The 122,649-nt window shown below is 33.4% G+C and overlaps 2 protein-coding genes across 2 annotated transcripts; one reads left to right on the forward strand and one right to left on the reverse strand.

Moving 5' to 3' along the window:
• Positions 1-2,350: 2,350 nt before the first annotated feature.
• On the forward strand, positions 2,351-27,223 carry LOC132732877 (SWI/SNF-related matrix-associated actin-dependent regulator of chromatin subfamily A containing DEAD/H box 1A-like; the record flags this gene model as incomplete). The annotated part of the gene is given in 18 exon segments (XM_060719404.1): positions 2,351-2,544; positions 2,819-3,117; positions 3,970-4,111; positions 4,659-4,741; positions 9,303-9,446; positions 9,930-10,144; positions 10,678-10,768; positions 11,333-11,432; positions 13,969-14,107; positions 14,633-14,768; positions 15,452-15,589; positions 18,291-18,392; positions 19,173-19,412; positions 19,844-19,945; positions 20,442-20,656; positions 21,770-21,952; positions 22,068-22,180; positions 26,060-27,223. Coding segments are annotated over 18 exon segments (2,710 nt in total), but the record flags the coding sequence as incomplete, so codon positions are not given.
• A 13,340-nt stretch (positions 27,224-40,563) lies between these two features.
• LOC132732878 (uncharacterized) lies at positions 40,564-115,734 on the reverse strand. The gene is made up of 36 exons (XM_060719405.1): positions 115,613-115,734; positions 102,884-103,040; positions 96,094-96,280; positions 91,038-91,112; positions 88,355-88,436; positions 86,898-86,976; positions 86,281-86,428; positions 81,988-82,085; positions 79,497-79,601; positions 77,983-78,067; positions 77,072-77,157; positions 75,817-75,963; positions 74,747-74,966; positions 73,980-74,173; positions 67,454-73,489; positions 64,768-67,363; positions 62,063-62,102; positions 59,508-60,317; positions 59,054-59,179; positions 58,187-58,632; positions 57,332-57,566; positions 56,743-56,861; positions 56,020-56,161; positions 55,106-55,356; positions 54,282-54,339; positions 53,748-53,827; positions 52,644-52,713; positions 52,309-52,416; positions 50,800-50,909; positions 50,253-50,367; positions 48,510-48,647; positions 46,223-46,413; positions 45,676-45,903; positions 45,165-45,234; positions 44,149-44,310; positions 40,564-43,777 (listed from the first exon to the last, which is right to left on the reverse strand). Exons 2-36 carry the CDS (start codon positions 103,020-103,022, stop codon positions 43,625-43,627), a joined length of 13,929 nt encoding a protein of 4,642 aa, XP_060575388.1. The 5' UTR covers positions 103,023-103,040; positions 115,613-115,734; the 3' UTR covers positions 40,564-43,624.
• Between the last annotated feature and the right edge of the window lie 6,915 nt (positions 115,735-122,649).

Below are 122,649 nucleotides of genomic sequence, written 5' to 3' on the forward strand. Positions count from 1 at the left end.
GAGAAACCAATCGTAATTCACGTTTTAATCGAGGCGACATTATTAAACCAATCATTAAATCGCTAACATACAACTACCCGTAATAATTATTTATGATGGACGGATCAAACGTCAATTAAATTTTCACTATCGAATGATTGTCAGAATTAAAAGAGAACCGCTCGACATAAAACTGTAACGGTAATTTTAAATGAATGTTATGATATTAAAGAGATCAATATACAGTGCATTTTAAGAATGACACGCTGAATGTGAACGGACTCACATATGATCCTGATACCGAGGCATGGTTTGATACACGACCCCCTAAACCAAAAGAAGCAAACAGCACTCAATCTTCCTGCTCGAATTCCCGTTTGGAGGCTATGAATATGAATTTAAATACGATATCCTCCAGAAATGGTTCCCTAAAATCGAATGAAATAAACTATAAAAAGGTTTATCGTGATCAAAATTCTAGGTCGTTTACATCTGCCAAGCAGAATTTAAACTTTGTGACTCCTACCAGCAATCGTTTTGATCCTCTGCGCCAGCACGAGTAACAGAATAACGCAAAAAAACTCGCCAGCAGAAGACACTGAATTAAAACGTTTTTGCGATAAAAAGCTGTTTTATCGCCGATGATTCCATTTCAAATAATACCAGTGAAAGTGTAGCTATAAACATGATTAGTTTGCCAGGGCCTCAATTAACCGGCGCGACAGTCAGGCACGTGACCACCAGTGGCAAAATCTAGGACAGGTCGGGAGATTTAACCGTGCAAATTGACACTTCGGTTACCGATACTTATTGTGAATGTGTATTACAAAATGATTTTTGTAGTTGTGATAAGAATGTTTTGGATGAACAGTCATTACACAATAACAATATATGCTATTTGAAAATACTTAATTTGAATGTATGTGGTTTATTATGTAAACAAAATTGTCCTGATTTTTGTGAATTTATTTAGGAAATAGATATCAATTCTGAGTGCATTGTTGTAGAATAATGCACGGTTTGAGTTCAAATGCGTAGTAATATAATCACGAAGGCCGATAGGCCTGAGTGATTAATTACAAAGCATTTGAACGAAAAACGTGCATTATTCTACAATAATGCACGAAGAATTAATATCTATTTCCATTCTAACACGTCAAGAAAAAATATAATTATTATTATAAAGTTGGACTCTATGTTTGGTGGTTTAATTTGTTTTCGCCTCAGAGTTTCCCATAGAAACGTTCTTTAAAGGCTGTCCCAGTTGGTTGAAAAAAGCTGTCGATAAATCTACCGTGTGTAGAAACATTTTGAGAAAAACAAATTTTGAAAACGTTGGTAAAACTTTGTTTGTTTATTTTATTTCACTCTATAATTTTTCAAGCGAAATACAAATTTTTAAAAGTGAAATAAATGTGAAACTTAACTTGTTTGCGACATTAAAATAGCGTACTTGATTTGATTGTTTTGCACGTGCTGTTTGGCGCTATATTGTGACGTCACGTAAACAACACTTTAAACGTCTGTACAGCGTTAACGACTGAATTAAAGATATTGGTGTTCGGATTCATTTTCTTAGTTAGACCATTTTCTTTCATTCTAGATAGCTTTCACAACAAAATTCGACAAAAATGTTTTTATTTATCAGATTTTTTAAACAAAATGGCGCCCTCAATGTGAAAATACACAGGGAGGTAATAAGAACGGCGAGTGCATTGTTGTAGAATAATGCACGCTTCGGGCCTTCTTTGTCTATATAGAAAAAAATCCGATAGTGTTAGAATGATAAATATGACATTGTATGTTATGAGGAAACCAAACTTGATTCTTTATGTAGTGTGAATTTTGAAAACTTTAAATTGCATTTTAAAAATCGCAAGGATGTAATGAAAAGAAGGTCAGGCGGCCTTTGTCTAGGGATTAAAAATTACCTTACACCGTTTGTGCGCATTATTGAATCAGAAAGTAAACTTATTCTATGGTTTGTACTGTCCAAACAAGTAACAAAAAGTAATGATATTTTATATGGTGTCGTGAATGTGCCACCTGAATCATCTGATTTTTCTACTGGCGACCCTTTTGCAGAAATTCAAGGTGAACTTGATTCATTCAGTAATAAATATTCTTCTGTCTGTCTAATAATAATGTTGGTTTTGTCATGATGCGGTTCAAATGTACATTAAACTGCATAAGTGTTGATATGTCATCATATCCGTGTGATTATAATTACATATTCTGTACAAAAATATATATTCCAATGATTTGATTTCTCATTTTATGATTAATTTCCCATTATATTTGATTATCTATGCCAAAAATGGATATGTGAATGTTAAAGTACATAAGCTTTGTATTATTTTCTCTCAAATAGTGGAAGGGTGTATCCAACATTCCAAGAAAGTGATGATGATGATGATGATGTAGCTATTATTGATGATTTCGATGGAAAGATGGATAGCCTGAGGCAAATGTTCTCTGTTAAGTCTGACCAGGAAATCAAATCCGCCCTTCTAGATGCCACTGGAGATGTTGAAAAAGCAATAGATATACTCGTTGCCCCACCCGGTACTTCTCAACATTTTCTGATAATTTCATTTTCAGTTATCAAATTTTGAAAGAAAAAACAAAAACAACTATTATCAGTGAAAGTTTAAAGTTCAAACAAGGATATTTAATACATAAATTTAAAAATATTAGCCAAATAGAGTTAATTATTTAGGACAGTCACTTAATGTGCTTGCCTTTGAATAGTAAAAAAAATTATGTCTTTATATCAGATGTCATGGGTCAAAATTTACCTTTATACATAGTCAATAAAGCACTGAAATAATTTCTACAGGTAAAAAGTTCAAAAGAATACGACAGGAGGGTCATGAAAGTACTGGCGAGTCGGACATTCCGGTTCAGCCTCGGAAAAGAATTCGGATGATATCGAGTGACAGTGGCGAGGATAGTAATTCTCAGTCTACGATTGACCTTGACTCGCAGGGAACTGTTGGCTACAGTTTGGAATCACAGAGGTCAGACGCAACTGTCGTGTACGATGTTGATGAAGTGGAGGATAATACACCGTTGACAGCCAATCAAAAGAAAAAGATTGAATTCCTTAGAGATTGTTTTCATGATAAGACTGACAAGGTATCGTATTCACTATAATTGTTGATAAGAAATTGAAAAATCAAATATGATATAAAGCTCTTTGGTAACGGGGTACTTAATATTTTTAGAGTAAAAAGGACTTACTTTAACATTTTAATGATATAAACTGCTATATGTTTACTCAAAAGTACCGGTATTCATCAAAAATTAAGTCATGATCATAGACAAAACAACATGAAGGTCAATCTGCCATGTTTATGACTGGTGCTACATATGCAAATTAACGTGTGGATTACTTGTTGGCAGGGCTAGGTACCTGTAAGGAGTAAGTAGAACTCCATGAGTCGAACTTTAGTTGATTTTCTCGATGTGTTGGAGTAAAATGAAAGTTCCGATTTTCCCCCATATATTCCTTATAAAAACCTATATATGAGTCGAAATTTAATTCTTATGTGTTATATTTTTCAATGTGTCAAATTTTTTTCGTGGTCCGTATAGAATTAATCGAGAACAATTTACCACAAATAAGTCTAAGTCCTTTGTAGACATTTTTCACACCTTTTCTGGCCGCAAAGATGATTTCTGATCAACTTGTGTGACAGGTGTTTATTACTTGGCCGTGTGTAAGCTGGTTTAGTTATCGCTGTTTCCTTTTGTTACCCCTGTATGTCAAAGAAGCATTTGTGTTAGAATTACATTTCTAACATTCTTATATAATTCTGTTTTTATATTGTTATTTTTTTTGTCTTTTTTTCAAGCCAAAAACGAAAAATTGTAGTTTTGACAATTCTTTTAAAATGTAATGACAAACATTCGTCTGTCTCATATATGGGTTACTGAAAATAGTTTATTTTTACCAACTGAATAGAAGTTATAATATCTTGATTATAGGAGTTACGTCGGGCATTGTCCTCACATGACTGGAATATAGCAGATGCTACAGTTGCTATGAGCGCATCTACAACACTGAAAGCTTTGTCATCAAAGAATAAAGTAAGGTCAAAGGCTGCCGCTGATATGGATAAACAAAAAGGTATACCATACTCTTAAAATAAAAAAAATTACAGTTTTAGGGATATATGTCGAGGAGAAAAGGCTTGTAATAGAACAGATGCATTCAGTTATATAAATCTATCTTTTATTGTTTATACTTTCTGAAAATATGATCTTGAAAAGAGCTTGTTTTTAAAGTGCATTGTTTGACTGTTTAAGTGGAATTGTTTATTACTGTTGACTAAAAGGTTTACCATACTTTCCATGGGGATATTATGTCAATGCATTTATTGTGTAGTAAATGAGATATTCGCTGTAACACTGTATGAGCTATAATAATTCAGTGCCAACTAAAATGGAAAATAATTATAAAAGAAAACAAAAAGGTTGGGTTGTTTAGTAAATAAGGTATCTGCCTCTCAACTGAACCCAGGGATCATGAGTTTAATCTGTAAAATGATCATTGACCATGTTTCTTCATGCGAAACCAATATTAGTTAGCTTCAGGTAGCAGATTAGTTATTGTGTAAAATATGTTACCAGCTGTCTTCAGGAAGATAAAAATTAATTTTTCTCAAATTCTTCAGAGGTACAATTAGAGGATGATGATGATGATAATGAGGAGGAAGAATTCAGTGGGGCGGAGTCAGACAGTGATGACAGTATAGAGGTATGGCATTAGTGTATTTGTTATATAAATATCTGGAATAAATCACATACTTTTTATTAGCTCGACTTTTCTATGAAAAGGGGAGCTATCCTACTCGCCCCGGCGTCGGCGTTGGCGTCACACCTTGGTTAAGTTTTTCGTACCACCCCACTTTATTTCAGAAGTATTACAAGTATGGCTTTGAAACTTACCATACTTGTTCACCATCATAACCTCCATCTACAGACAAGAGTACATAACTCTGTCAAGGTTTTTGACAGAATTATGGCCCTTTTTTGACTTAGAAAGTGTATTGAGCTTGGTTAAGTTTTTTGTACCACCTCACTTTATTTCAAAACCATTGGAGGTATTGCTTTGAAACTGACCATACTTGTTTACCATCACGACCTTCATCAACAGACAAGAGGACATAACTCTGTCAAGGTTTTTGACAGAATTATGCCCCTTTTTGACTTAGAAAATACATTGAATATGGGTAAAATCCACTTATTGCCTTAACCCTTTGAGATATTGCTTTGAAACTTTTAATGCTATTTCACATCATTACCCCCATCTGTACGCAAGAGAAGGTAACTCTGTCAAGGATTTGTTTTAAAAATTAAGGCCTTTTATCGACTTAGAATCTTGGTTAAGTTTTTAGTACCAGTCCACTTTTTGACTGAACTGTTTGAGATATTAATTTTTTAGTTTTTAGTACCAGCCCTCTTTTGACTTAAACATTTCAAACTTTGCTGCAGTGTTCAAGGGTATCACACAATTCAGTAAAATAATTCTTCACTAAATATCTTAATGCTCATGGCCATTGTTCACTTTAAAAATACAGAGATTCTTGTATTTCCTTTTACTGCAAAAACTTTTTTTATTGGCAAGCAATAAAAAAGTCGAGCGCGCTGTCTTACGGACAGCTCTTGTTAAAGTTAAATTAGGATCAAAATTTACAGTCAGTAGTTGTGTACAGGTTCAGGGATCATTCTGGTCAGGATTTTTAGTGAGAGATTTTCTCTCATTTGAGAAATTTTAATGAGAGAAATTAGATTTTCTTGAGAAATTTAATTTTCATGATGGGCGAGGTTGAAAATATGGAAATTTCTAACTTTTTAAAATCACTGTACATATAAACATTAGTTATCTAATGAGGATATAGATGTAGCTCTGTTTATTACAGTGATTTTTGTTTTCACTTTTTTGATTCATCCTATGCCTTTTCTTTTGTGAATTTTTAAACATAATAAAATTCTAATTGTGAAAAATAAATATAACACTTTCATTCTGAAATATAAAATTCTCTTCACACACCTCCCTTCATTAAAAAATATTCATTGAATATGTGACCTGAACACATAATGACAAATATCTCCATATCCACAAATAAAACAATACCTAAAGTAATTTTTATTCATAAACATCATTTTTAGTGTTATAAAACACCTTTAAATAACACTCAGCTTCCTTTTAGTATTTTTTTTAATCACGACATCGCGAAAATATGTGACAAATGAATATTTGTCTGTTTTCCGCTGAAACATTCACAATTCTAGCTGTTGCTGATTGCAATTATATAAAATTAAATATTTTTGTTCAATAAAAGAATATTTATTATCGGCTATTTCATCAGGAATCGTAAAACAAAATTTTAAAATTTGTTCTTTACGGCAAAATTTACCGTGGTTGATGTGACATTTAGAGGACAAATTTTACCGGTATTTGTTTTTGACATGTCCATTTTTATGTTAGTCTGTGTCTAACAATTTTTATTAAAATCAATTAAAAATGTTTTGTGTAAATTCTCGACTTACAGATAGATAAAGGTTAGCCATTATACCGTATTCTGTACGGTGAATTTGCGGTCTCCGATCGGCAATTATTTTAGGCTAAATAATTCAAAGTGTCGGCCTACTTTTTGGAGTTTTTTTTTACACCGATTTCATTAATAAACAATTTGAAATTAAATTCTTGATGGGAATCGTAAATTTTTCATCATATTTTTGTGTGATTTTAGCATTCTTTAGATTGTGATTACACATTTTCCGGCTCAAATTGCCGTGCGAGATTTTCTCTCATGTCACAAATTTCTCTGAGATTTTGGTGATTTTTTTGCGAGAAATCGCGGAAATCGCCCCCTAGAATGATCCCTGCAGGTTATGATTGTTATTGATAACCATAATAAAGCCTTATTTAAAATATTGTTTGTTCCTATCCTGTTACAAAGAAATATTTTATCTGTCTATCTACCTTACACATAGGGACATGGCTGATGGAAAGGGGGGACAAAATGTATTTAAGAATGGCCTTCAAAAATCAAATCAAACTGTTTAAGAATTCCATGTTGAGAGACTGTCGAGGTCTGATTTTCTTTATATGAAAGGACAAATGATAGTATCTGACTTGACTATCGCATGCAATTATCATTTTCAAATATAAGATTCAAGCATAAATTGACTTTATCTTTTAAGCATTGTTTATTTTTAAAATTTGTATGAAACAAAATATTTTTAAAGATATATTTTTTATGCCCCCGAGCATATAGTGATTGAACCGTCCGTCCGTCTGTCCGTACGAGGTTAACCTAGAACGGCAAGTTGGATTTTTCTTAAGTTCTACCTGTACCAATGGCTTCTAAGTTTACACACTTACTAATCAATAAAAAGTACATGATCTGGGCACGTTACATAACTCTGGCTTTCATATTTACCAAGTTATGGACCTTTTCAGCACTTAGAAAATGAATAATGGTTAACCTAAAACGGCAAGTTGGAAATATCTTAAGTTCTATCTATACTAATGGCTTTATAATTTCCACACTTACTTATTAATACAAAGTACATGATATTGCCAAGTTATATAACTATGCCATCCATTTTCCCAGTTATTTCCCTTTGTATCACTTTGAAAATAAGGCCTTGTATTGTGAACATATTTCGGCAAGTTGGATTTATCTTAAATTTCTCCTAATCATATCATTTATTTAATGATATCTTTCATATTTCGTAGGTGGATACCTTTGATGGTCCTCTAATTTTTTGTGGTGTGAGCGGTCTCTAGGGTCAAGGTCAAGGTCACTGGTTTAAAAAATAAATATAAACATTTTTGCTCATACAGCCTTTATATTTTAGTTGATGTTTTAGTTTAATACAAACATGGGAGGTCTTCCTTCTTTGGGTGTAGTAAGGGGTCATTTGGGTCAAGGTCAATGTTACCAATGTCAAGGTCACCAATGTTAAAATTGATTTTTATAATTTTACAGGTGTATTGACCTTATTCTATAGACAGATGTTATTTATAATTGATAGAAACATAAACTTTGATGGAGTTAGTGGTCAGTTGGGTCAAGGTCACCAGTTCTAAAAATAGATTTTTACACATTTGCTCATACAGCCTTTATTAAGTGACAAATATATTTTATATTTGGTAGGAAGATAACTTGCATGGTCATCATTTTGATTGGGGTATGGATCAGTGGGTCAAGGTCACTGGTGCTAAAAATAGATTTTTACACTTTTGCCCATACAGCTTTATTTATTGACAGATGTTTTTCATATTTGGTAGGAAGATAACTTGCATGGTATTCTTCCTTTGGATGGAGTTAGTGGTCAGTTGGGTCAAGGTCACCAGTGCTAAAAATAGATTTTTACACTTTTGCCCATACAGCCTTTTTTTATTGACAAATATATTTTATATTTGGTAGGAAGATAACTTGTATGGTCATCATTTTGATTGGGGTAGGGATCAGTTGGGTCAAGGTCACTTGTGCTAAAAATAGATTTTTACACTTTTGCCCATACAGCTTTTAATTATTGACAGATGTATTTCATATTTGGTAGGAAGATAACTTGCATGGTATTCTTCTTTTGGATAGAGTTATGGGTCAGTTTGGTTAAAGTCACCAGTGCTAAAAATAGATTTTTACACTTTTGCCCATACAGCCTTTATTTAATGACAGATGTATTTTATATTCGGTAGGAAGATAACTTGCATGAAGTTGAATATTTTTCATCTTCACAAGTCAGAGCAATGACTTGGCAACTTATCTCACAATTACAAAATGCTATGACTTTTTCAAGCTATATTACTTGTGTTTACAATTTTTTGGCAATTTTTCTGTCCTTAACTGAGTGAATGGGTAAACATTTTTTTAAATATTGCTTCTGACAAGAATCTGAGCCGGGGCATTTGTGTTTAACAACCACGTTCTTGTTTTTACTTTGGTCTTTCAAAAGCTTTTTTTTTACTTTGTACCAATGCAATAATATGAAATGAGGTCAACTGTAGATTTTATTAAAAAAGGAGAGAAAAAAATGAATTCGAGATATGCAAACATTTCAGCACATGAATGTAGCACCATTTTTCAAACATTATAAAAATGATCAACATGGAACTTGGAATATTTGCTTATCTTGACAATGTGCAGTTCGTAGACAAGGGACATAATTCTTAAAGCTATATTTTTTTAGTCATGCCCCTTTTTCACAGAGAATTTTTGTCGAGAGTGGTTATTTTAACAGACAAGTTTTAACAATGTAAGTGGTGATCTTTTTGTAGTATGATATTAATACATTTGTAGGATGAGGGTGACTCCGGGAAGAAGATGATCTTAAGTTTCTTTGAAGACGCTACCCTAGAAGAGCTGATGGCCACTCCAGGCTGCTCGAAGAAAAAATCAGAACTTATTGTTAGTTGTAGACCATTTGGTTCATGGGAAAACATGGTAAGTTATCATAATAGGCTACTAATTGGTGCTTTGGAAAATGATATTGAACACCTGTGTTTCATGAAAAGTAAAGATACAAAGCGTCACTGTTGGTTCATATCCTAAAAGGGATGTTAAATTTTGTCATCCTCCTTGATTACAGAATCTTCTTCCATGTCCAATATAAACATAAAATTTGAAATTCTAACAATAAGAACAACTAGTGATTTTAGAATGGAAAAACATGCAAAAGATAATAATAAAAAACAACAAAAGCACATATTCTTCATTTGATATTTGGTCGTTAAGTTTTGAAATCATTTTACATATTGTATGCTTCATTGGAAATATTTAAAAGCAAAATAGATATTGATGTCGAGGCAAAATGGCATGATTAAATTCTTTTGCAGATTTTTCTAAGATACAATCCAAAGGGGCTCTAAAGAGGGATTTGGTTTGAATTCAACGAAACAATTAATTATTTTGTTATTAAAATCACAGGTTGACAAGTTTGTGACGGTTAAAGGTTTGACCTATGACCTGATCAGTGGTTGTCAGGAAGTGATCAAGATACGTGACGTTGTTGTACGACTGATGAAACGCTGCGAGGGAATGTCGAAGACGATGGAAAAAACTGTGCATGATCTCATACACTCAAACACTCAGATGGACGATAGTGAACAAATTACCAAACAACCAAAACTTCTTAATCCAGAGTATGTGATAAATGATTGCAGAAGTTTTTGTTGTATTTTTTGTTGTAATAAAGTATTTTTTGTTGTAATAAATATTGCGGATGTCTTATTGCTATTTTACCTCAAGAGATATGAATCTAGTTTCAGGACAAAAGATCTATACTGCTTTTTTTTGATCTTCAAATGTTAAGTAAATTTCTGGCTTCAAAAAGAGAATAAGCTGATTTCACAAATCTGTCACACTATTGTATTTTGCACTTAAAATGTAAAGTGATTTTTTGGCTCCAAAAAGAGGATGAGCCGATTTCACAAATCTGTCACTTCATTGTGCAGAGAAAATAACTTGATACTGATGATATTTTATAAGAAACCTGTTTGCTTCCAAATGTGTTTTTTTTTGCCTTAATCAAGAGTTACAATGGAATTAGAGATTTGGTTGACTTCCTATTGATTCTTGTAAGCTTTAAAATCTACTGGCTTTAAAATCTACTGACATGTACTTTTTCCCTTCAAGTTAGGAATTTTGATAAATATCATTTTCTATTCTTGTCCAGTTTTCAGTTAAAACCATATCAGATGGTGGGTCTTAATTGGCTCAAGGTGATGCATACCCAAGAAATAAATGGCATTCTAGCTGATGAAATGGTGAGTTTGTTTTAAATCACATGTTAAGAGGTGATAATAACTTTTCTTTGGCATTAAATTGATTCATAGGGGTCCAGATCTTTTTCAGCCGGCACATCCATGCAGTTTGACCAGGCACATTACTGTAAAAGGCTCAGTTTTATTGTTTTGATATTGAAATTTGGGCCTCCGTATCCAAATGATTATGGTCACTGAATTCAAACTATAAAATTTAGCCCTCACAGCATTTTCTTGTATGTCAAAATGACATGTCTGAAAAATTATCCTGTTAACTGTTAGAGTCCTCATTAAAGTGTAACAATTACCTTTCTAACTGAAGTATATTTTATAAAATTGATGGAAATTTCAAGAGTCTACTAAAAATTGTGTTGAAAATAAAAAGCACCAATTTCTTTCAAAAATCCTCAAGATTAATTTATGTACATGTATATATTCATATCATTATGAAAAAGAGGAGCATACTTAATTACAATCAATATGCTTTAATTTGAATTATTTTATTGTAAAGTTTCTACCAGATAAGAATATTCATTTCACAATTACATACTGTTTTTGTATGTTTAGGGTCTTGGAAAAACTATACAGACAATAGCATTTCTAGCACATTTATTAGAGGAGGGACAAGCTGGTCCACATGTCATCATTGTACCATCTTCTACTATAGGTAAGAAATAATGTATTTAGTAGTGAGATTCACTGATAACAATACTGACACTCATGTCCTCATTGATGGCAGTCTGATTGTGTTTAGTTTATACAAATTTATTTTAGTATGATTGTGTTGGAAGCTTTAAGCTATAAGCTTATTGAAACACTCTTGAATCTGTTCCTGGAAATCAACCAGTACTAAGCAATGAGTGTTAAGTTTATTGCTCAAGGAAACAACGTCTTGCCCCGGACAGAGCTGGAACCCAGGTGGCCAGCAATCCTTAGATCACTTGTCTGAATGTGTGACCCATCCGGCCACGCCACCACTTTGATTGACTTTGGTGAAATTATTGCTAGTGGTGTTTATGGTGTGTTTATGACACTAGTTTTAGGCCACACAAGCCTGCTTTTTCATTTCGTCTAACCAGACTTCATGAAGTGGCAAGTCAGTTTTTATTAATTGCATTATGTTAAAACTAAGAAAAAATGCTGGACAATTTTAAGGACTGTTCCAGTACAGCTAGCTTATGGAACGTAGGTTGTTCTACTCGGGTGCTGATATGTCCCTGATATAATACACAGAGGGGCACGTAAGGTCTTCCTCTACCAGTAAAGCTGGAAAGTCGCCATATGACCTATACTGTGTTGGTGTAAAAAATGTAGAGTTGGTGTAAGAGTTAGAAATATTGGTAAACAGTAATGCAGGGCTCATCCGGAAGGGCGATTCAGGCGAAAACTTCGCCGTGTATATTTCCATTTCGCTCTCACAATTGATCAAAGAGAAGTCAACATCGCCGATAAAATCTTAATTCCCAAAGAGTAATTACTTGGCGATGTAAAGAGCAGAGAGTGTATACGCCCATATGACGACTGCTAATTATCATTATCCAATCAGAGCGTCGCTTTATACTACCCTTCTACCTGTATGCAAAGCGATAGACCGCCTACTCTAAACAGTAAATAATGAGAAATGGGTATAATTGTGTGACAGTTTTGCGAGTTTATTACGGGATTTGGCGATAATTATAGATTGTTTTTTCCCCGATCATCTAAACACGTGCAAATCTTCCCTAATTGATATACACGCGGTGTTTAACCCGAGTAAAGGCGATCTGCAATGGGTTTTTCACGGCTATCACAAAACTGTTAGTCAATTAAAAATAATCAATTTCATTATTGATCAGCGACCGGATTAAAAACTTAATCATAGTTTTGAATGATTTCGCCAGCCCGCATAGCTCAATCGGTTAGAGCGCGAGACTTGTAATCTCGACATTGTGGGTTCGATTCCCGGGCTGGCCAACTAAAATTACTAATCAGTCTTTCGGATGAGACTTTAAATCGAGGTCCCGTGTATGGGTGCTTAAACACTTGGCACGTTAAAGAACCAGGAGAAGCTTCTGGAATTGGGGCATCTTTCTGTATCTGTAATTGCACTATCCTCCAAAAAAATAAAATGACTAATACTCTTCTGGAGGACTCGCCCATATGGGCAACCGGTGGCGAGTATAAATAAACGCAAATACACACACATGAATGATTTCAGTCCGTTAACATAAGTTAAAAAATTGTTATGTCGCTCACGTCATGGCTACAGGGCGAAATGCCCAAACCTAGAAGTAAAAGAAAGTTACTGATTCTAACGCAAAAAATCTACGCAAAAATTTAAGAAAGCCAATTCGCAAAAATCTTACGATTGGTATGTTGCAGACAGTGAGAGTGTTTGGCATTGTTATCTTTGTAGAAATGCCAAATTTGACACAGCTTACGCACGTGGGCACGACATCCCGGAAAAACTACGAATCATGATCGGCATGCTACATATCGGTCGTATATCATGTGTACATGTATATAACAACAAAATTTGTCAGGAAAGAAGTGTTCTTATTGTTTCAATGTCATAAATATGACGCTCAGATTAAGATTTATCAATATTGTAAATTTCAAAAAGCATTATTTATAAAGATATTACGAGTTTAACATTTTCATGAAAATAAAGGGAGGTAATTAGAAATTTATTTTCTATAATTTCTCAGTCAAATTTTTCAATAAGAAATGAATGTATATAATTTTAGTGATCAAATATAATGTGCACAAATGTTTGCAGTACATATTTTACATATTCTTCGATGTTTGAAAATTGTTTTATAAGCATAACTATATGCACATAAATATGACATTACAACATGCAAGATCGCAAATACACACACACAACAGAATAGGCAGATTTTGTTTGAAACTTTATCTTCTATTAAAAGTGAGGAAAGTAAAAATATGAAATTAATTTAATCATCAATTTTTATCTTACACATTATTATCAATAAATCTACATGAAAATATATAAACAAATATGTAGAGAAAGCTTATAAATAGCTGATAAATAGTTTAATTGTGTTTATATTATAGTTAAGGATGTATAGCCATGCATGTTAATGCATACACATTGGGCTGTTTCCCTTCTCCCTATTTTTCACGAGGAAGTCACTTCTCCCTAAAATTTCCCCCCAGGATGAGCCCTGGTAATGTATATTTGTTTTCTTTTATATTATCAGAGAATTGGATAAGAGAATGTAAGGTATGGTGTCCCTCTATGAAGGTGCTTGTGTATTACGGCTCTCAGGAAGAGAGGCGTGCAACACGACAATATATCATGTATGCTAAGGATGATGACTATAATGTTATCATAACAACGTAAGTCTATTTATAGTACTTCTGAAATTAATGCGTAAGTTGTGTTTATTTCTATGTAGAGTAAAAATGAAGTATAAATATTTTACATATACAGTTCTGTGAAATTTGTCATTGCACTACTTGTCTCTTACTGCTGTGGGTTTGAATCCAGATTTAAACCAACAGCACTAAGAGGCAAATAGTGCCAGTGCCTTTGAATTGTTTCATGTATGGAAGCTATTGAGTTTCGGTGGTTGTACTGAGGTGCCTATACGGTCTGAAATAATGCATGAAGGGGCATCTGAAGTCTTCCTCAACCAATAAAGATGGAAAGTCACCATGATTTTGATCTTGAAAGTTTTCAAGAACTTAAGATCCAACAATTATGAGAATGAAAACTGATTAAATCAGTGTCAATTCAAATAAATACTGAGAAAAAGCAGGATGCTTTAACGATCTAAGAATTTACTCTTTTTTCCAATGTATAAGGAGAAAATTGACTTAATTCAAACATAAATTTTTAATCAAGAAATTAATCTGTTATAGATATAACATGGCCACTGGCAGTGTTGATGATAGGGCATTATTCAAGAAATTCTTTTTCCACTGTGCTATATTTGACGAGGGTCATCTACTGAAAAATATGTCATCACTACGATATCAGAATCTCATGAGGATACAGGTAATGTGTAAACTTTAACCTTTTTCATGAAAGACTGAGTCAGCCAAAGACCATATTAGGAACTGCTTTACAGGTAGCTTTTCTATTAAAGCCAGTATGTACATTTCTATTGCAGTCACAGTGCAAAATATTTCCTGTTTTGATAGATATTCCATGTATATAAAGTTTCAAACTCCCTGTCAATTAAGATTTTGGAAGAAACACTAGTATTGTTGCACATTTCTTCTGAGGACCGTAGTCTCTCATCATCATTGGACCTTCTCTGAAAGCACTTGTCAAATTCACTTCAAATTTGTATTTAGCATCAGTTTGAGTTTATACTACCACCCTGATTGGTGTTGATATTCTAATATGGAATTCCCTGAAATTGTAAAAACACTGTTTCAGTTTTAAAAAGGACACTTTCATTTCACAAAATCATTATTTCAAATATATCAAAATCATGTTTTGTAAAAGTAGTAAACTAAAAGTACATATTTGTAAGTGTAGTCCCTAAGATTTTCAAATGTTGTTTATGGTTATTTTCCAAAAATGTGCCAACAACAAGACTGTTTTTTTTTTTTGTCCTTTTCAGTACTTGTGACGGACATTGTTATGTCATATAATGGCTTTTAGTTCTGAATTTATTGAGTGTTGTTGTATTCGTTAAACTGATAACTACTATATAAGCTGTTTATTTACAGGCAAATAGAAGATTATTATTGACTGGAACACCTCTACAAAATAATCTACTAGAACTGATGTCATTATTGTGTTTTGTCATGCCAGATATGTTTATAGGGAAGACAGAGCAGCTTAAACGGATGTTCACAATGATCTCAGTACGTATAAACAAATGTTCACAATGATCTCAGTATGTATAAACAAATGTTCACAATGATCTCAGTATGTATAAACAAATGTTCACAATGATCTCAGTATGTATAAACAAATGTTCACAATGATCTCAGTATGTATAAACAAATGTTCACAATGATCTCAGTACGTATAAACAAATGTTCACAATGATCTCAGAATGTGTATATAAATGATCTTAGTATGTATAGACAAATGTTCACAATGACCTCAGTATGTATAAATGAATGGTCTTATATGCTGTCCCATTAAAAATGGAAATGAACTTTTGCCTGGTATGAATTAACAAAACGATGTTGAATAAAAAATAAAACTTTTTTGTAAACTAAAAAAAAGTCACCCTCGAGATTTTTCAGGATTTTACTCTAGAGTGTCTATTTTTCTTGTGAAAGCAAATTTTGATTTCTCTATGGAAAATCTCTGTTGTTTATTTTCCATAGCCATTGCCGAAGTACTCTTCATTTGAAGATGAACGGGAGAAACCACGTGTCATGTTTCTAAAATATACATGAGGTTCTCGGGGTCGTTTCATGATTATTTTACAAAGCTGGGTCTACAAGATGTAACGGTTTAGTTGCATTGCATGATGGAAAACTTTAAAAAATGAAAAATAAGCAACAAGAACACCGAGTCACATGGAGTAGATCTAGAAATTGCACTTACTTTTAAGCTGAATAGAATCCTATGAACTTTATAAACGTCACGACAAATTCGCATTCTGAAGATTCCTTCATTGCCAGTTTCTATCCAGTTCCGTAGATCCCGCTTTTTGACTTCAAATATCCTGAATGACATGAGTCATGACTCCTAGTGACTCCTACACTTTTGATGATCCAGATTTTTTAAACTGATAATCCGTCTCATTATTGAAACATTGTTCAATTTGTCGAGTTATCTGGGTTAGCAAATGAAATATGTAAATGAAACACATCATAATTCAGCATGTTCCAAATCCATAATTCAAGAACGGCCCATCAATTTTAGTGTGTCAACATCACAATGCTTATGGATTCCTGACGAAAAAAAACTTTATTACGTCAACAACAATTGACGAAATATATGACGTAACAAAAATGCCTCGCGCTTTTTATGGATGATTCCAGTTGCGGCATTGACAGAGGGCGGTTAGGCATATGTAACCTCAAACAGATAATTTTAAGCGTTGAGATAAATTTGTCTTTATGGCATTTGAAATAGTGTTTGTATACCCAGATTTTGCAACTTAACTGTAAAAATTGCACGTTCAATTCATATATTAATAATATAAAACTTTTGATAACATTTAAAAATAAATTTAAACACACTTAAAATGACATGAATCTACAACAGTACAATACTTCTTCCATTAATTACATATAAAATTTGTTTTGATATAATTTTTTTGAACTATTTTTTATATTTCTCAGAACATGACATTAATTTAAACGATTTTACTATTATATTAAATAAAAAATGGAATGTTCAAATTTGATGGGACAGACTATAGTATGTGTAAACAAATGTTCACAATGATCTCAGAATGTGTAAACAAATGATCTCAGTATGTATAGACAAATGTTCACAATGACCTCAGTATGTATAAATGAATGGTCTTAGTATGTGTAAACAAATGATTATTACAATTGGTATCTACAAACAAATGTTCACAATAATCTCAGTATGTGGAAACAAATGATCTCAGTATGTATAAACAAATGTTTACAATGATCTTAGTATGTGTAAACAAATGATCTTAGTATATTTAAACAGATGTTCACAAAAATCACTATACACTGTAGCCTCGATAACTCGCTCTTCACTATAACGCTAATCTCAGTAGAGCGCTAATAGACCTTGGCTCCCAAAAAAAAAAAAAAAAAAAAAAAAAAAAAAAAAAACTTCCCAAAAAAAAAATAATTTTTTTTAAGTAGACTTAGATTTATAGTGCGCTATAACGCTTGCTCAATTTGATAGCCAAGTACAATAAACAATTGTTATTAGGACATTTATGATCGCCAAAGGTGTGAAAAACATGCCAAGGTAAGCGTTTATCCGCTCTTTTGTTGTTTTACCTTTCTTCAAATTGTTTCCAAAATCTCAAAATCATATCATAACTGTTACATTGGCATTCGGTGGTGAGTATAAATAAACTAAAATACACACACATATCTTTGACATGTAAACCTCGCTGAATTAAATAACCCACAAGCTCAAAATCAATTCAAAATCCTGCACTGTAAATAGAGCGGCCATGACAGGAAGTAATTGGCGTTTGATTTACTAGGGGACACAACTAAAGCTGGACAGTAAATTACAGTGTTATTTACAGTCCAGCTTTAGTTGTGTCCCCTAGTTAATCAAACATCATTACAGTAATGGCTACCTGTTTTACACTAATGAGAGCCTCGTTAGAACGCGGTGTTGAGACATTGGACCCCAACATGAGCGTTTTAATGAGGCTGAAGTGTATGTATAAATGAAATAGAAAGAATATGAAAGATATGATAAATGAAATAGATTGAGAATGAAATATATTACAAATTAAAAAGATATTCTAGTAGTTTGAAAAGGAAATAAATTAACAAATGAAATAATATTAAAAATGAAATATATTAACCGTTGTTTATATCAACAGAGAACCAGGAAAATTTGATGAAATAAAATGTTTATTTTTTTCTGTATCAACAGAGAACAAACAATGATGAGAAAAGAAGCAGTTATGAGCAGGACAGAATTGCTCAGGCTAAACAGATCATGAAACCATTTGTTCTGAGGAGACTCAAATCAGAGGTAAGTTCATTCATCTTTTCTTATTATTATCAATGTCTTCGCTAGAAAGGTTTCAACATTTTTTTACCCGTATGCTGCTGGAACTGACATTGATTAGCCTTTGCCACCAGTATAGAGCCAGGCCAGCTTACACATAAATGCAGTATGACCAGGATTTATACTGTTGGCTATATGAGAAATTTCACCTCGGTATTTGGAAAATTGATTATGTACAGTTCTTAAAATTGAAGCTTGGCTTGTCTGTTTGAGAAATTCACCAGGTTAAGTATTAAATTAAATGAGAAGGAGTCATGCTTGACTTGTTGTTTATGAATTGAATACATGTTTGATTATTGAAGGCAGTGTTATTAGAAAATATATGAGCCACGTCACGACAAAACCAACATAATGCTTTTGCGACCAGCATGGATCCAGACCAGCCTGCGCATCCGCGCAGTCTGATCAGGATCCATGTTGTTTGCTTACCAACTCTTTAACAAGTAGAGAAACTGATAGCAAACAGCATGGATCCTGATCAGACTGCGCGGTATTGGTTTTGTCGTGACACGGCTCATATATGTTTGATTTATGACACGGTCTGAACTAACATTTACAAGTCTGTCAAATATATGTTCATTGTTGACTACATTTGCTTGAAAAGAAACAGCCTTGCCTAGATTGTATCATTTACAATTTCTACAAATGCCTTGTTGAAGCTATTTGTGGACAATATGAACAGAAAAAGAAAGTGTGACAAATATTATATGTAATGGTGTTTAAATTTTCTTATTATACAAATAGGTCATGAGTCAACTGCCAAAAAAAACTGAGGAAGTAGAACACTGTGTCATGACACCCAGCCAGCAGGATGTCTATGATCGTATGATAAAGTCATTTACAACGCAGTTAGATGACGATGAAGATCGCGTCAATCGGTCAGCCATGTTGATGCAGTTGCGGAAGGCGGCCAATCACCCGTTGTTACATAGATCTCATTACACAGAAAACCTCATCAAGGAAATGGCAGAAGTTCTGTGTGAGGTATGGTGAAAAAAAAAATTATTGTGCATAGTTTTGAAACTCATTTGTCACCTTACTGAATAATGGTGGTTTTATTCAGGTGCCTGAGCATGCCTGAAATAATGCTTGAGGATATTTGAGCTTTTTCTTTACCAGTAAAGCTGGAAAGTCACCTTTGACATTGATGCAACATAAAACCCAGTCCTAAACTTTATTATTATTATGAATGAATAAGGGCAGTTTTAAACCAGCATATTACATAGGTCTAAATTATTTATTCATCACAGCCATCAAAATAATCCATAATTAATGAAAAGAAACAATAGAGGCAGTTCCCTAATTATATATTATTTTGATGGCTAATTACTAATTATAGATCATTTAATGGCTGCTCACCAATTATAGATTATTTTGATGGCCGATTACCAATTATAGATGATATACCTTTGTAGGAACCGAGCCATAAAGATCGAGGGGCATTACCAAAATATATCATTGAAGACATGTTGCCAATGTCAGATTTTGAAATTCACAAATGCTGCAACTATTACAAGGTAACCTTGCAATGTATTTTATGTATGAATATTTTTGTAAATTAAACTTGTAATAGCTTTGAAATACATGTAATAGCATAGTAAATGTTGATTTTGATTTTTCTGATGCATTTTTCAGATTTAGTTAACAATGTTTGATTTAGCCAATTAAACTTATTGAAAATATTAACATTTGTAACAGGTTTTTATGCCATCACTTTTTGTGGTTGAGGGGATGGGGCTTTGTCCTGTCAGGTTGTCCATCCATAGACTGACAAAGCAGTAGAATGTGGAGGCATCCCTGTCCTTCCAAGTTTATCCTTTCGAGTTTTTCCCTATAGCATTACTGGTAGAAGATCAGTGGTTCTACTATGGTGTCATCTTGTGCCTAAAATAATACAATAAAAAAGAAACTGATGTCTTCTGTCTGCAAATATAGCTGAACATTTAGCAATGACTATAAACTTAAACTTAATTTTAAAAAAAAATGTTCTACATATCTTGATCCTTATTTCAGAGGTATCTAGGAAAATATATGTTAGATGAGAACGTGATTGAGGAATCAGGGAAGTTTCATGTATTAGACAAGAAACTGGATTATCATCGGGACCAAGGCAATCGTGTTTTATTGTTTAGTCAATTTACAACAGTGTTAGACATTATGGAAATATTTCTGAAAAGGAAGAAAATCAAATTTATACGACTTGACGGTTCTACACCAGTTCCTGAAAGGTTGGTCTTTTATATGAGTTAATCTTTATATTTTCTGTGATGTGGGCATTTATTTACATATTATAATGTCATTTGTTTTAATGATTGTTACATGATTTAGGGGAGATGCTTTGGTAGTTCAGCAAGGAGGAAGGTAGTCTAATACTGGTGTAACTCTCCAGGAACGATGGTTAGGAAACTACCTGCCAATATGACTGAAATACTGTTGGAAAAAGGCATAATTTGAAACAAACAAACAAAGGCTAATGACTGCATAGCTTGGAAAATAACTTGACCCGTTTGTAAGTCCTGGAAGCAGCAAAAGGTCCTCACACTGTTGGTGTGTAAACAATAATGACTCCTCAAAAGTCAGCAAAACAAACACGCACACACACTTACACAAATGTATGAAGAGAATGTTGAATGAGTGTAGGTTCAATGCGGAATTTATTGAACAAGTTGAATAAAATTATATTATACAAGCATAATATTACTTTATTCAACGAGTTCAATAAATTTAGTAATGAACCTACACAAACATAATATTCTATTTATCACATACTAAAAAGAACTTTTTACAGTAGAAACAATAACTTTTACAGTAATGCACCCATTGTGTATAGCTAACATTAATGTGCTAAAACCCTATGTTTGTATGATGCAATTGATGTCACATCAAAATATATGCACGTCTGAGCCATTCCATTTTTACGGAGTCGCAAATAAGGCAATCAGTATGTGATGAGTGAATATAATTATGTAATAAAGTATTGTAAGATATGTTATTCCCTGTTTAAATTCTACCAGGAACTTATCATGTGAGGAAATTATCCAGCTAGCTTGCAGAAAAGGTCAGTGGTTATACCCAGATGCTTGTGCCTGAAGGGACATGTCCACACCCTAGGTCTTTCTTCACCAGTAAAGCTAGAAAGTCGCCATATAACCTTAACAGTGTTGCTGTGACTGTAAATGGTACAAAATAACTTGTGTAATCAAGTTGGGTTGTAAGATAATGTACAGACAGAAGTTATATTAAAAAATTGATCAACATGTGTATATTATGTTTTTATTTAAGGACGTTCTGGCATACGCCACCATCGGGTTTAATAAACAACTATTATTTTTATTTAACAGACAGAAGCTGATAGATGAATACAACACTGATAAAGATATATTTGTGTTCTTATTATCAACAAAAGCCGGTGGTCTCGGGATCAATCTTACATCTGCCAATGTTGTTATACTTCATGATATAGACTTCAACCCATACAATGATAAACAAGCCGAGGATCGATGTCACAGGGTCGGACAGACAAGGTAAAGTGTATTGATCCCTTGAGTGTTAATTAATGATAACGTTGAGAATATTGTTTTAATAAAATTTAAAAAAATTTTAGGTGATATTTTAATAGTTATGTATTTTATATTTTAGAGAGGTACAAATATTGAGACTGATCAGTAAAGACACAGTAGAGGAAGCAATGTTGAAATGTTCTAAAGAAAAACTAAAGCTAGAGAAAGATGTCATTAGTACAGACGATCTGGGTAATTATAAGGCCATCCTTAAAAAAATGTTTGTTTGGAGTAACGCGACCGACTCACAAAATTTGCCCCTACTCAAATTTTTTTTCATGGTCTGGATAAAAAATTTTTTTTTTTTTGAATCAGAAAAATATGCCTTGTGCTTTGTTTTCGTTCTTTTAAAGGTTAATAGAAGAAATAAAATGTAGTTCTTATTAAATTAGAATTCAGTTATCAATTTATTAATTGTTACCAAATTATCAAAGCATATATTGTCCAGCATTTTGAAATTCCATGTTTATTTGGGAGTATAGTTCAATAAAAAAATAAATAAATAAATGGACCTACCTATCCACCTTGAAAATTCTGGGTCGGGTTACTGCAAACAAACATTTTTTTAAGGACGGCCTAGTTATTTTTTGCAGTCATTTTATACAGTCATTTTATCATTATGTGAATCTTATTTTTGTTACCTTAGTTTGAAAACATTTCATCCATGGATTAGAAATTGTCATTTTGTCTTTCTTCTTGACTCAGATATTCAGTATCACTTGTCACATGTGACTTTCCAGGGGCACCATATCATCACCTTAGTGCATTAACTGGCTCATTCCTATTAAATTTAATAGAGGAGTTAACCTGTTACTGCACTAAAGTGACAAAAAATGATAGGGAGTCTTTTAATCCTAGTCCAATAAGTGTACTCAAGTGTTTCATATTACTATATTTACATTTTGTGTTGATTTTTTCTTCAATTGAGCAATTTTTGCTGGAGATATAAGATAATCTGCCTTTGCATGATTTATTGTAACATGTGGCTATGAATTCAGTGATATATATAAAAAAATATTTGCACTGAATGATTTGATTGTATCCTATTGCAAATTTTCTTTTGTTTTGAAAGCTGACATCAAAGGCACTTGTGGCATAAAGTATTCTTGCTGTTCAGATATTTGATTGGCTTATTTTAAGTTGTTTTAGTGACAAAATGTATGTAATTTTGGCACATGGAAGTCAGATTTTTTAGCTACATGCAGATTGTGCATGGCATATGAATCTGTCAGGTTTTGTCAATTAAACGCAACTTTTAATAGTATTGTAAGGCAATTTTTTTTCTTCAGTGGATATCCTAAGGATTTATAAAGGTTTGAAGTTGATTTGAGCCGCGTCATGACAAAACCAACATAGTGTGTTTGCGACCAGCATGGATCCAGACCAGCCTGCGCTTCCGCGCAGTCTGATCAGGATCCAGCTGTTCGCTTACCAACTCTATTACAAGTAGAGAAACTATTAGCGAACAGCATGGATCCTGATCAGATGCTGCGGATGCGCAGGCTGGTCTGGATCCATGCTGGTCACAAATCCATTATGTTGGTTTTGTCATGACGCAGCTCATTTTAATGATCAATGTTGCGTTTTTTTGTTTGTTTATTTATAAGACTTTTAAAGTTTTGAAAAAATAAATGAATTTATCAAATTTATGTTCATTTATTCATATGTTTAAAGGATGTTAAGCTAAATCTAATGAAATATTTTTATAAAATCTAATGAAATATTTTTATAAGTTCTTAAAATGTTACCGCCTCCGTGGTCGAGGGGTTAGAGTCGATGACTTCTAATCCAGTTACCTCTCTGGTGTGGGTTCGATCCCCATTAGATGCTTTGGTAGTTTAGCATGGAGGAAGGTAGTCTAGTACTGTTGTAACTCTCCAGGAACAAAAATCTTATAATGTTAAATTATGTTGTTTCCATCATCTTATGGTTGACTCTTAAAAATTTGTAAAATAGAATGTCTCTTTTATTAAAGAATATTGTATGTAATATACATCATTTACAAGAAAATGGTTTGAAAGTGTGAAAAGAAAAAAAATCTGACTAATTGATTTGATGGACAAAATTAGGCTTAATGGCTGTTATTTACGTCAAGGTTTTAAATGCTAATTATATGTTTCTATTTACATATCATTTACTGGGAAGTGTATAAAAGTTTAATAAAGCAATGATATGGTGACAGGAAGCAAATTTTGACAGTAGTTTGTCACATGAGAGGAGGGCTCGTTTAAATTTATCCAAAGACTTTATATAATGATCTGGCGGTCTTAAATAGAGTCGCTTGTGTTTTGTTTATTTTTGGTTGGGTTTTACGTTGCACCAACACAGTTTAGGTCCAGCTTTATTGGTGGAGGAAGACCGCAGGTGCCCTTTTGTGCATTATTTCAGACACAAATAGGCACCTGAGTAGCACCACCAACATACTGTAAGCTAGTTGGATAGCTTTCTCACATGAAAATATCCAAAGATGCTAGAATAGCTCAAACCAACAGCGGTGAGTGGCAAATGGTTTGAAGTCAATCATTCGGCCATGGACGCCCCAAAATAGGGTTGTATATGACAGGGAGTGATTAGCTAGGCAAGTTTGACTGTGTATCATAGGTTCCTTAAAAAAAATTGAAAGGGAAAATTCTTAAATCAAAGTGAAGAAAATGAACATAACTGTCATATCTTTACTGTTAAATAAGATATTTTACAGGCCAAACTTTAAGAAAATCAACATGTTTGACTTACTGGCTTGATTGAATATTTGAGAATACCAACTTTCAGTTATGTTAAATTAAATTGATTCTTGGATACTTAGCAAATATTTATTTTCGAACATCTTCAATTTCATCAAACTTTAACCCTTTCGCTGCCAGAGGGTTATCAGAGCAACGGATAAGCTTTAAAAGTGAATTGGGTATTACTCCATCATTTCCTTTGGAATTGGGTATTGGCTCCATTTAATTGGGTATTTCAAAACTCGATACCCTATGATTTCAAGATCAATTGGGTATTCAATTAAGAAGATATGAATTTTATGGTTTCAATATCAATAAAATTTAAACTGTTTTATAAAGAAAATAGGATTAACGATTTACTAGAACTTTTCAGAATTGTTTTATTATTTATATAAAATGCTCTTGTTATATTTCATAATATTTTTAACAAGTTCGTTTTCTGACTGATTTTTGATTATTTACGACTGTTTTGTTTCAAATCATTTTCCCTGTTGTTCGACGCCATATTGCCTTCAAAGCGTCTATTGATACAGCTGGGACCTACTTATTGACTGTCTCCGCAAAATCAACGGTTTCTGCCGGTCTGTTAAGACAGCCGACCTGAGTAGACAAATCGACGGTCTCATGCTTTATTCATATGGCTTAGTCGGTCTTTGGAGACCGGGGACCGTCCAAGACCGGAGACCGTTGATTTTGGGAAAATTTGGATAGCATGCATATCGATATACTGTACAGTAATTTGTCCAAAACTACGAGCGAACGACAGGTTAATTTTGCGGTGATGAAAATGACAATACGGTGAATACGCACGGGTTTTTAAGACAATTTCGTATTTTATTTTTTTCAATGGGTTTTGATACGCATTCTTAAAAAATCAATTGCGTATTTTATAAAATTAATTGCGTAAATACGCAAATACGCACCTTATCTGTTGCTCTGGGGTTATTGTTTTATTGATCACCTATTTGCCAGAGGGTTTTCTAAGAAATTACTATATTATCAATTAATATAATTATTATTATTTGTTATTAGTATTATAATAATTATGTATGTTTCCAAATCTGTTAGTATAATGATAATTATTGTCGATGGTATAATTTTCTTTATATTTTTTATTATTATTATTATTATTATTAATTTATGGTTATTATCATTATTATTATAGCCGTCCATATGGCAACTACGCCGAAAATAACAGGGACGGCATAAGCTGTCCCTATGGCAGTGAAAGGGTTAATGCCAGGCAAAAAATTGATTTTACAGTATGTAATAGACAGGTTTTTATACAATTCCTTTTTATGATATAAGGAGAGGAGTTTTCATCATGTATTTATTATATTTATTACAGGTGATGAGTCTGGGAACAGCAAAGATGTTGCCTCCATTTTGAAACAAGCATTAAGCACAAAGATGTGCTCTTGATGACTGTCTAAAGTTAGGCAAAAGACAAACTCAAATCACTGCCTTAACAAGAGTTAGGCGTTTCAGGCTGTACACTACCAGGGTGGCATTATGAGGATGTGATATTATATATGTGTGGAAACATATGTGTGGTGAAAATTGTACAAATTTGACAGCATGTATATAAAATGTGTAGTGAATACATGGGAATGCATATAAGGAGTATTTTGTGTAAATGATCACATGGTATGTAATTACATATGTGTAAATATGCTGATAATTGTTGATCTTTGGGTATCTTTGTTGAAATATGTGAAAATGTTGATAAACAGTGGTTGAAGAGTGGGGGAAAAGAAGATTACTTAGTTATGAATGAAATTGATTTGCAAGTGGAAATCATTGTGTAATAGATAAAAAGGGAATGCAGAAAAAGGAATATTTGGATTTCAGATGGATAATTTCCAGGATTAGTATTTTCCATTCAGCGAGAACCATTCCATATGATTCAGGATATGAAATGTAAAAAAATGTTTATGATTTGACAATGTTTGACTCGCTCAAAATCTAAATTGTGGCTGCACATGGACAATGTCAATGTATTCTTTGAGACTGTCATGGCTCGTTTTTCTATCAGAGAAAGCTAATGAATCGCTGATGGTTAAAAAAACAGTCGTGCATGACTTGTAAGAGAAGGGAAAAATGTAAATATCAGTAGTGCTTGTTAACACCATGTTACAAATTGAGTGTTACTGGATTTGCCCCACTATGAAATGGACTTGCCGAGTTGCATTTATGAGTATAGGATGGACATGAGTTACTTGAAATTTGTATCATTCTGTTAGCAGAATAAGATTTCATTATTAAATAATTTTAAACGCACATTATGCCTCAGAAATCCATATATATTTTAATTCTTAAAGAAATGTCAAACATCATCATGTGTTTAATAATGTTTACATAATGGATTTAGAGCATGTTAAATGTTAAACAACTATAGGAAGTAGTGCTGAATGTGCAGTAATGTGTCATAAAGGTAGCAAAATATAAACAAAGTAGTATTTTGACTTTTATTCAAAAAACAAATTTACCATAATTATTCCAATTACCAACAGAGCAAAAGGAGTTAAAAGATATGTGGCAAACAAGTTTTTTGTTGTTTTTTATTAGCTCACCTTGCACAAAGTGCAGGTGAGCTTTTAGTATGGCCAACCAAATGGCGTCCGTCGTCAGTCGTCCGTCCACATTTTAAATATTCTAAGGACATCTTCTATGATACCGCAAGGCCAATGTTAATGAAACTTGGCAGGAATACTCTTTGTATGAAGCTCTATCAAGATTGTTCAAAGAATTCCATTTCATGCAGAACTCTGGTTGCCATGGCAACAAAAAGAAAAATCTTTAAATATCTTCTTTTAAAGAACCCAAAGAGCTTGAGCTTAGGCCATTTTTTTTTTATATTTTGGTTTACTGATTTTTTCCAAAAAAAGGTAGGGTCGGCGGCGGGAAATTAAAAAAAAAAAAAGGTTTTCATAACTTTAAATGTGGTGCATACATATACATAGTACTTACCAGAGCAATGAAATTAAATACATCGATCGCCGATTGTCTATTCCAAAGATTGTCTAAATACACACAAAAAAAACTTTGCTCACATTGCCATTGTTTAAAAAACACACATGAAATCTACACACGATGACAAGTGGCAAGCCAGCCCTTCAAAAGAATCTGTCATTCTTTGATGTTTACACACTGCTGTGTAATCTGAATCATCAAAGGTGCCGAAACTCAGCTGACTTGCACTCAGTTAAAAAAAAAACTGTCAAGAAAAGATTACACATGTTCAATTTTAATATTGCCCGATATGAAAATATTTTTTATCGGATAATTAGCGGGTCAATTATTGACATAAAAATCTATTAATAGTAAGTGCATTTTTAAATTTTGTTTGTTTGAAAACCTGTATTCAATCTGCTTTTAAAGACTATCGTTTTTTTGTTAAATCTGAAAATACTGATCTTGTCAATTGCATCAGATTTCTCTCGCTCTGTCCTTGAATGTAACTGCTTACGTAATTTTGGCGTTTTTTTTTTTTTTTTTTTTTTTTTTTTTTGAAGTTGTTTACTTTGACATTTTTACGCATTTGGACACCTTAATTGTATTGATAAAATATGATCAAAAGCCTCATTATAATTCTGTGAGGAAGGCTTGACCCATTTAACAGACATTCTTTCATAATTATTACCGTGAAAAATTTTCTTGACGTTTGTTTGAAAAGTCGTAAGATGAGATATATATATCCCGATAGAATATTAACTAACATCTTAACTTTATTAGTGGCGTATTTCAAGACAACACAAAATTTTTTGGGGGCAGATTTTTTTTATTTTTATTTTTTTTCATTTTCCCAAAATACGGAGTCGGCGGGTCAGTAAACCGAAATATAAAAAAATAATGGCCTTAGATATTTGGCATGAAACATCTTCTAATGAGTGTCTACCAAGTTTGTTCAAATAAAAGCCCTAGGGTCAAAATTGGCCCCGCCCCAGGGGGTCATTGATTTTCCCTATATGCATGTAGTAAAAACTTAAAAAATCTTCTTTTAAAGAACCCAAAGAGCTAGAGCTAAGATATTTGGCATGAAACATCTTCTAGTGAGTGTCTACCAAGTTTGTTCAAATAAGAGCCCTGGGGTCAAAATTGGCCCCGGCCCGGGGGGTCATTGATTTTCCCTATATGCATATAGTAAAAACTTAAAAAATCTTCTTTTAAAGAACTGTAAAAGCTAGAGCTTAGATATTTGTCATGAAACATCTTCTAATGAGTGTCTACCAAGTTTGTTCAAATAAAAGCCCTGGGGTCAAAATTGGCCCCGCCCCAGGGGGTCATTGATTTTCCCTATATGCATATAGTAAAAACTTAAAAAATCTTCTTTTAAAGAACCCAAAGAGCTAGAGCTAAGATATTTGACATGAAATATCTTCTAGTGAGTGTCTACCAAGTTTGTTCAAATAAAAGCCCTGGGGTCAAAATTGGCCCCGCCCCGGGGGTCATTGATTTTCCCTATATGCATATAGTAAAAACTTAAAAAATCTTCTATTAAAGAACCGTAAGAGCTAGAGCTTAGATATTTGGCATGAAACATTTTCTAGTGAATGTCTACCAAGTTTGTTCAAATAAAAGCCCTGGGGTCAAAATTGGCCCCGTCCCAGGGGATCATAGATTTTCCCTACATGCATATAGTAAAAACTTAAAAAATCTTCTTTTAAAGAACCCAAAGAGCTAGAGCTAAGATATTTAGCATGAAACATCTTCTAATGAGTGTCTACCAAGTTCCTTCAAATAAAAGCCCTGGGGTCAAAATTGGCCCCGCCCCAGGGGGTCATTGATTCTCCTATATGCATATAGTAAAAACTTAAAAAATCTTCTTTTAAAGAACTCAAAGAGCTAGAGCTAAGATATTAAGCATGAAACATGTTCTAATGGGTGTCTACCAAGTATGTTCAAATAAAAGCCCTGGGGTCAAAACTGGCCCCGCCCCGGGGGTCATTGATTTTCCTTATATGTGTATAGCAAAAACTTAAAAATCTTCTTTGAAAAAACCCAAATAGCTTGAGTTTAGATATTATACATGAAACATCTTTAAGTAAATATCTACAAAGTTTGTTCAAATAAAAGCCCGGGGGTCAAAACTGGCCCTGCCCCAGGGGTGTCATTGTTTTTAACTATATGTGTATAGTAAAAACTTAAAAATCTTCTTTTAAAAAACCCAATGAGCTAGAACTTAAATTTTTAGCATGAAACATCTTCTTATGGGTGTCTACCAAGTCTGTTCAAATAAAAGCCCTTGGGTAAAAATTGGCCCCGGGGGGGGGGGGGGCTATATACAGGTGAGCGACCTCAGGGCCATCATGGCCCTCTTGTTTATTTTTGGGGGGGAAACTGTAAAAAAATGCCAAAATGAAATATTTCGAAAAATGATAGCATTTCTGAGGCATAATAGGCCTTTAAGTGAGCAGTCAACAGTATAGAGTCAAAGTCAGACGGGACTAATGTACAAATTGGACTGACTATTTTCGGGGGAATGGATCTGTTATTTTTGCAATTACACAGTTTAAAAGATAAATCTTTCATCATGATAAGAAATATTGTAAATTGATCTAGATCTCATGATTTGAAGTATTAATCAACTGATTTATTCATATTTGTAGAAAGTGATAGTATGATTATACCATTTTGAATCAGTTGTTTGCATCATATTTTTCAATAGGTTTTATATTTTTTCGTAGGTTCTTATATTAAGAATATACAGTTTTATAAAATTACTATCTTGCTAATCAAATGTATAAGATCACAAAGGGCCCCTATTGTATTTTTTTATTTCCAAGTATTCAGAATATGTGATTTGTTGAATGTGACATACAAAGTAGAGATAAAAAGATTTTTACAGAATATTTGGTTAGTGTCTAGCTATTTGGTCATAAACAAGGGAGATGACTTTGAATAATAATTGTAATAATTTTATCAATGTCATAGCATGCTCTTATAGCTGCATGTCTCTAAATGAGTTAACAATTTTTCATCTTAAGATAAATATAAAATTTATCATTGTTAAATAAGTATGAATAAATATTCACAATAGTTGTTATCAGGAACTCAGCAAATGAGGGTTTTTTCAAGCTAATGCCCCAGTACAAACAAACTTACCATTAAAGCTGCATGGTGCTTTACTGTTCATAATAAATTTGACAACCTGTAAGTGCTTATTACAGCAACTACTGTAAGAATTCTTGTTTGTACCCCTGGAGTACCTGAGGAAACCCAAAATATTTTTAATTCTGGAGTTAGTCTTTTAGAGTAATACTCAGCATGTTGAATGCAAAATATTATATGGTGTGCACTTCATTTTTTCCACTAGGCTATATTTTAACAAACAAAAGTTGTTTTTGTTCATGAACATCGATATGAAACAGGAGGTATACTTCTTTAAAATCCATATTTTTACAATTTTGTGCAGAACTTGTGATTTATGTTGGAGAAGAAAAACAAAACTGAATTAAGTCCCTTCATACAGCTTTGATACACATTTATTACTCATTCTGTTTCATTTCTTTTTGCAACAAGTAATGATTATGATTTTTAATTTGCATTTTTTCAAAACTGCTGATTCACTTTGCATGACATGAAAAAAATATTTTAATTTTTATGCCACCGCAGCATCTGCGATGCGGTGGCATATAGCGATTCACCTGTGTGTATGTGTGTGTGTGTGTTTGTTTGTTTGTTTGTTTGTTTGTGTGTGTGTGTGTGTTATATAGATTATATAGTGAAATTAAAAAGCCACTAGTCCAATTTCAACCAAACTTGGCAGGATTGATCCTTGGGTGAAGGGGTTCCAAAGTTGTTGAAAGAATTTCATTCCATGCAGAAATCTGGTTGCCATGGCAACCAAAAGGAATTAAAAGAATAAATTTAATAAATCTTCTTGTAAAGACCCAAAAGGCCTAGAGCTTAGATATTTTGCATAAGGCATTGTCTGGTGGACCTCTACCAAGATTGTTAAAATTATAGCCCTGGGGTCAAAATCGGCCCCGCCCCGGGGGGTCATTGATTTTCACTATATGTACATATAGTAAAAACTTAAAATACCTTCTTGTAAAGACTGAAAAAGTCTAGAGCTTAGATATTTTGCATAAGGCATTGTCTGGTAGACCTCTACCAAGATTGTTCAAATTATAGCCCTGGGGTCAAAATTGGCCCGGCCCCGGGGGTCATTGATTTTCACTATATGTACATATAGTAAAAACTTAAAATACCTTCTTGTAAAGACCCAAAAGGCCTAGAGCTTAGATATTTTGCATAAGGCATTGTCTGGTAGACCTCTACCAAGATTGTTCAAATTATAGCCCTAGGGTCAAAATTGCCCCTGGGGTCATTGATTTTCACTATATGTACATATAGTAAAAACTTAGAATACCTTCTTGTAAAGACCCAAAAGGCCTAGAGCTTAGATATTTTGCATAAGGCATTGTCTGGTAGACCTCTACCAAGATTGTTCAAATTATAGCCCTAGGGTCAAAATTGCCCCTGCCCCGGGGGTCATTGATTTTCACTATATGTACATATAGTAAAAATTTAGAATACCTTCTTGTAAAGACCCAAAAGGCATAGAGCTTAGATATTTTGCATAAGGCATTGTCTGGTAGACCCTTACCAAGATTGTTCAAATTATAGCCCTGGGGTCAAAATCGGCCCCGCCCTGAGTGTCATTGATTTTCACTATATGTACATATAGTAAAAAAACTTAAAATACCTTCTTGTAAAGACCCAAAAGGCCTAGAGCTTAGATATTTGCATAAGGCATTGTCTGGTAGACCCTTACCAAGATTGTTCAAATTATAGCCCTGGGGTCAAAATCGGCCCCGCCCGGGGGTCATTGGTTTTCCTTATATGTATATAGTAAAAACTTATAGTAAAAACTTTAAAAAAATTGACAAATGCTAGAGGTTAGATATTTTGCATGAAACATTGTGAAGTGAACTTCTAGCAAGATTGTTGTTGAATTATAGCCCTGGTGTCAAAATTGCCCCCGTCCCAGGGGTCATTGATTTTAAATATATATTATAGTAAAAAATCTTATTGTCTGAAGGTACAAGGCTTAGAGCTTTAATATTTGTTAAATGATATCATCTATAGGAACTCTACCAAAGTTGTTCAAATTTTGCCTCCAGTGTCAAAATTAGCCCCGCCCCGGGGGCCATAGGTTTTCCTTATATGTATAAAGTAAAACCTTAAAAAATCATCTTCTTTAAATTTACAAAGACTAGAGTTAAGATATTTTGCATGAAACATTATGTAGTGAACCTCTAGCAAGATTGTACAAATTATAGCCCTGGGGTCAAAATTGGCCCCACCCCCAGGGGTCATTGATTTTCACCATGTACACATAGTAAAAAAATAAAAAATATTTTTGTCTGAAGGAACAAGGGATAGAGCTTTGATGTTTGCTATATAATATCATCTATAGGTCCTCTACTAAAGTTGTTCAAATTTTTCCCCTGGTGTCAAAATTGGCCCTGCCCGGGGCAGTGCTTCTCATTATGTACACATAGTAAAAACAGAAAATAAAACAAATGTTTTCTGAATGGGAGAAAGCTACAGCTTAGATATTTGACTTGAAATGTTGTTTGGTGGACCTGTATCAAGATGTACCTAGATTTTGTTGATGTGACCTACTTTCTTGTCCTTTGATGTACAGCTATGACATTTGAACCCTGTGCACAGATTAAGATGTAAAGTGAACTTTGATTTCAGCTGGCCTAGATTTTGACAAAGTGTCTTACTGTGTTGTCCTTTTGATGTAGTCATGAAATTTAGGCTGTGTGAAATATGACCTTCACCACCAAATTCACTAGACTCGAGTGCATTGATATATTCCTACTCTGATCTTTTATTGAGTTAACATTAGATTTAACCACTTATCTGCTAATAATAATAAGATAGGTCAGGGATCTATGCTTTATGACAATCTTCAAAATTGTAAAGAAACAAAAAAAATCTGTTCCTACACTACTATTTAGTGTTGTATTAATGCGGTTGCATAGCATTTTTCTCAAATGCAATCTTGTTTTTTCTTCAGCTTTATCTATTCATCTAAACATTATTTTGAACTTTGCATTGAAATAACATTTTGGATGAAAAGAACTTATGATGTAATTAAAATGATATAACAGTGCTTTTCTACAATGTTCAGTTATGTACAAGTTTTGATGTATGATAACTTGCTAGATTGTTGAAATTACTTGATATAGTATATTTCCATTGAAGATGTTAAAGGTGTTAATTAGTCTTTTTGTAAGTTATAAATGATAAAACAACAAAATAATCATGTTTTTATAGTGAAACTTCAAAATTTATCATGTTTTTGTGGGATAAAAGGGAAGACAAAACAGCAAAATTATCATGTTTTTGTAAGGAATTAAAGACAAAAACAACAAAATTATCATGTTTTTTGTATGAAATTATAGACAAAACAACAAAATTATCATGCTTAGTAAGGAATTAAACATAAAATTAACTGAGATTATGATGTTTTTGAATAAACAAACTATTGCAGTCTGATCAGGCTCTATTATGTTGGTAGCTCAAGTACTGTGTTTTGATATAGAAATCTGATGTGCTTCAAAGACAATGTCCATTTTAGAATTATATCAGGTTTTATAGATATTGTAGTTGGTCAGGTAACAGTATAGACATACTACATAGATGGTACAGGCTGGCCTGGTTTTATGCTGGTGGCAAATTTTGGAAATTTTACTTTCAGTATTGTAGTAATTATTTGAAGGGGAGTGGTGGCTTAGTGGTTAAGGTGTCTGCCTCTCAACGTAGGGATCATGGGTTTGAGCGCTGATCGGGTCATGTTTCTTAATATGACACCAGTACTGGTTGGTTCCAGCAAGCAGACTCGAAAGTGATTAATATAAGATGGAAGAACTTGTTTCGCAATCGAGCTTAAATAAATATGTTTAAACCAAACCAAGTAAATATTGTGAACAGGGAAACTTGCATGTCTGTAAATTTACAGGAATAATAGTTTGATTACCTTATTAATGTAGCCAATATTTGTACTATTTTTGGATCAAGTTTATTGCTTTAATATTTCAGATCTTTTTGGTTAAGAATCTTGTAAAATGATACATAATTTTTGTGACTGAAATATAACTCTTATGAATTTGTATTGGTTCTGTTACTTTTGCAGCAAATTTACACATTTTTCTAACCACAATATTTAATTCCATGCTCCTATAAAAACATTATAATTAGTATGTACATGTATAAGTACAGATTTCAATTACAGACCCTGGTACACGTTTGAAATGAATTACCAGTATTGTTAATGGCAAATAAGTTGTAGAATTAAAATAATATATGAGCCGCGTCACGATTAAACCAACATAATGGGTTTGCGACCAGTATGGATCCAGACCAGACTGCGCATCCTCGCAGTCTGATCAGGATCCATGCTGTTCGCTGTCAGTTTCTCCACTTGAATTGGTAAGCGAACAGCGGATGCTCAGGCTGGTCTGGATCCATGCTGGTCGCAAACCCTCTACGGTATGTTGGTTTTGTTGTGACGCGGCTCATATTATATTATATAGTGTTTGTTTTTTCTAAGATAAGAAGAGCTATTCAATTGTAATGTGGTACAGAAAATGTAATGTTCATGTACATTTTCTTTAATGAAAGTGCTAATTTAAAAAAAACCTACGATTTTTTTCTGATTTGGGGAAAAAAGGAAGTTTGAATGGAATTGTTGTAGATAAGTTTGTCTTTCACTTCATATCATTCATGAATCATTTACAAATTGTTGTCCTATTTTCATAAATGTTACATATTTTGTACATACAACTTGAGAATTTTGTGTTGTCAGATGTTGGTCACAACAAAATAAAAAAAAAAAATATTTCAAAGTATTTCTGCTTGTTTCATTCAACATTATTTTTTTTCTTTTGGTTGGGTTTGACGTTGCACCAACACAGTATAGGTCATATGGCGACTTTCCAGCTTTACTTGTGGAGGAAGACCTCTGGTGCCTTTCTGTGCATTATTTCAGGCACAAACGGGCACCTGCGACCCCCTAGTAGAACCACTGACATTCCATAAGCTAACTAGATAGCTTCCACATAACATTATTTATTCAGTTTGTTTGATTGAAATTCAGGCATGAATGGGCATGCAAGTAAAACCATTGACATTCCGTAAGCTAGCTGGACAGCTTGCTCACATTAAAGAATCCAATGTCCATATGGGGATTCAAATCCACAACGGTGAGGAGCAAGTGGTTTGATGTGTGCGACCTGAACCACTCGGCCATGGACACCCTTTAGAACCAGAGGGCCAAGATGGCCCTAGATTGCTCACCTGACCCATCAGTCTCAGTTTAGACAAGCATCCTGACTAAGTTTGATGACACTAGAGTCAAAAATGAGACCATTAGTGTTAACAAGGTTTTTCCATATTTGGGTGGTGTGACCTGGTTTTTGACCCCAGGTGACCCATATTTGAACTTGACCTAGAAATCATCAAAACAAACTTACGAACCAATTTCCAGGATATTTGGATTACAACATTGTGTGTGTAGCCACTAGAGAGTTTACAAGATTTTTCTATTTTAAGCTCCTGTGAACTAGTTTTTCGTCCGAGATGACCCATGTTATGAACTCATGCAAGCAATTACCTAGACAAGCATCCTGACAAAGTTTGATGATGATTTAGGCAAAACTTTGATCACTACAGTGTTAACAAACAAATGTGGACAGACAACAGACGACGGACATTCTAAAAGCTCACTTTGAGCTAGAAAAATAACGGGCATAAAAACTAGGCAAACAAACAAAACCTTGGGTTGTCCTCGTCACTCGTCACCGGGGTAAGGTAAAGGTCATCAGTCCTAAAAATAAATTTTAACACTTGCTCAAACAGCCTTTATTGACAGAGGTCTGAAATTTGGTAGGTAGTCCTCTATCAGTAGTTTTGGGTCACTTGGGTCATGGTCACCAGTGCTAACAAGGAGTATCTTATTTTTGTCAGACAGCCTTTATTCATTGACCGATATCTTTCAAATTTGGTTGGAACATACCTTTGTTGGTCCTCTACCATCATCAAGACAGACCTCCATGTAAGTGGAGCATTTGGCCTATGTCTAGTTTCTTGAGGTAAAGACAACAAACTAAAAGTTTGGGTTTTTCATCATGTTTTATTTTAGTATCATAAATAACATTACAACACTAACCCTCTGAGTATCGCAAATAATTTTTTTTCTTCTTCAAGAACTTTCATTTGTTTTGCTCTGGTTTTTATTAAGGGGGAAGGAGAGGTACACAAGGGTCACGGAGCATTTATTTCTAAATTACGTGAAACTATACACATAAAATCTACAAAAAGCACACCTTCGATGTTATAAAATTATAGAGAAACTTAACAATAAAACATCATCAATGTCTGTTTACACATTTTAATGCTGCCATATATCTATACAGTGACTTACAGTCATAAAAATTATCAATCTGTGATAATATAATATATACGGTATATACAATATAACTTATATACATTTATAAAACATTTATAAGCAATTCATTTTTTAATCATATAAAAATTACATTATTTACACAATTTCTCTCTTGATTGTATTTATTTTTTACACAACTATACACAACAATATATATATTACTATATAACCAAATGATTTACAACATCATCTGAAACAGTTTCTTCAACCATAAATTACATTAAACATAGTACATGTACCTTTACCCTGGTAAATTTAATGAAAGTTTGCAGAAAGGAGTTAATGTTATCACATCCCCACAATTTTCCCTTAACTTCACGCTAGCCTAGCTTTACACTTGTGGCAAGGGCTAATCACTTCTTGCAGCTTAAGGGTAAGGATGAAGTTTTATTAATTGTGACAAGAGGAACAGTCTCCAACACACATCTGATTGGCTGATTTCAAATTAAAATTTGAAACAGACCAATGACAGAGCTGCATTTTGTGACTGGTACCTAACTCCTATTAAGTTTTCAAATATACATGATATACATTTATACAATACCATACAACAAAATTTTTCTTTTATTATTTCAAGAGAAAAACACATGTACATAAAACAATACTTAACGCTGCCTACACACCTTTCTTTCTAATATGGCACAAATTGACTGACCAATAGATATGGCTTAATCCATGATTTATGGCCCGTTTCTTCTATGAATAAAATAAAGGTCACATTGAATATCAATAAGACAAAAACAATCACAATAACCAACCTCATACAATAAAATCAGTCATTGGTTAGTTATAAACCTGTTGTTTTAAACCAGCCAATCAGGAACTGGTTTACATACTGACTGGTTTTCAGAATATCAAATTGGTTTTAATACAGACTGGTACCACAGGTTTTTCACAGGCTTGTGCACACAAAGCATGCAAGTAAAATGGAAACACACTCTCAGGAAGATAAAGATTACCAGTAGCAATTACAATAATGATCATTTCAAATAGGAAGTTAAGTAAATTTCAAATAGGAAGATAAGTTATCACTGGGTAAAACAGCACTTAAATTCACCGAGTTGAAGAAACTTGTTCAAGTAAGTTCAAATGATGCAAAAATGAGGTCCCTTTTAGGTTAAGACAAATCTTTATTTCAAATGAGAGGCTCTGCAAAATCAAATCAGATGTGGTGGTATTGCAGTTTATAATACTTAATTTCTAACCTGGAGAACACTTTGAAAAATTATAAATACACTTGACATCTTCCCTTTGAACAAGTTCCTTCACTATCTTATTCACAACATAATAAAAACTTTAAATACTCTAAAAGCATATTTACAAACACAAAATAACAAACAAGAATCAAATATGTCTACTGCAAAGCAGACATTTTCAGACATTACGCTGTTTTATGTATCAAAATTGCACTATATCAAATTATATGAGCAAACAGACAAAATACAGAGCATATATAGAAATAAATATAAATAATTAAGTACATCTACACACACTTTATTATTTGGTAAATTTTAATGCCACTACGAAAAATACAAAGACAAAAAAATTGAACACCAAGCTTAAAAACACATTTCATACATTATTTGCAGAGCGATTAACAATGTTGATAATTAACAAAAGTTTTGCAAAAATATATGAAATGTATTTTTAAATTCCTGTTACATATTTATTATTACTAATACTTTTTATATATAATATTCAAATATATTGAATAATTTCAAAAATGATTAAGTACCAGTATTAAGAAATTAGAAAAAAATAATTTTAATTTGAAAATTATTTTAAAAAGCTAATGCGAAATAAAAGTTAAAAAAAATATTCATTCAGTGAAATTCTTCCATTTCTAAATCCACTTACAAAACCAGCAATATAAATATACAAGTTGGTAACTTTTTAAGTTGGCAACTGTAAAAAGTGTTAAGTAAAATACTAAAAATAGTTAATAGAAAATGCCTTTTTTTCTGTCATCAATACTGTTAATAATATGAAACAATTTTAATGATATGATAAAGCCTGGTGTTTTTTTTAACCTAAACATTTGTGACTTATACAAGTGCTGAGGTCCTTACAATCCCATAAGGGATTTATGAAATATTGTGTCACAAATTGACAAAACTGGCTCTATTTAGTTAGCTGTAAAAAAATTGACAAAACTGGCTCTATCTAGTTAGCTGTAAGAAAACAAGATTTTGCTTAAAACCTCAGTGGAGTTCCCTTTCAGTATTTCCTGTTATAGCAAGTACCCGAATGCAAGTGTACAATTTTCTACAGTTTGAATAAACGGTTTTCTAGCACTGAAACTGTTTGAACAGTGCAGACAAGATACTAAGTGAAAGAAATTCAAAATAGCAAAAATGGTATAATTATCATTTATTGATAAGGAAGAAATCTGAACAGTATATTTCCTATTTTTTTTTTAAATAAAAAAAGGATGAAAAAGAAGCATGCATGCTGCCAAAGTAACACTTAAAAAAATACACATGCATTGTCCTAAAAAAATACTGAATTCCAAAGCTTTGCCACCAGAATATAGAGTCAGGATATCCTGCACATTCCTACAGTCTGACCAGGCTTCATACTATCAAAATATTTTAATCAGGCAATCCCTAAATCTGATAATGAACTCTTCTTCAACAAAAAGTTGGAAGAGTCCACTCTTAAAATCAGCAGGAATGGGGTTAATCAAAAACCTATAAGAGTTTAGTGAGAAAAATCGGGCCCTGAAAACAGTAAAATTATTACATTAATTTTACAGTAACATTTTCTTTTTTCTAATATATAATTATTACCCCAATTAAAAACGTTTAAACCCCAAAATTTTTTTCTAAAATTATTTGAGATCAAACTGAAAATTATTTTCAGCACACAATATCAACATAGCCATTTACCATCACACTCTATAACAAGCAGTAGCACATGTTAAACATTTGCATATTCATAAAATAAAACACAAAAAACATGCTGTCGTGCAAATTTTGGTCAAAAATACGTATAAGAGAATAACAATTTTTGTTCCAGACCGGGAAAAAAATTTAAATTTCAAAAACCCCGAAAAATGATCATTTATTTATTGGGTTTAAATTTTAAATGGTTTCCCCCCCACCAGGGCTCCAAACCCCAAACCAAACAGAAAAAATTTTGCGCTGTTTTAAAAGGAGTGGATTTTCCAAAATTGTTTTTCTTAAAATTTGTAACAAAAGTCAACTAATTTAAAAAAAGAAACAGTATCAAATTTAAAAAAGGCATACCAAAATAATTGGGAAAAAACAAACAACAATAAGAAAATTTCAACCATGGGAAAAATTTTTAACTATCAAAGGTTTTGGGTTTAATTTCCAACTGCTTACCGTCATATAAACCAAAAATTTTTTGGTTTTTTGGTCAGATGGGATTAAAAACTGCCATTTTATGTAAGATATAGAAAATATCTGCAGTAAAAGTCTTGATAAACTGTCTAAGACCAGAACATCTGATATAATTTTTAAGTAATTCAGGGCCGGACACGGAACTCTTAAACAAACTTTTTGCCTCGTAACTCTGCCATTAATGAATTTAACAAAAACCAAAGCTCTCAACAAAAAACATCAACAGTACAAATAACTCCTCAAACAATGGTATCCCAACAAATGGCATCCCTATATCCTTCATGAGCTAGAAATGCGTACATAGGTATACCAATGGCCAGTCCAACATTCCTATGTTTAATCTGTCTACACCCGTCAGCATGACAGTTTGAAAACATAATTCCTGAACCAATAACATCCCCTGTTACAATTAACTTTAGCCAAAAATGTCAATTGTGTCCTCAAGCAATGATATCCTTCCTAACAAATCTTAATCCAATGACATTAATTTTAACAACAACTCATCACCCAATCATATCGCCCCTTACAATACAACTTCAAGCAATGATGTCCACTGTAATAAAAATTCATCACCATCATCAACTTTTTCCTATTCATCTGCATTCACCATTTTCATATCTTGTACACACAAATAATACAAAAAAGCTTAACATTACATGCTATAACAAAACAAAGCGAAATAAATCCCTGAGAAATTAATGTGGAACTACGTCTACAAAAAGTTACCAACAAAACAAATATTACGGTATGATTTTGTGGCAAATAAACAGGTGAAAAGAGTGTTATCATATCATAGGTGCTTTTCAATGAATAAGAAAAAAAAAACAAAAATGAAGCATTTCTCATCAGACAGAAAAAAATATTTTTTAATAAACCAACAAACAAAAAATTATATTTTTTCTCATTCTGTAAGGATATGTGTGAGAAATCTACTTTTTTTATTCACATGCATCCAAACAAGGGTTTGTGCTTCAAATGTATATAATTTTTCAAAAGGGCCACAACTCTTGGTTAAAAAGGGCCACATATCACGGACACAATAGTGGGAAACAAAGCAGGTCTCTCATATTTCCAAATCTCTCAAACATGTTAGAATTAAAAAATAAACAGTAATCTGACAACTTGACTATATGAAGGGCCATCACTTTTTGGGATATATATAAAAAAATCTAATTTTTCAATTTTTAAATTTTCAGCTGAAAATTCAATTCTAAAAACAACTTTGTCCTCTTTAGAAATAATAAACAAAAATATGCTAAAATCAAAATCTTGCAGCCTGAGAAAGGAAACTTAACCATATTAACAGTGTTAAAAAAAGAGTGCCATAACTTACTAAAAATAGAACTTTACAACTTACTAAAAATAGAACTTTCATAATTTTCTAAAAATAGAACTTCATATTGCACACTATGCCAACAATAAACATATATGTCAACAGAATAATAATTAACACAGAAATCCATTCTTACACAGCATAATTAAAGGTATCCCAGATTAAAAAAAATCAAAAAAAATCAAGTTTTCAAACAGAAAATGGAAGATTACTTTAAGTCACAATTTTACATCCTTGGTGTGTACTGATTCAAGTGTAATCCACAGTTCAAAATAATACAATTAAGTTGGTTATTAATCCAAAACTGAGATATATAATCGAGAAAATAAAATAAATAAAATGAGCATTAAAGTTTGAAAGTTGAGAAAAATTTGAGCAATCATCTACACTTAAACACAGTATATAAGAAACAAGAAACATGGCAATACCCGGAAAACAGGTTTTCAAACCAGTAACCATTTTTTTATTTTTAGTAACAGTGACTTGACCTTATCTCTAGGACACCCAAAAGCAATCCCAAGCAAGTTCTTCTCATAAGCATGCTATATGCCAAGTTTGATTATAATAACTTGTTCCAAACTCTAATTCTTGACTGGAAACCACCTGTTCGACGCCAATTTGATTGCCTGCACACACCCAGCCCTTGATTTGAAAACTTGGATAACAAGAGTTGAAGCAAAGATGTGATTTGTCCAGTTTCAGTTAAAAATATTTTTGTGTTATTAATAATTCTTATTTGCATAATCAGAATTGTGTTGGTTTGATATCAATGATGAAGTAGTATGTAAAGTAAATATACTACAGAACATAGAAAGTACACTTGAGAACATAATAAAAATAATACACTCGGGAACATAATGGAAACAAATATAGGAAGATTTTTCATTCATAAAAAAGAATATCATAAATAATAATTTTTCACAACTACAGGCTTAAAAAATAATAAAAACTATTCTAATGCTAATAAAGTTGTCCTAGATATGTTTACATTTTACTTTCCACCAATCAGGTGGGTTTTTATTTTGTCAATCGGTCATTTTTATGCAAATGATCTTTATTGGTCATATACAAATGAATAAACCATTTTTTTCATGTACAATTATATTATTTGTAGTACTTATTCTCAAGAAATCAATATCTGCATGAACTGGAAATCCTTTAATAAAGTCACTCTTAAATGTTTTCAATGAAACTGATCAGAAAACATAGAAAATCGTCAACAATAGACTAAACTTTCAACACGAAAGCAACATTTTCCAGGTTCACTTCATTCATATTAAAGAAATAGAAGTTTTAACATTACTTCCTAGTCCTTTTTTCCAAGTTAACATATTTTTCCAGATAATCTACATGTATATATGTAAGGCTAACATCTATTATTAGCACAACTCAATTTAGGACATACCAATATCAACCCATATCATAATCCTTTTCACAGGGAAAAATATCCATTTAAAATGTTGAACCTTGACATAAAACCTATCTGAAAGAAACATTCTCTCTTTTTCACAACGCAAAAGCCACTATGAAGAAAACATTTATTCCAATATCTAAGACTTATTAACTTGTCAGAAAAGAAAAACTTCCAAAGAAAAATCCACAACAAAATTTTTGTTTCAATGACATAGCAAACTTGGAACTAATTTTCCATAACACATAAATTCTCTCTTGTTGGTCCATATTTCAAATACTGTAACTTTTTTCCATCATTTTCTGTCTATCTATTATTGTTCACCATGAAATATTTTATTTGAAGAACTTTTCCAGGATATCTCTGTAAGATTGAGCTTTAATCATGTCAGTAGATGCACGAGCCCGTCTGTACCGTACCGGACAATCCAAAGTTGTGCACGCAGTTATAGTCGACAAGTCTGAAGTTCCCACACAAGTTCCACAGATCTGTAAGTAAAATCAGATAATAATCATTAACAACTGAATGGTAAAAGGTCTGAAATAATGGATAAAATGTGTCCAGAATGCAACACAAGCATTCCAGATAAATGGTAAAAGTATGAATATATATGAATATAAATATATATGAATATATTCTTTCTAAAACTCTTAACATACTGAATTTCATAAAAGGACATGCCCAATTTCCATCTATTCATTCTATCATTGTTTGGGGCCATCAAGATGAAAATTTAAATTCAACCAACCAACCAACAGTATAGGGCCTGGTCAGACTACACAAATGTGTACTATTTGCATAAGTTTGTTACAAACACTGCAAGCATTAAACAACGAATAATAACTTAGATAGCTCTGACCTGTTGTAAATGATGGTGAACTCTCTCCCAGCGTGTGATCCTGTCATTAAGGGTCATACAAACAAGCTGAGGGTCCTTCATACAACTCTCACATACTGACTTCTTTGTCTGTCGCTCACACGTAGGACAATTAGATGTCACAAAATACTGTGATATAGTTCCCTGTCAAATATACATAGTAAAACAATTGAGCAAAGATAATTTTTTATGATAATCAGTAAGATTTTATTTGAGATATATAATAGAATTTTAAGTTCCATTAATCTTTGTCCGTTTATTTTAAAGTCTAGATTAATTAATCCTTTTCATGCTAAATAAAATTTCAAATAAGTGCTGATTGAATTGCAAACAGTGCAGTCCATAACAAGACAGCACAGATGTTCTGCCTGATCTTGGTCTGCACTGGTGGCATGGATTGATTCTTCTGCGGACAACATACATGTACAAGAGGTTTAAGAACCCTGCATACAATACCAAAATGTTCTTACAATTAAGCTTCTGCAGACAAATCTAAACTGTTTGTTTCTTTGTTTGATTGGGTTTTATGTCACATCGACACAGTATAGGTCATATGGCATCGTTCCAGCTTTACTGGTGGAGGAAGACCTCAGGTGCCCTTCTGTGCATTATTTCAGGTACAAATGGGCACCTGAGTAGAACCACTGACGTCCCATAAGCTACCTGGATAGCTTCCTCACGTGAAAGAATCCAAAGTCCCTGTGGAGATTTGAACTCACATTGGTGAGGGGCCAACGAGCTTAACCACTTGGCCACGGACAGCTAAATTGTATTTATGTCACTACATGTATGTCTGTTATCAGAACAAAGCAAACTTTTTATATATGTATAATCTCACAAATTTAATAACAATACTAAATCCTTTAAAGGTTCTATTTCCTTGAGATGAGCCCAACTATATGGGTCCCAGTCTCTTTGGATTTGTCACAGTCTACAAGACACGTCTGTACAAGTCTATGTGTACTTTGAGATCAGTGAAACAAATATCATCCCATTACCTTTTTAGCTTGTTCAGACCCTGCCATGTGAGAAACAACTCTTCCTGCTGAATGGGGCATCTCTTGATACCTTTGTAAAATTATAAAAAACAATTCTTTTATAATTTGCCAATTTCATTGCTTATTATACAAGAATGTATGTTGTATATTAACAGCTTGCAAAAGCATTATAGAAGTACAAAACCCTTAATCCTATTTTCGTTCTGCATTGTGTTATCATTGTCTTGATTTAAATTTGGAATTGTCCACTCCAAGCATAGGCAAAGTAAAGATAAAGATCATGAAATTTTCGTGCAATGGCCTCAACCAAATTTTCTCTCTGATGATGGTTTATCAGCAACTCTGTATTACAGTCAAGCTCCCAGTGTCCACCGGGACAATATCACAATCAAATATCATGTACAAAACTTCCGTATGTTATAGTTCTGAGACACTATCAATACACAATAATCTTCCAAAGCTGCTGTAAACAAATTTTTCATTGACAATAATACTGAAAACAGATACATACCATGAAAACACATTAGCTCCCATGAGTGACAGGAACCTATCTAAGGGAGGTAATATCTGTTTTGTTATATAGTAGGTAGAGTTCAGACGGAGTGATGGATCCTGTAGTACCTCGGATGGAGTTCTTACAAGTTGAATGAGAGGCAGACCTGGACTGCCGTACACGATCACATACGGGACTCTCTCACCAACACGAGGCTCTGAACGACGATCCTGACGTATATTCTTCCTGTATAACAAATAAACAAAATATCTTTAAAAGTCAGAAACAAACTTTGTTTACTTTTAGGGTTGTATGGTTAATATCTGGCGTTAAACTTACAGAGGAATATCCCAAAAGCTTCCAAGTGCATTATAACACGTTTAAATGGAAAACTAGTTAAAAACAAGAACCTTAAGCTACCTAGCTTCTTTACATAAAATATATTCAGTCCTTGTGTGAAAAAACAACAGTGAGTGGCAAGTACCATCACAATGCAAACATTGACAGCTAAAGAGTCAAAGAACAACATAACACCAGATAGGTAAAGTTTGATTTTACAACTTACTTGGCAATCTCGAGTGCTGGCACACAGGCTCCAGGTTTATACCCTGGCATGCCTCGGTATTCCTTGGCAAACACAAAGTCCTGTAGACTGACAGAGCCCTCCATGACTTTCTGACACTGTTGTTGAATATACGACTTCACCTGAGACACATCCTTTGTTGTAAATAGTACCTTCAGAGATCTCTCTAAAACCTATAAACAAATCATTACCTTATTATAACAGCATACATTGAGATTAGTTTAAACATATTTAGAATGCTTTAAGAAACAATTTCTTGGAACTTATATTTATCACATTCCAGTAACCCAAGTAAGGCTCCAACCCATGATTCCTGGGATGAGAGGTAGACACCTTAACCACTAGGTCACCTCCCACTAAATTGAGATTGCATTGCAGTATTGGTTTAAACATATTTATTTAAGCTCAATTTGCGAAACAAGTTCTTGCAACTTATATTAATTACTTTCGAGTAAGCTTCCTGAAACCAACCAGTACTGGTGTCATATGAAGAAACATGGTTGTGACTAGATTAGGGCTTAAACCAACAAGAGCCACCGCCGGGTGGGGGCAACGCTCGACTTTTTACTTTCTCTAAAAGTAAACAAAGAAATGTTTGAACAAAATCCTTTTCATAAAATTAATCGGTCTGTCTTGTCACATTAGTTTTGTCTATATATTTTAAATAGAAACACGCAATTCTATAAATAGAAAATTCTATAAATAGATACATGTGGTGGAGTCACGTGGTGACACGTGGTGGTGTCACGTGGTGGACACATGGTGTCACGTGGTGGTGTCATGTGGTGGTGTCACATGGTGGTGTCACATGGTGGACTCACATGGTGGAGTCACATGGTGGTGTCACGTGGTGGTGTCACGTGGTGGTGTCACGTGGTGGAGTCACATGGTGAAGTCACGTGATGGTGTCACGTGGTGAAGTCACGTGGTGGTGTCATGTTGTGGAGTCACGTGGTGGAGTCACGTGGTGGAGTCACATGGTTAAGTCACATGTGAAGTCACATGGTGAAGTCACGTGGTAGAGTCAGAGTCATGTGGCAGAGTCACGTGGTGAAGTCACGTGGTAGAGTCACGTGGTGAAGTCACGTGGTAGAGTCACGTGGTTAAGTCATGTGGTGAAGTCACATGGTGAAGTCACGTAGTAGAGTCAGAGTCATGTGGTAGAGTCATGTGGTGAAGTCACGTGGTAGAGTCACATGGTAGTCACGTGGTGAAGTCACGTGGTAGAGTCATGTGGTGGAGTCATGTGGTGGTGTCACGTGGTGGTGTCACGTGATGGAGTCATGTGGTGGAGTCACGTGGTGGTGTCATGTGGCGAAGTCATGTGGTGAAGTCACGTGGTGGTGTCAAGAGCCCAAGTGTTTGATAAACAACAAGGTCTTGTTCTGTTATAATATGAAGTTGATCCCTTCAATAATAGCAAAGTTAAGCCAGTTACAGCCAAAACAATGAAAATTTCAATAATTTGAACTTCAAAGTCAAGGTCATTAATGAGTGAAGGTCAAGGTCTGTCTGCTTATTTTTAAGGGTTATTCTGAAGATTATTATGTTCAAGTTTGAAGACAATCCATTCAAAAATAACAAAGTTACAGCCAATAATAGCCAAAAAAATGAAAATTTCAATAATTTGACCTTCAAAGTCAAGGTCATTTATGAGTGAAGGTCATGGTCTGTCTGGTTATTTTTAAGGGATATCCTTGAAGATTATCATGTTCAAGTTTGAAGACAATCCATTCAAAAATAACAAAGTTACAGCCAATCACAGCATGAACAAGCAAAATTTGGACTTTTAACCTTGAAGGTCAAGGTCATTTATGGATGAAGGTCAAGGTTAGTGTGGTCTACTGAAAGGTCTTGTCCCAAGGGTTGTTGTGGCCAAGTATCAAAAAAAAAAAATTCGAGCTAATGATCCCTGGGTTAAGAAAAAGACATGTTTACCACTATGTGCCCCTCCCCTTATTGCATTGAAGAACTTTTACCTAATTTTACCTCATTTTACCTAATTACTGTTCCTTCATTTTCAGTATGGGAAAAAAAAACTGGAAAAGGAACACACCTAAATGGGTTTGCAAGTCAGATGAATACATTCTTCTCATAGTTATGTCTTAGCAGTTGAAATACTGAGTGAATTAAACTATCTAAGGTCTTGAAATAAAGTGTTCACAACTGCATATAAAACATCAGAATTTATAGTTTCTAATTTCTATTCTCCAGCAAAGTACTGTCTGAAAAGAAACATTGAAGATCTGCATATGAATAAAAATCAAACCTTGGATACAGCAGAACAAGTGTCTCTACGCACTGTCTCGATCCCCTTGGCATCATATACAGGTTCTTTCTGATCTGGTGTCTCGTACATGAAACCAACATATCTCTTCTTTGTTTGTAACACACATGGTAAATACACCTGGAAGTATATGGGGAAAAAATTGAAAATTTGTCTTTTTGTTACTTTGAAACAAAAATATTTAAAGGTAGGACGGAATGCAATAAAGTTCCTATAATTGAAAATTAAGAACTTCTGAATGTTAATACATTAAAATATTGTGCTTTTCAAAAGCAAGAATTATAGAAATGGGTGGATGTAAAACAGAGACAATTTATGATATAACAAGAGCTGTTGGTAGGACAGCAACACTCGACTATTCTTAGTGCTTGATAGTAAAAGAGCCTTGATAATGTAAAATTTTCTGAGTGAATAACAAAAGGATAAAAATTTTCTTTAAATCCATGTTACAGTTATAGGCCTTGGAAAGAGTCCAAGAAGAGTATAAAATTTCAACTTGTTTCAATAGAATATGAAAATATCTGAGGTGGAATGCAAACCTAAATGTAAATTCTAAGTTGAAAAAGAGGCATAATTCTGTCAAAATTCTAGATACAATTAACTCCTCCTGTCTACAGGTTGGGGTCATGATGGTGAACAAGTGTGCAAAGTTTCAAAGCCATTTGTCAATGGACTTTTAAAATATTTGAGGTATTACAAAAACTTTAACGTAAATTCTAAGTCGAAAAAGTGGAATAATTCTGTCAAAATGCTTGATACAGTTACCTCCTCCTGTCTACAGGTTGGGGTCATGATGGTGAACAAGTGTGCAAAGTTTCAAAGCCATTTGTCAATGGACCTTGAAAATATTTGAGGTATTACAAAAACTTTAACGTAAATTCTAAGTCGAAAAAGCGGAATAATTCTGTCAAAATGCTTGATACAGTTACCTCCTCCTGTCTACAGGTTGGGGTCATGATGGTGAACAAGTGTGCAAAGTTTCAAAGCCCTATGTCAATGGACTTTGAAAATATTTGAGGTATTACAAAAACTTTAACATAAGTGGTTATGCCGACACCGACGCCGACCCTCGGGTGACTACAATAGCTCTACTTATTCTTATCAAATAGTCGAGCTAAAAATAAATTACATGTATTATCAAAATAGATAACAGTCTTATAGGACTGTGTAGCAAATATTTTTAGCAAACTTCTAAACTTTGTTGAACAAACAGAATTATTGAATATTGAAAAACATGAAAAGACAAAGTATAATCTTTGACAAAAAAACCCAACAAATTACCACCTGTTTTAATAAACAAATAAAATCCATAGGGTTTGCATTAATGAGAGCTGTTGAAAAAGAGGCAAATGTGCTTCTCCCCACAAAAATGGTCTCATGGAATCAAGCTCTACTCTGGTCTTAGTCATATTTACTCACATGACAACAATACTTTTAAGACATGAACAACTGTATTTTATAGAAGTTTCAAAATGTTGTCTCGTAATCAAGCAGGGCATCTGTGTAGAACCACCAACTTTCCATAGGCTACCTGGATAGCTTCCTCTAATCAAGGAATCCAAATTTCCTTTGAATCTGAACCAACAGCTGTGACAGGAAAATGGTTCAATTCAACAATTATAACCACTGAACTACAAAGACCCTACCAGAGGTATCATTTTTAACTAAATATATGAAATATAGCTTCACAATTATTACATTATTATACAATTGTAATCTCCTCACCTTTTCAAACTTAAGTTTGATAGGTTTAGGGAACATGGCTGTCACAGATTTTGCGATGTCCTGCCCGATCTTAAAAGCTTCATCTTTACTGCGACCTTTAAGCTCGATGAACATACTGTAATTTTGAAAAAATAATTCATAATTAAAATGATAAACAAGTACTTGTACATCAAAGTTAGAACATACTCAAGTAAACTCTACAAATTGGTTTGCAGTAAATCCTAACCACATTGGTAAAATATCTATGTGAATTTAAATTTTAACCAAGGAAGAAAAATATAACAATTTGTTTTTTAAATCCTTACCACTTTAGTAAAATATCTAAGGGAACTGAGTTTTTAACCTAGGAAGACAAACATGTATAATAATACTAGAAATGTCAATTTTTCAACCATATATGAGTATGAATTATATTATTATATATGAGTGTATTGACAAATTCTATTAAATAAGACTAGTGTATTGTCAACTTAAAATGAAAATAATAGTGATGTAACATTTGTTTTTGATGACATCAGGAGAAAAACACCAGACAGAGTTAACATACCTGTCTGTATCACCGTAAACCACCCTTGCTCCCCATTTAGGTGTATCCTCTATCAACTTTATAGATCGTTCAAGAGTCTCCCTGGCCTTCCTTACTATACTATCAGCAACCTGTAATATACATGCACCAGTTACAAGTTATATAGCAGGTAAACATTGTTGGTATGTCACAAATTTACATAGAACATACTACAGCAGAATTGTTTATTGATAAAATTTACCAAATACATTTGTCTCTCAATAAGTCGAAATCGCTTTACTCAAAATTCCACGTTAGTCAATAAACTTCTAAAGTCCCGTCAAATGTCCTTCTTTATCTTTGTATTTTAACTCCGCATAGGTCAAATTTTGACTTACCGAGACTCCTGTTTAGTCGAAAAGAAAATTTGGTCCCGTCAATTAAAGTCCAACATATTTTCATCTCAATTAGTCTAAGTGTGAAAACAGCCGACTGATCAAAGGTCGGAGACATAAAGGTGAGATGTTGTCACTCGTGATTCACACGTTTCATAGTAATTTTAACTGCCGGCCATCATGTATTATTAACACGTCGTAAAAGTGGATTTAATCGGTTCCAAGACTGAATTGGTTTTAACAGTTAGATAACTAAATTAAGATTTAATTAATTTAATTGTAATTAAGTTTACTAGCAGAATAGTCTTACACATTTCTTTAAGAAAGTTGACTCGTGCCAGTCTGACAGGTGTTAGTAAAAAAATATCAAGGTAAATGACATTTGTATAATTAATGTTCAGTCATATTGCATACATTAATATGTACTTCCGGTTGACGATAGTTGCTACTTTCGTTTTCGTCCGATGATCAATTCACTTCAAATATTAGATAAATTGTTGTTGAAATAAATGTGTTATTGTGTTTTATGGAAATGTGTTATTGTGTTTTATGGAAATGAATTGTTGTGAGTGCATTGCCGCTGTCAACGATCACAAACCTACTTCTTTGCACATTCAGTCAGGCACATGTATATACATGTACGAATGTCAACGTAATGGCGGCAGATTCACGTTACTCGAATTCCATTTCTCTCGAAGTAAAATGCCCAGTCTCTTGGATTTTGAGTTACCGAGAGTCAACTGTACATTTCAAAAAAATAATGATCACTTATGCATTAAACTAGGTGAAAAACAAACAAACTGGCAAACAAATTATCAGACAAAAAAGCCAGAATGATTTCAAAAAGCCAGAATTCAAAAAGCCAGAATGATTTCAAAAAGCCAGAATGATTTCAAAAAGCCAGAATAATTGAGCCCAATTTACATCTTTATCCAGCATACTGTTGTTTTGTGGGATTTAAAGTTATGTAACCACTGTTAAGGTAATATGGTAACTTTCCAGCTTTAATGGTGGAGGGAGATCTCATGGTCCCCTTCGTGCATTATTTCAGGCACCAGGAAGCACCCTGAGTAGAACCATCGACCTTCCATTAAGCATATTTAACACTATGATAGACATAAATGATAAAATCATTATTAAAAGATTCAGTTTTTACCTCAATACATGGCATCCTACCAGAAAAGTTTGCTCCAGTATAACCATATGTCACATTCGCGATTAACTTCAAACCCAGCTGTCTGGCATTCAACATCCTACTCAATGTCTGCAAAAAATCAAAATTTTTTAAAACATTAAATTATACCTATAAACAAACAACACTGTCAAAATAATCAAAATGTGTGCCAATTCAGTCTTGTATATTTTAAGACAATGTACTGCATGCTTGGGGAAATACTCGTTTCTAAATCCATGTAAGATACAGTGCTTTATAATCTATAAATATGGGAGCATACATGTAAAAAGTCTGATTAAAACAAAGTAAAGAGTTACCTTATCATCTTTATAACTAGACATGGCTTTTTTCACCATCAGTCGAGTCTTAAGTATCTCTTCAACCATGCTGTAATAAAGAGACAAGTTAAACCATCATCAATGAAAATTTCATATTCTTATAGGTTTTAAATGGACATAATTATTCTAAGTCTAAGCTTGATGGCAGGTAACAGATTTTACCCATAATACCACAGCAGACCAAGATTAGCCGGTAAATCCATATTGTGTAATCATGGTCTGTACTGTTCATTATTTAGCCAGTATTTATTTTGAAAATTTCCTTGAACATGAAGGTTTTGTCCAGAATGAAAGATGGATAAATCAATTTAAGATATTAAGCAAACTGTTACTGCCATTAGCACTTTCATTATTAAAACCACCATATTTCTTTTACAATAAACAATGTGTTACACAAGAAGCCATGATAATAATTGTACACTCTATTTTATCTTAATGGATAAAAAGATATTCTTTCACAAACAAGAGCTGTCGGTAGGACAGCAACGCTCGACTATTCTTAGTGCTTGATAGTAAAAAAAATGCTTGATACAGTTACCTCCTCCTGTTTACAGGTTGGGGTCATGATGGTGAACAAGTGTGCAAAGTTTCAAAGCCATATGTCAATGGACTTTGAAAATATTTGAACTATTACAAAAACTTTAACGTAAATTCTAAGTCGAAAAAGGGGCATAATTCTGTCAAAATGCTTGATAGAGTTACCTCCTCCTGTTTACAGGTTGGGGTCATGATGTTGAACAAGTGTGCAAAGTTTCAAAGCCATATGTCAATGGACTTTGAAAATATTTGAACTATTACAAAAACTTTAACGTAAATTCTAAGTCGAAAAAGGGGCATAATTCTGTCAAAATGCTTGATAGAGTTACCTCCTCTTGTCTACAGGTTGGGGTCATGATGGTGAACAAGTGTGCAAAGTTTCAAAGCCATATGTCAATGGACTTTGAAAATATTTGAACTATTACAAAAACTTTAACATAAGTGGTTACGCCGACGCCGACGCTCGGGTGACTGCAATAGCTCTACTTATTCTTATCGAATAGTCGAGCTAAAAAGTGAATTGCTAATATAAGGGGCAAAACTTACATAGGTAGAACTCCTCTTTTAACCGACTGTTTACAGAACACAACTCCATTAGGGGATATTGACACTTTATCTGACAGTTTCTGAAAGAAGGAATTTATATCATATATTGCAGGTTTCAACATGTAATCAAGTGCACAAATGTTATAAATTTTTTATTACATGTGACAACACAGTGGTGAAGATGCCAACTAGGTGTTAAATGTTGGGAGTTTTTGCCAACTTGGTGTAGAATGTTTTGTTTTTTTCAGTTTCACTATACTAAGACTATGGAGAGACTCCCACCTTGGTGTCACAATTTTGTTAAGTTTTTGCATGTCAAAATCTACTGAAGGAAATGTGCTGAAAATTCACAAACATGTTCTCTGTGATTATCTTACTAGATGGGCACATGTCCCGTAACTCTGAGTTACCTTTTCACTGAGTTATGCTTCTTTTCTTACTTTCAAGCACTGAGAATAGATAAGCGAGTTATCTTTTCTTTTTTTAAGCAGGTTAAGACTTGACAATGCTGGTTAGAGTAGTAAGAAGTTTTACCTTTATTACTGATGGATCCAGACCAAGTGATGTACATCCAAACTCAATTGGCCCTTCACTAAAATATAACAATTTTCTCTTACAAACGCATAAATTGTTAAATATGCACTAAAATCATTGTAGCAAAAATTTTCATTGCAACAGTTGTCACATAATTGTCTAAGTTTTTGTTTGATTGTTTGCTTGTTTGGTTTTATTTTGTAATTAACATTTGATAACCCATATTAATAATTATACATACATGCAAAAAGCATTTTAAGTTTAATATTCATGCAAAAAGCATTTCCTGTTTTCTAGAGTACCAAAACAACAGTTTTGATTTATTATACAATTTAATCTTATCAGAAATAGAACAGCTTCTCATTAAATATAAATTTATTGTTGAGTTATTTCAACATTAAAGGGACTCCACTGAGGTTTAAAAGCCTAAAAACATAACATTTGAATTCTTACATAAATGAGCTGGGGCACTTTAAACAGAAATATATGCAAAAATAGTTAAGAAATATACCTTGAAATAAATTGCAAATCGTATTTCTATGCTTTTCTTTGCCCAATTTTAGTGAAAAGCGTATTTTTTTACAATTTGAATCTGGAAAAATGAAGTGCGCGAATGATCTGAAATTTTGCACAAAGATTAGTGGTCTAAACCTACATCAAATGGTACATTTATCTGGAAAAAAATATTTTCAATCCCATCATGTCAAAAAACCTCAGTGGAGTCCCTTTAATATCTAGCTCACAATTTTCTTCAGTGGCTATACCACAAAACTTTGCAAGATATGAAATACATTGTTATGGTTTAAATAATATTGACAACTTACTGAGCATTCTTGAACCACTCAACTCTACCAAGACACGTGGAGAAACAGTAGTTGTAGGCTATCATTATAGATGGGTACAAGGACTGGAAGTCAACAACCACTACTGGGTCCGTGTAGAACTTAGACTCTGGTTCCAGGGTGAGCGGTATGCACTCTGGTGCCTTTGATCGAGCTCTCTGGTGTACACTGGGAGACACGGGAATGTAGTTCATGGGCTTGGCAACACGTAACATCATGGATTCAACTCGATACTAAAATTGATGATTTTGGTATTCATTATACATGTACAACAAATTTGCATTTCAATACAGAATAATAATTCACGTGCTAAATTTATAAACCAACTGGCTGGTTAAACTTTGCATTTGAAACTGTCTATTGTAAATGTGAAAAGATATACAAAATTTACTTTACTTTAATTGTATAGGAAGCTATTAGCTTATAAACACCCACTTGAATCTTTTCCTGGAACCAACCAGTATTTTACAATGAGTGTAAAGTTTCTTGCGCAAGGAAACAGCGACTTGCCCCTGACAGCGTTTGTACCCATGCGGCAAATCTTAGATTACTAGTCTGACAAGTTAGTGGAATTTGCATGACATAATCTGATTCAAAGGTTTAATTACTTATTTGGTTGAAAGTAAAACATACACTGTTAAGGTCACATGGCAATATTCTAGCTTTACTGACAGTGTAAGACACCAGGTGACTAAGCATTTTTAAGACATAAGTGGACACTGGAGTTGACTTTCCATAAGTCAGCTGTGTAGCTTCATCATATGCAACAATTTGAAGCCTCCAGGGAGATTCAAAACACAGTGCTAATGTGACAAATTATTAAATATATCAAAATATACACATTTCAAGCTTTACTGAATTTGCGACCTGTCTCAGCAAATAGTGACAATACCCACCTGAGACCCTCTGGAGAGTACATCATAGAATTCAATACCGAACACGCGAGCAAATTCGCTAGTGCGTCCGACCATGTCAAGTTGATCCATTATCTCAATGTTAGCTTTAGCTCTCGTACCATAGTGTTCAACCACCTTCCATCTATATAATAAATAATAAATCTATATCATATCACTTAAAATATTAAAACTATTGAATATAAATGGCAAAGCAAGGCTAAAACTGATGAGAGAAAACCATTGTAAAATATTCCTAATAGAAAAAAACGTTGTAAAATATTCCTAAAATTTCGAACAAAACATGCAAACATTTCAGTTGTACCTTTTAATAAAAACTTTTTTTTCATTTAAAATATATAATTGCTCTTTGACAATTGGTTTGAAGGTGGGTTTAAGCATAGGTTGGACGATTAGTATTTAATATGGTTGGAATATAAATATATAATATCACATAGTCTCAATTATTATATAGGAAAATTCATACTTTAAGATTATCCTTTCCCCTCCAGAATTTATGTGATGGACTTGTCCTTTTTTTTAAATTTGTAACCGTTGCAAATTTAGACAAAATATCAACATGACAAATTAGGAGAACTGAACAACCAACAGTATAGAAGAGTCTGATTTGACAGCACAAATGTGCACACTGGCCTGACTCTATATTGATGGCAGATACTGGTCATTACCAATGCTAGGAAACCATGGTTTGAATTACTGTAATACCTGTGAAGATGGGTGCGATGTTTGAACCAAGCTGTTAGATTCCGGAACGAGAACAATGGTATACGCTTATGAAGCACGTGATAGGCAATATTCTCAAAACTGTACACATTCAGTGTCACCTATAAGGAATGAAAATGTATAAATATGTAATTTTATCCTCTAAACCTTTTATCTCTCTTTTCAACTCAATGGATAAAAAACATGCCTTTATGTTTTACAATAAGTTCATTCAAGAAATATCAAATACTTTGAGTCTGAGGGGATTCTTGTAAAACTTTATTATTATTTTACTTGGACCAATGAACTTGGAAACAAGATTTTTTGTTATGCTGTGATAAAAATATATTTTGGTCCATGGATTACCTGCAAACTGAAAGATTTTTAAGAAAATCTGACAGGAAAACATAGAAATTGATAAAACTTGCATAACTTTCAGTTGTATCAATTTTAAAATATTGATATAAATTTTTTAGGTTTAAAAAAAATTAATTGCTTTTACAAAGCCAAACCACAACTAAATGAGTAAGTAATTACAAATCAGTGACCAAAACACATCACATAAGTTTGAGGATTATCTTCATTTACTAACCTCATGTCTGAGCAGTCTCCACAAGTTAAGAACTATACGGCCAGAAATATGTATCTCTGAAGCATAATCAGCCCCAAATTGGTCCTGCTCCTTCGAGTGGTGACTTGCTGTCTTGTCCGATGGCACCCTAGATATGGCCTGGGTAAGATTTATACTCAGTTGGGAGGCTCGCTGCAGTATATAACCCCATGACAACATCTGAATCTCGTAACCAACAAGTATGTCTGGATTCCACCTGCAAAAAAACCAAATATCATATCTAAAAGAAATATCTTATATTTCAATAAACCCTATTTTCCCATAGAAAGAATAGAACCTTCTTATTTACATACCCTCAAATCAGCTTCTTGGTATAACCAGAGTACAAGGTTGTAAAGATTTTTTCTAAGCTGAAACTCAGATCTCAGGTATAATCAGCACATAATGTATATTGACCAATGAAATTCCTGAGATTCCAGACAGAGCTCAGAAAAAAAGATTTGTAACTTTGAGACCAGATCTGTTGTCTTTAGTGCATACATGTTCATGTCCTGAAGTGCTAAAACTTACTATATCCTGTATGAATTGTAAAAAATATTTAACACTAAACAGAATTTACCACTATTTTGATTTTTACAAATCAATTACTGAAAATCTTTTCTAATAGATAAATCATTCATATGCCAATGTTTAACAAATGGAGACTTAAATGATATTTTTTGCTTGGCATAATAAAGCTTCAATTTTCTTACTTAAATGAATGAGTGATATCATTAATTTTAAGACAAAATTTCACAATAAAAGTATATTTTCAAGACCTAACACTCTTTCATTATCAAAATTTAAAAACTAGAAAAGAAAAATAAATTCAAATACCTATGTACAAAGCCAATGAAATTTTGCAGAAGTTCATTTTCATCTTTCACATAGGTTACAGTTAAACCCAGAACACCAGACTTCTCCAACAATGTATTCTTTCTATTGATCTGTGAGCCTACAGCAATGTCCTTTGAAGTTGATGCAATGACTTCCGACCTTCTGACCTTTGGTGTGTCAGGTGCTTTAGATGGTCCAGGCTGAGGACTACCTGGTCTTATACTAGACACCTTCTGATTGGTTGATAGTTTGTCATCTGCAATTTCATTGGCTGAGGCCGGGTCCACAATGAAAACACCAGATTCATTTCTGGTTCCCTTCTCAGGATGCACATCATTGAATATTGAATAAAATATTGCCTTAATGTCATCAACTTCTGGGTCCGGCTTCAAATCTCCCCTGGATTCTGCATGAATTTCCACACTGAGCACGGTTAAATTCTGATACTGAAAGCAAAATATACAAGTTTTCAGCATTTTGAATTTTTGCTTGTTCTGTAAAAAGTATAATAACACACTTTTAAAGATAATATAGGACACGTAACACTAATGATACCAACTCAAATATACATGCTGACAAGGTTTGATACAAAAAACGTATCAGAAAATCAGCATTAAATTGGTTCATTATGACTATTGATTTGATCTTTTTCAAAATTTTCACTTTAACTTTGTTCAATGGAGTTGTCCTACTAGTTTGGAATGGTCAAAAGTTGATTTTATTAATTTTTTTAACTGTTAGAGGTGACTATAGCCAAATGAAAAGACATGCAGTGCCTTGCTCTATTCTTATGGCATAAAACTGTAATTGTCACATAATTATGGCAGTGATGAAATGGCATGAAAATATAAATTAATGACAGTATACCTCATGTAAGGCCTTGGCATCTTGCAGATTCTGTTGACTATGCTTAAATCCAAATGAGTTCTTCAATGACGGTCCTTCAATCTGAGATGTATCTCTCCTATGTAAGGATGGTGTACCAAACTGTTGCTACAAATAAATAAATTAAATTCATATTAAGATGAAGTAATAATATCCCAAGCTTGACACAAATCATATTCTCTTAAAGCAATATAGATATTTCACATGTTAGAACTAATAATTTATTGAAAATCCCAGCTTACTGTAAGTACTTAGTTGCAGATCTGCCAAAAGAATAACATCCTAACGAGAACATGGCTACAGTGATCTACATTATACTGAATTAAAATGTTTAGTCCAAATAATTCTTGATAAATTTAAAAGTTTATAAATTTGGCTGTAAGAAAAATTTCATTTTAATGTTGTTTTATGTAAGTTTAAAACCAATGTGACTTACTCTAACTTGTGAAGACAGAATAGCTTTCCTGAGAGTGGAGTCTGTTTGTGTTGATAATCTTCTTATTGGTCGTATCCGCTTCGGTGTCATAAAGTCTGAACCTTCATCACCCTGGCTGTTACGATTTCTCTTCTCACCAGTGATTGGTGTACATTCCGGTTCAAACAAGTCGGTAGATCCTCTACGCAGTACCGGTGTACTGTGTAACAAAGTAGATTCAATATCCTGGGACTGGCTTTGACCTGGGCTTTCAATTAGGTCTTCAATTTCTGCAGATGGACTTTTTATATCAAGGTTTTCAAAGGTGGTTTCAGACTTTGTGACTTTTTCTTCTTGGTCCTTTGCATTTCTTTTTGGAGTGACTTTAGTAAATTTGCTCTCTGTTGATTCTATATTTTCTGATACATTTACTTTTTCAGTTTCACTTGCAAGCTTTTTACTGTTTTCAGCAACTTCTCTGTTTTCCTTCGAGTTGCCTTTCTTTCCTTTTGCTTCCTCTTGTAAAGAAGCTTTCTTTTTTAAGTTTTTATATACTTTTTTTCCTTCATACCATTTTTGAACAGTTTTTAAGGATGGGGGAAGACTACATGGTGTGATGATAATAGACTGGTCCCCAGTTATTGCATATTTTAAGGCTGGTTCTCTATCAAGTCTATCTAGTAAATCTGTGGATCCAGTCTGTGATGAAAGTAATGAGTCTTTGGCACATAAAATAGTTCTCCAATTTTTAATTCCAGTAACTAATGATGATGGTGATGATGAAGATAATGATGTCAATGGCGATGAATCAAACTCTTCCAGATCCTTTACCTGAAAGATGAAAGAAACACAACTGCTTGGACAAATTTTTCACAAAAATATTCTATTGGGCAATGTTTCATTTAAGAATACAACACTTACCATGTTGAAATATGGTAACACTTATAATAATTGAAATCTTTATAAAAAGAGGACTGTACATTGTGACCTAATTAACCTTTTGACAGAAAAGGTCAAATAATAATCTAGTCAAAAGTGATCTATGTTTTATATCTGTTGATAAACCTTTAAAAGTAACTAATAAAATGTAACCTCGACCTAGTTAAGTAATGGGTGAAAAGCAAGGGTCAACATTATTTTTGCATAACCTGATAGCAGTAGCATCACATCATGTGATCAGTCAGCATAAACAAAAAACACTTAACACAGTGCATGAATAAATCTAGCAAAATATACAAAAAAAAAATTCTTTTTTTCCCCTGATCAATTTAATATGATTTTAAGCTCAACGAAACTTTCAAACTTAAAATAATGAAACAAAAGCAACATTTACATGCAAGCTAACATTCACAATAAAAGCTTTCAAAAAAAATTATAGGATTTTTCTGGAGTCTTAAAACATGCCCATTTTCATCATATAACTTTCCTTTTTTACTGCATTCTTCTTAATTCCCCTCCCCCCACCTTTTTATGCACTCCCTCCCCCTCCACCTTTCTTGCACCCCAAAAAAATCCTATCACATTTTCCAACAGTAACACATACTGCCGACTTCATACAACATGTCTGTTTCTACAGAATTTGTGAATTCAAAACATAAATTTTTGAATGGCTATGGTTACTTCATACATTTTTTTTAAATATCACACTGGTCATAATTTATCTCCAAAATTTAACATATTGTTTCATTTTGTCTGCAGAACCGCAAAATAAATCCATACTTTTAATTATGTGGAGAGATATTTTAAGGGATTTAATTGTTTACATTTTATGGAGAAAAAAAATACCTCTTAAACTGCAGAATTTTTAAAATGGACTCGTCCAGTTTTGAATCTGAAACAGTCTTATTATTTGTTTATGGGATTTCAATATAGAAATATTCAAACTGAGCAGTGACCAGTATATGGCCTGAATAAAGTGAATACTGACCAGGAAGTTTATTAGTGACAGAGGGGAAAACTAGAATGGAACATCAGGAATAATCTAAATTCACAATAACCAGAATCCACAGAAATATAGTAAATATTACAAATAAAGTCATGTTAAATACAAATCTCAATTATCCTTGAAAATCAATGTAGGAATCAGGTCCTATTCCATTAGACAAGGCAGATGTGTAAACAAATCATACTAGGATATCTTCAGTCAATACATTAATCATCAAACTTTCTCCAGTTCCATTTTAAATCCAAGTTACATGTATATACTATAAGAAAGTTAACAATTTGCCCATAGTAAATGTTTGTTGATGATATTTCTTCTTCTTATAAAACATGAGGATCAAAATCTAATTTGGAGCAAAAAATATTCTCTTCATGAAAACATTTATATAAATAAAACTTTAATTGGAAATTCTTGAAAGAAACATCACTGTAGCAAATTTTCATCAACTTTAAACATTATGCACTTCTTTTTAGGTACATGTGTGTAAAAATACAAAAAAACGTATGTAAAAATACAAGAAACAAACTATTTTATACTGGCCTTATAACTTTTGGTAAAAATTCAAGTTCTATGTTACAGGATGTTGTATGAAGACGACAGCCAGAACAGTAAAGGATTATGGGAAAGATCTCACCAGCGTGGACGGCAACTTGAGGATGTGACCACCTCCCTCCCTAAAAACAGACAAACCGTCATGCACCAATCAAAACAACTAGTGACGTAATGCAAAAAAAATAAATACCGCAAAATAATATATGATATAAAACCACAATAATACAATTGAAGAGTACACTTATATATTGTTAGATTCTTATATATTGTAATACAAGTTATAATGTAGATTTATATAAAAATTATTAGAATATGTCCATTGTTAATTTTAATACCGTATTATAAGAACTTAATTATTGCTGACTTTCAAAAAAATCTAAATTTATTCATGCTTTGTAAGAAACCTTCTAAACTAATTTATTTAGCTAGAAAAGTACTAATGTGCCGACAAAAAGATGTGAATCATTTGAAATGGAGGTGGCCTACACAGATTTATTGTTAAATAGACTAATATGATTTTTCTAGCACTAAAATGAATGGGACAAGTATGGAGACATCCAATACAAATATTTTCATGGATACAGAAGCCAAATCTTTTAATACAAAAAGTAAAAACAAAACTTGGCTAAGAAAAATTTTATCAGATGTGAAAGTACTTTTAAATCTAAATATTATTTTAACCCCTACCTCATTTAATGTCTTAAATGGACTTGTCTGTATTTCAATCTGGACAAAACCTTTCAACATTTTCAGGGGAAAATTTTAATATACATACAGAATGAATAGAGAACAGTTCAGACCATGATCAGATGTTACAGATGTAGCAGATGATCTTGATCTGTGCTAGTTGCATTGGTTAATTCAGATGCAGTCGCAGTCCTTTTTTGGTGTTGTACATAAAGTTTTACCATTTGTTTTAACAAGCAATTAAGTAATACATTTTCATTTAAATACCAAACAGCTCTTTTGAATTGCGAGTAAGTTTTTACAAAATCAAAGGGTTGAAACATGAATTGGGAATGGAGGATCAATGGTTTAAACATAGCGGCTTCAAACCTTTGGCAGATTCAGATTATAAATATCAAATACAACAACCAGTGTAACAGTCCTCAGAGATTTTAAAGCAAATCGTGTACTTCAAATCAAAGATTCTTATAAAATATTAATCATATTTTGTTTAGTTAACAGCAAACCATGATCTTAATTTGTTACAATGCTACAGGTGAAAAATAAAAAAACAAAACAAAAACACCCACTGAAAACCAGCTGCTGTTAAAAAACCAGGTAAGGATATGATGTGTATTATTTTTTATCTATACTTGAATATTCTTTTTTATAACATTTAATCGATGCATTAATCTAACGTGCATAAAATTAGTAAACAATCCAACCCGCAGACTTAGCAACACATAAAGACAGAAAATAAGAAGGGGAGAACTAAAATAAGGATACGATGTAATCAAAGAGCATTCAGATAAAATTACAAGAACTATTTTTAGACATTAAGTAACCAATATTAAAATCTTTCTTTCAAAATAGACAGCTGTAACTTTTTCTTTAGTTTATTTGAGATATCAAATTAGAAATTATAATATTATAAATCATTTAACATTCAAACAATAGCTGCCAGATGGACAGCCTGCTTGATTATTATCAGCGCAAAAGAAACTCCATGGATACTACAAAATTTACAAGGGGCAATTATCAGGTCAAATCTAAATTAATGCTAGTTATGGTGTTTGGTCAGTGAAATACATTTATGACCACTAAGACAATGTGTGAAGTTTCTACTAGTGAATACCTTCTAGACTCTTGTAAAGACCGACCTTACACACAAAACTACTAAGAAATTTAATTCAGTAAAAATCTACCACTGAGTTATGGGCCTTGGACAGTGACCTTCAGTTTCAAGTAAAATATCTTCAATGGTAAATGATATTAAACAAAAAGTTGCACGCAAAATTAAAACAAAGTGTTATGACACATAGTCCAGTTAAAAAACATTATTATTAAAAATAATGGTTTTATTCCTGGAAAAAACAATAAGCTCTGATGTACATTGTTTATAAAGCAATGATATTATAGCACTATGATGAAGGAGACAGACCTGGAAAACATCCCATCTGCCAGGCAAGTGCATCGTGAAATCAAGATAAATAACATGCAAGAAAAAAAAAAGAACACATTCCATTTACCACCTATAATATACTACTTTACTCATGTGTAACTAAAAATTGAAACTAAAATTAAAGTTAAAAATATGAAATCAACAAACATGAAAAACTGTAGGAAAATCTTCTTAACTAATGGTAAGTGATTGAAAATCAAGAGTATCCATAAACTGTGGGTTTTGTTGTTTATGTTGTTTTTGCTATTTTTCTTTTTTTTTCTTCATTTATCCCATCAACAGCTGTAAGATAGGATAGTTTTTTTTTCTTTCCTTCTTCCCCACCCTCCTCCCCATCATTTTTTACTATGTTTCAAATTTAAAAGATAAAAAATACACTAAAAACTTCACATTTTTAAGACCAACTTATGCTAGTTTTAAGGAACAAAAACTAAAAATGAAACAGTAAAGTATTTTCCAACAGTTTCCAAAAAGCAACACACCATAATTATAAGATAAACAACTGAAAAACTAAGATGATCGGCCTAAATTCTCACCGTCTAGTGCATAGCAAATGAAGAAGCCATGAGTTTATAGATATAAGGAGCTGTGAAGAAGATGAAAGATACAAAATATTCTATATTGTGTTAGGATTTCATGCCAATTCTACACCAAAATACCTTGGTTTCTCAGGCACATCTCCATAGTTACTGTAAAAGGCACCTGTTGGTCTAAAGGCTGCCAAACCATGCTGATTGGCTGATTCGAGAATGCTATCAAGTGATGGAGGGGCCTTATTTGGTGTTATCACATGGCAGCCAGTTTGTAAACTACTTTCGTCAAATGTCTGGTAACGCTGACCTTTACCCTGATCCCAGTTTCCATGGTTACCACCAAAGTCATCACCTCCACTAGGATGACTTGATCTCCTTCGATGAGAAGAACTAGCCTGATTGCTCTGACTTTGCGTATTAACAGTTTTCTTTCTTTTTCCCTCTCCGCCACCCAATTCAAAAAAAGGTATTTCATGATTAGAGGTATGATATGTCTCAAACTGACCTTTTTCTCTATTTGCAAAGTTCTGTACACTTCTCATAATTGAGTCACTTAATTTGTTATTACGAACAATACCATAATCGGTACGTCCATTTTCTGACAAAGACCTGTGAAAAGATGGAAACGAATGTCTAGAGCTCCCCTCAGAACACGAGTCAAATAAATCCCCACTATTAATTCCTTTATCACTTTGTCTTGAACTAGGACGACTGAAGCTGAAACTTTCGAATAAATTTTTTGGCGAGCTTATATCACTTAAATGTTTTCCGTTTGATGGTGAATTTCTTTCTAAAGCCGCACGATTTAAGTCCATACTCATGTTTTGATATGCTTTAGAATTCCTGAAACTTTGATACTGTGTCATTAGCGAGTCATTTTGTGATAAAGAGCGGTTAATTTCTCCATTCATGTGAGGAATGGACTTAAAGAAGTCAACTTCTCCATTACAAAGCTCATTTTTATGAATCGAAAAACTTGAAGATGCATCTTGATATAAATTTTTGTTTTGAGAATTTCTAGCAAAGTCTGCTTTTAACCTTGAATCAAATCTTAATCTTTCCATATCCTCAACATTATTTTTTTTGCAAGGAATACTCAAATCTTGAATCTCCCCTGAATAACCATTCTTTAATCTTTCCTTAATAGGAACTACAGTCTTGTCTCTCAATGTGAACGTTTTTGTTTTGGCTGCTTCTTTCATTTTTTGATCAACTAACTCACTTAATGGCAATGCATATCTTCCTGATATTAAATCAAAAATATTGTTTCTATTTTCATCAGCTTTTCGTGAATTTTTCTTTTGCTCACACTGACGTTTTTCCTCATCTACTTTCTGCAACCGTTCCTCAAACATCTGAATTTCTCTCAGTTTTCTTTCCTTTTCTTCCATATCTGAATTCCTACGTGTTTGCTGTCCTGAATAATCAGGTGGCAACCGTGGTGACAAGTTTGGCATTGTTGGACTATCGGTGTATTTCGGTTTCCCGATGCGATTACGTTTTCTTATTCCAGAGTCAATATCACTATCATTCTCATCACTTATGTCACTGAACTCTTCACTATGAATAACATTAATAGAACCACTTGAACTACAAGCGCCTGGTGATCTACCTGGGCGACTCCCTGAATCACGCTCTATGGGAATACTAAAATAATCTCCTCCTTCAGAACCATTGCAACCTCTTGCAACTCTTGGGGATGAATACCTTGGTGATAAAGAAATTCTTGGAGATCTACATGGAACAAGGAATGGTGGAGTATTCCCATTACCCTCTGACTCTGAAAAGTTTGATTCAACACAAGTGTTAGTTTCCTCATCACTCTCGTCATTTCTTTCCGGGGAGAGCTGTGGTGGAGGACTTCCTTCCTCTATTTTCTTGTCCTTTTCTGACTCAAGCACAGGTGGTCCAAGATCAGGAGGTGGTGATTCAGGCCTTTTCTCTTCTTCTTGTTCTTTTTTCTTCTCTTCATTATCCTTCTCTGACAAGCAAAAAGATTTTATATCGCTGAAAGTCAAAGCTTCAATCTTAGCAACTGCAATCTTACTTGGGGTGCCTGGCATTTCTTTACTAGTGCTTGACTCGCTGTCTCGAATGCCTTCTGATCCCGCTTGCATTTTTTTCAGAATATCTGACATAGTCATTTTCTTTTCATTATGTTCAGTAGTTTTCTCAAAAGAATGCTCTTGTGCACTGTCAATTTTCCTCATTTCTTTAGGGGACAGTGGTCTTGGCGGAGAATCGCAACATGTATCTGACGACATTGGTGAAAGATAAGCTAATTTATACAAAGTATCTTCAAAATGAGAAACATGATCATCTGTTCTATCCAAATACAATTCAAAGTCAGGTGTTTTCATCCTTGGTTGCCATCTTGCTGGGCTGTCTACATCTGATATATCCCTACTCTTTGTCGGTGACTGACTAGAGGAGGAATTTCCAGTATCTACTTCACCAAAAACAGGAAAACTTGTGAGCTTCTCTAATGTTGCATCATGGAGAGCAGAGAGACTACACATCAGTTTAGAAGATCTTGACTTCCTTGGTTTTGGTCTTTTTTTTCTGCCCCTCGAACAAAACACACTCCCATCATGTATACTTTTACTGGCTTTTTTCTTTTTACTGTCAAATTTTAATTGATTCTTTGTGCCATTTTTTGGTCCCACGAAAGCATGTTTCAATATCTTTTCCTCTTCACTAGAGCTAGAAAAATCTCTAGTACCTGTTAAAACAGAAACATTCCTAATATTACTATCATTTTCAAACAAAACAGAACTAGAACAAGATTTTAAACACAAAGAAAAAGACTCACCTGCATGATTAGATGAACAACCATTCTGCCTTAGTATTCCAACATCTTCAGTAATATCTTGTCTTTCCTGGTCATTTACTGGTCCATGTAGACAGTCAGTACTTTTCAAACCATTTTCAATTTTGGAACTGCTATCACATCCCTTTTTTTCAGATTCATCAATGAATTCGGTTCCATCAGATTTTGTTCCGTAAGTGTCACAAACAGTTTTAGGTATCACAGCTTCATCTTTCTCTTTATGTTTTTTATTGTCTTCAGAACTTACACAAGACACAATATCTGGAAAATCACAATCTTCAGTGTCAGAATCAGATTCATTCTTTATATCAGCAGGTTCTGACTTACTTGCAAGAAATTTTTCAAATTCAGCTGAATATCCAGTCAAACATTCACTTTTTGATGGTTCAGCACTCCTTTCTATATTATTCTTGCTTTCCTTCTCTTCCACACCACTTTTTTCAACTTTTTCACTCTTCATTCTTGAACTTAATCCGTTTTTCTTATGTTCATTTGAAACACTAACATCCTTGTCAATCTGTAATTTTTCTAAAACTACACGTAACTCTTTACGCCCTTTAAATCTATTTACCACAATATAATCTACACCTGGAATTCCATCAGAATCAGAGTCATATCTGTAAGATTTCCTTACATTCTTCTTTTTTGATTTGCACTTTTTCCTCATAGAATCTTGATCCAAAGATGAACTTCTTGAACTTTTTCTAGAACTAGCTGTACTACTTCCATATGTCCTTGACTTTTTAACTCTTTTAAAATCATTTCTACAAGAATCACTGCCATCTGAACTTTGGCACCTTTTTATAGGCCCAGCTGACCAAAAACACTTTTCTTCATCTCCACTCATCCCACTTAGAATAACAGAGTTTCTTCTTGAACTTGATCGACTAGGAATCAGTTGACTATCTCTGCTACTTGAACGTGAACGTCTAATATCCAAACCTTTATCATTATGCTCATCAGACTTATTAAAAATACCATTTACATCAGCTGTTTTTACACTTTTACCATTTTCAAGCTGTTTCTCAATTTGTTTCTTCAACTCTTTTAATGATTCTATTTTGTCAATCTTTTCACGATTATTAATATCTTCATTGTCAGAACTAATAACACATTTAATTTTCAAATCACCCTTAACACTTGTATCACTTCCAGTTTTATCATCACAACCTTTATCACTTGTTATAGGACATTCTGATTTCACAATATTTTCAAAGTCTTCCTTTGCTTTCAATGCCGTTTCCTGTGTTTTAATTTTATCTGATTCAAATTGTTCTTCACCAACATTTTCATCAACATTATTCCTTTCATCATCACCACTTGTTACAGTATTTTCCGCACTAGCTTTTTCAATTTTGTCTATTTTCATTCTTTCTTTCTCATCTTTATTACCTGTATCTTCATCAGAATTTTCAAATTCAGCTTTATTCTGCAATTCCTTTTCTCCCATTAGTACATCCTGAAACATCTGAGCATTTCCTGATTGATTAAGGTCCAAGTCATAGTCCAAATCTTTTAATTTCGTTTCAAGGATGTTTTTCACCTGATTGTCTATTTCAGGCACAGTGCTTCCACCACCGTAATGAGCAGGACTTCGACCAGCTACTGGTGTTCTAGACTTTATTGGAGTTAAGATTCCATCATTCAGACACACATCTTTCAAAATAACATTTTCATCATCTTCATATTCTGGTTTCAAACCTTTATTATTGGCCTTCATTTTTGTGTTATGTGACCCTCCCCTTCCTACATGACCTTTTCCAAAGTATGGGAATCCTGCCCTGTACTTCTTCAAATGAGGTATAGTAGCTATGTTTTTCCCTCTGAACATACTATTTGGTTTCTTATCCTTTGACAAAGTCAATCTGTTTTGCTTTTTAACCATGAATGATCCAATGTTGTCTAACATGCCTTGTGGAAATGAATCATTCATCATTTCTTCAATGTCACCTGTTCCAATCATATCATCATTATGTGGACTATCTGCTGATAAAAGATCTGCAATAATAGAACCAGCTTGTTGAATATCAGGAACCTGTACAAGTCTTACAGGGGGAGGAATCCCTGGTACATCTTCCCCAGATTTTAGATTTTCTTTTATTTCATTTATCATGTTCTCAGATAGTTTCTTTAGCTGTATAATCTCCCTTCCTATTTTCAACAAACTGTATTTTCTGGCATCCTTTGGATGCATTCTAACAAAGTCGAGCTCATTGTTCTCCACTTCACTATTATTTTTCTTTACTCTGAACTTTAATCTCTTAAAAACTGGAGTAGGCACTTTGAATTTAAATTTATAGGCTGCAGACGTTTTTGGAGGTAATTCTGTTCTTTGTCTGTATCTAATCAGTTCCATGATGGTCGCAGTATCAGGCCGACCTTTACTCCCACCTGGGTGCTGAGTTTTCTTTTTTAGGATTGTCTTCAAGTTTGTCTTCTGAGAAGTACCTGGTAGATTAGTATCGATATCTCCAAAGTCCATTGACTGATCACTTGGTTTCTGATTTATTGCACTTGATTGTCCAGCTTCAATCTCGGGTAAAATCTGAGACAGATCTTCATTGCTAAGATCAGAAAGGTCAGCACTGAAATTCATTTGAGGTTCACTTATTTGCATTGCCTCAGAGAGATTAATGGTAGATAACTGTTGCTGTGTATTTAGTTGCTGTTCATGAAAAGGCTGCTGTGGTTGCTGTTGAAAAGAATAAGGTTGTCCTGGAAACCCCTGTTGAATTGAATCCTGCTGAGCTGGTGGTTGAAAATTTTCAGCTCCAAGGTTTGTATGGCTTTGATTCTGTGCTTGAGCGAAATTTTCAAGAGCTTGGTTTTGGTTTGGATCCACTGGAAACTGGTTTTCAGGAGGTGGAATTCTCATATTAAAATTGGTTTCTCTTGCAAACTGATTTCCCAGAGGTTGGTTTTCTGACTGTATTCCAATATGCCCATCAAAGTTAGATCCTCCACTTCCCATCATATTACCAGTTGTGGAAAATTCATTAAGTAGATCACTGTTATCACCTTCTAACAACTGTGAAAATGATTGTGATTGATTATTACTCTGACTTTGATAGTAAGGCATATTCATGTCCATATCTTTGTATGGGTCAACATTTGGTGGCATATCAACATTACGTGGTATTGAATACTGATTCTGTAACTGCTGTGAAAACTGAGATTCTGCAGAGTGTATTAGACTTTGAGCTTGAAGATTACTTTGTTGCGGAAAATTGGATGGTAATGTAAAATTTTCAGCAATTTTTCTTGGCCTACCCCTTTTCTTTTTCTGAACAACTCCAAATGTTTCCACTTTCTTTACTGGTGGCCTACCTCTCCTTCTCTGGCCTCTTCCACGGACAACATTTTGGCCAGGTTGTGCAGCATATTGAGGCCAGTCTGTGAGGTTGTAACTTCTGTTGGGACTCTGATAAGATGAATGACCTCTACCCCTGCCTCGAACACTTTGTATGTGGGAACCTCTGCTATGACTAGGCTGAAATGTCTGTGGAAATGTGTCAAAAGTGTTCTGATTTCCAGCACTTGGTCTTTGACCAATTGCCTGCTGACTACCAACCATGTGACTCTCCTGGACTATATTTTCTTGACTATCAGTCATCATAGATCCAATTGTTTGCTTATTAGATGTCAGTGTCCTGGCAGGACTCAAAATTTCCTGGGTATTGTGGGGAACCACATTATCTGATACCATACTATCAATCAATTGATCTGTTGAACTAGTTTTGTTGAAATTCACTCCAAATTCAGATGTTTCATTTCTCACACTACCAACAAAACTTTCCAAACTTGACAAAGATGCAAAATCATCTTTAGACTGTGCAGTCTGTGTTCCACTTTTATTGACAAAATTACCAGCAGTTGCTCCACCATCTTGGACAGCTGCTTTCATTGGTCCATCATCACTAAATAAAGAACTTAAACTATCAGCAGTGTTATTTTCTACACTACCAATGTCTGATAATAGTGAATCAGCAAATAAATCTTGTTGACTATCATTCAAACTTGCTTGTGTGTTTTCGATAACATTTTTGGTTTCTTTTTTAGGCTCCGTCTCATTTTTCTTCGAGGACAAAAGGTTGTACAATCTGGATTTCTCATGATTGTATCTGGTAGGCAGGAACCCCTCTTGTTGAGAAAGATTGTGAGGTTTTTCAGATCCCACAGACGATAAACTTGAAATTGAACTCCTACTTGAAGTTCTCTGCCTTTGATCTGGTCTTGTCAATGGAAGCTCGGAGGTGTCAAGCAGTAACCTTTGCAATGGACTTATTTGTGGGTCAGAGAAGTTACCACTTGGGCTATATGCAGCTTGAGGCTTCTTACTGGTTTCACTGGAAGTAGTGCTGATTGGCGTAGCAGGAGGGCTTATCTGCTCATACATTAATCTTCTTTGGAAATACTTCGTCACTGGACCAACAAATGGCTCTGATAATTTTGAACTTGCAGAACCAGGGCTCTGCATGCCAGAATCCCCTGATGGAGTTCTTGGAGAAAGCTGCAAGTGTCCTTTTGGGGAGTTATCATTCATATGGGTATAGCTGCCACCTTCATTACTCATCTGTCTACCATAGGTATCAGGTCTTACATTTGCCAAATCACTTTGGACACAGAGTGGATCAGGGAATTCTCCGACTGAGCCAGCCTTCTGACGTCGCTGCAGTAATGCATTACTTAGGAATTGTCTGACAGTTTTATTCTGAGGCTCTGGAGATGTCATGAAATTTTCATGGTTACCAGGAGCCTGCACTGTAGCACGAGAGTTTTGACTTCTACCTCTGCCTCGACCTCTTCGACTTCTTCCTTGATCAAGCAAATTTGCCACAATTTGATTTGAAAGCATTGCTGGATTTGGTCTCTTGGTATCGAAGTTGGACTGATCTATACCTTGAAAACTGTCGACGCTGCTAGAATGATGACTAGAAACTCCAGCACTTAATGGTTGAGCTGTATACATAGGTAAATCTGATGTATTCTGTTGAGCATTGGTTATGCCTGCATTGTTTTGCTGGTATTGATTTTGAATATCATTCATTTGACTAGACTGATTTGAATTCAACCCATAACTATGTGGTTTAAGTTGTGCTGGATTTTGAATGGACCTTTTAACATCATGGGACTGCAGTCCTTGTATCTGACTAGCCATTGACATTAAATGACCCTGCGATGTATTAACTTGATTGGGTCTTGAGTATGTAGGTACAGGAAAAGCTTCTCTAGGATTGTGTCTTTCTAATTCATGCATATGAGGCGAATCCAGTTTTTGAGGGAAATTTCCACCAGAATGTGGGAATCTTTCTGCTCCTCCTTGCATGAACCTATTCATGTCATGTGTTCTTTGATTTTGGCTGTGTGAGTAAGTCTGTGGTGGGCTATATGGTACAGTTGATTGACTAGAATGGGGTTGAGCATGATGTAAGTGTTGAGCTGTATAGGGTGGTGACATCTGCTGATTACCTGCTGGACTGAAGCCCTGTGGAGTAGGGTACTGGTTCTGATATGATCTTGGCGAGTGCTGACCCTGTGGTGAACTCTGGCCATATGACTGGTTACCAGCTCCATACTGATTATGCACATTCTGGCTCCCAGGTGACATCTGGTATGATGGTTTACCACCAATTGGACTATACTGGTTTCCACCTGATGGTGAATGCTGAGACTGGTGGTAACTACCAGGTGAGTGATGCTGATGTGAAGGACTGGAACCAGCCCCTGGTGAATGGTGCATTCCTATGTTCTGCTGTGGTATATTCCTACTCCAAGATTGATTTCCAGGTGCATTCCAGTTACCTGGTCCTTGGAACTGTGATACTTGATTATTAGGATAAGTGTTGAAATTCTGAGTTGGACTTGGAGCATCAGCAAATGGGTTGCTTGCTATCATGTTACCAAATGCATCATATTGTGTCACGGCACCTCTGTTTGGCATGGTCAGGTTGGAAGTTGGACCCCTCATTCCAAGCCTTTTCAGTATTGCTTCCTTAGCTTCAGCACGTTTTGCATCCCCTAAAAATAAAACTACCCCTTTAACGAATTTTATATAATAAATGAATTGGTTGCAACTATAATATACCTTGCATTTGTTTATTTAGTAGTATTAAGTTATCTATATTAGTTATCATCATTTTCATATCACATATAGTAAAGGAGTTTAAAAAAAAAATACTGTCATAATTTATATGTTTTTGGTGAGAGCTACATCTGTCATAAAAAAACACTTAATAATTAATTTTTACGGAACAAATATTAGCCCATTTCATTCACCTTTTCATTCATTTATTTTTTTATTTATTTATTTTTTTTTTTTTTTGGTAAAATCAAATCCTGTCATTTATGCAAAATATTTTACATACAAAAACCAATGAAATCCATGTGATAAAAGAAAATTGCACATTAAATTGTACATTTATTATGTTTGTTCATAAGCTTCAATACTGAACACAGCAAAGCACTAGGCTTATACAAATAAGTTTTCAAAATAAGTAAAACTAGTTACCTTTCTGATCAGGTGGCCCGTCATACTGAGGAATAATATCACTAGCAGCATCACTGTCACTACTGTAATCATCTATCACTTCAGCCTTATCTGTATCATTGTTTACAGCATCAACAGGAGTATCTATCTGAGAATCGATCCAAGTATCGTCCATTCCAGCAAGATCAAACTTAGCAGCTTCATCATCTTCACCCCTGTAAAATAGATGAAAGATATAAGTTAACATTTAAACAAAACTAATGTATCTGCTGTTTATTTGTGCCTGAACTATTATTTTTTTGCTTGAATGTTTTATACATTACACTTTCAGCAAATTTTACATCTTATTTCAATTTCTATGACAAGCCAGGAATGATAAATTTTCTTATACAGTATATAATTTTTGGGACAAGCCAACACATGGGTAGAATCAGACCAATACATTAATGTGGATAATTTCCTTATTTGGAAGAATTCAAAATTCCTTGTGTTACAGAGACACCATGGAAGTTTAACTGGTAAAGGAGAACCACTGATCCCCCAATGTCCCTAATATACAGCATCAAACAGGCACTGGATTACCAACTTTCTGTAAACTAGCTGGTTCGATTCCTAACCTGAAAGGATCCTAAGACCCTTGCGAGAGACTGTGGTCATTTAGACGTTATGATGCATTTATAACACAATAAAAACAAAAGTTAAAATCAGATAAATTTGATTATTTTATGACCATGATGATTGTTTTGCCCACAAAAAAACCTAACCATCTGCATCTGATTTAGACTTACTTTTCATCTTCTCCCTCCCACACAAGCTGTGACATTTCAAGAACTTCCTCTTCCTCTTCTTCATCAACTTTTTTATCTCTTGGCTGTGAAAGCTGTGACAGGATACTGTCTTGTTCTTCTAATGCTACAACATCAGCTGCTGCATTCTGGGAAGATGGCGGAGAAGTGTCGTCTGCTAATGATGCCAAAATGTCTACTAGAGATTTATCTTGACTTGAAACTGAAAAATGAATTGGGAAATGCACAATTAATTTTTGTTTTGAGAAAAAGATACAAACTTTTGGTGCCATGTTATCAGTTATTTCATTATTGCACAGTTTAAGTTCAAATGCGTAGTAATTTTATCATGAAGACCATAGAGTACATCCATCAGAATAATAAACTCTGCAGTATTATTTGTTATTAAATGCAAGAATATAATATTATATATTTCCATTCTAATATGCTCATACTTAAAAGAATCAAACTACATTCAGAACACATTTGCCTGAAGTCATTTGGTTTACTGAACCGGATACATGACATGTTTCCTTTTTTAAAACACTGTATATATATGGTATCTTGATGCACTTCAGACCTTACAGATAATTCTATAAAGGACAAACTGGGGACAGTGTTCATAATTTACATTCTCAGACTTTCGTCAGCTCTAAATTACAATTGTTCAATGACTTACAACACACTGATGTTGAAACTGTAAACGAACTTCATTCTTAATTTGCTTTCAATCAAATGAACAAAATATGAATCAGTTTCTGAAACTTTTTATTATCACAACAAAGATGGTTTACTTGTTTTATAATTGATCTTTTCACTAAAAATTTATTGAAATTTCTACAAATAGCATCAATAAGTAAATTGAATGAATAGTATCATTCCTTATTGTACATAGGATTAGTAGTAAGCCACTTGTGAAGAAATTGGTTAGTTCATTAGTACATTGCTTAGTACAAGCAATTACACTTAAATACTTTTATGTCTAACATAGTACCTATCATGCTTCAAACATAACAGTGGTTCAAATACTTCATCCCATAAGTAAACAAAGTCTGTATTAATACCCCACATACCTTTGGGCACTTCAGGCCTGACATCACAGAAGCTCTGACTAAAGGAGACAATTCTGTGTATAGATTCCTCGTTCACCACTGGTTTATCTTCTTCCAGATCCTCTTCATCAAACATCACAGTGTCTTGAGAACCTCCTACATCATCATCTACAACAATACACATCAAAACATCAATCAACTGTCTAGAGCATTTCTGCTTTCATTAACACAAATATAAATAATATATTTTTACTTTTCAGCTTCCATGGTTAAACAAGGGGATATTTTTAACGATAGTCCAATCTATTCATATCCAGACTTTACTCTACTCTGTTAACCACACTTAATATATTAAATCTTGACAAAACCTTTCTCAGTAACAGCTAAACTGTCCAAAATATGTACTTACTGAATAATCAGTGCAGACTATGATTAGTCAGCACAGATGTGCCGGTTCAGCTTGGTTAATCAGTTGGTGCCAGCAAGTTAGAGTTAATTTTGGTACTTAGATTTTGAAATCAGATGAATAGAGGACAGTCCCAAATTAAGACTGAGGTATGTTTTTTTTTTCTTTGTTTGGTTTTAAGTCACACCAACACTATAATGATTATACAGCCACATTTCAACTTTACTGGTGGATATAGACTCAGGTGCCACTCCAAGCATTATTTCAGGTACAACAGCCTGAGTAGAATCAATGACATTCCATAAGCTAGCTAGAAAGCCTCCACTCATGAAAGTCATTAGCAGGATTCATATCCAAAGCGTAAAGGGGCAAGGGGTTTGAAGACAACAGCCTTAATCCCTTAGCCACAGACACCCCATCAAGGTATGTGCATTGTATTTATAAAGGGCTTCATTTTCTTTTGCAAGCATACCCTCAACATGAAGGAATTTTAATAATGTTTTCTTTGTTGCAATAGTTATACAAACTAATCTTTTATTTATTCATCTTACTTTTTTGCACAACTATATTGTGAGAACAAATCCTCATTAAAAACTTTTAATTTGAAAACATATAATAGATTAGTTTTACACAGACAAACTCAAGAAGTAGACAAATGAAGGTTTCACCGGCCAATCCTAGGAAACCATCATATTATTATAAGTAAAACTTGCTTACCACGGCATATTGGTCACTCTGTTGTGACAGGTATTGCACAATGAAGCTGATCAGTAAAAGTGTACCCCAGTATTAGATTGAAAAACCCACATTTGCCCAGTCTCATACATATTATGAAAATAAAATAAATAAATGTGAGCAGAAAATACAAACCTTGTGAACCATGAAGATGGACATCTGAGGCTTGTGTCAGAGGGAAATCCTGTGAAAGTTCTGACTCTGTATCAGACTGGCTGTCCCTAAAAAATAAGTATTTTGTCCGTGATAAAATAGTAACAGGAACAATCTTAACCATATCTATATTTAAGGTAAACTATGCACCAAAATGCTTTTATTTTTAGCTTTTTATTTTTGGTGTCTTGTTTGTCTAGAATTATGTCTTGGTAATTGACCAATGACTTTTGTATGTTGACAAAGGGCAGTAATTCAGGCAAAATTCTTCTAGTTATTGAGTATTAGAAACTGACCTTCAATAGTAAATAAAGTATCAAATGGATCCCTTCAATTGATTTGAAGATTGATGTTGCATGTAGAAAGTCCAAAAAGGGCCATAATTCTGTCAAAATTTATGCTAGAGTTCTGGGCCTTAGATAGTGACCTCCAATTATAGTCTCAAATAAGTGTGTGATTAAATGTTTGATGAGATATGATACTGTACAAAATATTAATACATTTAAAACTTTAACCAGTATTGTGCAGACACTGATGCTTGTTTGTTTGTTTGTTTCATCTTATGCCTTTTCCCAACAGTATTTCAGTCATATAGGCGGGTAGTTTCCTAACCATCATTCCTGGAGAGTTACACCAGTACTAGACAACTTCCTCCGTAGTAAACTACCAAAGCATCTCCCGGGGATCGAACCCACGCCAGAGAGGTAACTGGATTAGAAGTCATCGACTCTAACCCCTCGACCACGGAGGCAAAAGTTATTCTGTGTAGAATACCCTTATTATTCTTTGAATAGTCAAGCTGAACAACAGATCTGATATCAAAGCAGAGCAAGTCTATAAATAAAATCAACAGGATATGAACACAATGTTTATATATAAAATGCTATAGTTACATGTATGGCTGTAGGTCTAATAATATCTGCTGTAACCTCTCTCTAAGAATCCTCTCACTCTCGGCTACATCAATATCTACCCTCTCTGAAAACAATTATACATAATTTATGTAATTACATGTATTATTAATGTGAGAAATCGACTTCTCATTCAATTATCAATACTTCAATTATCAAAACCAGAAATTCAATTATCAATACTTTAATTATCAAAACCAAAAATTCAATTATCAATAATTTAATTATCAAAACCAGAAATTCAATTATCAATACTTCAATTATCAAAACAAGAAATTCAATTATCAATACTTCAATTATCAAAACAAAAAATTCAATTATCAATACTTCAATTATCAAAACCATAAAATTCAATTATCAATACTTCAATTATCAAAACCAGAAATTCAATTATCAATACTTTAATTATCAAAACCAAAAATTCAATAATCAATAATTTAATTTAAGTATCAAAACCAGAAATTCAATTATCAATACTTCAATTATCAAAACCAGAAATTATCAAAATCAGAAAGATGTTTGCCTGTACAGCTCATCAGTGAATCTGGACACCAGAAAATAATCCATAGGATATGGACAGCAGGACAGACAAGACAGTGACTATATGCTCTCCCTTTGGGGAGCTTTAAAAATCAAAAGGTTTTGAAAAATTAAATTAATATTTTCATGACTTAATTGGCCTTTAAGCATCTAGCTATCTCTTCTCTCTACATGTCACTCATTTCTTCCTGCTTTATAACAAGTAGGTTTTAACAAGATTTTTCAACAAGATTTCATTAATTGACCAACTAATTAAATTCTAATAAATCTGTACTAGCTTGTATTTCACAAGTTACTGCTAAAGCACTATTAAGAGTTAAATATTTCAAAGCCGCACATCTCTCAATCAGTAAACAAGTTACAAACAAAAACATATAAATTTTTTTTCAGAAATGTGTAAATATTCCTACTTCAATGTGACACTGTATGTTTTATGCAAAATATGACTGAATTATTTTAATTACCCTATTTTTATTATTACACTCTTACTAATGGAGTCACTACAATTTCTGCACATCTTTATTCATTAAAGATAGTATCAATTGATAGCGTCTATAGCTACTCGCCTAAACTTTAGTAACAGCTCACCAGTATAAAACTTTAATATTCTTGCATAACTAGATTTAAACATATGCCTAAACTCAGAAAATTCAGCAAAATACAAAGCAAGAAAGTGATTTGTGACAAGTGTGGATTAACTTTTATTATACCATCCTTTAATGTTGAAAGAGACAGCTGTGAAATGTTTATGTCATGTGACCCATTAAAATCATTAATGTCATATAAATTGAAAATATATGAACTACATTTAATATATTTTATTGTCATTGAACATCTGTTCTCACAAAGTGAAAATAAAAACAAATCAACAACTTTCTACTTTAAATTTCTTCATTCATAAAGGACCTAAATTTGTTATTTATCATTGTCTATGTAAAAATGAAACCAAATATAACCTTGGGATTCTGGCGGGGCAATATCAGTGGAGTCCCCTCGGTCCCGCCTCCTCTGGCGCTCATCTTCCCAAAGTGCAGCAAGGCCAGGATTTGTGCCAATGTTTGCTGTAAATACAAAAAATACAAATTAGAAACTTTTTGTCAAAAAGTATTAATTTAAGCCTAACAAAGGGTTGCTTTTTCATACAAAATACTGGTCTATTCCATATATATAGAGGAAGCTTTTATTTATAAGAAGCCCTGATAAAATCACAAACTTCCACAAAATAGGTTTTACTACATCATTAGCCATGATAATTATAAAACTTTAAAGATATACAATGCTCATCTTTGAGTAAAATATTTTTATTGCTGAAATTTATTGAAATCTATAAAATTCTTACTGAATATGTCTTATTTAAATGCAAAATACTGAATTGCATTTTTTATCATAAAAATACAAAATCATAAAATTTACTTTTATTTTAAGTCACAAATGCCATTCAAGTGAAAAGGTTGAGTGCACAGGTAAATGTCAAAATAACTTACAAATTGACATATAATTTGTCCAATTTCAAATTTTACTATAGATAATGTATAGTTCATGTGAACTATATACAGTTTTAAAAATATCATTTGCAAAATTACAGTAAAGTTAAATTTTTAAAAAACAGAGCCAGTCCCTTTTTTAATTTAGGAAGTTTTCATATTTTATTCGGAACATTTTTCATTATCATAATAAATTGTTGAACAATCACCATTATATTAGTCAATCTCTTAAAATAAATACTAAAATGACTTATTCAACCCAACTTGGCAGCAAATAAATGGGCATAATGTCACTTTAGATTTATATATCTTATATAAGGTACAATGGCAACTTTCTAGCTTTACTTGTGAAGGAAGACCTGAGATGCCGCCCCTATGTGCATTATTTCATTCATGAGCGGGCACCGGCGTTGATATTGAATATTCATGAAATCCTGTACAGAATGTCACCCACAATACAAGACCACATGTATTTAAGCTACAGTTAATGTATATAGGTTAGACTGTATACATAATCAATATAAGTAAATCATGACAATTTTCAGGTCACTGAATTTCTATTTCATACCAAACAAATAAAATGGAAAACTATTTTCAAGTAGTCTAGAAATGTAATTAATGTACTTTTATTTCACCACAGTTCATCCACTTTACTTCATAATCAAGCATGTTATCATGTACCAGAAATATTCTGCAAAATCATTATTATTTGTGGGGCACTAATTTTCGTGGATTTCATGGACAGCTCAATCCACAAATTTAAGATAAAACAAAAAATTTATTTTGTCCACTGTATCATTATTTTCATTATGTTTAAAACTATTTGCATTTTACTTTTTCCAACAATCTGACAATGCATGGATTCAAGAACCCACGAAAAAGTCCCTTTTGACAAAACCACTATAGTTAATGCCCACGAAATTAAGTGAATTTACAGGACCATTTAATAAAACCTCTTGCATGGTGTTTCTTCATCAACATTGAAATGTGCCGTGTTTATAACTAAAATCTCTATGTCTTGCATTATTTCTGCATATTTATTAGCATCCTTTCCTCCCAGGCACATTTTGATTGTCTAATGGTTGCCTCTGAGCTTTTACTGTCATCCTGTAGAATTATGTCCATTTTTGTTGGTCTAATATTAACACTGCGTATTATGGAATACTTTCTTCTTTTCCTTTTTATAAGCATGTTATCATGAGAACAAATTTCAATGCCTATAACTAAACATTCGCTGCCACATTTTACTGCATGGTAAATTTACTGACATTAGGTCTTATAACTGAAATAAGTTTGGTTCAGTGGAGCAAATGCACAGTGCTGTTGGAAAAACATGTCAAAATCATTATACACAGTTTCATACACAACATGTGCAGAATGAACTAATTTGAGCAGCGTCACGACAAAACCAACAAAACCAATATAATGGGTTTGCTACCAGCATGGATCCAGACCAGCCTGCGCATCCGCTCAGTCTGATCAGGATACATGCTGTTCGCTATCAGTTTCTCTACTTGTTACAGGGTTTGTAAGCGAACAGCATGGATCCTGATCAGACTGCGCGGATGCGCAGGCTGGTCTGGATCCATGCTGGTCGCAAATGCACTTTGTTGGTTTTGTCGTGACGCGGCTCATTTTACATTGTAGACAATTTAATCTATTAGGAAGTGTTATATTTTAGCCAAGTTACTTTACAACCCCTATAACAATTATAGATTCTTTCATTGGTCAAGTAATGTTTAATATTTTCAGATCTCAACCAGGTTCAAATGAAATCTATGCACAATGCATACACGTCTTTTTATACTGACTAATAGATTATATAACTGCAAAACTTCCATGTAAAGTTATACCTCATATGCAAAACTAATGTGTAATGATATAACTCGAATTACTACTTTATTGCACATATCTTTATTGACATCAGGTTTTAGTGAACATTTTACCATGTTAATGTTCTTACCTCCTACTTCAAGTCTATTAAGAATGTCAGCTGCAACCACATCTACCTCTAGCTCGCATGTACTTAACCTTTCTACACTACCATCAAGGTATAGTTCACTGCAATAAAAGAAACAGACTATATACATATCAAAACTTGTACTAATAGAGGATATTGAATGAGTGTAAGTTCAATACTGAGTTTATTGAAAGAGTTGAATAAAATGAGCCGCACCATGACAAAACCAACGTAATGCATTTGCGACCAGCATGAATGGGACCAGCCTGCACATTCGCGCAGTCTGATCAGGATCCATGCTGTTCGCTATCAGTTTCTCTACTTATGGTAGGATTTGTAAGCGAACAGCATGGATCCAGATCAGACTGTGCGGATGCGCAGACTGGTCTGGATCCATGCTGGTCACAAATGCATTACGTTGGTTTTGTCGTGACACTGCTCCTATTATATTATGCGAGCCTCTGGCTTTATAAATATTCTATTTATCACATATCCAAAATAAAGACCGTTTAAAGCAAAAAAAGTCATTTTTCATTGACGAGCCTATAGTATAACGCTAACATTTAGCGCATCTTTACACTATGTTTGTATGACGCTAATGACGTCACATCAAAATAATATGCACAGCTACGCATAACCATTTTTACAGAGTCACAAAATCGGCACAGGTGTATGATAAATTGCAATATGAAATAGATAAAACACACATTTCAAAATTAAGCAGTCAATAAGAGCACAAACAAATGAAACATGAAGAGACATCAGAGAAACTGGATAACATGCTGATGAAGGGGCCACAAGACAAGAAAACAGACTATAGACACATAAAAGTATAATTCAATGTAACATGAAAACATGAAATGGAAATTGGCTGCTGCATGTATACTTATAATACATAACTGACTTAAATATATCAAGGTTCTAATGTTACAGATTGCCAACATATTATGGAGTGACACCATGCCAATGTCAATAAAACAAGAATGTCAAACGACACATATACCCCCCTTTCTAGCCATTGACTCACATAATTGGTAATTTTATTACAGAAACTTGCCAAAAATGGGTACATGGAAGTGTTCAATTATGGAAAAATCAACGAAAGCCATTTTGACATTTAAGGCCCCTGTGACCTTGACCTTTGACCTAGTGACCCCAAAATCAATAGGGGTCATCTACTTGTGATGACCAATCACTATGTGAAATATGAAGACTTTGTGATACATACTTTTCAAGATAATCAGCGGAAACCATTTTGATATTTAAGGCCCCTGTGACCTTGACCTTTGACCTTGTGACCCCAAAATCAAAAGGTGTCATCTAGAAGTGATGACCAATCTTAGTGTGAAATATGAAGACTTTGTGATACATACTTTTCAAGATAATCAGCGGAAATTATTTTGACATTTAAGGTCCCTGTGACCTTGACCTTTGACCTATTGACCCCAAAATCAATAGGGGTCATCTACTTCTAATGACCAATCACTATGTGAAATATGAAGACTTTGTGATAAATACTTTTCAAGATAATCAGCGGAAACCATGTGGTCTACCGACGGACAGACTGACAGACAGACAGACAGACCGACATTAGCAAAACAATATACCCCCTCTTCTTCGAAGGGGGGCATAATAAATGTACATAAAATTATAATAAACATTTATAGATTTGCATGTGTTGATAGGTATACAGATGTTTGAATAAATGAAGTCAAGAAATGACTTTGACCAACTGACTCGCTGTATAATATACATAGTAATTATAGGCTGACCAATACTAAACATATCATAATAAAGCTGGAAGCTTACTAACAGTACATTTATTATAAAGGCCTTTGTTAAAACTGTCATCTAAAGAAGCACAGATAAATAAATAATTCAATAGTGTGTCATATTTAAGAGAAAGGATTTTTTTGTTGTTGTTGGGTTTAATGTCGCACCAATACAGTATAGGTCATATGGCGACTTCCCGCCTTTACTGGTGGAGGAAGACCTTGGTTTGTTATTTCAGGCACAAATTACCACCGACATTCAGTATGCCAGCCAGATAACTTTCTTACATGAAGAATATGAAGATGCTGGCACAGCTCGAACCTAAGCAGTGAGAGGCAAGTAGTTTGAAGTTAACAACCTTAACCACACTGCCACAGACGCCCCACACTAGATTCAATTTATCAATAATACAAGACCTTTCTCAATGCACAATGCAATGTATAAATAGAAACCAAATAAAAACTAGAAATGTGTCCATAGGACACGGGTGCCCCCACCACGCCACTGTTCTGTCAATCTTATGACTCTAGGTCAAATATTTTTTGAAAACTAAAAATCTTTTTACTAAGTAAAGGGCAAGAACTTTACAAATACTGAATAAATCCCCAAGCAAACCCCAAGTTGAAAATTGCAAATTTATACTACTGTAAGTCAAGGGCAATAACTCTAACAAAACTGAAAAAAATCCACATGCAAAGTCCCAGGTTCATAGCTTCACAGTGATGTGAATCATTATTCCTGTAATTTAGTGATGTTGATCATTATTCCTGTAAAGTTGGTCGATTCTAACTCAAGCACTCAAGCACTCAAGGAACAAATAACAACATAATGAAACAGTTTTTACTAAGTCAAGGGAAATAACTCTACAAATACTGGATAAATCCACAAGCGAAACCCCAGGAGCAAAACTAAATATGCTGAGCAACCTTCCAATAAGGTTTAATGACTCTATGTCAAATCCTTTTTGAGTTACATGCGACACAAGTTGAAAATTGCAAAAATTTTCAAAGTCAAGGGCAATAACTCTAAAAATACTAAATAAATCCAGACAAAAATACCCAGGTGCACAACTACACATGCTGATCAATATTCCTGTAAAGTTTCATGACTCTATGTCAAATCCTTTTTGAGTTACATGCATCACAAGTTGAAAATTGCAAAATTTTACTTAGTCAAGGGCAATTACTCTAAAAATACTAAATAAATCCACACGAAAATACCCAGGTGCACAACTACACATGCTGATCAACATTCCTGTAAAGTTTCATGACTCTAGGTCAAATACTTTTTCAGTTACATGCGACACAAGTTGAAAATTGCAAAATTTTACTAAGTCAAGGGCAATAACTCTAAAAATACTAAAAATATCCAGACGAAAATACCCAGGTGCACAACTTCACATGCTGATCAACATTCCTGTAAAGTATCATGACTCTAGGTCAAATACTTTTTGAGTTACATGCGACACAAGTTGAAAATTGCAAAATTTTACTAAGTCAAGGGCAATAACTCTAAAAATACTAAAAATATCCAGACGAAAATACCCAGGTGCACAACTACACATACTGATCAACATTCCTGTAAAGTTTCATGACTCTAGGTCAAATACTTTTTGAGTTACATGCGACACAAGTTGAAAATTGCAAAATTTTACTAAGTCAAGGGCAATAACTCTAAAAATACTAAAAATATCCAGACGAAAATACCCAGGTCCACAACTACACATGCTGATCAACATTCCTGTAAAGGAGCATGACTCTAGGTCAAATACTTTTTGAGTTACATGCGACACAAGTTGAAAATTGCAAAATTTTACTAAGTCAAGGGCAATAACTCTAAAAATACTAAAAATATCCAGACGAAAATACCCAGGTGCACAACTTCACATGCTGATCAACATTCCTGTTAAGTTTCATGACTCTAGGTCAAATACTTTTTGAGTTACGTGCGACACAAAAGAGAACGGACGGACGGACAAGGGTAAATCTAAATGGGGGCACAAAAAAACACCCACTTAGTGCAGGCAGTCACTAAATGGATGTGGTTCTCAAAAGCAATCAAATATATTTAAGACAGGTAAAACAGATGCTTTTAGTTTGCAAATGTCAAATTGTAACACATTTTAATCATGACTGAAGTGTACTCTGCAATCCAATAAAATTCATTAGTTTTGGTTTTGCAATCCAATAAAAAAATTTCCCATTACGACATAATTATTTTTCTACTCTATTTGGTTAGGTGTCAAGTCACAATGACAATGTGAAAGTAATATCATGATTTTCTTGCTGTCCTGTTCAAGTAGGGACAATGGTTATGCTTGGTCTATTTAAAGTATAAGTAGGCACTTCTATAAACTTCTGTAAGCCAAAAAGGGATAGCATTGGATATGCATCCAGGGGTGACTGGTTCGATCCTATGACAAGGGGTAAACTCTGTGACATGCAGGCTGGCCTTGCTCCATTCTGGTGGCAAAGGCTTATACATAAGGTTCCTGCAGGTTACAAGGTGAATTGTCAAAAATACCTGGGTATGTTCTCATTCTGCCACAACCGCTGTGAAGGCGTCACCGAACCAGATCGGTTCAAAAGTCCTGTAAATGAAATAGGTGTCTTTGGGTCAGATCCAAATCCTTCATCTGACCCCTGGCTTAGTGGCATAACTTCATATTCATCTGTAAATATAGGCATATTTCTATACATAGACAAGAAGGAAAAGAATATACATTAAATATTGTTTTAATAGTTAAAGGAATAAAAAATTTAAATTTGAACTTCTTTTCTTTTTTTGCATAAGAGGGGGTAAGGGGGTGGGAGTTAATCAGAAATTTTACTTTAGGAAATCCTATAGAAAACTGACATGGCTAAAAACTGCATCCTTTTTCTTCATCACTGAAATTTATTTTTTGTCATCTCTACAAATTTTCCATCAATATCTTTCTCAAGATTTCAAGCTGATCAGCTGTCTAAGAAATACAGCTTCCTTTTCCCTACATATTTTCTTTTCTTTAATTTTCTAGACTCAACTGTGGCGAAAATCAATATTGAGACACATAAACATGGAGAATACATGACACTAGTCAAGACAAGAAATTACAAGATTACAAGAGAGAGCGAGAGAAAAGAATTGCAAAAACTTGTTACCGTTTTCTGACTGTCTCCTAAATTTGACGGCAGCTGCATTTATCATATTCATCCCATACAGATTGTAGTCTATAAATAACTGAAATAAACACACAGACAATCCCGGATTAAGTCTATAAATAGATGTAAGAAACACATAGACACTCTGCAATTAATGCTAAAAATAGACTGAAAGAAGCAGACTGACAGGCTTCAGAATTGTTCTATAAATAACTATAAGAAAATATGACAGGCTTGACTGTGTCTAATAATAGAATCAGAAGACACCAACCTCCAATATTGAATTTTGTCTTTAAAACTAATAGCCTCTTGCTGAGTCAACGAAGTTGTGAAAATCAAATTATAATTAATATATAATATAAGATATTTTTAGTGTTTATTGAATATAAAGATATTCACAATAGATATAATGTTTTGCACCTTTTATGCAAAGGTTATCACATTTTCTACTCACTTACTGTTATTCAAAAAGTAAGGTCAGTTTTGACAATTGTGACACATTCACGAATGGTTAATGCTTTATTCATGATTAAAACATCTTATTCCTACATTTCACATTTTACTTATTTTTTTTCAACATGTTCTAAATTTTTATAAAACTTTATACACTATACACTTTATGCACAGTGCTTGAGACTATAAACAAAATTTACACAAAATGTGTCCGTAGGTCAAAGATACCCCAACATTCCATTGTTTTGTCAGTAGGCAGTGTGAAGCAGGACTAACAGGAAAATCTATATGTTGCCCCCCCCCCCCCTTAGTAGTGGGGGCATGAACCTGTCCTGAATAATTGTCTGCACATTAAAGAATTAAAATGCAAGCTTGTAGTGAAATATTATTTTAGTCACTCTCAGATTCTGTTTTAACCTTTCATACCTTACTACTATGCTCTTCACAGAAATCATTTGAATAAGCAACCAAATCAATACTAAGAAACATATGCGACCCTCAGAATTATTATTTCCAGACTTAACACTCCTCTTATCAAGCTAATCATGTAAAAGTAATCACTTTACCCATTTCAGTGCAAGCAGGAATCATTCCCTGCCCTTCCCTGCCCTCCAGTTTAGAGGCTAACTAGTCCCCACTTCTACACAGTGTAACTTCACTGTTGACAGCTCAATTTAATAATGTTAAACAATGAAAACCCTAATAAAATCATCATACTAAAAAGATGATTAAAATTCTGTTTTTGGTTCAGAAGTAGATAAGTAAAAAATTCTTTTCTTTTTTCTTTCCTAATTCTTTTATAATTCATATTAAATTTTGTAAAGAAAAGATTTTGAAAAAGTAGACAGCCAAACACAATGTCAAGGGTTGGAAGTTAAAAAAGAGCTGGAAGATGGGGGTGGGGACAGGAAACAAATATTTCTCTCTCATTTTTTTGGCCTATGGACACTTCCTAAAGGACAAGTCAATTACACAAAGTCAGCGGTTAATGGCTGATTTCTTACCTGTAATGTATAAGGTATATGAGACTCGTGGGGTTGGAAAGGCTTATTTAATACAGCTCCACCAAGTAATAAATCTGCAGCTCTGTAAACATATAAGATTATAACTTATTTGGTATTTATAGAATAAAGATATTTCCTCATATATATATTAGAGACCTAAAAAAATACTTGATCGAAGTATGAGCTTTCAGAAAATTTAAAGCGCTAAAGTCCTTTCCTCGACACAGATTTATTTCCTAAATTAACAAAAAGAATAAATATGTTACTATTCCATTTTATGCATCCTGCATTGTTTCAAAATTCCTTAATTTTGAATTTGTAAAGACACAAAGATGGCCAATATCAGTTCAAAAATTGTCATGAAGAATGCCAATCCATCAAATCACAGACAATTCTAGAGAAAAAAAAGACTAGCGAATGTGCTTTGGCTAATTATCAAACGTAAATCAAACTTGCCACAAAGTTTACGAGTCTTTTTCATAACATCATGTGACAAAATGTTTCTACGAATTTATTGTGGAACAAAGGTATAGTATAACACTGCTGAGCTTGTCATGTATGCACAATTTCAACAACATCAGCAACAAACACATTTTCTGTTCAGTGCAAAATTGCTTAAATATTCAAGGACATTGGAAGGCAAATTTTCCAAGAAATATTTTCTATAAGATGGTATGACATCTATTGTAGCTTCACTTACAGGAAGTAAAATTTTCTAAAAACTTCCTCCTAAGACATTTCATTCACTCAAAAAAGAACCAGTTACCAGACAGGATTTAATGATTTTCATTTGCTGTTGACTTTTTTTTTTTAAATCAATAAACACTCACGCTTGCACCTCATAAAATATAGCTACAAGATTTGCCTGGCTAACACGTTCTACCAAATGTTATTAATTCCATCACTACAGAAGCTCTATATGGGGCAATAAAAAACATTACTTAGCCAGTTTATGGACATTCAATATTTTTGTACAATATACAGTACCTACTGACCATCTAAACAAACCCGATCTTTCAAAATTTTGTTTAAATCAAAGTTTGGTTACGACGAAAGACACATAAGGCTATCAACACAACACACTGTTGAAATACAAAATTAATTTTTTCTTGATCTGATAGAATCTTATGTCAGACCATTGTTCTTTTAAACCTAAATAAAACATTATTAAACCGAAAGGGGGAACAAAAGACCCTATTTGAGAGAGAAGCAGACAGAGAAAACTGCAATATTTACTCTTAGCCACCTAGAGGCGAATGAATCTACCCATGCGGCCAGTGCAGACCAAGATCAACCAGCACATCTGTGTCAACTAATCATGGTCTGCACTGTTAGTTTCTTTTTTTAAAAATCCTAAAACAACTAGAACTGCCACTATCATGGCGTGAATACCTCCGCATACCACTTTGTCAGAATCAACAGTGGCCATTTATAGCTCAAGGACAACCTCCCTGCCAAATCTGAGGTTACTAAGCCAGTGCATTGCTAAGTTATGTATTCTACATGCTTCAAATGTGAAAATCTCTAATCAATACATTGCGGACAGGACATTCTTTAGCAATTGAGAAGAAAAGCTTTTTTTTGTCAAGGTCCCTGTGACCTTGACCTTTGACCCAGTGACCTAAAAATCAATAGGGGTCACCTTATAGTCATGATCAACAACCATGCCAAATATGAAGACTGTGGGTCAAAGGAATCTTAAGTTAATGGATGGACAAACTTTTTGAAGTCAAGGCCCCTGTGACCTTGACCTTTGACCTGGTGACCTCAAAGTCCATAGGGGTCATCTACTAGTCATGACTAACCTCCATGCCAAATATGAATACTGTGGGTCAAAGGAATCTTAAGTTATTTGGCGGACAAGCTTTTTGAAGTCAAGGCCCCTGTGACCTTGACCTTTGACCTGGTGACCTCAAAATCAATAGGGGTCTTCTACTCATCATGACTAACCTCCATGCCAAATATGACGACTGTAAGTCAAAGGAATCTTAAGTTATTGGACGTACAAGCTTTTTGAAGTCAAGGCCCCTGTGACCTTGACCTTTAACCTGGTGACCTCAAAATCAATAGGGGTCATCTACTAATCATGACTAACCTCCATGCCAAATATGAAAACTGTAGGTCAAAAGAATCTTAAGTTATTGGGCGGACAAGCTTTTTTAAGTCAAGGCCCCTGTGACCTTGACCTTTGACCTAGTGACCTCAAAATCAATAGGGGTCATCTACTAATCGTGACTAACCTCCATGCCAAATATGAAGACTAAGGGTCAAAGGAATCTTAAGTTATTGGGCGGACAAGAAAAAACTGACGGACAGCCGGACGGACAGACGGACAAGCTGATTCAAGTATACTCCCCTTACAACTTTGTTGTGCGGGGGTATAATAACTAATGGTTTTGTCCGGATTGAAAGATGGACATGGCTAAAAAAAAATCAGACTAAGACAGCCCAGTGATTTTTCTCACTTAATTCGGAAGAGGCCTGAGCTTCTTGATGGCTAATATTGCTGATTTGGGAAGTAAAAAAGCAGTTATAAGTTCCGATTTTTTCAAAAACTGCATGATTTTAAAGAAAATTCAATTGTGAGGTATGGGAGTCTGTAACGTAGGAAAATCACTGCAGCCTTACTATTCTTTGAATAGCCAAGCTTACAAATAAACTTTTTATATTTAAATTTACTTACTTTTTGATCATACTTGGGTTATAGAAATATATCTTCAGAAACTGCTGCTCCTTGTCGTGGTAGCCATACATTGATCTAAAATATCAAATGAGCCGCGTCACGATAAACCAACGTACTGCGTTTGCGACAAGCATGGATCCAGACCAGCCTGCGCATCCGCGCAGTCTGATCAGGATCCATGCTGTTCGCTATCAGTTTCTCTACTTGTTATAGGGTTTTATAAGCGAACAGCACGGATCCTGATCAGACTGCATGGATGCGCAGGCTGGTCTGGATCCATGCTGGTCGCAAACGCATTATGTTGGTTTTGTCATGACGTGGCTAAAATTATTTCACATTAATTTACAATATATTCAAGTCTTGACTTTAATGGGATTTTTTTCTTTACTGCACTTCTTGTTTAATTCAATACAGATTGTCACCACCCCCATATAAGTTATTCATATATTATAATACAAATGTACCACGATTAAGAAAACCTGTACTTGTTCATGTTTTGTAACTCTTTCATTCCTTTTTTTTATGAGTAAAAAACCTTACAACAGCATAAAAACTGTAAGTAAAGTAAGAATACTGGCAACTTTAATATCTTCTTTTTTAGAAGCCTATAGAAAATAACAACAAAAAAAACGAGCAGGCACCATTCAAACTTTATATTACAATACACCAGACGCAGAGGTGGGGAAAAAATTCATCAAAATAATAAATTTGCTACCAAACTTGGATACAGACTGAAAATTATAACCTCAAAAACAGGTGGAAGTTTTGTGGGAATTTACTTTGTCAAAGAGGGATGGTCTCTTGTTCAAAATACACGAGAAGTTGTCAGCTGCAATTATAGATAATTTGTTCCAGTGCACAGTGAATTGATTACAAGGATGATCTGCCTAGTTTTAACAACACAGAGAAAAAAATCTGAATTAATGATGAATTTGCAACAAGTTAAAACCGTCTTAAATCCTTTATTCGCACAGAATTTACTAGAGAATTTGAAATATTCTGGTGAGAATGGAAGTTTTTATTCCCTACTGAATACTGAAATGTATTCCTTTCTCTTGACTAAGAACTGTTTGTCCTTATGTAAATACGAGGGAATCCAGTATCTTTTACATCATTTATAAAACAGGGTTCTTCATTTGCCTTCCATTTATATAACCAATCACACAAAATTAGACAGAAAACATAGCTGAATTATCTATAATTTTCAGAAGTTCACTTAAATTAAAACTTAACCTGCTGAATTTCTTAAATGAACTTGTCCAGCATTTATTTTTAAACTATCAAAAATAAATTTTGTTGAATATTTGTATTTCAGTTTGGTCAGCAAACAGTTTAGAGCATGGTTCGACTGCAGGGATATGCAGACTGGCCTTGCTCTATACTTGTGGCAAAGACTGATACCTTTCGGTAACATAAAACCACAAATCTTTTGTGACTATGGACTTAAACATCTTGAATGCTAGTAGCCTGCCTGCAAACTATTTGCTGCTCAATCTTTTAATGTTGGTCATGAAATCCCTGCAAATAATAATGAACTGTTCCAAAATGAAAACAAAACAAATCTATTCTGCCAAAAGAGAATTACTCCCATTTTAATCCCGGGGTACACACAAACTTATACAGTAACTATATCAATAATAATGGTAACAAGTTCAGATAACTCTATTTGAATGTTTGTGCATTGTGAAGTTTTAACTGTACAAGTTTGGTTGTACTCCGGGACTAGATCAATTACCGTGCAGCGGATTAAAATCTTTTCAGCAGGCCAGGTTTTGAAGACTTACTACATGTACATATCATAAGTAAAAACTTAGAAGGCATATTCTGACATAATTCTTGTACACTGAATAGATACTAGTTTTCTAGGTTGGTTCATTAAGTTTTCATTCCAGACAGAAAATGACAATCAACATAATTGTATCTACTTTCACTGACAACAATGACATATTACTATCATAATTCAGTAGTAACAATACACGAATGATTTATAATTCAATTATCCTTTAAAATGGTACATCCATTTGACCTATTTTGTTCAATTTTATCTTCCTTTAACCTTTAACCTACTGATACCATAAGTGATTAACCTTTGCCACCAATATAGGGACAGTATGAGGATGTTCTATTCTGTTGGCTAAGAAACATCATAAATATTCATATCCCCAATACTGATAATGGACTGTTCCAAAGATTTGAGCTAGCCAATTCTAGTTAAGAAAATTCAGAAGATTACGGTTAAATCATCAAGTAAACATTTACATGACCTGGAACAATAAAACTCCTGTCACAGAACAATATTAAAACTTATGTATGAACAAAACATCGACTAACTTGATAGACGATATATCATATTATAATTTATATCATAAATTAATTTATGACAACTAGTAATTATAAATATTTCCTTATTTGAAGTCTCTGTGGCCCTAAAGTTCAAGTGATATACTTCAAATCACCTGCCACACTTACTGCTATAGGTTCAAATCCCAGCAGGGACGTTGGGATTCTTTCATGATGTGAGCCAGCTATTCAGCTAACTTATCAATGGCAGATTTGTGGTTCTACTCAGATGACCACTTGTGACAGAAATCATGGAAGGGACGGGTTCTACTCAACTGACCACTCATGCCTATAATCATGCACAGAGCGCACCTGAGATATCCCCCCCCCCCATTGATAAGGCTAGAATGTTGCAGTATCACATTTAAAAGTAGATATCAAATAGATAATATAACTATTCGTGGATGTAATTTCAATACTTATGATGGCAATTAAAATGTAACATATAGAAGTCAATATATGCAAAATTTCCACTTTTTCCACCAGTGTTTATGACCCAAAATGATGACAAAAAGGCCTGTTAATGAAATCAGTTTTCACCTAAAACAGCAAGTGGGTCTAATCTCTATTGGTAAAGTTAACAGAGCTTTAATATCATTTTACCATATACAGACTATAAAATGAAGGATGAATTGCAACTTTATTGTATCTTATTCTTTCCATTCACTGATTAATGTATTAAACCCCCAGATTAACATTCCCCAGGTGAATTCCACCCATGCAACTGGTGCAAACCAAAATCAGACGGCCTATCATTGGTGTCTGATCCACAGGCGGCAGTATCAGTGTTTGGACACCCCACCCCTATCTGCCCCTGGACCCCTACTACAACCCTGAAAAAAAATTCAACACTCTAAGGCTTACTATAAGGTACCAAATACAAAACCACCGATGAAATTATATAAAAAAAAAAATTTTCCACTATCAAAATTATAGTTATAGAAAGGTGTAAAGCCTACTATATGTCCATTTGCCAAACAATGTGGAACACGGGAAATCGTCGTTTCGGCGACTGAGGCGCATTCCGGCGGGATTTCGCTGCATCATTCATTAACATTATTAAAAAGAACTAGAATTCCTCAGTTTATGTAATTCAAGTCCAACGAATATCACTATCATTCCGATTTTTTCTGTTTCACGGTATTTTTTTAATTGTCGTAGCCATTTTGCAGTCTGATACCTGGGTTGAAATACGCGATCTGATTGGACGAGCCAAATTGGACGTCCAATCAGATCGCGTATAACACACAGGTATCAGAATCCAAAATGGCAACGACAAGTCAAAAATTACCGTGAAATAGAAAAAATCGATAGAATATTGATATTCATTGGACTTGAATTAAGTAAGCTGTGGAATTCAAGTTCTTTTTATTGATGTAAATGAATGATGCAGCGAAATCCCGCCGGAATGCGCCTCAGTTGCCGAAACGACGATTTCCCGTGTTCCACATTGTTTGGCAAATGGACATATAGTAGGCTTTACACCTTTCTATAACTATAATTTTGATAGTGGAAAATTTTTTTTTTTTATATAATTTCATCGGTGGTTTTGTATTTGGTACCTTATAGTAAGCCTTAGAGTGTTGAATTTTTTTTCAGGGTTGTAGTAGGGGTCCAGGGGCAGATAGGGGTGGGGTGTCCAAACACTGATCGCCTGTGTCTGATCATGGCTACACTGTTAGCTAATTTTGGTTTTTCCCCTAAAAACAATGAATGGCTTTGTCCAGATTGAAAGATGGACAAGTCCATTTTAGATATTTAGCATTGTCAGGGTTAAAGAACAATATATAATCATCAATGTTTACATTGTCAACTAATGTGTATCATGTGATACACATAACAGGTAATGATGATCCACAATGAATCTCTCCTATTGAATTAATTTGGATAAACCACAATTCATCAGGTAACCTACTTACCCATGTGTAAGATTACCAAAATAAGTGTGAAACAGATTCATGACAAAATTGCACGATGTATTTAGTGCATGAATTTATATATTCATGCACAATATATACTTTATTTATTTTATGTATATAGTGGATTAATTTTCTTTGATCCCATGAAATACTGTACTTTCCTCAATGCATCATATAATAAACATCTTAAGTGACTTTAACAACTAGTGAATGAAGCCTTTCAACTAAATATTTCATTACACAGAAGTGAATTTTTGTGTGTGCTAAGGACAACCAAATACTTGTTCTTGCATGCAGATTATCTAGTGAACTTCCTTGATTTTTTTTTCTCCATTTTACACATCTCTGCTCTATAACTGTCTCAAAACCTTTTTCTTATCAATGATTCATTTTGATCGGCATCAAAGTATAAATTGACAGTTCAGACCTTTAAGATTTTGCGAACAACTTCCCAAGGTTATAGTCAGTGTGTTGTGAGCTAAAATTCATATCATATTTAACCCTTAGCCAGCTGGTGGCAAAACACTACCTATCTGACTAGTGCAGACCAAGATCAGCTGGTCCGCACTGTTTGCTATTCGCTCGGTTTATACTTTGGAATTTTCCTTAGAATTAAGAAAGGTGGGTTGTTTTTGTTTTTTGTTTTCAGACTGAGAATATGGACATTTTAGATATTCAACATGGTAAGGGGTTAATGTAGCTGTTACATGGGTAATAAATCAATACATTTCTCCTTAAATAAAATTTTTGTTTCCATTTTTTTTTAATTATTTCACATATATTATAAGTATACTTACTTCCCAGAAACCAGCACTATCTTGTATACATGCTGTATATTTGCTTGACTGTGTCCCTGGGCAACATTGATGGCTTTGTCAAGACTCGTCGCAAAGTGCCGTAAATACCGATCCCATGGCACTGTCCCGTCATATGGCACATAAAGGTACGGGAACACTCCATGAACATGCATGCATGTTTTCTGACCTGTAATTACATAACATATACATGAGCAAGTTGCTAGTTAAATAAAAAGACTAGAGAGTTACATTTTAAATATTACTTTACAAACACTGAACTTTGCCCCACCTACAGTCTTCAAGAGTTGTCCTGATGTAATAATATGCATTCAAGGTCATCATGGTGTGTTGTGCTGTATATGTATCACGGTTCAGAACTGTTCACTATTTAGGGGAAATGTATAAGCAGCCAAAGAGCTCAGTCGGTAGAGCAGCGGTACGGTATTCTGAGGGTCCCGATTTCACATCCCAGTCAGGCTGCACATTTTTCTAACCCTGTGACATTTGGCGCCCAACATGGGACCGTGACTGAATATAGCTCAGATTTAATTTACATTGCTCTGTAACTCTGTGAAATTCTAGGACAAATTTCAATATAGCAGCGGAGAATGTCACGCTTCTGAACTGTTCACTTTTTCGGGGAGATGATGTGTAAGCCACCAGATAGCTCAGTCGGTACGGTATTCAGAGGGTCCTGGGTTTGAGTCCCGGTCAGGCTGCACATTTTTCTCACCCTGTGACATATGAACAAAAGTCATGAAACAGAAAAATCACTTTAAGGGGGTGTGGCCTTAACTACAGACAGTTCCAACTTCAACTTAGCATTACAGACCTTTTATGAATATATACATGATTGTAAAATAAAATCTTCGATCCTCTCATATCTCTAAAAGCTGTATTCTGAGAGAAATTCTAGCATCCATTCTATATATAATACAAAATGTGGTCAATAATTTTCCTCTTTTTTTTTTACTATCTCCAGGAAGAAAAAAAAACGAGAGTAGTCATGTGTCTGAGACCTCTATGGGGATTAATGACAATGATTACTCCAGGCAATTAGTTTCACAGAGATGTACCAACCAGGGAGGCTTCTGCCTGCAGAATTATGTCTTAATATTCCTTTGTCCTCCAATTCCTATCTTGCAAATCAGCTATCATACAAATCAAAACTTGCCAAATATTTACAAGGGAGCAGTTTTCTACACAGCTAATTTTTGTTCATACTGGCAACACAGAAAAAATATATTGATGCTTGAAAACTGAGGCAGAAGTTCTCTCGCCACAGGAAAATGAAACAATTTCCATATGAACTACCAGCAGAATGAAAGAGAGCAATTTGAGTGTCAGGGGAGTGTATTGTAACAGACAGCCAATTATCAATCATTAAGAACCTCTAGAATAGACGGTATGCCACAAAACTTCATGCAACATGAACTTTGTATCATATTACACTATAAACCTGCTCAAAACCAAAAGTGATTTGTCACCAGTATAGTACCAGGCCAGCCTGCACTGACTGTGTAGTCTGACCAGGCTCTTTAAATTTGGAAGCTCAACTATTTGTATTAAAATCCCCTTTAACTTTGAATGGACTGTTCCAATTCAAAGCAAGACAAATCCATTATAGAAATTCAGCAGGTTGAGGGATTATAGCTCTTTAAATGCCAGACACAACAGTTATGTACAAAGACTGGTCCACTTGAACTTTCACATACTCTAAACCAGTCTGTATAATTTTCATATTTTGAAATTTGCAGTCTGACATTTAGACTTTGTATAATCATAAGCCTGCTAAATTTTTATCATTTCTATTTTTGCATATCCCTAAAAGTAACAATGGACTCTTCCAGGTTCAAAGCCGGATGAATCCATTATTAAAATTTAGCTGGTTCATACTATGGAAATTCTAGCCTAAAAATAGAACTCCTGTTTGTCAGTTTCTTTACTATTATCAGTATCATTGGAGACGAGGTTAAAAAAAAAAGCTGTAAACACTCTGACTATACAACTTCCTTATTGGCCCAGAGTAAAAAAAATTAACAATTCAATTCATCAACTTTAATTGAAAATGCTTGTCTTTAGGTAATCAAACTGCTTTGAAAACATCAGTGAGCTTTTTGTCCATAGGTCATTTTGCACATCAAGACTTTATGCTAGCCAATTAGGTGCCTTTTGTTGTGAACAGTTGCCAAAATCAATGTATTGTATCCTCGATATTTGCCTATAATCTTCATTACAGAATCTGACTTTTTCAGGCTAACATTGGATGCCAAACATTTAAATGAAATGATCACAGATGTGCCCAAAAAAAATTAAAACATTTAGATAATTCTTCTCAATTTCTGATATAGGCAATTAAAAACTTAAGGGATTTCAGGAATACAAAAAAAAGAAAGAAGATTTTTTAAAAAAGTTTTGTTTTATTAAATGTTTTGTTGAAGTTTAAGTCAGGCCAACTCTGTGAAGGTCAAATAGCGACTTGCCAGTTTTTATGGTGGAGGGAGACCTCCAGTGCCCTTACGTTTGTTATTTCAGGCATAAGCTTCCTCATGTGAAATAATCGTAATTCCCTATTAGAATTCGAACCCATGGTTGTTAGGGACAAGTGATTTGAACTCTCTCTCAACTACGGAGGCCCCTTAAAAAGTTATAAGATTATAGTGACTGACTGCACGCCAGACAGGTACATGTAACACTCACAAAAAAAAAAACTGACAATATATAACACATATCTGCAGTTTTCTTTGATATGTTTTATTTGTGGTTACCGGTCTATTTTTAGTCTATCTTTGGCCAACAACTATTTGCATTCTTAATAATGACTAATTTCTTTATTGTATAGAAAGCTCCTCAAAATGCATAATCATACATGCATAAAATCAGATTTCAAATCTTTTGACCTTGAACATGTTCTATTTCTTTAAATCATACTATGTTAAAAAGGAAGTAAATATAGTTAATTACTTGTGTGCTTTTCACAACAAAACATGCAAATTTTTTAAAAAATCTTTCTTTTTTTTTTACTTTTGTTTTCGTTTATCTTGGTAGGATCTTGAAACTGCTATAAAAAGCAAACATATGTGTCATGTTGACAAGACAAAAGAAACTTATTGGAAAAAATAAACATTGTAAGTCTCTTATTTTTGTCATAATGAGGGGATTCTGTCTGCTTTTGCATTATAGTAGTAAAACATAAAAAAAACTTGTTGCCAAGAAAAAAAATTGACCAGCATTTTGACTGATAATCTCACTAAAATGACAATGGTTTATACATGTACACATGATGCATGTTGCTAGACAAAAATCTGACAACTGACAATAATTTCTGGTTTGAAGCAGGTGCTAGGAGTGCTGCATATTTTAATTTTCAATCCAATACATACTTGTTTCCCAATAAACTATTGACAGGTGCTCTGTATAATAGCAACAGCTAAAGAATGGGAATTATTATTGACTTGTGCAATAAACCCTTAAATTTGCCCTTAACCTGCTGAGAATCTGTAAGTGAAAGGCCTTTGCTACCAATATAATGCTAGGCCAGACTATGGTAATGGTACATGTAGTTCAATTCTTGTATGTTGGTACTGAATTTCCATATGTATGCGCAAACCCATTACACAAATTCAGTTAAATCAAGGCTACATAATAACAGCAGCCTCATAATAAATATATCATGAACTCCAACAATTTACATGTATATTTGCCAGAAAAAAAATCTGACAAACTGTTGTCAGGCGGATTGAACTTACTAATCACAGTGGCATTTTACAATGTTCATACACCCACAAGTACCACCAGGTTTGTTGTTTTTTTTTTTGCTCCTCTACAATTTTTTTTTGCTCGGAATGCATTCAAGCTTATTTCTCTCTTATTTCTACAAACCACACACACTCTCACCCACACTGAGGGAGACTTGTGAGTAGAAATCAATAAGTTGCTTTCCAGATTAAAAATTCATTCAGTCTCTACTCTTCTTACTCAGAATACCCTTTGAATAAAGTATACTATAATCTGACACTTTTGCTAAATCTGTATTTCTATGAAATTCCAGAATTCTTGAAAATTCTACAGTATAAAACTGAAATCACTTCTTCTTTTTTATATTCTGCTGTACATAAACGAAACACATGCAAATAATCTTTGTTCCCATGTCAGAAATGCACAAATTTTTGGCAACCACAATTACACAAGACTCCATCTTTCTATCCCATCAAGTTTCTGGTAATAATTGAGAAGAAACCTACAGACAGGGTGTGCTCAACTGATAATCTCTAGAAATATATATATAAGTTGGAATCAAAGAACTTTACAATTCAGTGTGAAAAAAAAAGGAAATTATAATATCTACATCCAATATAGTGAGTTTATACTAAATCTCTCAGACTCTGACACAGACACTTGGGGTTTGGAGCTCAAAACGCCTTCAAAATCCAAATAAAATGCAAATTTGTCAATCCCAGCACATGTACTGATCATATATATCAAAAAAACTTAATATAAGCCGTTTTGAAAAAAATTCATATTTATCTATAATTATTATAGCCTCTCACAAGTACAAAATTTTCTTGGCGATGAGGGGGACTCCGCCCCCCTTCAATCCCCCCAAACAGAAGGGGGTACATCCCCCTTCTGGCAACCCCCTGATGTATCTTTTGGTTGGGGCCGCGCCGAAAAAGAGGTCATTTTTTTTAACAACATTTCTCAAACAAAAACAAGTGTTGGGGGCCTAAATAAGGCATTTTTTCACCATTTGAGACAATAAAAAGTGGGGGGGGGGGGGTGAAAAGTCGTTAAAAGGCGTGTATATAACGTAATGGGTTAAAGAACAATTTGTTTGTCAAAAACTAACTAGTACTTTACTTACCAAAACAAAATACATAAACAGACTGAATTGTTTTCTTTCTTCTGAGGCTTGGAGGTCAAGAGAGAAACATGTATGGTTTTTTTTTTTTTGGAAGCATTGAGTTTGTGGGTTATGATTTAGTAAATTTTTGATATTCACAGTGGCCTATGCTGGTGCAGTTTGGCCAGATTTCTATTCATGCTCAATTTATTACATTTATTTCCTTTCAGCAATGATCAATCCAAAGTCAAAAGTAAAACAGTCCATTAAAACCCTTAAGATTAATAATGGGACAGTTCCAGATCTGCAAAGTAGGACTAGTTCATTAATCAAAATAGGGCAAACATGAAATCATGTTATGTAAGTTAACTTTAACCATGCCACAAATAAACATGACCTAGTACTGTATAACATACACTGACTATAGTTGGGAGGTTTAAATGAGATATTAATAAACAGGTAGCCTAGTCTGACAGTGAAGTAAATAAACAGATACAGATACATGTAATATAACCTGTGTGAAACAAACTTACTTCTTCAATATTAAAAGTGCTGTTAACTTTCTAATATATGTAAAATTAACAGAAAAAAATCTTGACCTAAATACTGAAATCACATATTACATGCAAAATGCAAATTAAGTGACATACAGATTGGTATGGTACAATACATTAAATATCTGACCCACATATTGTTTTGCACTATTAGGGATATGAAGTAACCACCAAAATGCCCTATATACAGCACAACATGTAAGTAACCCCCCCCCCCCCCCACCTCAAAATTCTTTCTTTGTTAATTGACAAAATGGATTACTAAAACAGATTTTGAGTTGTCTGGTTTAATGTCCTAACATCTTTGTAAATGTTAATTTCACACACAGACTTTCCATCATTTATAGTGGGGCAAGGTCTTAAGTGCCACTATATCTATGTTGGGCATAAGTAAAACCATCAATATACCATAATTTGAGCTACACAACATAAGTAATCCTGGTTTTGCTGGTTTACTCCTTAGACAAGGCGAAATTTCTCTACGAATAACACTAGAATGGGTTAGGGATTACAAAAACTTGAGACAGCAATATCAGTGTGAGCTTTTACAAGCAATTTAAATGACAAATAAACAAGTTACAGATATTTTGTTGTTTTTTTTTATAAGAAAATATTTCAAAAATCAATCAACCCAATTTTTCATCAGGTGTGAATTATTTGCACTGAGCAAGTTACAGCTAAATGCAGGTAATCAAGTGTTGACAAAGCATTTAAACATTAGCTAATTTTATATAAATTATTTTGCTTCATCTTTCAACTTGATTAAACATTAATGTTTTAAAAGATGCACATCTACATGTACTATGAGTATGTACTTATAAATTTGCTGTAACACAAGTTCAACTTTATGTACTTTAAACTCAAGAAGATAGTATCATTTTCTTAGAAATTTGAATATTCTCCTTGGCCAAAAAGCAGAACAAACCAGGGAAAATACATATTTAGTTTCATTTGACTGAACATTTTAGTAAAGTTGCTCCTGAAGTGTCAAGTTCATTTCACATTGAAATAATATACAGCACTACCTGGGCAGAGCAAGTTAAAATTTTGTTTGTTGCTGACAGGTGTTGTTCTGGAGAGCTTTAATTCATATGATAAGTATTTGATTCTGTTGTAAAGAGGTAGTTGCTCTTCAAAGGGCTACTTCTGAGGTTACACTGTGATTCCCAACAATTTAAACTTAAGTAGACAATTTAAAATTATACACTGACCTTTGTAACATATTGCACTTATAATGCAGTGTTTCTTAAAAAAAAAATGCCTTTAAATAAAATAGATCTTTTATGTTACTTCCTTATAATCAAAGCAGTCATTTTGGCTGAAACATGACATTTCTTTCCGTTAATATGCAACTAATTCACAGTTAAATGTATTTGTAATTTTCATTACATACCTGCTGGTGTTGAACCGAATATCCTCACAACCGGAACTTTCTTTACCTCGGAGCATCGCTGTTCGGCATAATGTACATCCAGACCCCTAACGGGCGCGGACATATAATGGTCAGTGGATACTATCCGCACTGAAAACATCTTCAACTAGCTTCCATCCTGAAAATAAATGTAAATTTTTATGACTTGAAGGTTACATGTAAAGCTTAAATTCAAATGTGACAATTACAAAACACAATGTATAGAAATGTATGGTAGGGAAATATGATCTCAAAAGAAGTACATACATGTGATATACTATAATCTGCAATCAATGTGTGAGGAAAAACAATGAAGTCTGTTGGGTTTAAATTTTTATCCCACCCCCTCCCCCTCCCCCCTTTAATTCATACACTAGGCTTCACTTACTTTGCAGTTTGGAACTGTCCAATGCTACTTTAGGGGATTTCAAGACAAGAATCTAACGAAAATTTATCTCTAAATTAGAGACAATATAGAGATGCAAGCCAATTTGGCTCTATAAAGGTCACACAGTTTCATCCCAGCTTTGTCGCAAACTTTTTCGATTGGGAATTTTTATCCGAGAAATGGATAAAAGATATCATAATTTATTGATTGGGAAAAAATAATCCAAAAATTATGAGCTAAAACAATCAGCACAAAAATGTCCTGCTACATGTATATGGTTACTTTTTCCTTGCATGAATCAATTTGGGTTTGGCTCACGGTGGTCATTTTGATAAAATCATCAGTCGTTAAAAAACTACTTTGTAGCTAGCTGCATGTATATAAATTCCTCAGTACAGAATTCACCACTTTTGTCAATCATGATAAGGGGGATTACATGTAGTATAGAATGAATGTAACAAACCCTCTCCCATTAAACTAACTTTGTCAAATCTTTCAGCTTTGGCTAGGAGTTAAGTAGATAGTAAATCCAGTACTTTATATAGTTTACAAAACAATTACTTCATGAATTCAATTTTTTTTTCTAGAGAAGCCTTTAAGCTATCAGGCTATCAGCATTCAGAGATGATCAAAGTCAAAAGAGAAATCTGTTCTATCAATATGGCTACATTTTGTATACTGTACTGTAACAGGGTCACCAAAAAATTACAATCCTGAGTCACAGTCTGGTGGAAATATGTGCCAATAGTAGCAAATCTTTATTTTGTCAGACATCCAAAAGAAGAAATGATCTTTTTTATTCCAAAGATACATGTACAAAATGAAATTCAATGTTAATTACATTATATAAATTTCAATGTTAATTTTAAACACAAGATAGCTCGTGCTAGTAACTACAGGACCCTCTGTCATATGCACTTCTTTCCAGAGAAAAATCATGTCAGGTTCTCTGGCTGGACAGTGGTTTTTCTCACTTAATTGGGAAATTTGAAAGAGGCCTTTTCCTCTTGATATTTGGAAAAATTACCGCTACAATTGCTTATTTGGAAAGTAAAAAAGTTCAGGTGTAAGTAAAGATTTTTTGGGAAAACTGCATGACTTTAAAGATCATCAATTGGGAAGAGGACTTTTAAAGGACACCGTTCTACAAGGAGAAAAATCACCGCTGGACTATTCATTGGGCTTAAGAGTGATACAAGAGCCTGTTTAATGTAGACATTAAGGAAGAGAGGCATTTAAATCAAAAATGACAATCATTCATGACTCTTGGATTCAGAGTGACCCAGATGCATACATGTATTTCGCCAGAGTTATGGATCCAGCTTCAAGAAAATTTTATCAGTAAGCTTTGAAGATTGATGTTGCATGCAAAAAAATATCACTTTTCTAACATCCAGAATATACTCATATACTCATAACTGGTAGTATGTCTGCATTTTAACTATCATCTAATGCATTTTCCTGCTAAATTTTCTAGAATGAACTTGTCCTCTCTTAAACTTGGAATTGTCTACTGTAAATATGAGGGGAGAACTGAATTATAACAATACATCAAGCAGACAGTATTACAGAGACTAAAGAGAGGCTGGTGGCATATGCCGTCATAAAGGGTAAATAAATCAGAAATCAGCATGACAGTCATTGTTGTCTCTCGGGAGACTAGCGCAATCCTTTCTATAAGCACCACATTTACAGCAGTGTTATCAATGCATTATTTGCATAGTAGCAAATTTTAATATCTAGTCTCTAAACGATAATTGTGTTTCAATACAAAAAGCAACAATGATAAATTATGATGCACAGTTTCTGTATTTGAGAGTGCAAGGTACAATCATTCATAACAAGATTTGCACTTTAATTCAATGACTTACTTATTTTTTTTTAGTTATTACCTTTTTAAACTTGAAAATGGGTGTAACTGGGATGCATCAAATAAAATTTCATTAACTCGGCTTCACAGATAAGGAAAAGGGCTCCACCCTTAAAGTTGGGGCTTTTTTTTGCAAAAAGAAAGAGAAAAAATAATTCATCAAACTGAATTTTAGAGGAAAACTACATGATTTTCAAGGGGAAGAGGCCTAAAAACAGCCCCTTTATATATAATTCAGAAAAAAACCCATATATTAATCTTTAAGTAGTGAAGTTAACTACTATAAACAAAAAACTGTTAACTGACACGGATGCTGTCAACTGGGCCATGGCAATACATTGTAGCTCTGCTTTTCCGGAAAATAATGTTAAATTATACTTAAAATCATTGTTTAATGAAATTCTACAAAATAATTACTGTTTAGTCATAACTTACAAAACAGTTGCATGTTTCATTTATTGAGCAAAGAAATCTAAATATTCTAAACACTTCTCAGTTAAACCAGTATGATAATTTCAGACAAAAGTTTTTAAAATTATACTTATTTGAACTGCTTTACTTCAGACAAGATATTAAAGTAAAGTTTAAATGCTGCATCTTGCATCCATTCATTGCATCTATTTAATGGATCTAGGGATGCATCTGTCAGGATGAGTTTGTATTCATTGTAACTAATATGCTAATAAAATCTACTCAAAAAAGGTCAAAATTTAAAAAAGTGTAAAAAAATATATAGATTAGAATATAAAATCTGTTTAACATAAATTTAGATAACTTGTCATTAAAAATTGTTAAACAGAAGTGAGCATCTGTCTGTAATATAAACCATTAAGTATATGGCATCAAAAAATATGAGACTTTTATCTGAAGCAACAGATGTGCCAACGAAAACAACCAATTTGGCCGAGGGTTAAAACACAACCTATTTTAACAGCATTTCAACCAATGTTATGGATTACCAATCTGTTAATAATGAAAACCCTGGAGACATATAAAATAAAGGTTGAAATAAACATACTGGTAAAAGCAAAGGGGTAGATGTCTATATATAAGGAGTGTCACCTGGTTTTTATTTGTTTGGGTCGTCAGACCAAACAAATAATGGTAGCGAAATTTCAGACTCTAATGCTGTTAATTGCAAGTGCCGAAAGTAGTCCGCTTTATTGAAGCGGTTACTTCCTTTTATATGTAACACTTAGGCCAAAAATTTAGGGGAGATCACTGCGTAAATATGGTCACACGACAGGCGGATTAATTTTCAAGCAAAATAATTCCCGAATGGTCGAAGATTTCTAATATTGTTTTATTCTTTAAAAATATAAATGCTTATAGTAAGCACCATAATTATTTACACAAGTGTTAAACAACAGTTAGCGTCGTTACTAACTCTAAATAGAATAATATGGTTTTCTTCAGGCCGTTAAAGGCCCAACTGGACTATAAAAGCTAGCAGATGGCGCTAGGGCAGGTTTCTTATTAATTATATGCATGCTTCACTTCAGGGACCCTTTTTCAAACATTTAAGATTAATTACCAATTGCATTAAAACAACACTTGGCATGTTTGTAGGCATAGATATTTTTGATAAAGATTGACCAAAATTATTCAAAATATAACTTTGTAAAGTGTATTTCTGGAAAAAAATACTGGCTGTCAAATTTGAAATTTGAATTTCCCTGGGAGGAGCCATGTGATCATTACAGGTCATGAACCTTCAGTAGTAAACAGAAGCACGTGGCAGTGTTTATTTCAGGGAGAGAGATTTGTAGCAGACCATGTATATTTCAGGGATGGAGATTTTCAGCAGACAACACATTGGAATGCTGAATACATGATAAGAAAAAAAAACCAATAACTTTTACTGAGATGCTTTATCAAATCAAACAAATTTACAATAATCCATTAATATATGATTTTTTTTTAAATTTCAAAGTACTGGTTTAACTTGTATTTGAATGGTTTAACCTTCATGAAAACAGTAAAAGTAACTTCCAGGTATATTTCATTTACACTATATTTTGTTGTAAATATCTTGTAGTCAAAAACTACATTTCACAAATGTTAATGAAACTGAATGTTGCATTTGCATAAAAATTTTATACATTAACAGCTTAAAAATATTTTAAATTCCTGTCAAGAACATTTTTAGCATGTTGTTCCTATGTAAGGCAAATCTTTTGGATTTGGATATAATGGTCTGACTTGATGAAGGACACATACAGCATTCCAGTGAAAAAAAAAGAAAAACAACTGACTTCAAAAATAATAATGTCTTTAATTAATCTGTGAGTTATATAAAACATCCATTAAACCTCTCCTGTGTAAAATCAGCTGTTTTTGTTTACATTCTCTCTGCAGGTTAACACTGCATGCTATTTATAGTTCAGGGTTTATAACAGACAGTTTTACATCACTGATTAGTCACACCCACAAATACTCGCTGCCAAGGCAGCGAATGTTGCCCCTTTAACATATAAATTCACCGTGGCCGAGGGGTTAGCGCGCTCGCTTAGGAAGCGAGAGGTCTGGAGTTCAAATCCCAATTACGGCAACTCATTTTTTTTCTTCAAATTGTTTTTCAAATTGCTTAAGTCAAATAAACATTGAATCGAATATCAGTGTTGCAATTAGTCTTATAGCTAATCTACTACAATTAAAACGCTGGAAAGCATTGGTGGCACTATACAAAAACAAATTGTTTTATAATCTCACAACCTTCACATTTCTGACATTCTAAGACCCAAACAAATTCAGCGCATTCTGTGCTTTGATTTGGGTCTGGACCTAGTTTTGGTCACAAATAACTCAAATATAGAGTCCAGGCACCATTACAACCCCCTTTGGGTAGATGTATAAAATTATCAGCAGTTCCTGCGACCAAAATAAAAATAGTCACCAATTTTATAAATTATCAAAATGGTGACTGACAGAGCTTTCTACATACATGTATATCAGCTACTTCTTATTCCTTTATATAAGTGGTACCATAGTAAGAAACCACTGACAATCACAAACGGCCCATCACATTTTTTAAACTGGGTCCCACCTATCCTTTCACAATTCTATCTTGACAAAGTAAGCCTATAATCATGCCTTTTTGCCACATTTTCTTTTTGTATAATAAATACTATTATATTAATATAACCCTCAATTAGTCACTGTATTTTAGTAATGTTCATGTTAAAATGTTCCTTTTTTATACAATTGTTTCTAATATTCCAATTTGATTTGCCGATTAATTTTCTTAGTGCAGTTTAATCTAATAAGTGTCCAGAATGCACAATATTTAATTATGCTGAGTGTTGAACCATGATTTTCAATTTTTAAAAACCATGGCTGAATTATCATCATGATGGTATTAGTTATAGTTTTACGCTTTTGTTTTCAAAAACTTCTTAGAAGCGGACCTGCTAAAAAAATAATTTTAGACATTTCTTTGTTCCATTTTAAACAGGTGTTTAAATGTTTTGGCTGACCTTGACTTTTTTATTTTTATCTGTGAGATAATCTCAGATTATTCAAAGATCATCAAGGACTCTGCCATATTTAAATATATATACATGTAACTTGATCTATAAATTTAATATTATGAAAATGAAATGTCATCAATTCTTAAGTGTTAATTTACGTACATGTAAAATTTACATGGTTGGGATAACATACTGGGTAAGTCAGGGCTAGCACTGGCCATTTTTTTTTTGAGCCATTTTTTTTACTAAGTACTACCTTCTACAATCACAGTCTGTAAATAAACCTTTCAAACCCACTGATAAGAAAGTGACGAGTGTCATTGTCAGTAAAACCTGCAACATTTACGTCAGCAAACAACGTCATGGTACACATATGTCCCATGGAACTGTTTATTACGCCACCTTGATGTATGAATTTGATCCACTATCATGCAAGTGCCTTGTATCAACAGTTACTACATATCCCCTAATCAAGTTTAATGTGCATTCATGGGGGCGTTTTAAATATTAATGATAGGCACTATTTTGTAAGGTAGATAGATACGTATCTGTTCATAAGGACAAAAATTATAGCAAAGTCATAATTTTTGCTTTCATGATGCAAACTTCTTGAGATTAGTAGCTCAAAATGCCCAGCTGCTAGAGCCTAATTTGTTTTCTTAATTCATTATTATTATTATTGTTGTTATTATTATTATTATTATTATTATCATTATTATTATTATTATTATTATTATCATTATTAACTCTGTTAATGAATTAATTTTGCATGTATAAAAGCGTGATATTGGGATTTGCATGTATAAAAAAATACTTTTAGTTCTTCAAAAACACTTGTTTGCATGTTATCAATTATATTATTGAAGACGTGTTTTAATGCCAGTTTTCCCAAAAATAATGTTGTTGTTCAAAATCAAATTTAAAATTTCAGTCACTTATAATTAGCATATATATATAAATAATATTTGGAAACACATCAAGATATTTTCAAAATTATGTAGTGAAAAATAATGTGCTGAGTTAGAAAGTTCAGATTGCAGAATTTAATTATTAACTGCCGAAACTGATTGAAAGTATCATTATTCATTCACTGATTCACACCTGGATTTTATCATTTATAATAATCTTATATACATGTAGTAACACACCAAAGTAAGAAACTATACTAAAAGTAATTTTAGTAAATTATTGTTTGGTTCCTGTCCACTACTTCATGTCATTATATTATTCAATATGAAATATCCTCAGGTGCCCTGGTATTGTACATGTCCTTAAATTGATGACATCTTTGTTCATGTCCCAACGTCTTTGACATGCCTGTTTAATTAATATTAAGGCCCCCAAGGTTACACGTTTAAACGGATTCGTTTCGATTTTCATTCGTAAACGGTTGCTATATGTTTTACCGTTTAATCAAAATGACCATATTGTCTTACAAAGTATCTTAATCATTGCCTATTATAATGGATTTTATCTTTTCTAATTGGTTTATTCCAAAGTAAAAAATGGAAAATGGGTGTTTACAACCATCCACACAGTATAACCGTGCAATAATTGTTCGTGACATAATGCATTTTCGGTAAAGTTGATTTTCCTTTGATCTTTCAAATAGTGAAATGGGGATACAATGCAGAAAATGTGTGCCGACTCAATCGTAATGAGCCCTGAGCATTATTTACTTGTATTTAAAATAGAAAGTAAGTCATCTTTTCGCGACTGGTGTAGTACATAGAAGTACCACCGTTTAAACAATATCGTTTTGGTTCTTAGCAATCGTGTAAGAGTTTACAAAAAATGTAAACGTGGGAGCCTTATTTAATATATAAAAACAAAAAAGTGCTGGATTTTTCGGAACGAAACACCAAAATAAATATTATGCATATTATTATATCAGGGTTCAAAACTGTTCACTATTTAGGGGAGAAGATGTGTAAGCGGCCAGATAGCTCTGTCGGTAGAGACGCAGAACAGTATTCCAAGGGTCCCAGGTTCTAGTCCCAATCAGACTGCACATTTTAATTTTTTCTCACCCTGTGACATTTGGCGCCCATTGTGGGGCAGTGACAGCATATCAGGGCTCATCCGGAAGGGCGATTCAGGCGAAAACTTCGCCGTGTATATTCCAATTTCGCTCTTCCGATTGATCAAAGAGAAGTCAACATCGCCGATAAAATCTTAATTCCCAAATAGTAATTACTTAGCGATGTAAAGAGCAGAGATTGTATCCGCCCATATGACGACCGCTAATTATCATTATCCAATCAGAGCGTCGCTTTATACTACCCCTCTACCTGTAAGCGAAGCGATAGACCGCCTACTCTAAACAGTAAATAATGAGAGCATCGGCCCGAACGGTATAATTGTGTGATAGTTTTGCGAGTTTAATACGGGATTTGGCGATAATTATAAATTGTTTTTTCCCCGATTATCTAAGCAAGTACAATCTTCCCTAATTGATGTACACGATGCACTTCGATGGTGGGTTTTTAACCTGAGTAAAGGCGATGTGCAATGGATTTTTCACGGCTATCACAAAACTGTTAGTCAATTAAAAATAATCAATTTCATTAATGATCAGCAACCAGATTAAAAACTTAATCATAGTTTTGAATGATTTCAGTCTGTTAACATCAATTTTTACTGTAAAATTGTTATGTCGCTCACGGCGAAATGCCGTAACCTAGCAGTAAGAAAGTTACTGATTCTGATACGCGAAAATTTAAGAAAGCCAATTCGCAAAAATCTTGCGATTGGTATGTTGTAGACAGTAGGGGTGTTTGGCATTGTTCTCTTTGTAGAAATGCCAAATTTGACACAGTTTACACACGTGGGCAAGACATCCCGGCTTAAGTACATATCGGTCGTATATCATGTAACGTGTATATAACAACAACATTTGTCTGGACAGAAGTGTTCTTATTGTTTAAAAATAAATTCGTAAATATGACGCTCAAATTAAGATTTATCAATATTGTAAATTTTAAAAAGCATTATTTATAAAGATATTACCGAATCTAACATTTAATGAAAATAAAGGGCGGTAATTAGAAATTAATTTTCTACAATTTCTCAGTCAAATTTTTCAATAAGAAATGAATGTATGTAATTTTAGTGATCAAATATAATGTGCACAAATGTTTGCAGTACATATTTTACATATTCTTTGGTGTTTGAAAATTGTTTTATAAGCATAATTATATGCATATAAATGTGACATTACAACATTCAGGACTTTGAGAGAAATTTTGTTACCAGAACAGAGTAGAACAGATATTATTAATCAATATCAAATGTGACTTCATCTTTTCTTTTAAAGGTGAGGAAAGTAAAGTAAAAAATATGAAATTGATTTTATCATCATCCTTTCTTACACATTATTATCAACAAATGTACATGAAAATATATAAACACATATTTAGAGAAAGCTTAGATGCAATTGCCTGATCTACTACTAAATAATTAATCTACTTTTAATTAATACTACTATTAATTTATAAACTGGAGAAATATTATAAGTGATGTTAATTGTGTTTATATTATAATTAAAGGATGTATAGCCATGCATGTTAATGCATACACATTGGGTTGTTTCCCTTCTCCCTAATTTTCGCGAGGTCGTCACTTCTCCCTAAAATTTCCCCCCAGGATGAGCCCTGCATATAGTTCCAGAGTTAAATTTACATGGCTCTGTAACTCTGTGAATTCAAAGACCAATTTCAATATAGCAGGGGAGTATGTCACGGTTTAGAACTGTTCACCATTTAAGGGAAATGATGTGTAGGTGACCCGATAGTTCAGTTGTTAGAGCCATGATATGGTATTCTGAGGGTTCCAGGTTCAAGTCCAGGTTAGGCCAGGGTTCTCACTAGGACTTTAAAACATGGAGTCCATGGACTCCCAACCCTGAAAAAGTTGGAGTCCAAAAGCGCGTCGCAATTAATATGTTTACAGATTAGTCATTCAATGCTCACAATAGCATTGCTGATATTTTGAATCTTCAAGAGACTTCCAAAGTTTATAGTTATTCAAAAGAAACTCTGAACTACATAGTATAATTATTGTTTTGTTGTTGATATTTATTATGAAATTATTTCATTATAATGCATCAACACGTGGATGTCGTTTGTTTGTTATTTTTTCCACTTTTATACCAAATCAAATTTCATTCTGGTTAAATAAGTCCACTCTAAAGACAAAAAGTTACATTTGTAAAAAAAACGTAAATGTATATAGGCAGCGTTTAGCGGATTGAATAGGAAAATCGTGTACAGCTTCAAACAGTGTGTAAGAGATTCATCCGATCGACAATTATTTTAGCAAATATCTTCAAAAGGGGGCAAATTGAAGATCGATATTTAAAGATTTAATGTTGATTAAATAATAAAGGAACAATTCATTCGCATGTTTGGCTTGGAAACCGAGAATTTTAGTCAGATCACTATTGCGTGATAATGATCGTAAGCGTTATCGCTGATTGGCTAATCGCTTCACGGGTCGATGTGCATAGGACCGCCTACCTACAGACTGACACGCGCTGACGCATTTGTGTATTTCTGGTTGTAAACAATCGGTAATGTTTATGCGTCCCCAGGCAAAATTAAGCGTACGTGGAATCCTTGCTCTGAAATATTTGCGTCCAGCTGTAATAAACATGCGTACCGGGACGCCGAAATAAGTGTCCCCGAGAACCCTGTAGGCTGCACATTTTTCTCACTCTACCACAAATTACAAATCACCCTGTGTACCTGCAAATTTTCATACAAGTTTAAAAACAAATAGTAGGTAAGTGTATGAAACTCATACTGTTTAAAAAATGTTTAGATAAATGACGTACAAAATGTAGCTTCCAGATATTTTTAATTCTTGGCATCGAAAATGCTAACAAACCTATAGCAAATTTCGCAAGAAAATTTTGTGAAGCAATACAACACTCAGATCAGCTTTCAATAATTTTCAGGCGTTCATGAACAGAAGTAAAAAAGAATTACCTAAAAAATAATTTAACTGTCACATACGAAAAATAATTTTTAAATCCTTTTATATCAGTAAATTCCTTATCCAGGCGATAAATAAAATGAACTAAAGCTGATTGGCTAACTGACTGCCAGCGTTTATTAGATTCTGACTAAATTCCACACAAAATATTTTTAAATGAAATATTTATCCATGCACTGTCAGCTTTTCCATCCAAAAATTTCTATTAATCTGTAAAGTCCTCAACTTAAACAGCATGGCAGATAGGCCTTGATAGATCATTAGATAGCTGTTTGTAATTCATTTGTATTTAAATGTTTAAGAATTGTTTAATAATGACTGAGCATGAAACTGAAAGAATATTTGATAAACTTTTGATAAAAGCATTACAGGCAAGATATTAGACATTTTTTTATATTGCATGTATACGCAATGTGTTTATCAGCAATATCTATTACTAGCAGGGCTCGAATTTAACACTCGCAAACTCGCAAAATGCTAGTTGAAAAATGATTTTGCGAGTTAGATTTATGACTACTCGCAATTTTTTGCGAGTTGAAGAAAAAATGGAATACGCTTGTCAGGAAAATCCGAAATATAAATGGGGCGTAATATTCGCAGGAAGCCGAGTTATAAACTATGCGCGCACTTGCTGTCTGGTTTACATTTTCTATACCTTAACCTCGCTTAAAAAAGTACACAAATTTAAACCAGTCCAAATGTCATTTTGTCCGTGTAAATCAAGCGTGATCGGAATAAAATGTCTAAACGAAAAATAACAAACTTCTTCCCACTTAATGAAGCAAATGTGTCTTCCGATAACAATACTCTGAGTACAGAAGATTCACAGTCTATCAAAAGAAAGTCAATCAGACCTTCAGTTAAAATGGTTAAAGATTGGGAGAAAGAACTGCAGGTCAGCCTTACGTACGAACTCGATGACGATGGAAATGTTGCCAAAATATTTTGCGCCGATTGTTGTGCGCATAATCCAGACCAGACATCGTCGGTATGGCGACAATATTGCATTATTATTTTTTTACATGTAGATTGACATTTGATAAGAATCCCTGTCCCCTAAATCAAGTTTTTGAGTAGAAAGTTACGTTGCTGATTCGTACCCCGGGCAGTTCGAACTCGTCCAAATAAATTACAATTTTAAACAATTTTGGAATTAAAAAATCATTGTCGTAAAAAGTGCTAGTTGAATTCAGTTTTTGCTAGTTAAAAATTTGTCCACTAGCAAAAAATTGCTAGTGGCCAAAAAAGTTAAATTCGAGCCCTGACTAGTATTAGAAGTCGGGAATGATCCATCATAAATTATAACAAGCCCATAGCATCTGATATATTGGACTATTCTATGTACTGCCAACCCTCTGGTGAGTGTTAAAGGCATTTATTAACACAGGGAAGTCAAAGGCCAGGTTTGCAAAGCAGGCCCGGGCTTTGGTTTGCCCTGCTACAAACTACACACATATATTTACAAGGAAATCAAATTAAACAATTAAAGAATAATATAGATTTCTATACCTATCAGTGAACTTTTCAGTGCCATTTCTAGTTAGGCCCTGCCTTTTTTAATGGAACGCGATCATAATTGGCAGGGGTGTTCCCATATGGAAACAATCGCAACTTTTTGGCTTAAGATTATATAAGAATAATCAATGAGGTTTTCCAAGTCAAAACAGAAGCGGTGCATGAAATACCAAATGCAACTGTGACCACAAACGACTACAGTAAGCATAATTTTTGGCAAAGAAATCTATGTTGTTGTTTTTTTTTTCAAGTGTAATGCACGGTCAGTGTTACTCAAATAATAATAAGCTATTTCTCTTCTATATCAATGTCTTGCAGAACTAACCGATCTGAAACACCACTTGATCAAAGATTCACTCTGTGAAGAAGAACATGTCCGTCAGCAAATTTTTGCTCACATAAAATCTTCAGATGGAAAGAAGTTTGAAATACAATGACTTAAAACTCGGCACAACTGAAAAAGTAATACTTACACCATAGAATCAATGTAATGAATTCGCTTGAATATACATGAAAATGGAATAATTTAGCAAAAATCAATAGTTCACTTTCTATTTTTGATGACAGGCGACCTCTAGCGGAAGTTGCATTAACCGGTGCGTTTTAATTTCAAATCGTTGTATTTGCAAAGTTTGATGAGGTACAACAGTCTAAAAGTCACTACGGTTGTAGTCGCGCGATAGGCCTATGGTAATATTTTTTTAGGCAATTATGTTATAACGTAAAAATCAGCAATGAGATTTTGTTCATAGTTGAGTATAAATGCATCACTGGCACCAAAGTCCATAAATAATCGTAAAATGAAAAAAATATAATGTCCTTATAACAAAAATTGTCCAAAATATTATAAATAATTAATTATTTTAATGATTGTGTATATGGGGATGTGCATGAAAAGTGTTTCTTGGTAATATTTTTGACCGTTTGTGTTATATGGGTATTATTTGATTCATTTTAAGATTATTTAAGGACTCTGGTGCCAGTAATAACTATGTGGTGTGTTGTCCCCTAAATCGCGCAATACAACAACATTATACTCTTACTGTATGTCGACCTGATTGAGCGTGTTCACGAACAACCATGCCAAAAGCAAAGTGGCCCAGAAGCAGTATTCATCTTCAATATAAAAATTGTGTCTGTCTCACGCAACTCAGTGCCCCCTTTTCGTCGCCCAGAAACTCTTCAATGTCATCAGGATATATAGTTTCAGAAAATGTTCATACATGTCTTGCATGCTAAAGAAACATATGTAGGCCCTACATGTATATTTATATGATAAAGGTACTTACAACACTGCATGAAATCCAAAAACAAAACAAGGTATAACAATAACGCCTGGTATATTGCTCAGGCGTGCGTCCTATCTTGTTTAGCTTTACTGGATGAATATTAATTTAAATATGATAATTATTTGATGAAAATATCATTTCATCGAGTACTTTATATATTTGATCGTACCTAGTGCATATGTACGTATATATAAATGGATTTAGCGTGACATATTAAAGCAGACTGGCGCAAAATAAAACAACTTCTCGAAATAATTCAGTCAATTTACATTTATCTGGGCTAGACTATCTTTTCATACATTTTTGCATATTATAAAAAAATCTGTGCATGTAAGTTACGCCTTACGCGTAGATTTGAACGATTTACAATAATATTCATTAATATAGGTTGAAAATGAGTTAAATTTGTTACTTGAATACTTAAATCGGTTAACCCCCACATATCTTTTTTTGGCGTGACGTACATCTTTTAAAATGACAAAACATGCATCGTCTGCTAGTTTTGACAATCAGTATTGCCCATTTATTACCTAATGCTTTCTATAAATATTAATTCCATTTTTACAACTGTTTAATTGAACCGCTGAAATCCTGTGCATGTGCAATGATGAAACGAACTTTAAACCGGCCAACATCACCTCTGCCAAGTAATACAACAGTTATTTCGGTGTCAGGGATGACATTTGGAACTGTTGCCAGAGGCCGAGGGCAACAGTTCCAATGTCCTCCTTGATACCTCGGGGCAAAGGTTTTGACTGTTTCACAAACACCCATGAAATAACTGTATACTGATAAAAATAATATGTCAGTGGCAAATCGTATTGTTTGCAATAGACATAAACAAGCTGTATGATAGTTTAAAGTGGCATTATGTCCATGTAAAAGGGGGTTATAATGAGTGAACTGGTGAAAGTCAAAATAGGTTTAAATTAATATTTTGCCATAATTTCAAACATTTTTATTATTTACTTCGCATGAGAATTATATGTAACCCCACGTGTCCTGAAAAAATTTCTGTAAATGCCGATTTGTCAAAAGAGTAGGGCAGGTATTATTTTTTAACTCTATATTTTACGCAGCCAATAGTCAATAACCATTAAAACAGTCAATCTTTTGGGGAAAAAAAAGTCAATTCGGCTGATCTTGACAATGAAAAAAATTAGCAGTATGTCACTGGATAATTTTCCATTGTAACATAAATTAATAATACATGTATATCATATAAAAACAAAATTTGCAATGGCAATGATTAATTTATCCATGGTAAAACATTATTACGAAATAATTGAGTTGTTTTAAAGTTTCTATGTTGATTTGTTACGTTATTATTTAAATAAGAAAATTTCTCTACGACATCAAGGCTATTATATGTTTGGCAATACTTATTTTCTTTTGGTGGGTCTCTTTTAATGAAACATGTAGATGTGTCGTCTGCTGGTAATGGCCAAAATCATTCACTGATGACGAAACAATCTTTTAATTTGTTCACCATGCCAAAATGATAACATTAAATAATAACAGGACAATTTACCACGGTAACATGATAATATATTATTACAGAACATAAATTTACCATGTCAACTTGGTAAGATATTTTGCCGTGGCATGAATAAGTTTACCATGGCGAAACATAAATTTACAATGGCAACTTCAAGCAAAATGCAGGTATTACAAAGAAAATGTATATTTTGGTTATCGTTGAACGTATATTTGATTATATCTATACAGAGAACAAACAATAAAATTGAGGTTTGGAGAATTAAATTTTTTTTGGATAACCTTCACCTTACCACGGATTTATATTACTATTTATTATTATAAATCCGTGACCTTACCTATTATTCTTTAAGATATGTTTTTGTACGAAATGCTAGCATACGGACATTTTACGATAACATTTAGTTTACACCAGTTTCTACCCAACAGAAAAGCGTAATATTTTCTATCAAACTAAAATAACTATTAGCGAGAGATGTGTAATACTTTAAGGTAAGATAAGCCGGTGTATTATTGTTCTAATTAGTTTACGATAATAACCATAAACAAAAATGGAAATATATTTCAGTGCAATAATTATCCGATCAATCCATTATCGCTATATAAGTTGAGTCAAAGGAATCTTTAAAAAGTCTTTTTTAAATTTTCTACATTGGGATATACGTACATGCATATATTTAAAGTTATCATTATAACGGTATTTGGTGATTCTTTGCAGGATTGTTATATATGAAATGTGACGTTCATACAGAAAAGATTGAAAATGTTATTACCTTCTTTTATTTTAACTCTGATTTCAATTCTCTTTTTTGTTGTCGTTAGACTTTATATTCAAGTTGTTACTCCCGAGATGCTGCTGTTAGGTAATGAAGTAATGAAATGTTAAAAAAGAAATTTAAAAAAATAATGCAATAAAATGTCAAAGTTCTGCAAGTTTCACGCAAAATTAAGCACAATAAAATTTTATATCTGAATTCTACCCTATTACTTATGAAGTAAGTTCTATTCAAGGGGGGAGGGGGGGGGAGGTTTCGTCACGGAGCTTTTTTCAACGGCTTGATAATTTTCTTTTATTTATATTTTGGAAAAGGAGAGATCCCTGCAAGTAATGAAAACAACAGAATTACACGAAAAATTGATCAAATCCAGTCCGTTTATGGGCGGAGTGCAACATTCATAAGGAAGTCATCTTTTTGAGTTGGAGTCTTCATTGAAATTTGGTAAGTAAAATAAAACGTTGTGAAGCTGTTAAACAGGAGATGCTACCAGAAGATGCCCAAAGGAAATCCTGCTGCACCTTTAACCTTTCTATCTTGTTTACACATTGTTTTGGTAAGTCTTGCCTGTTTGGTCACGTCGCTCCTTTCATAATTACAAGAAACACATTTATTTGTTTAAATATTTTAATATAAATATGTTTCAATAGGGTAATTATATTTCATAAATATAACGAGATTCATACATGAATATACAAGTTACTTACTTAGACACTACATACAGAAAGTACACGTCATTCAGGATAATATGTCAGTTGCATCTCCTATTTGTTCTATTTATAATTCCTTAACTACCTACAAAACCTGATAATGTCTTTTTGCAAAATCTTTGTTTTAACAATCCTGCCAAAATGCAACAAGTGTGGGGAATGAGCTGAAAACTTTACAATATTTTCTCAAAAACATGACATGCATTTAACTTACCTCTGAAATCATAATCTACACTATTTCTTAGAATGGGTGGAGGATTCGAGAAACACAACTATTCAACAGCATCTGGTATTCTATACCTTATATCAAATTATTTGAACCAAGTTTCAATACTTTGGTGACTGTTTCACATGATTTCCACCAACACATTTTAACACATTTTTTCAAAATTAGACTAATTATTTCACTTGTGCAATTGAGAAATACATTTTAATCATCTTTGCGTTATTCTGACACTTTCCCCTGAATAATCTGTACATTTAACATATCAAAATACAACTAGTTGGGCAACAGTACATAGAGAATGGTCCACTAACTGTATCAAACAAGGTAAAATGTTTTCTATAAATAAACATATTAAGTATACATGCTTAAATGTACTCGTAAATGCATACAAAATAAAATACACCAAAAATATATGAAAATATACAAAACAGAAAGAGTGTTTTTCATGCAATTGAAAAGAAAGTGGCTTTAAAACAACAGCATTGAATTGATAAAATAATTGGTAAAATACTTATAATTTTGGGAAGAACTTCATTTATTTAGTCCACTGTACATATATAGTCATAAATGTCAATCTTATATTTTATACCATCAAAGAAAAGTAACAAGTAGCTTAAAATGACTTGAAAACCTTTTGCAGATAATACTTATTCCATTTCTCTTTCTAGGTAATATCCTTATAAATCAAAATTTCCTGTATAGATTTGATGTCATTATTCATATATAGGGAGCATTATGTAGACATTTACTCCAAATGATATGCAGAAAGAGAGAAATCATAAACTTTATTTTAACAACATATGCCATTACATGAACTAAAAAAACACAAAAAGTAAGCTTTACAAAAGCTAAATGAATGCTAAAGTTTAAGTATTTTTATGCTAAACAATGCAAAACTTGATTTTACCAGTTAGATATAATGCATATTATTCACTGGACATCTTTCACTATGAAAACATGTCATTTTTTTCATCAATGTGCGTAAAATACAGTACAAACTATGCTTGATTTTCACAGATATGAATCTTAAGTATCTTTCTTTAGACTGAAATATAATATATCTCACTCCCACTATTGGTTTTAGAATGAAAAAAATATTAAAAATATCTCACTCCATGGACAAATACATTCCATATTCACTATTAAAACATAAAAGACATCCTGTATGTATACAATAAATACAGAAATAAAGTTGACAAAAATTTGTGAGTAAAAAAATTTATTGCACAAAACAAAGATATAAGTAAGATTGATATAATGAATGTATATATAAAAACACTATAGTTCATATAAGATAACTGTAATTGTATTTCACAAAAATACCAAGTTTCTACGTAAAAAAAAAGAAGCCAAAAGATATAAAAATTACATGTCAATAAAAAAATTCAAAAATTTTAATTCCACAAGTAAAGAAAATCAAAACCATTTGAAATATTTTTGTTTTACAAACACTAAATAAGTTTCTAAAAACAGAATAGAAAAGCCCAAATAATTCAAGTAGAATATTGGAAGTAAGAATCCCCCTCCTCCCCCACAATATCAGTGTAATTTGTTAATTAGGTAAATTTTAAAATTTTGACCCAAATCAAAATGAAATGCACTTCTTTGTAAAAAATAACAAAACTATTACAAAGATTTTGAGATCAAATAAAAATGCAGGTTTCAAAGTGTCTGTGTTTCTTACACAGGCAACAATAAATAAATTGCTAGATGTCAAAACTTTAACTGTTTTTGTCTGATCAAGTAAAATCAAACTAATGTGAGAAGAGGTTTCAGATATAACTTAACCTTTTACAAATTTCATAAAGGGTCAATGAGCATTCTCAATATCAAAATATCAATCCATTTTGAACACTTTGAGTTAGACAACTTTACAAGCTAAAGTAGCACCAAAAGCTAAAGGGAGGCAACTACTACAAGCAAATCTAACAAATGCTAAAATTGACATAAAAACAAATTGTTATTTCTGAGCAAAATTTCTCAAATAAGCCTTGAAAACTTATTCCTTCTTTTTACAGAGGAATTAAATTTTAGATTATGATTTGAAAATGGATTAACAATTTTATTTCTTCCCTCAAAATAAAAAAAAACTAATATTCTTATAAAAATGTTAATAAAAAGCTATAAGGTACTACAACCTTGAATTACTGAAATGTTTATAATACCACAATACATATACATGTATGTAATGCCATAAGTAAATATAAGTAAGTTTACACACAAATATAAAAATAGAACTATTATTATCATCTGTAAAGACATTTTATTCAAACACTCACTGAAAATTGCCACAACACAATAAACACATTTTAACGCATGCTTATCATGCTGTTTTTTTCCCCAAATATTAATCAACATGTGATGTCACAATACATTATTTTGTCGATAAGAGAGATAACCTAGATTTCTAAAAGGAAACAGGCTTTTATTTCTGCTTGGGAATTTATGTATTTTTTGGTTGATATCTTTGTAGTCAAGCAGACATTTAGGTGATTTTTTTAATGTCTGACAACTGTGCCTTATACATTTAGAAAGAAAAAGACCAAAATGGAACCATTTTTTATGGCCTGGAAATTTACGAACATTTTTATTTGATAAATTTGTCATTAAACAGCAAAGACTACTTGTATGGCTATTGGCAAAGCCTTTGAGATATGGGATTGGTGATTTGATTAAAACTTCACATATCATCAAGCACTGAATAAGTAAAAGCCACTATGAAGTGTTCAGAAATGCATTTCATCAAATGTCTTCCAGTGATTTAATCTAAATCATTAAAAGTAACTATTCTACTCGCGAAAATATCATAAAGGCATTCAAGTGTATTTGCATTGTTAAGTACATATATAAAGAATTTATTTACATATTTCATTCACCTAAAAAAGAATTTCCCCTACCCCCCTTGCAAATTTTTTTTGTCTGAAATGTTAACATTCTAGAATATTTCTTATATTAACAATAATCAATTTTTTTTTCACCAACAAGTTGCTTACTTAGAAGACCTTCTTTGAA

Source organism: Ruditapes philippinarum, unplaced genomic scaffold (assembly GCF_026571515.1).
Source record: "Ruditapes philippinarum isolate M1 unplaced genomic scaffold, ASM2657151v2 ctg358_1_1_1_1, whole genome shotgun sequence".
NCBI lineage: Eukaryota > Metazoa > Mollusca > Bivalvia > Venerida > Veneridae > Ruditapes > Ruditapes philippinarum.

Coding starts and splice junctions, on each gene's coding strand:
- LOC132732878 (XM_060719405.1), bottom strand. CDS start 103,022: ATGTTTTCAGTGCGGATAGTATCCACTGACCATTATATGTCCGCGCCC. Junction 73,490..73,979: donor CGGGCCACCTGATCAGAAAG/GTAACTAGTTTT, acceptor TTTTATTTTTAG/GGGATGCAAAACGTGCTGAA. Junction 60,318..62,062: donor TCAAGTTGCCGTCCACGCTG/GTGAGATCTTTC, acceptor TTCATCTTTCAG/GTAAAGGATCTGGAAGAGTT.